The sequence below is a fragment of the Mustela nivalis genome (genome assembly GCF_964662115.1).
Source record: "Mustela nivalis genome assembly, chromosome: 14".
NCBI classification, from domain to species: domain Eukaryota; kingdom Metazoa; phylum Chordata; class Mammalia; order Carnivora; family Mustelidae; genus Mustela; species Mustela nivalis.
Window position 1 is genome coordinate 92,080,863 of NC_139033.1, and position 143,698 is coordinate 92,224,560.

The 143,698-nt window shown below is 47.8% G+C and overlaps 3 protein-coding genes across 15 annotated transcripts in view; 1 reads left to right on the forward strand and 2 right to left on the reverse strand.

Moving 5' to 3' along the window:
- The window catches only part of KIAA1671, a 184,568-nt gene extending 184,135 nt beyond the window's left edge, over positions 1-433 (reverse strand). For 2 of the 5 annotated variants that reach the window (XM_082698804.1, XM_082698802.1), the window contains exon 1: positions 370-433. The gene's annotated coding sequence lies outside the window, so the exon portion shown is untranslated. Of the gene's footprint in view, positions 1-212 lie in introns of all 5 variants that reach the window. The other 3 variants (XM_082698806.1, XM_082698803.1, XM_082698805.1) reach the window with 3 other exon arrangements.
- A 4,866-nt stretch (positions 434-5,299) lies between these two features.
- On the forward strand, positions 5,300-17,349 carry LHFPL7 (LHFPL tetraspan subfamily member 7). 2 transcript variants are annotated; one of them, XM_082698820.1, is made up of 4 exons: positions 5,300-5,497; positions 13,431-13,684; positions 14,474-14,612; positions 16,829-17,349. In XM_082698820.1, exons 2-4 carry the CDS (start codon positions 13,484-13,486, stop codon positions 17,089-17,091), a joined length of 603 nt encoding a protein of 200 aa, XP_082554946.1. In that variant the 5' UTR covers positions 5,300-5,497; positions 13,431-13,483; the 3' UTR covers positions 17,092-17,349. The 2 variants fall into 2 exon arrangements, with proteins under 2 accessions (XP_082554946.1, XP_082554947.1); XM_082698821.1 differs by having other exon boundaries at positions 5,361-5,497; positions 13,434-13,684.
- Positions 17,350-22,962: 5,613 nt separating this feature from the next.
- On the reverse strand, positions 22,963-113,059 carry SGSM1 (small G protein signaling modulator 1). Of its 8 annotated transcripts, XM_082698809.1 has the most exons (26): positions 112,800-112,934; positions 112,637-112,680; positions 82,241-82,316; positions 78,959-79,121; positions 77,235-77,387; positions 74,030-74,097; positions 73,613-73,758; positions 73,349-73,480; positions 69,515-69,639; positions 66,125-66,192; positions 64,882-65,045; positions 64,342-64,474; positions 60,107-60,271; positions 57,692-57,830; positions 55,131-55,195; positions 53,058-53,203; positions 49,456-49,584; positions 45,289-45,471; positions 43,674-43,742; positions 41,538-42,128; positions 39,478-39,602; positions 37,495-37,577; positions 31,474-31,583; positions 29,394-29,490; positions 28,124-28,291; positions 22,963-25,157 (listed from the first exon to the last, which is right to left on the reverse strand). In XM_082698809.1, the coding sequence occupies exons 1-26, from the start codon at positions 112,816-112,818 to the stop codon at positions 25,069-25,071; spliced, it is 3,450 nt and encodes a 1,149-aa protein (XP_082554935.1). In that variant the 5' UTR covers positions 112,819-112,934; the 3' UTR covers positions 22,963-25,068. The 8 variants fall into 8 exon arrangements, with proteins under 8 accessions (XP_082554935.1, XP_082554937.1, XP_082554936.1 ...); XM_082698811.1 differs by lacking the exon at positions 60,107-60,271 and having other exon boundaries at positions 112,800-113,059; XM_082698810.1 differs by lacking the exon at positions 43,674-43,742 and having other exon boundaries at positions 112,800-112,935.
- Between the last annotated feature and the right edge of the window lie 30,639 nt (positions 113,060-143,698).

A 143,698-nucleotide genomic window follows, 5' to 3' on the forward strand; every position in this document is an offset into this window, starting at 1 on the left:
ATGGAGTGGGACCTCAGGCCGCCGGTGCCCGATCCACTCCTGGGATCGACTCCCAAGTCTTCAGCCTGGTGGCGCGGGCTCCATTGGCTGCCCTGTGCGGGATCTTCCCGCGGGATCCACTCGCAAGTCTCGGAAGACAGATCCCAGTCTCCCAAATCGGGATCTCCCGTCCACGCAGACCCAGAGCCGTGGGAGATCCACCGGGTCCCCACCTCTTCCTCGGCCAACTTTGCCAACTTTTCTCCCGGGGCCTCAGCCGAGCAGAAACTTGGCGTCCATCTCCCACCGTCGCCTCCCCAGCCCCTTCGCGGGCCGGGCGCTGGGAGCAGACAGCCCGCCCCCACAGCCGGCGGCCACCGCACAACCTACCCTGCAGCCGCCGCCGCCTGCCCGCGCCGCGCCGCCACCTGCCCGCAGCCCGCGGCACCTGCCCGCGCCGCCGCGGCCCCGCGCAGCCTAGCCTGCTGGGGGCGGGGCCTCGGGCGGGGAAGCGCCCCCGTCACCATGGGAACCGCGGCCGTCAGCGCCTGCGCGGAAGGACCCGGGGCGGAGTGCGGCCGGCCCGACCGGCGAGCGCCGCAGGTTCCTAGGCCTGGGGACTCTCGGGGGCGGCCAGAGGTCGCGAGCGCGGTTGCGGGGCAGGGGTTGGGGGCAAGCACTCCTCCCGGAAGCGCTCTGGGTCTGCAAGGCCGACCCCGCAGCTCGCGACTCGGAACGTGCTCGTGGTACCACATTCCCGGGACCACCCGGAGACCTCGGTCGGGATCCCCCCGCAAAGCGCGCCGGCCTGCCGTGGGGCCTACGCTCCCGAGAGCCTAAGGCAGCCGGGGAACTCAGGAGGCTCTGGGTAAACCTTCGGCCATTGAATCGTCCCGGCTGAGGTCGCCCGCCTAGGAGCAGAGGGGAATGTGCGCGAGGCGCTGGCGCCCCCTCGCGGCCTGCCGGTGTCACTGCACCGCGGAGCCCGCGGGCGTGGCGGGAAGCTACAGTGGAGGCGAGGCGGAGTGGGGCACGGCTGCTTCCTTTGGGTTGTGGTGGGGGGCTAGGGGTATGAAGACTTTGGAACAAGTTGAGAGACTTGTAGGAAGTCGCCCCTAAACAAGAAAATGCCCGTGTTGCTATCTTTCACTCGTTTACATGCCATCCCTCTTTATTAAGCACCTACTGTAGGCTGGGCCTGAGCACCCAGTGATAGTAGGTGCAGCTAGCAATATCTGGGCTCTTGTGGAATTTACAGACATTCAAAAAATAATTGCACAAATAAATCAAATTGCGCTGGTGACACAGACTCCCGAGGAAATGCACTGGGCGTGAATAACTGGAGGTCCTAAAATCATAAGCATTTATTGTAAATAAATGCTCAGAAGAGGTAAAGAGACAGCAGACATCACATTGTGGCTTTGGGAGAATTGGTGGGAAGCTCTCTCGCCCCCTCTTTCTCTTGATTTGTTGGTGTCTGTGTGTAAGGGAGGGTACACCTGTTGCAGGAGTTCTTTCCATCTGCACAACAGTCCTTTGAAGTGAGGACCACCACCAACCCCATTTTACCATGGAGTAGCCTAAGGCTCCCTAACTGACTCGAAATGGTGAGGTAGAGGCCTCGTGCCATCTTACACTGTAGGATAGTCTACTTTATCATCTGGATGTCTTCAACACAATCATCAAGGACCCAACTCAGTGATTTTTAAATATGACTGCCACCCCTAGGGACAGGAGACAGAGAATGGTTGCATTGAAAGTTTAAACCGGTCAAAATCCATGCTTCAGCACAGCTTTTACAAGACAGCTGTATGTTCTGGAAGCAAAGGCAAATCATTGGTTCTTGTCTGCTCCCTTCTCTAAAGCTCCTGGAAGCAGAGACACTGTCCCTTTTGTTCACTCCTGATTCCCAGTGCCTAGAGCAGGTCTTGGCACATAGCAAGCATTCAATAAATACTGAGGGCGATAAATATTGGGTTAAATGCATGAATGACCAACAGCAGTGTATCATCCACCCTCTCTCTTCTCTAATCTTATAGGAATTCCCTGTCTCTCCCCGGCAAATCTCAATGAACCAGAATGTGTGGACTGAGGGTTCTGTTTAACCAAATATTGTGTGTTTCACCAGAGGAGAGAAGACAATCCTCCTTCTGCCACCACCCACAGAAACCCCAAACCCAGGCGTATCCCCAGCTCTGACCAGCCCTCCCCAAATCTTTGCCCCAAGAGGTGCCCCAGCCCCAGTCCAGCGCCAGTCCTCCTGCATCTGTCAAGCTTTGAGGGAATCTCAGAAGTGACAAACTACAATTCCCAGGGTGCTCCTGGCCTCAAGAGGGGGAGGACTTCCTGGTTCAGCCCCTCAGTCGATTTCCCCCGCATTCCTGTATCCTTCCATCCAGGTGAGAGGCTGCCAGCCAGCACACACCCAGAGATTATACCCTCACCAAAGAGGTATCAGATTGTGCATTGTTTCCAGAGCCAACACTCTCACCCCTCCCAGCTCTGGCTTTTTTCTTCCTGGGGATTGAGGACAATGCCACCCCAGGACTTTCCCAGAACCCTTTCTCTGTGATCTGCACCCTTCTCCAGGGACTCTGTCGTGATATGGCAGCTCTATCCAATAGAATGTTCTGCAATGATGGAGATGTTTTACACCTATACTGTCCAACATTAGCCACAGTTGACTACTGAGCACTTGAAATGCTGCCAGTGGGACTGAGAATCTGAATTTTAAATTGTATTTAATTTTAATTAATTTAAATCTAAACAGCCACATGTGGCTACGGCTACCATACTGCACAGAATCATTCTAGAACTCACACACTCCTTTACAAAGACCATATTCATGCATTTTCATTAGTTCATACTTACCCATTTTTGTTTCTCTTGTAATTTGCCTGCTTCTTGAGGATGACATGGGCCAGTATATTCTTTGAAATGTTTTCCCTTACCACCAGGCCTTTGCCCATGCTGTGGCCTAGGTCTGGAACACTTCACGCTTCACCTGTCCATCATCTGTAACAACTACATATCCTTCAGATCTTTAACCTCATTTCCCCTGAGAAGCCACCTCTGATTACCATCCCTGACTACCATACTGTGGCATCTGAGTCTTCCACCCATCAGCAATCACACCGTAGCACCCAGTTCCCTGCCTTGCTTTCTAGACTGTGAGCTCCTTGGGAGCAAAGGCTAGCACAAAGTTGGCACTCAGTGAATATCCATGGAATTCAGTGTTGAATAACTGGTTTCCCGTGACACGATCCAGCACCCGGCTCGGCAACAATACTAATGAAAACTGGCATATGGTGAGCCAAGTACTTGGCCTGTGCTATCTCATTAAGCACCACAACAATCCTATTAAGGATCCTCTGTCATTATCTTCCGTTTACAAACTCAGCATCTGAAGCTCAGAGAGGTTAAGTAAATCTCTCGAGGTCACACAGCTGTAGTATCTCAGTCTGGGTTCCCTAGAAAACAGAGCCTGAGGCAAAAGTCACCAGCTCCTGCTTTACTGGGGATGGAATCCCAGCCCCACCAAAGTGGAGGAAAGGGACTCTGAGGCAGGGAAAGAGTGTGAGCCGACACAACACGTGCTCCAGGAAACACAGCCGGGAGTCCCAGAACGCAGGGCATCTCCAGAGAAGCCATGTGAACAATGGCAGGGTTGGAAGGCAAGAACTTCCTCTGCTCCACAGCCCAGCTCCTGTCCCCCATTAATCACGGGTGGGTCCAGCTGCTCCTCGCTTCTGGCTTGTGTCACCTGTGTCTTCTGGCAGCCACAAGGGAAGCCAGTTCTGGAAGAAGAGGCACCAGCATCTCCTGCTGCCAAGGGTCTGGTCCCGTCAGCTGGGATGACAGCTGGGGATCTGAGGGAAGTTGGTCTAGCCCTCAGGTCATGTCACTGCAGGCTGAGCAGGCCCAGTGGCTGCAGCAAGTGACCCGGGCCATCTGCAGGGGGAGGCGAGCCAAGGCTGGAGCCAGGCCAGTGCAGCTCAATGGCTGGGAAGGACCCAGCTGAGCGCACCTGAAAAGGGGCATCTGTCAAGCCTGAGACCACTGGTAAACATCACAACTGGGACTCAGATCCAGTTTGAACCAACTCCAAGTCATTCGGCAAATACTGATGGAAAGAAACAAAATGAAGAACTGGATGACTGAGTGAGTGGAAAAGGCCCTAGCTGTGATCTACTCTAGATGCCCCCATTTTACAGGTAGAGAAACTGAGTTCCAGAGAGGTGGAGTTGCCCTGACCAAGGTCACACTAAGTGCGGGTGCCAGAGCTGGTACTTGAGCCCAGGCTTCAGGCCTCACTCATGTTTCCCGGACTTAAGTGCCTGGACCGTCATGCTTTATCCAGCACCAGCGGCCATGTGCTCATTTGTCATGGTAGCATTCAGAGCAAGCATTCAAGTGATGTCTCTAGTTCTCACCTGCCCAGCATCCATTCCCCATTCTCGGCTAACCTTGGTTTTCCTCCTAGAAACCACCCCGTCACCACCTGTAGTCCATATAGTTCCAGTGGGATGAACCTTGTGACCTGCCTACCCTATCCCCAGTCCCCAACACTGTCCTCCAATCCTAGGGCCCAGGACTTGGGTCTGGCCAAACAGAACATGCCCATAGATGGGCATGTGACCTGAGCTTCTCCCTTGAGAATTCCTCACCACATATGCAGCAACTATGTGCAAAGAGAAGCTTTCTTTTCTTGGATTGCTTTCCTATGGCCTCAGAAGGTCAGCCAGGAGCCAACACTGTGAGAGAATCTGCCTGAGAGTGAAGCTAGCCCGGCAGAAAACAGAGCTGAGAGGTGGGAGGAAAGAGGTCCTGAAGATATTGGCTGTTCACCTGGATCCCACTGTGCCTGAAGCTGATCATAAGATTTTTAGTTAGGGAAGCCAGTGAATTTCTCATTTCTACTTGAGCCAGTTGGAGTTGTACTTCCATCACTTACAGCAAAAGATAAGACGAGCACCTATCTGTGCCAAGTCTTATGTCAGATGCTAAGGATAAAGATTTTATGACCCAGTGCCCTCTTTTTGGATGTTCACAACCTGCAGAGAAGATCCTCAGGTCCCAGGGAAATATGTAAATTGGTTCCCTGGATGAGAATTAGCAAGGCAGAAAGGAGAGCACAGTGCCAAAAATTTCAACAACTGGTGTTTAACTGTAGACCAGTTAATCCCTATTCATGCCTTCTCCTACTCAGGAAACACCATACCTTACCTCATTCTGATCTGGGGCTGGCTTTTCCCTCTTTGCCCAGCCCATCTAGTAGCCCGAGGTGGAAGACTATTGATTTAAGGAACTGGGAAGAAACACACACACAATACACACACACACGCACACGCACATGCACACACACACAACTCAGACCAGCTTATCACCCACCTGGGCTTTAGTCACCAACCTGAATGTTTCCTTCCAAGGGAAAGAGACATTCTACAAGGTCACAGACTTATGTTCTCAAAGCTGGAGACTGAGCAGTAAGAGGCCTCGTTGGAAAGTTTGCAGTGTGGTAAGTCTGGAGGGAAGAATCAGAAAAGGGGAGAGAAGAAAGTGTTTTCTAGGGGCCATAGTGAGCTTCAGGGGCCCAGGTACCCCTGAAATAGCATAATAGCATGCCCGTGTATGTGTGTGTGTGTGTGTGTGTACACATAAGCCTGCATGGGGAAGGCATCTATAGTTTCAAATCATATTTTCAAAGGAATCTGTCACCTCCCAAAGGTAAGTCCCATTGGTCTAGAGTATGGCCGTCCTTTTGTAGGTGGGTTTGGTCTGCTCAGGCGATTCTAACAAGGCACCACAGACTGAGAGGCTTATCAACAACAAACATGTATTTCCCCCAGGCCTGGAGGCTGAGAATTCCATAAAGACGCAGGCAGATTTGGTGTCTGGGGAGAGCCCATTTGCTAGTTTCCCCACGGCCACCTTCTTGCTGTGTCCTCACATGGCAGAATGGGAGATGGAGCTCTCTGGGGTCTCTTTTAAGAAAGCACAAATACCTTCATGAGGACTCCATCTGCATGAACTCTTCACGTCCCGAAGACCTCACCTCTTAATACCATGACCTTGGGGGTGAGGATTTCAACATACGAATTTGGGGGCACTCACACATTCAGCCCGTTGCAATGGGAAACTGAGACTCAGGGACACTGTATTGCATCATTTTCCTAGCTCACACCACCAAACTTGTAACAGAGCCTAGACCAGAAGCAGAAATCTGGCTTAGCTGGCTGTGTAGCTGGGAGGAAGAGAAAAGGGTGCAAGTCAAGGTTCTCCCCAGTCCCAGCTGGCCCATCAGATCTCAGCCTGGATGTCACCTGCCCCCCACCCCCACCCCCTGGCTGGATCAGGGACCCCTCCTAGGTATTTGTGCCCAACATTACTCTGGGATTTCTCCTGGCCTGAAGCAATGCCTGTCCAATGTCTGTTGACTGACAGGTTTGGCAAAATGCACATCTGAAACTTGACTTAGGCTGCATCATGTTCAGATCCTTCTTCCTCCCCTAGCAAACCGGCCTCTCCCAGAGCTTCCCCAAATCAGCAGTGGCAGCTCCCCCATCCCCAGTACCAAGGGAAAGAGTCCTGGAGGCATCCTAACACTCTGCCTAATCCCTAAACACTTTCAGTTGGCTTGACCTTTGGCTTTGAACATGGATCCAGGCTCTCCCCCTTTCCTCTTCCCTCCCTCTCTGCCCACCTATCTGGTCCACCATAGGGGAGAAGCAGAGGGTGAGAGGGAGAATCTCAAACAGCCTCCAAACCCAGCATGGAGCCTGACACAGGGCCCCATCTCATGACCTAAGCTGAAATCAAGAGTTACACACTTGGGGCGCCTGGGTGGTTCAGTGGGTTAAAGCCTCTGCCTTTGGCTCAGGTCATGATCCCAGGGTCCTTGGATCAAGCCCCGCATCGGGCTCTCTGCTCAGCAGGGAGCCTGCTTCCCCCTCTCTCTCTGCCTGCCTCTCTGCCTACTTGTGATCTCTCTCTCTATCAAATAAATAACTAAAATCTTAAAAAAAAAAAAAAAAAGAGTTACACACTTAACCAACTGAGCCACCCGGGTACCCCCGAGTGATCTTTTGAAAACACAAGATTGGTTGCCACACTCCTGCTCAGGCCTGTCCGTGGATTCTGCATCTCACTAACAAATTAAAATCCAAAGATCTCCATTGCCAACAGGGCTCTCCACTCCCCCCACTTTCCCCAGCTTCTTTTCTTCCTGAAACTTGCCAAGTTCATGCTCACCACAGGGTCTTTGCTCCTACATCTCCTGCTGCCTGGACTATTTCTCCCCCACAAACCCGTCCTCCTACGGCTCCTACAGCTCTTGCCCAAAGGTTATCTTCTCATGGCTTTCCATGACCTCTCTGATCACTCAGCATCTGCCTTCCCTGCTTCATTTTTCTGTATGACATCTATTAATATCCAACATCTTATACACGGACTTGTCTATACCTTTACTGTCTTGTTTTCCTTCTAGAGTATAAGCTCTGTGAGGACAGCAGTTTTATCTGTTTTCCTCACTATTAAATCTGCAACACCTAGAACATTACCTGGAACATAACAGATACTCAATACATGTTTGTTGACTAGATGGATGGATGGATGGATAGACAGACTATATTATTCTTTCCTGTTTGTCTTGTCCACAAAACCCTAAGTTCCTAGAGGGCATTGAGTGTGTTCTGTTCACTATTGTATCCATGAAGGTCACATTGGACTGGGCACATAGAAGTTGAATGAATAAATGACCTACCCCTTTGGTTAACAGATAAGGACATGGAAGCCAGGAAAGAGAAAGGGACATGGCTGTGGGGGCACATGAAAGCAGTGTAGTCACCTCTAGCCTCCTATGTCCCATGGTTCTGCCTTCTGTGACTCACTGTGGCTCCTTTGGGACCATGCATGCCCCCTGGCCAGGTCAGGTGGGAGGGTGGACCATGCCAGAACGGTGGAGCACCCAGGAAGCTGCTGTGTTTGTATCTGACTTTTCTTTTTTTTTAAAGATTTGTTTGTTTGTTTGTTTGTTTGACAGAGAGAAATCACAAGTAGATGGAGAGGCAGGCAGAGAGAGAGAGAGGGAAGCAGGCTCCCTGCTGAGCAGAGAGCCCGATGTGGGACTCGATCCCAGGACCCTGAGATCCTGACCTGAGCTGAAGGCAGCGGCTTAACCCACTGAGCCAACCAGGCGCCCTTGTATCTGACTTTCAAACTAACTTCTAAATACCACTTGGGGATCAGGCACAGAGTCAGAAGACCAGTTGTCTGAGTGTTTGAGTGCCTGCTTATACTTACTTCCTGGTTTACCACTTACTTCCCAAGGCTTCCTTTTGTCTTCTGTACAAATGGGAACTCTGGGGCTCCTGGGTGGCTCAGTGTTGCGCATCTGCCTTTGACTCAGGTCATGATCCCAGGGTTGTGGGATGGAGTCCTGCATTGGGCTTCCTGTTCAGTCGGGGGAGTCTGCTTCTGCCTCTGCCTCTGTCCCAACCCCCTGCCCATGTAAGCTCTCCCTATCTCTCTCTTGCTCACTCTCAAATAAATAAATAAATAAAAATCTTTAAAGTGAATATGGGAACTCTGATAAGAACACTTAATAAGAGCACCGGGAGAAGCAAGGCACGTGTTTGCCAGGGGGCGGCAGGAGGAGAAAAGGCTCAGTCCCTTTCAAGCTTCCCTTAGGTGGATTCCAGCTACTTGGAGCCTGCCCGGATGTGGTTTCAGGTTATAATGCCTCTTTAGGTTTCTGGGCACCTGGACGGTCGGCGTGATTTTCCCAGGTGACATTGAGCACATTATCTGGAGAACAAAACACTTTTCAAGGTCAGAAACGCCTGGAGAGTCACAGGGGCAGTTGGAGAGAGCAAAAGCACAGGTCTCAGTCGGCTCTGGGCTCTCCGGCTTCCTGGCTGGAATTACACCCCTCGGGATCCTGCCAACCCCCTAGGAGAGGCTGATTTTGGTGTAGGAATAAAAAAAAATTCCATCTCCCTCCCTTGAGGGGCTGCATCTTACCCACTGGCTAGCAGCCACTGGGATTTTCTAATCCTGGGAATAAAATGTCTCTGCACTGTAATCCTGACCTCCCTGCCCAGGCTTCTCTCTCCCTCCCCCTGAGACACACACAAGCATTCTATCCCCCTTGAACCTTCCCAGTAACCCCCAGTCTCTTGGGGAGACTGCAAAGTGAGGCAGTCTCCCCAAGGTCACAGTGTTGGAAAAGGGAAGATGTGGTCCGTCTGCTTCTTTCTACATCCCCTGTTCAGTGGTTAAACCCCTGCTCCCTAGCCCCTGGGACGTCCAATCTGTTTTTATAGATGGAGAAACTGAGGCCCAGAGCAATGGAGTTCCTTGTTCCAGGTCACACAGCTGGGAAGTGGTAGAGGAACTGGCTGGCCTCCAAGCCTAGGACTCCTGCCACGTTTAAAAAGTTCTAGCCAGACTTGGAGTCCCAAAGTGAAGCCCAAGGTTTGAAAAGCACCAGCCCGGGGGAGTACATGTGGGTGTCCTTGGCTTGGCTGGCAGCTCAGCCGCTTTTGACCATGCATGCCCTTGGGCTGGCTCAGCCCTCCTGGGCCTCACTTCCAGTTATCAGCAGCAGTGCTGGCTATCCCCAGGCCACCTTCCCTCACGGCCTCCCCCTCCAGCCACCTCTATGATTATGCAGATACGATGGGGCTTTAAATTAACTCAGTTTTTCATTAAAAGACATTTTTAATTCTAAATGGACAACCAGCATCACAGCAAAACGTAGACCAAAACCACCACAATAAATACAAGGAAACAGCAACCATATTCCTGAATTCTTACTCAGACTTTGTTGCCTGTTCAAGGCTCCCCATCATTTTTAAAAAGGGGGAAAGTTAGGGGGCGCCTGGGTGGCTCAGTCAGTTGAGCACCTGACTCTTGCTTTCGGCTCAGGTCATGATCTTAGGGTTGTGAGATCGAGCCCCACACCGGGCTCCACGCCCATAGTGGAATCTGCTTGGGATTCTCCCTCTCTCCCTCAGAACCCTCTGCCCACTGCTCATGTGCACGCATTCTCAATAAAATGAAATCATAATTAATTAATTATTTTATTTATGTATTAAAAATGGGAGAGGTTGGCAGATGTTTGAAAGTTGTTTGAGACTGATTATCTCCAGCAGGGACTTTCTTCTTGATGAGAAGGAATGAAGAGAGTTGAAAACTCAGTAACTCTGGCACTTGACGATTTAGTGATATTTAAGTGACGCTCTGGATATTCTCCAAGGACTGTCTGAGGCACTAAGTCGTCCCACATCCTTCCTCTGGTTATTCTCTGGAGGCCCTTGCTGTGCTGGGCTGTGGCATAACTCTCTCTGTGTTTGTCAATGAGTGTGTTTGAGGGGCTGAGCTGAGGGCTGAGGTGCAGGGAAGGGCATCATGCCCAGTCCTCCCAGGAGAGGTCAAGGTAGTAAATATTTGCTGCTCAGTGGTTGAAGCAGGGTCTTGCCTTCCCTTTGGAGTGGTTTGTGCCTGCACCCCAACACTCACCCTCCCTGCTCTAATGGGTAACTCTCAGCTCTCCCTGCATCACCCGCACCTTTCCCTTCCTTCCCATCTTCCCCATCTACCTGCCTCCCTCCCTCTCTGAGAGCAAGCCAAGGGGACAGGAGCGGGAGGGATGTTGTCAGAGGAGGGGAAGGTGTTTCTGCTCATTAGTCTGGGGGCTGGAGTCTTGGCTTAGATCCCAGTTTTCCCCCTAATTTGCCCAGGGTGGGGGGATCTTGGGCAAGTCACATGAGCAATCTGGATCTCCATTTCTGGTTATTATCTCTTTGAAGTGTCTGCTAATCCCAACATGAGCAATGAGACAATAGCCATGAATAATACTAATACTACTGTAAACAGTCCCATTGCCACTGCAGGGATCACTACCATTATCACCAACACGCCCATTTATGGAGGACCTCCCAGGTGCAGGGCACTCCACCAAGTACCTTCTGTATCAGGCTTGTTTCACAGATGAAGGAACAGAGGCCCAGAGAGGGTAAGTGTCTGGCCCGAGGTCACATAGCCAATACATCTGAGGGCCAGAAATTGAACCTTTATGGCCTCCCCAGAGTGAAAGCATTTACTTGGGCTGTAAATGGCTGGAACATTGGTCTGTACCTGGCACTTTCAGAGTTGCTTGGGGGCAGTCTCAGGATAAGAGAAATGAAATTCTCTTGGGAGATGCCATCACCAGGCCAGAGGAGCTATCTTGGCCCCATGGCGGGCTGGGGAATAGCCACACCGGAGCAGAGAGAGACAGATGCACAGCCCTGCCTCAGAAGAAAGCTAAGAGCTGGGGTGAGGAAGGCAGTGGGAAGAGTAGAGGCTGGGGCTGAAGAAGGCTGAGCAATATGATGGGAAGGAGCATGGTTAAGTATTGACCTTAGTCCTGGTTCAAGGGTTAGACAGATCCAGGTTCAAGTACCGCTGTCCCACATCTTAGCTGTGAGACCCTGGGCATGTTCCCTCACTTCTCTACGAAGAGCCTGGCCTGCAGCAGGTGGGTGAGGCTTGGTAAATATTAGAACCCTTACCTTGGGGCTCTCGAGAGGGACCACTGCCAACTCATTAGGTCTGGGTATTAGCCCTTGGCCTGGCCCTTCTAACTGTATCCTTGGGATGAATCTCCCAGTCCTCTCTGAGCCTCAGTGTCCTCCCTGATCACACATGAAGTCATAGCACCCACCTGGGCCATGGGTGGGCTCTCTTCCAGTTGACAAAGACACGCTCACTGCAGCCTTCTGGGCTTGTAGCCGGGGAGTCACAAAGCATATGAGCTGTAGGATGTGTATTAGTTGCCTGGCCCATGACAGTGTGTGGACAGAACCCCCACCCAACTCACCCACCCATGCTGGCCTCCTGGGTCAGTCTGGGGGCATCTGCTGCCCTCTCTGGGCCTCTACCATCCCATCTATAAGGCGGGAGGAGACTGAGATTAATGTTTGAGCTCGCAGGTGCCTTCAGCACGGAGGGAGAGATGGTGGAATGGGCAGCCTTCCCTGGGGGAGGAATCAGGATTTCTCGCTCAGAGGAAACAGAGATGTGCCATCCAAGATAGCAAGAGTGTTCCGAGGTGTACACTCCCCCAAAATTCTGGCACAAGTCCAGGCACACGGACGTCCATGGCAGAACTGCCTGCGGTAGGGGGCTAGAGTAGGCGAAATGCAGAGGGGATAGCAGGTGGAGACAACGGTGTGGCCAATCCTGTCATGGTCAGCTCCGTACCCCTCAAGGTCATTGTCATGGGGTCTCTGCACAGCAGTAGGCTTTCATCTGCCTGCAAGGTGTTTTATCACGGCTCTCTTGTTGGTTCCTGCTAGAACCCACTTGTGCACCCCCACCGACTGTTGCCACCCAGTATTGGGCGCAGCCCTCGACCAACGGCTGGAAGGAGTTGGTTTTGTAAAGACCACACCTCCCTCTGCCCTCAGGAGGGGTAACTCAGAGGTCCTGGGTATACCTCCTCTCTCAGAGCCACCCTGGGGACAGCTGGCTTTGTAAAAAACTCTTAACGGGGCTGTGTTCTCCTCCCATCTCACTTCCTCCTCCATGGGACGACCTCCCAAGTACAACCAAACCCTTGTCTCAGGATCTGCTTCTGGAAAACTCCAAGTTAAATGGAATAGGCATACACACAGAAACACAGCTCAACCCTAAAAGGATCATGCTTGGTGCCCCAAGTAGGCAGCAAAAGGCAACATATAAAATAATGTCAATTACATAAATTAAAAATACACACTGAGGTGCCTGGGTGGCTCAGTTGGTTGGTCGTCTGCCTTCAGCTCAGGTCGTGATCCCAGGGTCTTGGAATCCAGTCCCATGTCCGGACTCCTTGCTCGGCGGGGAGCCTGCTTCTCCCTTTCCTTCTTGCTCATGCTCTCTCTCTCACTCTCTCTCTTTCTCTCTCAGATAAAATAAATAAGTCTTTTTAAACAAATACACACATATGGAACAATACCCATTTTGCAAAAATAACATCCACACAAAAAGATACAATTAAATAATTACATTGGTCAGTGATTGGGAGAAGTGAGCTAATGGGTAGGGTGGCTGCTGGAAACACAGCATCTGTGTGAAATTTAGAAAATGGTGCCCCTTCTGGGGAGAAGCAGCCCTTTTGGACAGTGCAATACTTGAGGGGCCGAGGAATGAATGAATGAGCAAATGAAGGGAGGAAGGAAATACGGGACAGGCCTTGCCTGGACCAGTAATGATGATGTTCCATGCAGAGTGGAAGTGTTCAAAGTTCTATTTAATCACATTTATTCTACAATTTGGGGTTATCATACTTCCAGAACTTATTAGAGCAAAGCCCCACCCCCTCCCCAGATATGACGACTTCCCTCTGCATCACCAGGTGGAAAGGAGGCTGGGGATCAGGTCTCTGACTGGGGGACACCTTCACCAGCTCCTGTTCCTCTCCTTCCCAGCAGCCTCCACCCCTCATCTTGCCTGTCGACCTTTAGGTCATTGAAGGTCCCTGATGGCGGGCAGCGTCTGGGCAGCCCTGGGACTCTCCTTAGCTTGCATCTCGGCCCTTAGCCTCATCTCTCCTGCCTGGTTCCAGTCCCACACCTTCTCCTTTGGCATCCTTACCTACTGCTCCTGGCCTCGGGGTGACAGCTGGAACCAGAGCTGTGGGACCTTCAGGTCCCTGGACGATATTCCTGACTTTGCCTGGAAGGTAAGACCAGGGCGGGGACCTCAGGGGTGCTATCAAATCCACCAGAGCCGGGACAGGGGTGTGGGAGGCCAAGTTCTGGTTCCCCACACTGAGCCTCTGAGTGTGTAGGTGTGCGGTGCTGTCCAGCGATCTGCATTTTAGCAAACAGCCAGATTCTGAAGGCAGTTCCAAGTCCATTTAGCACCTTAGTACAGATTAAGAAAAGGTCCCCCTTCTTCAGGACACTGTACTGCCATCTGCTGGACAAGAACTGTAATGAATATACGAATCCAGGATGATCCCAAGGCATCTGCAAGTGTTGTACAGTGTACAACCTGCATACACCTACCTGGCCACCCTCTGTGCACCGCTAAGTTTGAAAACCACAGCTACAGTGTTGAAAGTCTGTTACAATGAGCATCACTAATTTCAACAATGTGGACAAGGGGTCAGGACTCCCAGGCCAACACTGGGAGTAAATAAGGAAGATTATATAGCCTCTGAAACCCATGATTACAAAGGTGCCTCTCCTGGTGATCCCGTCATATAGCAGGTAGTCATAAAGGTGGGGTATGGTGGTTGTAAGTTTGGGTATTAATTCTGGCTTTGCCACTTAATTAGCTGTGTGTCCTGAGGCAAATGACTCCACCTCCTTGGGCCTCAGTTTGTGTACATGTAAAATGGGGGTAATGATAGCACAGACCTCTTGGGGTTTTGAGGACCCAGTAGCTGGCCAGTAAACAGAGAGACATACCCCACCCCCCCACCCCCGCCCCATTCAAAACCCACCCTCCTCTTTCTTCCTGGCAGGTCTCAGCTGCAATTCTCCTTGGAGGATGGCTCTTGTTGGCCTTTAATGCAGTTCTCCTCCTATCTTGGGCCCTGGCCCCCAAAGGGCTGTGTCCCAGAAGGGGCAGTGGCCCAATGCCAGGGGTGCAGGCAGTTGCAGGTAAATCCACTATCACATAGTAACCATTCCAAACATGTTTGTAGAATGAATGAAGGAAGGAAAGAATGAATAAACCTGTGAGCATGTTGAATCTCAGAGATAAATCCTAGGATTGAAGACTTTCTGGTCCTTTAGCAAGCCAAAAATGATGGGGAGGGAGTGGTATACTTAACATCACTCTCTCCTGCCCTTAGCTAAACCCAGTTCTAACAGTCTGTACCCCTTTGTTTCTCTCTCACTCAACCACTTTGTATCATCTTTACCGGGACCACCATACACAGCTGAGCAGGTTGTGCACTGCACAAAGGAGCTAGCTGAGGGCTGAGAGATGCTGAAATCTAGGCTATGCTCCACTTACTAAGCTGTGAAATGGCAGGGCTGCAACTCCCCAGGAGGGTTGCTTTTCTCTAAGTCCCACCTAGGCTCTGGATGGTATAGCCGAGGGCTTGACTGCAACCCTCATGCAAATAATCTCCCATCCCCTCTCACCTGGATTAGAGTGACAATCACCTCACATGTCTCTCTGCTGCCACCTTTGACTCCTAGAGTCTGTCTGCCACGCTAGCCAAACAGGTCCTGTCAAAACTGAAATTAGATCAGGCCACTCAAACTGGTTTATCTAGCCTCTAGTGACTTCCTGTTACACTCAAAGTAAAATCCACACTCCTCGTCATGGCTGAGGAGGCTCTGCCTGATGAAACCCTCACTCCCTCACCAGTATCACCTCTTACCCCTTCTGCCAGGCTCAGCCTGCTCCAGCCACATGGCTTGCTTTCCATTCCATCATGCACCACATTTGTATGCTCTGCCTGGGATTCTCTTTTCTCAGATCTTACATGCCTTGCTCCTCTATTTTGCTCAAATAGCACTGCTTCAGTGAGATCGTCCATGACCTCTAGGTAACGGAGCTCCCCTCTCCTGAGATTCTCCTACCTCTCACCTTGTTCTGCATTTTTCACAGCACTTAAGACTTATCTGCCTGCTTGATCATTGTTCATCTCTCTCCACTACATCAGTTCCTTGAGGGCAAGGACATGTCTGCCTTGACATTGCCAGCACCTGGCACAGTGCCTTTGCACATAATAGATGCTCACTACATATTTGTTAATTCAATGGATGGAGCTATATATAGTCCTTGTCCTAGGCTTGTGTGGTGTCTGGTGGGGGCAGGGTGCATCAGGTAGTTACAACTCAGTGGGTATTTGATAAGATAGGGATGAACATAAGATACAAGGACAAATCTCAGGAGGATAGAGGATGTTAGTGAAGGCTTCCTACAGGAGGTATCTGAGTCTGGAAGTACAGGTGGGAATTGGTCAAATAGAGAAGGTAACTTCAGTAATGGGAACACTGGGGGCAAAAGCTTAGAGACAAGGGAGCAAGGCAGGGTCACAGAACTATAAGCAGACCAATGTGGCTGAAGAGCAGCAAGAGGAGCTAGGGTTATGTGATTCTTCTGCACTGAGAGTGCCTTAAAGGTGAGGAGGTGTATAGTTTATTTCTTTAGTGTCAACAGAGCACACCTGTAACAGTTGTGATGAATGAATGCATGCACTGAAAGGTGGGTTGGTGAATGAATGAATGGGAGAGTGGATAGGTAAGTAGGTGAACTGATGGATGGATCTATAGATATATTAGTGGATGACTAATGGTTGGGTGAATGGATGGATGGGTAGGTGGATGGATGGGTGAATGAATGGATAGATGGATGGTTGGGTGTGTGGATGGATGGGTGGACAAATGAATGGTTGGGTGAGTGGATGGATAGGTGGGTAGACAGATGGTTGGGTGGATGGATGGGTAGGTGGACAGAGATGGTTGGGTGGGTAGATGGATGGTTGGGTGGTTGAGTGGGTAGATGGGTAGTGAGATGGTTGGGTGGGTAGATGGATGGGTGGGCAGATGGATGGATAGATGGTGGGGTACACGTGACTAAGTAGGCAGATGGGCAGATGGATAGATAAGTGAATGGATAGGTGGATGGGGGATGAAGAGATGGGAGGGTTAGAATATTGTTGAATGGATGGGTGAATAGATGGACAGCTGGGTGGAGGACTAGTTGAGTGATGGACTAAAAGGATAGGTTTTAAGTCAGTATGTAAGTGAATGGGTTGATGCACGGGTGGGTAGATAGGAGGGTGGATCAGTGAGTCCTGGGATGAGGGTAGCCCAGAGCCCCTTGATTGACACACTGTGTTCCTTCCTGCTCTCTCCAGCCACCTCTATCACTGTGGGCCTGCTGGTTTTCCCCATCAGCCTGGCCTCCCCATTCGCCAAGGAAGCTTGTGGAGCCTCCTCTGTGTACCATGGTGGGCAGTGCCAGTTGGGCTGGGGCTATGTGACTGCCATCCTCAGTGCAGTCCTAGCCAGCTTCCTGCCTATGATTGGATGGCCCCGAATGACCAAGGTCCAGGGAAAGATCATCCTCTTCTCGGGTGACACTGAGAAGATCATCCTCATGCCAGAAATGAGCAAATAAAAATACCCCAGGAGAAGCAAAAAGGGTCCACTTCACAGTGGTATGAAATCTCTATAAATCCACATTCAAACGTCACCTCTGCAGCTTCTGTGCTGTGTGACCTCGGGCAAATCACTTCACCTCTCTGGACCACCATGGAAGCCGTAAAATGGGAGGAGGAGGAGGGGTGTGTGTGTAAGATAATGCCTCCTTCATAGAGTCATTATGGGAATTAACTTGAGATGCTCTGTGTAAATAAAGCACTTAGCACCACGTTAAGGTCTATTGTATTCAAACAAGTTGAGTTTATTATTATAATCCCTACCTCCCAGGACGGCTCAGGAGAACTACATCTATTCATGAAGGATGCCCAGGGGGGTGCCTGGCTGACTTAGTCAGTGAAACAGGAGACTTGTGATCTCTGGGTTGTTGAGTTGAAGCCCCAGGTTGGATGCAGAGTTTCCGTAAAGAAATGAGAGTACCCAGGACTTCAGAGTCTGAGCTGTCCCTCCAACACTGCATCTTTCAACAGGCACGTGCCTATTCCTTTTCGTACCCCTCCATCTTTGTAACTCCTCTTTTCTTGGGGAATTCGAGGATTCCTTCTTTGCCAATCAAGTATTTAGTGAGTGCCATTACGTACAAGAAAAGCTGGTACAAAAGCATGTCCGATGTTGGGGTGGGGTTAGGGGGGGCCCTTCTCATCCCCCACCCCAGGCAAACAGTCCCACTGATGTGGAGACCTGTTACTTGGGGCACAAGAGGCCCTTCTGGATCCCCTTCCAACCTCTCTCTTCAGCCTTTTTCTTGTACCCACCCAACCCCTGTGCCTCTCCCTCTGCCATACTGAATTCTGGGCCCATGGAAGGCCTCTTCACACTTCTACCACTTGCACATGTTCCCTCTGCCAGGGATGCTGGGGTCTGTCTGCGGCTTTTGCCTATCATGACCCATTGCCCTTCTTTGGGAGCAACACCTTAGTCTTTCCTAGGGAGATGACCACCAGCAACTCTCTGACTATCCCGCGTTATGGATAAATGAGCCCTTCTAGCCAATAAAGCGAAGATATTGTGGGACAGACTGGTCCAGAGATGGGCATGGAATCAGTGTACATCAGCATGGAGGAGAGTGGAACCATGACATGGACAGAGGTGGGGCTTTAAGGACCTCTGAACACGTGGATCCAGCCATGCCTGTTCCCCTACCTACAGGAGACATGATCATAGACAGCTCCAGGCTGGCCTCCTCCTACCTTGGCCGCTGTGGAAGGAAAGCATGAATGACTCTCTTCCCAGGGAAGGAATCTAACTGGTCAGGACAGAGTCACATGCCCCTAGGGGGAGGGGAACATCAGCAGTCTCCCTATAAGACCATGGTTGTAACGTAGGAGATACAGCTGCCCAGAACATGGGAGAAGATGCTGGTACAGGAATGGGGGAAGGATGCTGGGTGGGCAAAAACACTTGATGCTCAGCTCCCTTTTGAAGGATAGCTTTATTATCTCCAGTTCACAGAAGTGAAAACTGAGGCTCAGAGAGGTACAGTCACTTGCCTACGGCTGCACAGCCAACTGGGATTTACACCCAGGTCTGTCCCCCTCAAAAATGGAAGCAAAAATAAAATCTGGATATGCTCCCTCTGCCCAACCTAGCTTATCTTGATCCAACTCTTCTAGCTTTAAATGCTCAACCAAGAACATCCATAAACAACCCCCAGGAATGACTCCATGATCTTGAAAACACATGGACTGCACAGAATACAGCTTGTGTTCACCTTCCAAAAAGAACAATAATGTTCCTTGACAGATTTCTTAGAAAAATGTAGAGGGGCACCTGGGTGGCTCAGTCAGTTAAGTGTCTGACTCTTGATTTTGGCTCAGGTCATGATCTCAGGGTCCTGGGGTTGAGTCCTACATTGGGTTCGCTGCTCACTGGGGAGTCTGCTTGAGGATTCTCTCTCTCTCCCTCTTCCTCTGCCCCTCCCCCTGCTTGCATAATTCTCTCTAAAATAAACAAGTCTTTAAAAAAAGAGAAAGTCATAGAATAATGGAATAAAGTAATAGAAAACCTCAGAAGCTATCACGTGGTGCTCAAAGGGACCCAGAGGCATGTCTCGTTATCAGTGGGACCACTTCCATGCAAGTCAGTCTCACGTGGGAAGACCTTCTGAGACCCAAGCCACATCCCAGCAGCGACTGGGTGCCACCAAGCAGAAGCCCAAACTCAGCCCCCGGCCCCTGTCACCCACATCCCCTCTGTCATAACCTCTCAATGGCCCCCAAATCCCTTATTTTCCTTTTGAACTATTTCAGCAACACCAAAGGGAGTGATTCTCCAGCCCTTAACGAGGAAAGATTTACAGGGAGATTCTGTCCTTATTTGAGGCAGAGGAATCTTTCGGTCTTATTTTCTCTTGATCACAACAAGGAGTGTCCACTGTTTCAAGGAGCCCTGTGTCTACAAAGAATCACTGTGGATTCACTGTGATTCCCATCACTGTCTACTGGGAATCACTGTGCCCACTGGTCTGAAGAAAGCATGCCAAGAAGACACTAGAGAATTTCTGCATGGCACCCGGATGTAATGGAAAATGCCCAGGGAACAGCATGGTCCCGTGGGTCATTTGAATCCTGCTAGGGTTTGATTTAGCAACAGATCCGAAAGTTGGCCCTTTAGTAAGATGAGGTTGTGCTCCTCTAGTCTGCACCTGTCCTGGGCTCAAGCTCTCCATGTGCCTGGCGGCTTGAAAGCTAGAAGCCTAGGGACCTATAAGTCTTTTCCTGACTCAGCAAATCAGATGCTAACTGCAGAGTCAGAGCGGGCTTCGCTCCTGCCAAGGACTGAAGGCCTCACCACACCTAACTGCTGTGTTCCTCAGTCATAGCCCCAGAGGGCTGGGAGCTCGCCCCTTTCCGAGCTCTCCTCCGGGAGCCATATTCTCTACTGTTCCAAGCCTTACCCGAGAAGCTGAGCTAGGTAGATGCTGGTAACTCAGGGACACTGAAGTCTCAACCCGGAAATCATCCCCAGGGATACGGAGGAGTAGAGGGTCCCAGTGAAAGAGGGGGGCCAGGGCTGCACCCACGATAAAGGGAGGCATTCTTATCTTTAGTGCACAAAAGTGAAAACCCCCATCAGTGAGGAACAGTCACTTGCCCAAGGCCACATAGCCAGGAAAGGGCAAATCTGGGATCCAAAATCATTGCTCTCCCAACATGTGGACAGAGATACATAGGACATGATTTCAGCTGGCAAAATGAGAAAGCCATTCTGGCTTCAACTGTCCTTTATATCTGCCAAGATGAAAGGCTTGTTTGGTGCTCATATGTCTTCCATAGCCTCTCAAACTCCTGGTAAATCTCTTCTTAAAAAAGAGAGCAGATTCCAGCTCAAGGTCTTTTTTTTTTTTTTTTTTTTTTTAAGGCGGCAAACAGTATTTTGGTAAAATAAACATACTTATATTTACAATTATCTTCTGTTTATGCAAAATGACACGGGCCTCCCATAGATACAAGTCTAAACAGCGAGTTGGTTTAAAGAAAACCACTAAAGGGACGCCTGGGTGGCTCAGTTGGTTAAGCGGCTGCCTTCGGCTCAGGTCATGATCCCAGCGTCCTGGGATCGAGTCCCATATCGGGCTCCTTACTCCGCAGGGAGCCTGCTTCTCCCTCTGATTCTGCCTGCCACTCTGTCTGCCTGTGCTTGCTCTTGCTCTCTCTCTCTGACAAATAAATAAATAAAATCTTAAAAAAAAAAAAAAAAAAAGAAAACCACTAAAGATCCAATTGCATAGGTGGTGCAGACATGGTCAAAATCAGAAATGCCAGTGGCAGGTGCCTTGAGTTGGAAATGCTATTACAGAATGTGCGAGAAAACTCAGTGGTGCATGGGTCTGCTGTCTCCTGGACTTAAGAGTATCTGCTGGCAAGGTAAGGAATTGGAAGGGCTTCTTCCCAGTGCCCTTGACTACAGCCCCCCTCCTCCCTGGGCTCCTGGGACCTAAGGCCCGGGAGGGAAGGAGGTGAGGGGAAGAAGGAAGGGGACACTAGATGCAGGAATGCCTGCCAGGCATCCGTGAAATGGGATGGTGAGGGCCTCCCAAACTCTGCACATGGGAGAAGTGCTTCTCATTTGCCTCATGGCCTCCCCCACAGGCCAAAAAGGAAACTCTTGGTGAAAAGGCAATGAGCATGGCTAAAGCATGATATTAAAGGGACAGCAGAACAGCCAGAAGGGCCTGGACACCGTGGGCAAGATGCTGTCCAAATGCTCTTGGCCACAATGCAATGAGACAGGAGAGAGGGGAACATGGCAAGGAGAAGGGGAAAAGAAGAGAAAGAAGCAAGGAGGGCCAGGAGGAGGAAAAGGATGGCAGGAGTCCAGCCACAACTCTGCACCCATAAACACAGAAATGGAGAGCACTTCCCCATCCTGCGACCGAGTCATTAAAATAGGCCCGGTGATGCAAGACTCATCTGTTCACATCTACGCAAAGCTCAACCGCATGCATTTAGGAAGTCTTGTCAACAACAGAAATGCTGTCTTAAGATGTCTTTTCCTGTAACATACATCATTAATGACCGGAAGTCAACGGTGCCCACAGCCAGGCATCTGTGTACACATAACCCGTGTGGGGCACTGCTTATGTCTGGGGATGCCAGGAGGCTGCTGCAATAGTGGTGTTTCAGGAGGACTGCCACATGTACCAAGTGATGGCTGGAGCTGGGGAAATGGCGGGGGGGGGGCTCTAAAGCCCATGTAGAACGCAGAACATCAGGACTGGTCTTAGCACTCAGAAACATCCCCCTGGAAGGAGCAAAGGGCAAGTCTCCACCTGCCCACTGCTGTGGGGCTTAAGACTTACCTCTGCCGGCAGTCTTCTGAGAACGTGGGGACTGGGCTCCTGCAGGCTGCCCAGCCACCTGAGAACACTCTTTTTCTGTATAAAACCTGCAGTTTCGATGGGTGTTTATCAGATTGGATCAAGTCTGCTTCTGCAGCTGAAAGCTAGTTGTTTCCCTCAGCCCATGTCTAGAGGCTGCAAGGGATGGGGCATCCATGAGATGTCCCTGTTGCTTGATGGCTAAGGTTGGGAATGGTAGTAGCCGTGAGTGGGGACTGTGGCTGTCAAGGGGATCAAGCCGCTGGTCTGTGGGAATATTAGGGGTGAGAGATGAGCTCCTGCAGCAGGTGTCAACTTAGAGATATGACCCCGTGTCAAATGGCTGACCATCTGGGGACCCCTCTTGTGCACTAGAACTTGGGGGATTCCCCCAACCTTTGAATCTGCACTCAGCCATGTGACTTACTCTGAGCGACCAAAATGTAGCACAAAGGACCTCATGCTGATTCCCAGCTGAGGTCTCAAAAGGCCTCACATACTTCTGCTGGCACTCTTGAAAACTGCCACCATGGCCATACACACAAAGCTGAGTTGGCCTGCCATGGGATGAGAGACCTATGGCCCAGTGTCCCCCACTTTCCTGGCCACCAGCCAGCCAACTGTCAGAAGCCCAGTTGCCCCGTTGGCGATCAGCTGACCACAGATTTATGAAAAAGTCCGTCTCAGACCAGAAGACCCTCTCAGCCCATGCAGTCAACCCCACAGAATTTTAAGCTAAATGAACAGCAGTGTGAGGCCACTGAGCTTTGGGGTGCTTTGTTATGTGGCATTAGTTACACTGACAGCTAACTGACACAAAGGAGTGAGAAGCATTTTGCCTGCCTTGGACCTCCTAGGGAAAGACCAGGCAGCTACCGTGAGACTCGGTCCCCTTCTGGGTTTGGGTCACTGGGGTGGGGCTGGGAGGACACAGTCTTCCACGGTGAACACTTCTCCTCTCCTTTGTATTAAAACAAATTCCCAAAGCCCAGAAACAAAAAAGAACCCATATTCACACATTTCTCTGTTTATATATATTTTCTCTCTATATAGACACAACTCTTCAGTAAAGAGTTACGAGATATGTTGGCAACACTGAAAAAAGGAGGCGGGCACCCCATAGACAGGACAACTTCCCACACACTCGATTTCCAGGACACAAGGACATGCACGATGTACGGAGACCAAAAAAAGCACAGTAAGCCGAATAAATAGGCGATGTTCCAAATCACAACCATGGACACTTCTCTGGAACACCGCGAGAGAGAAGGCGGAGAAGGGACTGTGGACAGGTCTGTCAAGAAAATAAATATGAGTTGAAAGGTCTAGGACCTGGGTCTTGCTGAAATAATGTCCTCCGTAATGAACAGCTGAGTGGCTTTGAACACTTTGAACCAAAGGGGGGTTTTGCACATATTTTCCCCGTCTTGGGAAGGCAGGGGACCAGATCAAGGAGACACGATTGTCATGGAGCACACTCTTTGGAGGCAAGCATCATTTAGATCTTTCCCATACTGCTCAAGAAGCCCCCACAGCAGGGACGAAGGGAGTTGGATACAGTGGAAGGCACTGGGACGGAGGGATTAACCTTCACAAGCACGCAGGGCAGGGGTTCCTTCCCATCCTGGTTTGCTCAGGACAGAGGACCAACATATCCTCTCTGTAAGGGCTTCGATGGGCTTTGAGTCTCCTCCCCTCTCCCAAATCCTCCCTGCCATTCTGGGGAGGAGACTTTCAACCCGAGACTGCTTCTCCAGATTCCCAAGCATTCTCAGGAAAGGTTGGCAGGAACACTCCTACAGAAGGACTGGTGGGCAGGGTGAACCAGCCAGCTCAGCGGCTGTCCGCGATTGGCAGCCCTCTCCATGATGACACGAAGGGGACTGTTCCCAGACTGAGCCGTGATTCTGGTCCCAGGACATCAGCATGTTTGCCAAGGAAAACACATGTCCCAGTCAACCTGGCTGACCTCTGCCTTCCTTATGCCCCTTTGTCCTGAGCGAGCCAGGCACCTAGGGAAAAGCCAGCCTCTCTGACTTCTCTAGAAGGGGCTTTCATCAACACACACCTTCTAAGATTCCGCAGCACCAGACCCCACGTGCTGAAGGGGAGGCGAGGTCTTCCCCAGGAGGTGAAGGAAGGGATGAGGTCTCTGCCCTGTCTGGGAGGGGGTGGGGGTTCTGCGCAGGACCCTGAGGAGCCTCAGGCTGTCCCACTCCTCAGGTGTGTCTCACACTCCATTACCCTTCCAGGGAGAGGACTTTCTTGAAAAGAAAGAAAAGAAGTCTCTCCTGGGGTCAGGTGGAAGAGAAAAAAAATGAGAGAATAGAGCAAATGGTATCCAGGCTCCCAAGATGGATGTGGACTCCTGCAGGCCTTTGCTGAATGGGAAGGGACCTCAGGCCACATGTAGTGTCAAGAAAAGGCAGGGAGGGACATACGCTGGGAAGCCCTCGGGGACATCAGTGGTTCTCTAGTGGGGACATGTGGCAATATCTGGAAACGTTTTGGTTGTCACAACTGGGTTGGGGAAGGGGCCCTACTTGCATCTAGCAGGTAGAGGCCAGAATCCTGCTCAACACCCTACAATACACAGCCCCCACAGAAAAGAATTATCCAGCTCCAATGTCAACAGTGCCAAGGTACAAAAACTGCACTAAGCTAACCTTCCAGCCATGTTCTGTTTTCCGAAGGCCCATTCCAGAGCACAGAGGTAGTCCCATGGACCTCTCCTACACCAATTCCCCCCCAAATTCCCTCCCCAAGTCTCATCTGACAGAACAACTTGGAGGCATTGGGACAGAATAAGAGAAGCGACCCTTCTGGAGGCCATCCACGAAAAGGCTCCCTCTGACCACTGACACACCCCAACTCCCGCAGGGAGGAATCCCAGACTCGGACAATCTTTGGTCAAACGGGAAAACATAAGGCTGAACTGAAGGGGCAACCCCTCGACCCCACCTGCCTGGGTGGCCAAAGTTGGGGTAGTTTCTCTTTGCACAGAAGTCCATGCTCATGAACAGACACCGGGACCTCGCTCCCAGGGCAGCCGGGAGTGAAAAGTGGGCTGGGCAGGCGGATGGCAGCTCGGCGGACAAGGCCCAGGGGAGCAGGCCCTCACTTGTTCTCGATCAGAGTCTGCACCTTGTACACGAGGTCCCGGGCCAGCTTCAGGACGTGTTTGGTGTTGTGCCGTTCGGCCATTTCTGAAAGAGCAGAAGGCAAGAGCTCATGAGCCTCCTTCTGTGTCCATCCTGGGGCCCCCCTCAAGGCTTCTGGGCGGGAGGCGGGGGGTCTCTGGGGAAGCCCCATCATCACCATCTTGCATCATTCTCAAGCAGAGACCTTGGGGTATGGCCTGCCCCTTTGGACCCTGGTTTCCTCATCTGTAAAATAGGGGTTACAACAGTTTCTGCCTCACGAGGCTATTGTGAGATCAAACCAGAGACTGTGGGTTCACAGCATGTGCTTGAAAAAAGTTAGGTCTTCCCACCCACCTTGTATAAATACCACGACTAGGGACCTTTCAAGAAAGCAAAGCTGGGGGTGCCTGGGTGGCTCAGTCACTAAGCATCTGCCTTCAGCTCAGGTCATGAGCCCAGGGTCCTGGGACCGAGTCCAACATCGGGCTCTCCGCTTGGTGGGAACCCTGCTTCTCCTTCTCCCTCTGCCCCTCCCCTGGCTTGCACTCTTTCTCTCACTCCCTCTCAGATAAATAAATAAATAAAATCTTTGGGAAAAAAAAAAAAAAGAAAGCGATGCTGAGCACAGAGTCAATGTTAAAAGGTACAAAAGGATGAAGCAACAGGAAATGGGAAGGGAGAGGAGAAAGTAAAAATAATAATTTTATTAAGAGCTACATAAAATGATTGGATCTTTAGAGCAGACTAACCCTAAACCTAGATGTTTATCATAAAGAAATCATTTACTGGAAGAAAAAGACACCAAGACCAGTCCCAGACTGGCTACCAAGATACCCCAGAGTGTCAGTGAACTCATGAAACTGTAAGGGAGACAGAATGATATTCCACATCTGCTCAATACCTCACAAACCAGTAGTACAAGGAAGGTCACAAACTGGACTACATTCCTATCAATGACTTTATATCTTTGCAACACTAGGTTTTCTGCAAGCAGTTGAAGAAAGCAAGTTTGAGAAAAAGCAAAAGAATGTGAAAATCACTGTGGAATAAGAAATAAAGGAAGTTACTGGTGTCCAATCTAGTTCTAAGGTTTGAGAAGCTACACAAGCCCAACAGGGGCACACATCCCATTAATTGTTACAGTTATTTAAGAGTGAAATAAAAATATTTTCTTTTGACTGTGAAAAAGATGGGATGGGGAAGAAAGATTTATTAATGCACCCATTAAATGCCACGTGGTTTCTTGGGTTGGATGCTGGAGCAGAAAAAAGGCATCACCTAAAAACCAAGCCAGGGGCACCTGGGTGGCTCAGTGGGTTAAGCATCTGCCTTCAGCTCAGGTCATGACCTCAGGGTCCTGGGATCGAGCTCTGTGTTGGGCTCTGTGCTCCGTGGAGAGTCTGTGTCTCCCTCTGCAGCTTCCCCTCCTCATGCTCTTTCCCTCTCTCTCAAATACTAAAAATCTTAAACAAAAATAGGCAAAATCAAATAAAATTTACAGTTTAAAAATAATGTGCCGATGTTAACTTCTTAGTTGTGACAAATGTTCTAGGATCAGGTTAATGTAGAGACATTAGGGATGCCTGGGTGGAGGGTAGCAAGAACCTTCTGTACTATTTTTTCAGCTTTCCTTTAAATCTAGTTATTCCAAAATAAAATGTTTGTTTTAAAAATAAAAATGAAATAATGTCTCCGGGATGCCTGACTGGCTCAGTCACGAGAGCATGTAAATTCTTTTTATTTATTTTTATTTTTTTATTTCATTTTTTTAAAAGATTTATTTACCTGACAGAGAGAGAGCAAGCAAGCACAAGAAAGAACACAAGAGTGGGGAGGGGCAGAGGGAGAGGCAGGCTCCCTGCTCTGCAGGGAGCCTGATGTGGGGCTCAATTCCAGAACCCTGAGATCATGACCCAAACCAAAGGTAGACACTTCACCAACTGAGCCACCCAGGTGCCCCAGAGTGTGTAATTCTTGATCTTGGGGATGTGAGTTCCATCCCCAGGTTGGGTGTAGAGATTACTTAAAAAGAAAATCTTAAGGGGCGCCTGGGTGGCTCAGTGGGTTAAAGCCTCTGCTTTCTGCTCAAGTCATGATCCCAGTGTCCTGGGATCAAGCCCCGCATCGGGCCCTCTGCTCGGCAGGGAGCCTGCTTCTCCCTCTCTCTCTGTCTGCCTCTCTGCCTACTTGTGATCTCTGTCTGTCAAATGAATAAATAAATAAATCTTTAAAAAAAAATAAAAAGAAAAGAAAAAAATAATAATGTTTCTGGGGTAAGGTCAAAGGGGTTTTTTTTTCCTTCTTCTTCTTTTGCTTTTTTTTTTTTTTTTTTCAAAATCACCTCTAGGTTTTAAAAAAATGTTTAAATAGTGATAATAGGAGCAAGAGCTTCCAGCTCTGGGCCCCTCAGATGAGCTGCGTATCAGTGTGATTGAGTTTGTCCATGTTGTCTCATTAACTGTCCCAACATCTCTGTGAGGGAGGGATAAGTACCATTCTCCACCCCCTGCCCCACAAGGAATCTGGAGTCCAGAGACAGCAAGTCACTTGCCCAAGGTCACATAGCTCCCAGGTGGCTGGGATCAGAATCCATAGTTGTTTGATTTCAAAGACTGTGCCTGTCTCACATCACTTCAAATGCCTTCCTAGAGCTGCTTTTGGGCCCATCAACCCTCCAAAGCAGACACTTTGACCCCATTTTACAGATGAGGAAGAGACGCTTAGAAAGAGGGGAAGTGACTTATATCCATGGGCACAGCTGGTTAGTGGCAGAGCCAGGGTTCGCCCTGAGCCTGATTTCAACATCCCTGCTCCTTCTGCTAGATTCCTGAGAAAATCGCATTCTCCATGTTACAAGATGTCAACTCGTCCATCTGGAAATAGACAGAAGAAGCTGATGGAAACCCTTAGCCCCACCTTATCCCCTCCACCACGTGTCAATCTCAATGCATCTCCCACCCTCTGAGGCCCCAGGAAGGGGCCCGTCAGAAGCCCATAAGCCTCAGATGACACCCTGGTCATGTGGGTACCGTTAAAGAATTTGATGATGTCCGTGAAGTCCATATTGTTCTCCAAGATGATGTCCCGGTAGACCTCCACCAGAGCCAGCGCGATGAAGAGGACATAGTGGGCGGATGAGACGTGTTTGGCTGCCCAAATGGTCTCCCAGACGGAGAAGACGTCATCATAGATGAGTTCTACCAACACACCAGCACGCACATGCGTGGGGAGAGAGTCAGCCACGGAGCTCCCGGTGCCACCCTCCCTCTGGGAAAATCCCAGGCCACCTGCGCCCTGTGCTTCTGTCCTTATGCAGCAGACAGAGCTCAGGTCAGGAGGTAGGAAACCTGCACCCTGCCCCTTGACCATGAGAAGACCCAGTTTCCCTATCTGTAGAGAAGGCTATGTGGACTGGGGGGTTGTAAGTTTCCAGCTGCTGTGAGGGAAGGAACTGAGCATGGTCGGGTTTGATTTACACTGACCTGTCCCTGCTCTACCCCTTGACTGGCATTCCGCTTTCTGCCTGCACCTTACATCTCCTCTGGCACGCACGAGGTATCCCCTTGCTTCTGCACATAGGCAGAGCTGGCTGCTGGCTCTGGCACTGGTCAAGAAACAAGAGAGAGCAATGGTGGAGAGCAAGGGTTCTGGTGTCCAGTCAACTCAGTCTGAATCCGGCCCCACCATTTACTGGCAAGGTGACCTTGGGCTAGTCACTTCCCCTCCACCAGCTTCTCCCTCTCCTCCTCTGTTGTAAGTGGGGTGAGGCTTGAGGAGAAAATACATAGAAATGGCTCAGCACACTGCCTGGCATATTGTTACATGTCGATTACATGTAACGAACATGTTATCACATGTTTATTAACACTTCCCTGCAGGGGAGCATTACCCCCACTTTGCAAAGTACCAGGGAGCTGGGCTATACCCCATTTCTAAGTCACACAGGACACATGCCACATGGGGCAAGGGGTGCCTTGCCTCCGATAAGAAGCATAACAGAATGGAAGGGAACTAACTGGGCTTAGGAGGTGGACAGAGGGGGCCTAAACTCCTGCCTCCACTGGTCCTACATTGGAATTAGATTCTTCGCCTTAGTTTCCTCATATGTAACCACATCTATAGAGTAGTGTCATTGCAAACCAGGGCACGTGAGCCAATAGTCAGAACTCGATAAACGGATGTTCCTCTCTTTGTCTGGCTGTGTTCCGACAACCCCAGACTCTCCTCCATGGTCCTTTTCTTCCCCTGAGGTTCTGCTGCAAAGAGCCTGGGAACAATGCCCCGGTTTGAAGTTAGTACCTCGCTTGAAATCCAGCAGGAACCAGCGGTAGCAGAAGTAGAAGTGGGTGTAGTCCCCATTCTGATGCATCAGCTCAAAGAGCTCTGAGTCCAGAATCTGCCCACAGGAGAGAAGGCTAGCATCAGCCTCCTGGGAAGTGGCTGGCCGACAGGGATCCCCTGAATAGAGGATGACCCCCTCACCGGACACCATACAGCCCTAACGACCAGGAGGAGTTAAACAATGGACTAAAGATTTGAAATGAAAACCTACCCAGCTCAGGTCAACTCAGAAGGTTTCTCCAAAGAAGAGATGCAAATAAACTATAAAACCCATGAGAGAGGTTCAGCAAATTCGTCAGGAAAATGCAAATCAAAACTCTAAGGAGATACCCCTTCACACCCTCTAGGACAAGAATGGAGAATCAAAAGGACAGACAACAAAGCGTTTGTAGGGGTGGGGAGAAACCGGAGGCCCTGTTGGTGGCTGTGAGGTCACTGCCATGGATGTCACCAAGAGACATGCAGATGGATGGCTATGTGAAACCTGGACATGAATGTTCATAGCGGCACAATTCCCAAGAGCCCAAGAGGAGAAACAATTCCCAACAGCCCAAGAGGAGAAACAACCCAAGGGTCCGTCAGTGAATGGTTGCATACACAAAATGTGGCAAAGCCCCCATGGGGCATCGTTTGGCAATAGAAAGGGCACGGCTTCCCAATACCTGCTACCCCATGGAGGGACCCTAAAAACTTGCCACTGAGTGAAAGCAGCCAGACACAGGAGGCCACGTGTTCTGTTACTGCATTTCTATGAAATGACCGGAATCGGCCATACGGAGACAGAGAGTCGACTAGCGGTTGCCGGGAGCTGGGGAGAGGAACAGATGTTACTGTGGTTCCTGGGGTTTCTTTTTGGGGTGCTGAAGATATTCTGAAATTCGTGATGGTTTCACCACTGTAATTATGCTAGATTTTGTATATTTAGAAAGGGTAAATGGCATGGTATGTGAATTATATCTCAATAAAGCTGTGTGTGTGTGTGAGAAATATACCCAGATGTTACTTTGAGGAAAAGGACCAATACAAGCAAACATCTATTTTTTTGGTTAAATTCAATTAATTAACATATAGTGCATTATTATTTTCAGAGGCAAAGGTCAGTGATTCATCAGTCTTATATAACACCCAGTGCTCATTACATCAAGTGCCCTCTTAATCCCCATCATCCAGTTACCCCATCCCTCCATCCCTTCCCCTACAGCAACCCTCAGTTTGTTTCCTATGATTAATGAGTCTCTTACAATTTGTTCCCCTCTTTGATTTCATCTTGTTTTATTATTTCCGGCCTTTCCCTATGATTCTGTTTTGTGTCTTAAATTCCATACGAGTGAGATGTATAAATTGTCTTTCTCTGATTGACTTATTTTGCTTAGCATAATATCCTCTCGTTCTACCCATGTCATTGCAAATGGCAAGATTTCGGTTTTTTGATGGTTGCATAATATTCCATTATATATATATATACCACATCTTTATCCATTCATCTCTTGATGGACATGTAGGTTCTTTCCATAGTTTGGCTATTGTGGACATTGCTGCTACAAACATGTGGATGTATGTGCCCCTTTGGATCACTACATTTGTATCTTTGGGGAAATACCCAGTAGTGCAATTGCTGGATAATAAGGTAGCTCTATTTTTAACTTCTTGGACCCTCCATGCTCTTTTCCAGAGTGGTTGCACCAGCTTACATTCCCAACAACAGTGTGGGAGGGTTCCCCTTTCTCCACATCCTTGCCAACACCTGTTGTTTTCTGACTGGTTAGTTTTGGCCATTCTGACCAGTGTAAGGTGGTATCTCAGTGTGGTTTTGATCTGTATTTATTTCCCTGACAAGTAAACATCTTTTTAAGGGCCAGAGCCACATCTTGTTCATTATGTAGCCATGGGGCCTGGCTCAGTGAGACAGAATGAAGTGGCGTTGATTTGAGCTAACGGAGTCAGAACGAACTGAACTGAGTTAGACTACATGTGGCTGGTCTGTTGATGTAGGGAGCTCTGGGCTGAGGGCTATATGATTGAATAGGACCGGTCATACCTGGATCAGCGACCTCATGTTGGCAAAGTGCGTATCCATGGCACCTCCGTGGGGGAAGTTCTGGTTCATTCGCTTCATCAGCTCCGTGAAGCAGCTGAAGGCAAGGGCCTCTGGGGAAAGAGCACAGGAGAAATGGTCACCTCTGCCACTGCCCAAGAAACCCGAGCTCCCAAGGTGATCCCAAGGTCAAAGGCCCCAAGCTGGTTCATGAGGTCCACAGCCAGAGGAGAAACACATAGACGAGGGAGAGCCAGTGTATCCCACTTGAGGAAATGTTCTTTAGTCTTAACCACATGCTTTCTACCCGTGAGGGGTTGAATAGTCTTTCTTTTAGCACATACAGGTCTCCTCTCTCTCAGGGATCTTTTTGGCCAGGACTGTTTCTCATGACCTTGGAAGTTGCAAGGGCAGTTGGCATGTATTCTACGGGAGGGTTCTCTATTGGAATTTGTCTGTTTTTCTCACGATGAAACTGGGATTTGGGGTTATTGGGAGAAGGGCCACATGGGTAACAGGCCATTTTATCTTATTTAATTATACTTATTTATTTTTAAAGATTTTATTTATTTATTTGACAGACAGAGATCACAAGTAGGCAGAGAGGCAGGCAGAGAGAGAGGGAGGAAGCAGGCTCCCTGCTGAGCAGAGAGCCTGATGCGGGCAGGATCCCAGGACCCCAAGATCATGACCCGAGCTAAAGACAGAGGCTTCACCCAGGCGCCCCTTTTCCTTTTTTTTTTTGTAATAGGCCATTTTAATCAGATTGTGTTGCCAAAGGCACCTGCTACCCACATGACTTAAGAATGGTAACGTTGGGGCACCTGGGTGGCTCAGTGGGTTGGGCTGCTGCCTTCGGCTCGGGTCATGATCTCAGGGTCCTGGGATCGAGCCCCGCGTCGGGCTCTCTGCGCAGCGGGGCGCCTGCTTCCTCCTCTCTCTCTCTGCTTGCCTCTCTGCCTACTTATGATCTCTCTCTGTCTAATAAATAAATAAAATCTTAAAAAAAAAAAAAGAATGGTAACGTTAATTTCAGTCACCTTGCTGTCGCAGAATTTGTCAGGTCTCTTCACCACAGCGTTTCTTTCTTGCCTGCACCTGCTTCTACACTGAACTTCTTTTTTTTTTTTTTTAAAGATTTTATTTATTTATTTGACAGAGAGAAATCACAAGTAGGTAGAGAGCAGGCAGAGAGAGAGAGGAGGAAGCAGGCTCCCTGCCGAGCAGAGAGCCCGATGCGGGACTCGATCCCAGGACCCTGAGATCATGACCTGAGCCGAAGGCAGCGGCTTAACCACTGAGCCACCCAGGCGCCCTACACTGAACTTCTGGGAAGGAAGTCACAATGCACAGCTCTTGTCTAGGGAGTGTGGCGTTATGCTTCTCATTTTTTAACAGCCTTATGGAGATACACACCACAGAAAACTCACCGTTTTATTTATTTTTAAAGATTTTATGTATTTATTTGACAGAGAGAGAGAGAGCTCACAAATAGGCAGAGAGAGAGGGGGAAGGAGACTACTTGCTGAACAGAGAGCCTGATGCAGGGCTCGATCCCAGGACCGTGAGTTCATGACCTGAGCCAAAGGCAGAGGCTTAACCCACTGTGCCAACCAGGTGCCCCAAACTCACTGTTTTAAATGTACAGCTCCAATTTTTAGTATAATTCTCAGAATTGTGGAACCATCCTCTAGAAGGTCAGAACATTTTCCTCGCCCCCAAAAGACCCCTCCACACATCAGCAGTTATGGAGCATTTCCCTCTTCCCCCAGCCCCTGTCAGCCATTAATCTGTTTCCTGTCTCTATAGCTTTGCCTCTTCTGGAAATTTCCAATAAATGGAACCATGCATTATTAGGAACTGCCATGCTGCCTTCTAAAATGGCAAACTTTTTTTTTTTTTTTTAAGATTTTATTTATTTGACAGAGAGAGACATGCGAGAGAGGGAACACAAGTGGGGGAACAGGAGAGGAAGGAGGAGGCTTCCCACCAAGCAGGGAGCCTGATACAGGGCTAGATCCCAAGACCCCGGGATCATGACCTGAGCTGAAGGCAGACGCTTAACAACTGAGCCTCCCAGGCACCCCAAAAATGTCAAACATTTTACAATCTCACTAGCTAAGTATAACAGCACTGCTGTCTCCATATTATCACTAACACGAAACAGTTTGCATTGTTTTGATTCTAGTCATCTTCGTGGGTGTGCAATGGTATCTCACTGTGGTTTTCATTTGCATGTCCCTAGTGATGAAAGATAATGAGCATCTTTTAATAGGCTTACTGGACAACTGTATGTCTATTCTGTTGAGAAATGTCTATCCAAACCTTTGTTCATTTTTCATTGGGTCATTTCCCTTTTTATTGTTGAACTGTAAAAGCTCTTAATATATCTTGGATATAAGTCCCTTATATTATACATGTGATTTGCAAGCATTTTCTTCAATTCTTTGGGCTCTCTTCATCTTCTTGAGGGTGTCCTTTGAAGCACAATAGTTTTTAATTTGGGGCAAGTCTAATTTGTTTTTAATTTTCTCACTTTATTCTTTTGGTGCCATATCTAAGAAACCACTGCTTAACACTCAAAGTCATTAAACCAAGGTCACAAAGATGTATGCCTTTGTTTTCCTCTAATAATTTTATTGTTTCAACTCTTATATTTGGGTCTATGGTCCATTTTGAATTAGTGGTTTTGCATATAGTATGAAGCATGACTCTGACTTCAAGCTTGTGCGTGCAGATGCTTGGTTGTTTCAGCATCATATGTCGGAAAGACTCTTCTTTCCTCACTGAGCTGAAATGTCTCGGCACCCTTGTCAAAATCACCTGACGTACATGTGTGAGAAACACTTATTTCCAGACTTCCAATTTTATTGTACTGATCTAAGTGTCTATCCTTGGGGAAGTACCACACTCTCTTGATTACTCTATTGTAGTAGGCTTTGAAATTGGGAACTGTGCACCCTCTAACATCTTCTTTCTCCAAACTGATTTTGCTATTCTTGGTCCCTTGCATTTTGAATTTTGGGGCCAGCTTGCCCATCTGTACAAAAAAATGCAGCTGGGGTGTTGGTAGGGACAGTAGTAAATTTTGATCAGTTTAGAGAGAATGGCCAACTTAATACTGCCAAGTCTTCTGATTCATAAACATGAGGAGTCTATTTATTTAGATCTCTAACTTTTTAAAGAAATTTATTTATTTGAGACAGAGTACACAAATGTGTAGGGGAGGGGTAGAAGGAGAGGGAGAAGCAGACTTCCCACTGAGCAGGGAGACCTGGGTTCAACCCCAGGACCCTGGGATCATCACCACCTGAGCCAAAGGCAGACACTTAACTGAATGAGCCTCCCAGGCACCCCTAGCTCTTAAATTTTGTTAACAATGTTGTACAGTTTTGGTATACAGGCATACTTTGCTTTATTATACTTTTCTGATATTGCTTTTTTTTTTTTAAGCAAATTGAAAGTCTGTGGCAACCCTGCATCAAGGAAGTCTATCTACCAGCATCATTTTTCCAACAGAATTTGCTCCCTTCATGTCTCTGCATCACATTTTGGTAATTCTAGCAATGTTTCAGTCATTTTCATTATTATTATATCTGTTATGGTGATCTGTAATCAATGATTATGAATTTACAATAGCTCAGATAATGGTTAGTAATTTTTTATCAAAAAGGTGTTTTTAGGGGTGCCTGGGTGGCTCAGTATGTTGGGCCTCTGCCTTCAGCTCAAGTCATGGTCTCAGGATTTGGGATAGAGACCCGCACTGGGCTCTCTGCTTAGCAGGGAGCCGCTTCCCTTCTCTCTCTGCCTGCCTCTCTACCTACTTGTGATCTCTCTCTCTGTCAAGTAAATAAAAAAATCTTTTCTTTAAAAGATTTTATTTAAAAAAAAAAGATTTTATTTATTTATTTATTTTTAAATATTTCATTTATTTATTTGACAGAGAGAGATCACAAGTAGGCAGAGAGGCAGGCAGAGAGAGAGAGAGGAGGAAGCAGACCCCCTGCCAAGCAGAGAGCCCGATGCGGGACTCGATCCCAGGACCCTGAGATCATGACTCAAGCCGAAGGCAGCGGCTGAACCCACTGAGCCACCCAGGAGCCCAAAAGATTTTATTTATTTATTTGACAGAGATCTCAAGTAGGCAGAGGTAGGCAGCGGGAGGTGGGAGGGCAGGAAGCAGGCTCCCTGCTGAGTAGAGAGCCCAATGCAAGGCTCAATCCCAGGACCCTGAGATCATGACCTGAGCTGAAGGCAGAGGCTTAATCCACTGAGCCATCCAAGTGCCCCAATAAATATTTTTTTTAAAAAGGTATTTTTAAATTAAGGTATATACATTATTTTTCTAGACATAATGCTATTACACACTGAACAGACTACAGTGTAGCGCAAACACAATTTGCATGTGTGTTGGGAAAAGAAAAAATTAATTTGACTCGCTTTAATGCAATATTTGCTGTATCATAGTGATCTGGAATTGAACTTGTAAATCTTCCACTTCTTCTGTTAAATTTATTCATAAATATCTTCTTTTAGATGCTCTTACAATTGGAACTGTCTTCCTCATTTTGCTTTTGGATTGTTGAATGCAAGTGTACATAAGTGCAACTGACTTTTGTATATATATCTTCTATGTTACAACCTTGTTGAACTTTTAAAATTAGCTCCAATACTTTTTTTGTCGGGGGGACAGTGCGAGAGGGAGAGAAAGGATCCAGCATAGAGCCTGACATGGAGCTCAATCTTACAACGCTGAGATCATGACCTGAATCAAAATCAAGAGTCAGATGCTAACAGATTGAGCCACCCAGGCTCCCTGCCAATATTTTTTCTTATTCCTTGGGATTACTATATGCAAAAATCACATCATCTGCAAGTAGACAACTTTACTTCCTTTCCAGTACAGCTACCTTTTATTTCTTTTGCTTCCCTAATTGTCCTGTCTAGAACCTTTTGTAGCAAAAGTGGACATCCTAGGGGCACCTGGGTGGCTCAGTGGATTAAAGCCTCTGCTTTTGGCTCAGGTCATGATCCCAGGGTGCTGGGATTGAGCCCCGCATCTGGCTCTCTGCTCCGTAGGGAGCCTGCTTCCTCCTCTCTCTCTGCCTACCTGCGATCTCCCTCTGTCAAATAAATAAATAAAAATCTAAAAAAAAAAAAAAAAAGTGGACATCCTTGTCTTTTTCCTGATTGTAGGAGAAAAGCATTCAGTCTTTCACCATTGATATGAATTAGCTGTAGGTTTTTCTTACATGCCTTTTATCACGTTTAGGAAGTTTCCTTCTATTCCTAGTTTGTTGAGTATTTTTAACATGAGATAGAGTGAGATTTGGCCAAATGCCACTTTGTCGTCAATGAAGACAACTGTGTCATTTTTGTCCTTTATTCTATTAAGATAGTGAATTGCACTGATTGATTTTCGTTCATTAAACCAGTCTGCATATGATGAGAGTTATGTGTCTCTTGGTCACGGTATATATAGTCCTGTTATATTTTGCTGGATTCAGTTTGTAAGTGTTTTGTGGAGGATTTTTATCTTTATAGTCATAAAGGACATCAGTCTGTAGTTTTCTTTTCTTGTGATGTCTTTGTCCGGTATTGGTATCAAGGTACTGATGGGTCCTCATATAAGGAATGGTCTTACAGAATGTGTTGGGAAGCATTCCCTCCTATTCTATCTTTTGGAAGAGTTTGTGAAAGATTGCTATTATTTCTTTTTTAAGTGTTCGGTAGATTCACCGTGAAGACACCTGGGCCTGGGTTTGTCTTTGTCTGCATTCACATTTGTACAATCAGTCGCTAGGAAAGGCCTGGCTGGGTGTTGGGCACCTGGCAGTAAGTGTTGGCTAATATGGAACAACAAGACTTTTTATTTCACTGGGACCTTGGTGTGTTCACCAACAGGTCCTCTGAGCACCTGCACTGACCCATTCCGTGGAGTCACAAAATGAGGTTACCCTCCCATCCCCTGCAGTAGGAAGAAAATTTGCACCCCTGGACATGGAGTGGGGAGGACATACTCACCGTCATCCAGGATGACCAGCAGTGGAGCCAGGAGATCACACATGCCCTGGACATAGCCGGTCTCAATGTGCTGCCAGATGTAGCTACAAGAGAGAGACCAGGGGCCCAAGGATGGCATTTGTGACCCGTCTCTCCAACCCACTAGTCCTCTCCCTCCTCCCTGGCATGGTCCCCCATCTCTCACCTGGACCACTCACTCATTGAGGTCCCACCTGCATCCCCTGCCTCCATCTGACACTCTTCAAACATCTTATTCTCAGCCACCACAATGGCCTTCCTAAATCTTAACTCAAAACCCCACATGCTTGCAGGTTCCCCGCTGTGACAAGACGATAAGCAAACTCCATCACTGGGGGTACAAGGCATTCAGCGTCATCCCCCAATCCATCTTTGTGTCCCCGCCATGACCTCCTGGTACTTTCTCCTCTCTGGCACACATTCACGCCCCTGTGCTTTGCCCTAGCTGTTCCGTACTTGGGGTTCCCATCTGCCCCTTAATAATAAGAACTAATATTTACTGAGCATTTACTGTATACTCAGCCACATACACATGCGTGTGATAACCATGAAGTTATCAAAATAATTGTATGAGAAAGGTATTATCATATCCCATTTTACAGATAGGAGACTGAGGCCCAGAGACATCAGTAACATGCATAGAATCATACACCTGCTAATAAATGGCAGAGGCAGGATTTGAACCCAGGAAGCCTCACCTCAAAGCCAAGTGGTTTCTTGAGTTTCTCCTAATTTTGCCAAAGGCCATCTTGAATGTCACCTCCTGTGAAGCCTTCCATGTTTTCTCCCAAGGCCATACCCCAGAAAAAGCTGGTCTATCCTTTCTTCCCCAGTACCTCTTCATTTTACTGTATTAAAGTTCCTTATATTTGTATCTCCTCAACTCAGTTTTGAGAGAGAATGATTGCTCAGGAGAGTGCAAAATTGAATAGTTAAGAGATAGTACTTATTAATAAAAATGTGTTAGAACAAGGGTTGGCAACACTTTCCTGAGAGATCCAGATAATAATTATTTGCTGCTTTGCATGCCGTATGTGCTCTGTCTGAACTACTCAATTCTGCAGAAGCAGTCACAGATACTACATGAACAAATGGGCATGGATGAATTCTAATTTATTTACAAAATGGGGGTGGGCTGGATTTGGCCTGTGGGTTATACTACTAGTTTGTGAGCTCCTGAGTTAGAGTAGCATGGAGAGATGGCCAGGATGCATTCTCACATGCATAAAGCAAGTTGTAGAAAACCCAGTATTAATCCCATATGGGTAAAATATAAAAAAGTTAAAACACATACACATGTATGTGATATTACATTATATATATGATCTATTGTGTTATTTTACACATATAATACACAGATGGCTCGTGAGGATGTTTACTCAATTGTTAGCAGAATTCTTCTAGCGGAGGGGGCGTTACGACTGGAGAGAGAAGCAGTTTCTCTTCAGACCTTATGAACTTCTGGATTTGCTGACTGATAGATGTTTTTAATAAGCCTGAGTTACTTCCACATTTTAAGAAATAAGATACTCAGTATGTAGTGAAAAGTAGTAAGAAGCTCCAAGTCTTGGCTTAAGGAAATAAAGGACAAGATTCTAGAACCTAAGAGAAAGGGGTATGAGCTCCTGTTCAGCCAACTGACCCCACTGGGCGACTCGAGCAGTATGGTAGCCATCCACTTTTGTTTCCTTCCCTGCAGATGGGGTAGCGTTGACTCTACAGCCTTGCTATGTGGGCGAGGCATAACAGCCTTAGTATGGGGCTCAGGGGAGTGCCTGGTATACAGTAAGTGCTTAATAAATGCTCAGTTGTTATCATTGCTCTGGTTGTTACCTTACTGTCAATGTGGCCTGGCATAAACAGGTGGGCAAGGAGACAGCGGCAGAGGCTGCCATCCGGCTGGGTTCCCTGGGCCCCGTGTCTGCCACCCCTGGCCGCGCCCACAGACCTCCTCCCCTCAGCCACCTGCACATGATGTTCCGCAGCTTCTCCAGATTGGCAGGTGTGAAGTACCAGTAGTTGCGATCACACCTCTGCACATCCTTCTCGATGCGGTGCAAGTTCACCGTGTACAGATCCAGGAGCTCCGGCTGCAGGCCCCGGGGGAGGGGAAGGAAAGGACTGTTACACCTCCACTCCTCCCAGAGGTCGGATGCCAGAGGTTCTCCCTCTGCCCTCCTCACCCTCTCTTGCTGCCCCTGAAAAGCATCTCCTCTCCCAGGACCAGGTGGGTGCTTCATTTTGTTTCTGTTGTTGCCTCTGAAAGCCTCTTTTTACTTCGTATGATGAGAGTTCTTTGGCTTTTCCCCCTTCAATGAAACAAGACAACTCTGGAAGGTGCACAGACTAACTACCCATTGAGTGGATGAGGGTCGTAACTAGCTGGAGGTGCCCCCTCCCCCGCCAGTACCCGACAGGAAGAATGGAGGAAGCGAGCAGGAGTCAGGTTCTGGCCTGAAAACTTGACCCTGCCTGAAAACAAGGTGCAATGATATGGCAAGAAAAATATGGGAACATTTCAAGGCCAAAATTTAACCCACAAAGGTAAGTAAATACCAAATCTGGCTCTTGTCTTGAAGGAAGCTTCCAAATGGGCAAACAGAAGCTTGGGTTGAATGGTTTTGGGGTCCTTGTACCCTAAGGCAAGGAATCGAATAAGAGACTCTCCTGCATTTAAGGTGGGACCCCCAAGGACCCGGATCCCCAGTAAGGGAATCCTGGAAGAAAAACTAACATTTGGGGTCTCAAGGACAGCGGCCTGCCTTGAATAGAGGGCTCAAGTGAAGCATAAAGTATATCCCCCTGGATAATTAAGAGTTTCAGATCAGGTTTATAATGCACACAGGTGTGTAACCCGAAAGCAAAAGTAAGCTCCCTGTGAAGATGGAGAAAAAAATCCCAGATGACAGCTGTGCATCAGAAGCCGTGGACCAGGGAAGGCCACTGGAGAGACTTCTCAAGACATAAACACGAACAGAAAACATCACGTGTCTGAATGTTCCAAGAGAGATTTAGACCACTGGCAGAGTTTGTAGGCTGGGGTTGGGGGTGGGGGGGGGTTGAACCATGATTTATATGCGGCAAATGTAGGAAAGGAAAACAGAGACAAGGAAATGAAAACGCATCTGGGGGAACAAAACTTTTTGTGGGAAAGAAAAAAATAAATACAGCTTCCTACGTGGTATATACATTATTATGTTTTCTAGTGTGAACCATAAACAGTCATTTAACTAAAATTATTATAACTGCAGTGGATGGATGGAGCTGGGAAGGTGCCCCTGGTGGGGTGGGGGTGTGGGTGTGGACTGTCTGGAATTGAAGAAAAAGGGAAAAAAAAGATCAAGAAGTAGCAGTACAAGGATGTTATTGGCAGACGTGGGGGTAAAGGCCAGATAATTTGGGCACAGTAAGTCATTGTGATTGCCTCTGGGGAGAGCTCCATGGTGGCGGGTGGGGGGCACTTCTGGTTTCCTTATTCGGCCTTGTCTGTTTGACTCTGTCAACTATGGGCATGCATATCTTAGAGATAAATAACAAAGTCTTCAAAGGGAATGGAAACACCACGCCTGGCTCAGGAAACCTCCTGTTCAGTTGACATCCTTTGGCTTGGATTTTCTGGCAAGAAAGCAAACTTGAGTATTTAAGATGCTGACTTGAGTGTATGCCAAATGGCTCATCCTTGAGGCTGCTATGGACTGAGGGCTCACTGCATGTCAGGCACGGAGGACTGGATTCACTAATTCTGAGAACAGCCCAAGAGGGAAAGTACTCAACTGATGGGGAAACTGAGGCTCAGAGAGATAAAGTGACATGTATCAGTTGGGATTGACCCTGGGACAGCTGGAACAGCACAGCCTGTGCTCTTGTCTTCGCTCCCAAAGGGGCTTCTCCAGTGCAGCCTCTGTGCTGAGGAAAATTGTAACAAACCAGAGATCGTGCTGGGAAAATGAGGATCATGGGACACGCCCACCCTCCTGTAGCTGTTAGGTAAGAAACCCAAGTGCGGGAGAATCCTGGAAACTTACAGAGTAAGTGACACCACTGGAAGACACAGGTGATGCCTCGTTGTTGGCGGACGTGGCCACGGCCAGAGAAGCCAGGGCGGGAAAGAGACTTTCCATCTCAGGCTCTTCTGAGAGGTTGTCTTCACTGTCCATCTGGCTGTGCTTCTCCACCTCACCACCCCCCCAGCGCTCCATGGTGGCCCCCTCCTTCCCGGGCAGGGCCACGTCCATGCTGCCAGTGAGGGACATGAACTCGTCCATGCTCTCGTTGGCAAGGAGGTCGCTCTCCAAACTGTCCTGCACAGCCAGCTCCTCGCGGGGGGCCTCATCTCGGGAGGTGGTGGCCTCGCTGCTCTGCCCATCATCCACGCTGCTGTCCCCGGGTCTACGCGCCAGGGGGGTGTTCCGCTGGGCGTCCATGACGCTGTCTTCTGTGCTCAGGCTGGGCTCCGAGTGCTCCGAGAGGCCCGAGGAGAAGTTGTGGGAAGAGGGATGGCCAGAGTCAGGGGAACAGGTGCCGTTCGCCAGGCTCCCATTGGGGATCTTGGGCTGTTTCTCCTCCAACCTGCCTTCTACCTCCACCTGTTCCACTTCATCTACAGACTCAAACACCTGAAGACGAGGAACACAAGAATGGAGAGACAAGGATGTCCACTGGGACACTGCTTCCATAACAACCTAGATCTCCATCAGCAGGGGATTCATTAAAATACAGAACATGCACATGGAATACTATACAGCCAGAAAAAGGGGTAGGGAGGGAACCAGGCATAATATGGGTTCCTGTTGTGAAAAATTAAAAAGTGGCCTATTGCATGGAAACACATGGAATAATCCAGAAATAAGGCAGCATTGAAATTGCCTGAGGAGGGAGCACCAGGACATTCAAGTGGCAAGGAGTGTACTTTTCATCACACAAAATTATAAGTACATAGTTTTTTACGTAAAAAATAGTTAAAAACATAAGGAACCAGACTAAAAACAGCATAGTATATTCACGTGATTGGCTATTATGGATCAGTTTCCAGAAGTAGTTAGAGATGTGTGAACCACTATGGAAAAGCCTCCAGGATCCATCTCGAGGATTTATTTGTGGTTGGTTGTGTCCTGAGGTCATATCCTATCAAGGATATAAGACCACCACATTCCAAAGGAACATGAACTATTTCTTCACTGTGTTTAGGTCACCAACATGATTTACTGTTAAAATCACATTTTTGGTTTTTAAAAATTTGATTCAATTGTTTTAAATTATGTAAAAAAAAAAAAAAAAACAGGGTGCCTGGGTGGCTCAGTGGGTTAAGCCGCTGCTTTCGGCTCAGGTCATGATCTCAGGGTCCTGGGATCGAGTCTCGCGTTGGGCTCTCTGCTCAGCAGGGAGCCTGCTTCCTCCTCTCTCTCTCTGCCTGCCTCTCTGCCTACTTGTGATTTCTCTCTGTCAAATAAATAAATAAAATCTTTAAAAAAAAAAAAAAAACGTACCTAACTCCAAAGTTGGAACTAGGAAACAAGGGATATTCATGGAAATGTAGTTTCTTTTCCTGTGCCCTCCTCTGATTCCTGTGGGTAATGATTCTGATTCATTTCTGGCTTATTCATCCATTGTTCTTGAAAATAGGTATATTGATATTAATATTTCCTCTTTTTATGCAAAAGGTGACATAGTAAGCATATTTGTGAGGCTTTGCATTTTTATTTAATATCCAGTGAGATGAGTTAACATTTCACTGAATAAAATGGAAAGCTGTGGACCAACACATACGATGGCATTTATGTAGAAATTTTCAAAAATTATCAAACATTGCAATATATGCTTTATGTACTATATACATATTTCTGTGTATGTACAGGCAAGCAGTGGGGGCTGACAGGACACACAGAAAATGATGCTATTTCTAGGGAGGGCGAGTGGGGATTAGGAATGGTCAAAGCCAAATTTAAGCTTTCTCTGAAACATTTTAATTTTTTACAGGGAGAAGAGATTCATATATTACTTGTGTTAACTAAAAACTCCATTTTTAATGCTAGTATAAAAAGCTAAAAATCTTAAGTGACCTGTACGTGATGGACACCCAATCCCTTTACTCCAGGTTGGAGGGAGTGAGTGGGTGACGGGAAGGGGAGGGTGCGGAAGGGGCTGGGCCTCCAGAATGTCACCTGTGTGCCACTGCTGGAGTCACTCTGCAGGCGGACATGCTGGCGGCCGGAACTGCAGCTCTGGGAAGACTGATAGAAAAAGAGGCCAAGAGAACAGGGGTGAGGCTGTATCCTGGCTCTGGGGTCCTGGGGGCCCTGCTCTCAGCTCAGGCAGGGATTCCTCAAGTGTGGTCTCATTTCTATTCCTGACTTGGGAAAGTCCCCTCAGGGCCCAGCCTCCTATTTGCACACTGAGAAGTGGGGGAGGTCTCCCTCTGCTCCCTGGAGCCTTTGGGGACACACAGAAAGCACAAGACCCCACCTCTCACTCCTGCAACTGGAAAACCTTACCTTTCACTGCCTTGTACTTGACACTTCTGGCTAATATTTAAGTTCAACTCCATGTGACTGGTTGGCACAAATGGCTTGATTTTTTTGTAATTCCCCTGTCGATAAGCTTTTGCCCTATGACTTCTAGTTCCTGCCTACCTGGATGCAGGGCTTGGCCCTGTGACCTACTTTGGCCAGTGGGATGTTAGCAATCTCGACAGGGCAGAGCTTTTACCAGCCCTTGTGCGTTTTCACTTTGTCTCTTTACAATCTGTGTTCACGATGAGAATGTGCCCAGCTCAGCCTGCTGGAGGATGGGACATGTGGATCACAGCCCAGTCACCCCAGACATAGGAGAAAGCCCAGCATAGATCAACAAACCTTTCAGCTGACCAGGCACTGACAATGGGTGCAAGAGTGAGCCCAGCCAGCCCTGCTCAGAAGTGCTTGCCTGGGCCACACCCATGAGTACACATTCAGTGTCTACTGCTAGAAGTCACTGGCTTTGGGTGGTTGCTTACTATGCTAGGGAGCATGACTGCTGGCAACTGATGAGTGTACATCACTGGGGAAGAGAATTAACTTTCTTCTCAGCGCCTTCTTTGGGCTGCTGAACTGGAGGTTCTATAAGAGCGGCGTGTTCTGGGGGTGCCTGAGTGGCTCAGTGGGTTAAAGCCTCTGCCTTGGGCTCAGGTCATGATCCCAGGGTCCTGGGATCAAGCCCCGCATCGGGCTCTTTGCTCAGCAGGGAGCCTGCTTCCTCCCCTCTCTCTCTGCCTGCCTCTCTGCCTACTTGTAATCTCTGTCTGTCAAATAAAATAAATAAAATCTTTAAAAAAAAAAAAAGCGGAGAGTTCTGACTTGGCTTCTGGAGTGTTTCTGACATTTCAGGACATTCCCAACTGTCTCTGGCATGTGGAAGGTACTCAGCGAGCATTTTCTGAATACATGAAAGTCTAGCATGTGCTGATTACATGCAAGTCTAGGAGCTTCGCAGGCACTATCTCAGATGAACTGCACACAAACCTCCCCTATGTAAATGGTTGTTCCCATTCTATAGATGTGGAATCTGAGGCCCAGAAGTGAAGGTGGTTGCTTGAGATCTCCCCTGCCCCCCAAGCCAGGAAATGGTGAGGCTGGAGTCAAACATGGGTCTGTCCAACTCCACGATCACCTCCCACCCAAATGCTAGGAGTGACAGTTCCAGACACCCAGCTGTCACCATTCCTACAATAGCTAAACGGAGCAGATCCCGGACTTTACTGCCCCTCTGACCCTGTGCTCCCGGATGGGTGCCGCCCATCACCTCGTTGCTGATGGTGGAGTCCCGGTGCATCATCTGGTGCAGGTGGCTGTCCAGGCTGGCCCCCGATGAGCACTTAGCCAAGGCAGCTGCGTGGGACTCCCGCTCCCTCTGCCTCACGATCGCCTCGCAGCCCAGCCATTCGGCCATGGTCTGTGCATAGCACGCGTGTATCTGCTCATCCACCTGCCAGGGCAGAGGCAAGGTCACCCCTGGGGAGAGCCAGCCCAAGCCAGAAGAGGATGCTAGCCCTGACCTGGGACCCTGAGCCCCAGAGACAGGCAGCCATCATTCATGAACAGCCAGCAGATGTTAACGGAACACCTACTATATGCAGGACCCTGGGTAGGCCCTGGGGGTACACAAATGTGTACAAGGCCACTTCTTTCTTTCAATATTTCCTTCCTCCCTCTTTTCTCCATTCATTCATTCATTCACACATTCAAATATCTGTGGAACCTCTACTCTGCCAGGCAGCATACTAAGCCAAGGGGGTACTGAAGTGAGAGGACTGTTTCTTTCCCTTTCTTATTAGCTTTTCTCCTTCCTCATTCACTCGTTTGCCTATATTTCTGGAATCACCTACAATGGGTTAGGTACCACACTAGGCATAGGAGAAACAAGATGAGCAGGGTGCCCCCTCCACCCATCCATCTACTCCCTCCACACATTTATGAGGGTCTCCCCTGTGCCCAGTGTGGGGCCAGGAGCAGAGGATACAAAGATGAACAAAATCAGCCTCTCCCTTTACTCCTGCAATGGCTTAACAGAAGGGCTACAGATTTCAAGCATTTTCATTTTCCGTGTGGTGGGAGAGCAACTTGTTTTGTTACTGATACATGGCCCAGGGAACTGAGGTCCTGAATCTGCCAGGCCTCCAACACAAGTGGGGGCAGACAGACTGATCTAAGTAAGGGTGTGGAGGGGCACGAAGAAAGGGCAGGGAGAATGTCCCATGCTGGGCTGGGAGGGGTGGGGAATCCTTTATCTATTCAGGGCTTCCAGAGAGAAGCTCAGGGTCCACCCTGCCCAAAGTCCTGTCCTCCTGCCCACTGACCTCCAGAAGATTTGTCCTAGCACATCTCCCCATTCCCACTGCCTTCCTAGACTAGGTTTCCATGACCCTGCACCAGGATGACCCCAGGAACCTCCTTCCCAGAACCTGCTTGTCCCAGCCTGATCCCCCACACCATGCACTTACCCCTCAACAGCCTCCTCTTTGTTTCCCTCCCGGCCCCACCTCTGTCATCCCCACCTTCCTGTCCTTTATGTTCCAACCACCATGCCCACCACACACTTCCCGCCCTTCCCACACAAACCCACAGAGATACACTCCCACACCACACCATGCACGAGTCTGCCCTAGGGGTTTGCTCATGCTGGCCCCTCTTCCTAGAGAGCCTTCCTCACACCCCTTGCCTGGAAAGGGAGCAGAGAGCCTTCTGCCTGACACTGCTGCCTCCCATGGACTCTTACAACCCCTGGGTTTGCCTCCATCTGACTCTGCACATTCACTAAACTGGCAAGGACCTCATCTAACGCACCACTAGGTCTCCAGTCCCAAGCACAGGGCTTGGCACCCAAGAATGCTGTTCCTGTTTGTCGGGAGCCCAGCAGGCAGGGGGTGAAGCATGGTGGGGACCTCCTGCTATTCCTGAGGCAATTTTAGACAATTCACTGGCATGGGGTCTTATCATACAGAATCACAGTGTAGTTTCTATTTCCAGCTCCCCTTTAAGTCTTTGGATTATGGGGAAGGTCAGTCTGGTGTCACAGTGTCTTGAGCACCTCCTTTAACACTTTATAATCCCCATTTCTGACAATGAGAGAGCAGGCCTTACGCAAGCTATGGCATCTATGTGGGACTGATTTATGCCCTTTCGTCATATCCTATTTATTTTTTTGGTTTCTGTCTATTATGCCAAGTCATGTCAGTTTTCCATTGATGCAGGGATATCAAGTATCTTTTTCAATAAGCTATACACACAGTGAGTCAATTTACTGACAAATACACAATAGCAAAGCAGGTATATGGGTATGAAATGTCAAATACCACCAGATTTTAAGAACTTAGTCTGAATAAAAGAAGGGAGAATCTCTCAATAATGTTAATATTGATTACATGCTGAAATGGTAATGTACTGGGTATGTTGGGTTAAATAAGAATTTAGTATTAAAATTAGTATCACCTTGATGAAATGACGTAGACCTATGCATACACATGCACACACACATGCACCTGCACACATGTGAACACACAAACTAATGCAGAAGCTGGTGAAATCCTAGTGAGGTCTGCAGTCAAGTGAGTCCTATTGTACCAATGCTAATGCCCTGGCTTTGGTAACAGGCTACTGTTCTACATGATGTTTCCATTGGGGAAAGCCGAGTGAGGGGTATGGCAGGACCTCTTTGTTACAGTGTTTATAATTCCTCGTGAACTTATCATTTTAAAAAATATTTATGGGCATCTGTTTCTTTCTACTTTTCAAAATGGGACTACTACTAACACATTCACTGGACAATTAAGATGAACACAGGTGCCCCAGGTTGTATCAGCTGAAGATGGCTCACTGCAGGGTGATATTAGATCAATGGAACAGAATGGGGAAGCCACACTAATGTGCCCAACTGATGGCTGACAGGGGTGCAAAAGCAGTTCAACGAAGGAAGGATGGCCTTTCTGTCGAATGGTGCTGGAGCCACTGGACATCACAGGCCAAAAAATGAACCTTGACCAAAACCACCCACTATATACAAAAATGAGCTCAAAATGGATCTCAGGCCTAAATGTAACACGTGCAACTACAAAACTTTGAGAAAAGAAACATAGGAGAAAATCTTCGGGATTTAGGGCAAACTAAGCAAAACGTTCTTAGACTTGACACCAAAAGCACAGTATATATGAGGAAAAATTGATAAGCTGCATCTCATCAAAAATTTAGAAATTTGTTCTGCACAAGATCCCATGAAGAGGGTGAAAAGATAAGACACAGACTGGGAGAAAATATCTGCAAACCCTTTATCCAACAAAGAAAAAATATCTAAAGCATATAAAGAACTTCCAAATGCAACAGTAGAAACCCAAACAATTCAGCTAGAAAACTAGAAAACGGACAAACGATGAGAGCAGACACTTCACCAAAGATACACAGGTGGCAAGGAAGTGTGTGCAAACATGTTCAGCATCACTGGCCATTTGAGAAATGCAAATTAAAACCACAATGAAACATCATTTACACCTGTCTAGGTGGCTAACATAAAAAAATAGCAACAAGACCAAAACTCCAGGTGGGATGCAGGTGTGGCTCACTGGGATATTGCTGGTGGGACTAGAAAATGGTTCAGCAGCTACAAAAGCTTGACAGTTTCTTCTGAAATGAAGCATGTGTACCATGTGTCCCAGCAATTGTACACTTGAGCATTTGATGATGACTAATGCTCCCACGAAAATACAAATGTTCACTGCAGCTTTCTCGGCAATAGCCCAAACTGGAAAAACAACTCACCTATCCACCAACAGGTGGGTAGTCACACTGTGATGCACCCAGGCCGTGAATACCATAGAACTCTTGGCCATAGAAAGGATAGACTGCCAGAGGATTATGCTGAGTGAAAACGTCAATCCCAAAAACTTATATACTACGTGATCCCATTTATACAATATTGTCGAAATGACAAAATTACAGGAAGAAAGAACTGAGCGGTGGTTGCCAGGTGTTAGGCTGGGAGGTGTGGCTTAAAAAAGGGGAATATGAGGACCCTGTTGGCACCAGAATTGTTCAGTATGCTGACTGTGGTGGTGATGACACACACACACACACACACACACACACACACACACACACGTCAATGCCCTGATTGTGATATTGTATTACAGTTTTGTAAGATGCCACCATTGAGGGAAATTGGATAAAGGATACACGAAATCCTTCTGCATTATTTCTTGTAACTATCTGAATCTATAATTATCTCCCAAATAAAATTTTAAACAATGGTATCTGTAGCTTGCATTGCTTTTCTAGGGAACAGCCATCCCCTGGAGCTTCCTGGCTCCCCCATGTTCCCCTGCCCCATCTTGGTCCAGTATGAAATTAGAGCACCCCCAGCCCCATGGCCCCTGGCTCCTTTAATTGCCAAAGATCCCGCTGCCCATTAAAGGTCACCAACCTCCTTCCGTTCTGCTTCTGTCATCCCAAACTGGTAGTGGCCCAGGAGGAAGGGCCACACGGCCTTGCGGATCTCTGGCTGGATGCCCCCATAGTAGATAAGGCGTAGCAGCTCCTGTTCCTCGTAACTCTGTGGTAGGTGGGAAGAAGGAAAGGGTTTGGTCAACAGAAAACCGGAAGGAGGGCTCTGTGAGCTGGCAGTCCCACTTCTCAGATCTGGCCTTTAGAGATCATGGTGTGTGAATAAGCAAAGCTGTGTGTACCAGGATATCTACCCTGGCGTCATATGAGAAAAGCCCCAACTGCCCACTGATAGGGAAACAATGTATCCCCTACGTGGGTATAGGTAGGGATGGCGATGCATCCATGAGAACTGACATAAAAAGATGTTCAAAGTATATTGTCAACTGGAAAATAAACAACCCACCAAGATGCAGAACATATCTAGCGTGAACCCATTTTTTTTTTTTTTTACAAAAAACCCCAAAAGGCCAGTATAGAATTAATTAGCATTTCTAGGGTGCCTGGGTGGCTCAGAGGGTTAAGCCTCTGCCTTCGGCTCAGGTCATGATCTCAGGGTCCTGGGATCGAGCCCCGCATCAGGCTCTCTGCTCAGCAGTGAGCCTGCTTCCCCCCTCTCTCTCTGCCTGCCTCTCTGCCTACTTGTGATCTCTGTCTGTCAAATAAATAAAATCTTTAAAAAAAAAAAAAAAAGAATTAATTAGCATTTCTACTTAATTTTTAGTCAATTTTGTGCATTGTGCTGATGTGGCAACATTATCTCAAAGTTTTTAATCTTGACTCAGCACAAAGAAAATTGTTTAAAAGTAAATCGATCCAAAATGCACATTTCCAGCTGGGTCTTCATGCACTAATAATTTCTGTGCACACTAGGATGACTTTAACAACTGTCTGCTGTATTGTCCAATAGATTTGCCCTCTTTTTAAGAACTCATTTTCAGGCAAAGGCTTTGCGGTTATAATTAGTCAGGCTGGGGGACTAGCAGGTCCTATTTGTTCATGTTTGTGTGTTTGTGTGTGTGTGTTGTGTGCATATGGAAAATACCAATGACTACTAGAAAGCTACTCTGAAGGGTAGTAGGGTTGTTTCCTCCTACGTCTTCACATCCCAAAATTCTAAGCATATTTCACGTTTTTAAAAGTAAACTCAGTGCTGAACGTGGGGCTCAAACTCACAACGCTGAGATCAAGAGTCACCTGCTCTACTGAGCCAGCCAGGTGTCCCACTGATTTCCCAACTTAATGATCATCTTAGATGTACCCAACCATAATGGCAAAACCAGCCATTCTTTTGCTTTGTTGGAAATTTTAATTTGTATTCTGCAGAAAACCTTGTCAATGCTAGTTAAAAATCAAAGAATCATTTGTGGCTGAGGCTATAAACTCTTCATCAAAAATCCACCTGTGTGGGTCCTGGAACCTATAGCTGGACTCCATTTCCCAGCCTCCCTTGCAGGCAGGGGTGGCCATGTGACTAAATGCTGGCCAATGGGATGTGACAAGATGTCATATAAGTCATTTGCAGGCCAGAGCTTTGAAGAAGCAGGTGTATTCCCTTCAGATTCTGCATTTTCCCTCTGCTGCCTGGAGGCAGATGACCATGAGGCCCTGGAGGATGGTGGCACCATGAGACTGAGAGACCCCAAAACCTCTGGAGGGAAGACAGAGGCCCACTGGCCAGGAATGCCCACCTAGGACTCTTCCGTGAGCAAGAAATACACCCCATGATGTCAAGCAACTGACAAAGTGTGGACCACTTGTTACTGCAGCTCAGTCCACCCTAATACAACAATGCAACCAAGAAGGGTAAAAATATGGCCAGTTTGTGAAAGGGTTGTGAAACTGTTAGACTAAAAAATACTCATTTTTGACTGACTTATTTTTTTCAACCAACTTGTCCTTAGACTAGTACCTCCCAAACCGGGGAGATCACTGGAAATGTTTGGGGGAATTTTAAAAAAATATAAATTCTTGGACTCCAGTCCCAGAGATGCTAAATCAGTAGTGCTGGAGTGGAGCCCAGAAGAAGTCTATAAATCTTTTGAATTCCTCAGGAAATGTGCACTTTCCCTGGCTGCCAGGGAGAGTGACTTTTTTGAGAAAGTAAGTTGGCATATCTATTTAAATTTTAAATGCACATCAATCAATTTAACTTCTAGGAATCTACCCCTGAAATAAAAGCACTGGTCAGAGTGATATGTGCTTATAAAGATGTCAACGGAAGCACTGTTTGGAATAATTTTTTAAAAAGAGAAAGAGTCCACATGTCTCTCATTAGGGGAAGATTTGAATTAATTATGGGCTACTCATCTGTGAGGCACTAAGGTGTTAGCATTCAGTACTTCACCTAGAGATTGGAAAGACATCTTTGATATAAAATGAAATTGATGCTTAAAATACAGATATAATGTCACTTCATTTTGCAGAAATAAGAATTACAGATATATCTATGTAGATTTATCTATGAATGTATAAGCACAGGAAAAATATGGCAGGGTCTCGACATAACTGATACTATTCATTAACTCGGAATATTAGAATCAGGGCACTGCGGTAGGAAGAAGGTACATGAACAATTTTTGTCCTCTACACCTGCATTCTTCATTATTTGAGTTGTCACTGTAAGTAGGCATTCAAGTCAAACAACCCTCCTGCTTACCCAGGTTTGGGAACCAGTTTGTTTTCCCCAGAGTCCCCCAGTGTTCCCAAGTTCATGCACAGAATAGCGCTTTTCCCCAGCGTGGGGAAGCCAGGCTAACCCAGGTGCTCACGGGCCTGGCCTTCCCCAGGGCCCTGGGTGAGAAGCACCCAGTGGACTGAGCCATCGTGTTCATCCTGTGGAGGTATCAGCCATCTCTTCTGAATGTCTGCTCCTGAGGGAGGTTCACTTAGCATCTGTCAAAATGGATTCTGCCTTCCACACCGGCCATGGGATGCACTTTAAAGGTCCCTAGGGCCCTAAACATTCCAGGGGCTTGTTCCTTATGCTTGCCTACCCCCCAGCCACCCCCAGTTTCTTGAGAGGAACAAGATAAGCGCATTGGCCTACCCAAGGTTTTGCAACACTGAGCATACAGTTGGTGCTTAATAAATGCTTGAGGAAGAATTCATTCTTACTCCTAGACAAGCAAGCATACTTTCCATCCTCCTTGATTCCCACCCATCTGGGCAGAAGGGGCTGTGGGTCTTGGAACTCTCAAGAAGGGAGGGACCTTCAGTCTGGGTATGCAGAACCCAAAGGTATCCTTTTTATCTTTTCTTTTTTTTTTTTTTTAAAGATTTTATTTATCTATTTGACAGACAGAGGTCACAAGTAGGCAGAGAGGTAGGCAGAGAGAGGGGAGGAAACAGGCCCCCTGCTGAGCAGAGAGCCCGATGCAGGACTCTATCCCAGGACTCCGAGATCATGACCTGAGCTGAAGGCAGAGGCTTTAACCCACCGAGCCATCCAGGCACCCCAAGAACCCAAAGGTATCCTAACAGCCTTCAGTCCCCATAACCAGGTGGGTGTCTTGCTCAGATGACCAAATGGTCCCCCCACTGGCTATGCTCCACCGTAGGCCAAGCCAGGCCAAGCCTTACCGTGCTGTCCTGAAGGTACTGCTCCCAGATCCTGGCCGTCAGCCCGCACCCAGCATCGCAGGGTGAATCCGGAGACACAATCATGTGATTGACCAGGGCTGACAGGTGGGTCCTCACAGTGGACAGGTGTCTGCAGTAGGCAAGCCCTAACGAGGGAGGGAGGGAGAGTGCCATCATCCACCATCCAACCCACCTTGCCTTACCTCATGGATCTCAAAGCACTGCCTCACCCACAAACCTTGTAAACCCTTGTGACCTAGAAAGTCCCATCATCCTTCTCTTCCAGACAAGCAAGGAGCTCTGAGGGGCAAAACCCCTTGCTGGCTTGACTGCTTAACAGTTGTATGAGCCTGGGGACATCTGATCATCTTCCTCAGCCTGGGCTAGGGTTACATTACCTCTTTACCTGGAAGCCAAGGTATTTAAGCCACAGGCAGGAGGCAGGGAAGGAGCAGCAGGAAGGAGGCAGGAAGTGATCCCACAGGCTCACAGTGCCTCTGGGTGCTTCCAATCCATCCCAGGAGAGAAAGAGAATGACAGAGGTGGACGACTCCTTTTTCAAAGTGCAGCCAGATAAAGAAGGCCCTGAGAGATGCACCTGGTTTGCTCTCAAAGATGGTTCTGCACTCTTACAAGCCACCAAATTGCGGCCCTTCATCTGCTCTGCCCTGGGCACCTGGAAGGCACAGTGCCTGGTACACAGGAGGCACTCAGCAAATGCCAGCCTGTGTTTGCTCTATGCCCCCTCCCTCTGGCTCTCCCTTATTAACTCCCAGAGAGGACCCTGGGCCATCTGGAGCCTGAGGACTGGCCCCTACCAGCAATGAGGAGGAGGAGGGAGAAGAGGAGAAGGAGGAGAAGGAGGAGAAGGAGGGAAAGGAGAGAAAGGGGGAAGAGGAGGAAATGGCTAACACTTACACAAGCACATACTACATGCCAGGGAACTGCCCAGAGCTCACATCCTTAAGTCACTAAATTCTCATGACATATGGAACAGGTACTCCTACATTCTCCATCTTAGACATGGGGAAACCGAGGCATAGACTTTTTCTGTCTCTTGGCTGGATCATAATGCTAGGAAGTGTGGAGTTGGGATTGGAACCCAAGCTGCATAGAGCCAGAACCTGGGCTCTCAACCCCCATCAGGGAAGGGCCATTGAATGCATAACACTGTTTGAGATGCATCTGGACCCCCATGCATCTGGACCTTCCTCCATGAAGCCTTTCTATCTGGGCTCCATGCCAGGACCTGAATTAGGCACCAGGGATGGATGAAAACAGAATGGGCAAAAACCTTGATTTGGGGAGCTTACACTCTCTCTGTCCCTCCAGGGGCTTGGGCACATGGCTGGCACTGCTGTTCTCCAGGCCCATGCAGGATATAGCAACACTTTTCTAGAATCCCTGACAACACAGGTTTTCTCTCCCCCATTTAGGCTGAGAGGCTGAGAAAATAAAATGTGCTAAGAATGAACACAGCAGAGTAAAAACAAAACAAAACAAAAACAAACCAGCTTTGTGGTCAGGCAGGCCTGGGTTTGAGTCCCAGCTCTGTCCTAGGCGACCTTGGACAAGTCACTTTGCCTCCTTGTGCCTTCGTTTCCTCATGTGTTAAATGGAAATAACCAGAATACCTGTGTCTAAGTTTTAATTTTTAACTTTTCTTTACTCTTCTGCTTATGCCCACAGGTGAGGGGAACTGACTCTGAGCACCTATGACAGGTAATGCCAGCTGCTAGGGGTTTATTCACGTTTCTCATTTCATTCTGAGAACAAACCCTCTAAGGCGGGCACTGGGATGCCATGGTGACTAGCCAAACCCCTCCCCTGAGGAGCCCCATGGTTGGCTGCCCTCTCTTAGAGCCCAGAGATAAAATTTATGCCCAGGCTCTGCTTGAGGAGGTTCAGGCTCTAAGACGTCTGCATAGCTTCACTAATCTAGACACATCTAGGAACTGGGGAGCTGGGGTTCAGGTGCCAGAGCCAGGCTCCTTCCCTTGATGCTGATGCCATACAACAGGCATTTGAGAAATGTGCCCATAGACCACAATGGCAAATGAGACCGATACGCACATCCATAGAAGGCTCTGGAAAGGATCTGGTACTTCATGTTGTCACAGAGGAGCTTCAGCGGGGCCCTGCGGTGGAGGAAGAAAGGACACGTAGAAAAGACCACACAGAGCCCATGTTTCCTGGAGGAGCACAGTTCATTACCTGCAAGGGGCAGATTAAAACCAGCCAGGCAGGGGCGCCTGGGTGGCTCAGTTGGTTAAGCAACTGCCTTCGGCTCAGGTCATGGTCCTGGAGTCCCAGGATCGAGTCCCGCATCAGGCTCCCAGCTCCATGGGGAGTCTGCTTCTCCCTCTGACCTTCTAGCCTCTCGTGCTCTCTCTCACGGTCTCTTTCTCAAATAAATAAATAAAATCTTAAACAAAACAAAACCAGCCAGGCAAGGGGACTCTAGGAGGACTATGGTTTCTACCCATACCGCCACTCCTCCTGTTGGCTTTGGGGTCTCTCTCTCTCCAACTCTCTGGGGCTTGGATGGAGCTGATTCGACCTAGTACAGGACTCAGGCTGGAGTCACAGGCATTGGGTAAGAGGTGGTCATGTGATCCAATCTGAATCAAGGACAATGAGCCCCAAACTCATTTTGTCAGAACTACAGAGAAACTCACACTATTCTCTGCTCGAGTCCCTAAGCCAGAAGGATGTAGGGCAGTGGCTGCGGGGATCCATTTCTGCCCTGCATAAGGAGGGCCTGCCTGAGAATGAGAGCATCATAGGAGCGTCTGGAGCCAACCATGCCTGAAGTCACTGCACTTCTAGACTCCTTAGTTCTGTCAAGATTTTCTTTTGTATGTGAACCAGTCTGAAGTGGGCTTCTGTCACTTGCCCAAAGAGCTCCGACCTCTGAAGTGACCCAGCTAAACCAAACTGAGCCAGACCAGGACTCAGAGTCTGGTTGACTGCAGAGTAGGTGATGCCTCAGAGCTTCTCCTTGCATGGGAATTTGGGGAGGTGGGGTGCAGCTGGCTGAAAGAGAAGAGAGGAGTAAGGACCCAGCACTAGTGGGGAAATCAAGGACTGCTGATGGGCGTGTTCTGCATCCTCGCAGAGAACAGAATGGAGGAATATACGCATATTTTTTCTCAGGACATCCTGGGGATACCCAGGAAAACCGAAAAAGACAGGAAGGAGGCATGGCTAAAGTGCTCCAGTTACACACATAGAACCATTAAGCATGAAAATCAGCCTCATCGTGCCCTCAGGTTGGTGGGGCTCAGGATTGGTCAGTTTACCTAAGAATAGCATCACACACACAGCTGTTCCACAACAGACTTGGCTATGTGAAAGAGGGTGAGCTCCCTATCATTCCAGGTATGTAAGCAGATGCCACAAACGGGGACACTAGGTTAGAATGGCACTAGGTGCCCCCTGGACCACAGCACAAGAATCACTTGGCATTTCTCCAACATTTGGATTCCTGGGCCCCGCACACACCTACTGGATCAGGACCCCTATGGAAGTTGTCTCAGAAGCAGTGTCACCTCCCCCTCGTGGTTCTGAAGCACACAAACGGGAGAAACTCTGGTTACAGGGGTGCTTCTCAAACTGACAATGTGCACATGAGCTTAGGATCAAGTTAAATGGAGATTCTGCTTTTGGACCATGTGCTGAAAGCCAGGCCTTAGATGACTACAAAAATGTGATGCCAGCTCCCACCCCTTGAGCTCCTATGGCTGAAGACTGGACCACCCACCGGGACAGAGGCCCAGCATGGAAAAAGGGACTCCATTCTCCCCAGGCAGGCCAGGTGGAGTCAGCTGGGAATCAAGACCAGTCTCATTATTGCACTGGGCAGCTCTGAAGACACATGAGATCTATGGGCCAGGACAGAGATGATCTGGGGGATCAAACTTTATCCAATAAAATAAGAAGCGTTACTTACTGAACATTGCCAGGCACTGGGTACCACATGCTGGCCACGTTAAACTGGTATCTGATTTGTTCTTAGGATAGCTAAACAAAGCAAGCATTTGTATCCCCATTCGGTGGAGGAGCAAACTGAGGAACGTGTGGTTGGCAGTGAGTAGTATTTCTAGTTTCTGCCTTTGAGGAGCATGACAGGACTGTGCTTCCTGGCCTGCTGTGGATGGGGTCAATGAGGCATGAGCAGAGAGAGTATGTCCTGCATCCAAGGTGGAGCCTCTCATTGTTGTCCAGGTGCCCCAGAGCCAACTTTCACTCTGTCACTGGACTGGGAATATTCTAGACGGTTTGGCTCCATCAGCCAGGCCCTTTAATGTGCCCCAAGCAGAGCCCCCAGCTGACCCACGAGAGACACATGGTATGCATGACAAACCATCCTTTGTCCTACTGAGCGATTGAGATTTCAGGACTGTTTGTTACTACAACATAACCTTGGTTATCCTGACTGATACATGGAAGGAAGCAAAGACAGCTAGGACTCCACAAGGCTATTCCATAACTTATGTTCCATAACTTATGTTCTTCGACAATTCCATAACTTATGTTCCTCCTCTGAATTCAGTGCTAGGCAAGGAATGGGCATCTACAAATCTTTGGCAAATCCCTCCATAACCTCCACCCACAGATTAAGGCCCTCATACCTCTCATGGTTGCAGCCATTGGATGAGCCGCCATCGACCAAGCCACTCTGTGAGCAGGACGAGCAGGAGGATTTCCGGGGGCTGGGTTGCCATAGGGGTGGTAGGTTGCTCACGGAGACATCCATTAGGTCCTGGGGGACTATGGTGGGCAGGAGGCATGGAGCAAGAGATCCAGTGAGGCCTATGTGGGTCACAGAAACCTCATCCCAAAGCAAGCAGCTCACCTCTAGGCCAGCCTGGGGACAGGGAAAGACCCTGAATTTGACAGTCAGAGACAACAACCCCAATCATTATCTGACCCAGACCTATGAGCCCACCTGATTCAGTGAAAGCTACAACCAAGACCCGGGACCCTCAGCAGACAGGCAGAGCTGAAGATAGCTGAAGAGAGAGGAAGTAGTGGGGTGTGGGGGGAAAGATAGAAAGGGAGACAAGACCCAAGAAAACAGACCCAGTACCAGAACAGGAAGCCAAGCCTCACCATGTTGTCATTCAAGTGTCCTCACAGGAGGCTGACAAGAAGGGAGAGGAGCCTGATGGGGGCTTCTGGGGAAGGATGATGGTCCTGAGTCCCCAGAGACAGACTCTCTGGGAGTGAGAGTCTCTAGTAGAGAGACAGAAGGGAGCCTAACTCAACAGATGAGGCAGGGTTCCCAAGGGCAAGGGACCCAGGGGAGTTCCTGCTGATGAGCCCACCTACACTGTCCATCATCCTGAGCCATATAGCTATTCCATCAATAGGTCTCAAACAGGTGAGTGACCTCCACCCAGAATCATGGGGGGGGGCTTATTAAAAAGCCATATGCCTGTATCCCACCCCTGACCTACTGAACTTAAACCTCCTGGAGATAGAGCCTTTAAGTCTGTATATCAAAAGACAATTTTAATAACAGCAGCCACGTTCAAGAACCAAGAGGGCATAGCTGATCTCCTAACATGGATATTGGTGTTCCTGATGTTGGGCTCCCAGGATACAGCACTCAGAGTTTCCCTCCCTGCCTTCTCTTCCAGCTCCATGGAAATCACCATGTCTCCACAGCTGCATGGAAAACACAATGGTGACTCACACATTATAATTTCTATCATTAACTTTCTGGCCTCTTGGCAGTTCCAGACAGGTGCAAAGACTATATTTTTTCTAGGACAGGGCTCAGTAGGCAATTTTCCATCAAGGGCCAGAGAGTAAACATTTTATGGTTTGTGAACCCTTTGGCCACAATCACAACCACTCAATTTTGCCGTCATCGTGCAAAACAGCCATTCACAAGATGAAAATACGTGAGCATAGCTAGGTTCCAATAAAACTTTATTTATGGGGGGCACCTGGGTGGCTCAGTGGGTTGGGACTCTGCCTTCAGCTCAGGTCATGATCTTGGGGTCCTGGGATTGAGCCCCACATCGGGGTCTCTGCTCAGTGGGGAGCCTGCTTCCCCCTTTCTTTGCCTGCCTCTCTTGTGATCTCTATCTGTCAAATAAATAAATAAAATATTTAAAAAAGAAAAAAACTTTATTTATGGGGGCGTCCGGGTGGCTCAGTCGTTAAGTGTCTTCCTTCGGCTTGGGTCAAGATCCCAGGGTCCTGGGATCGAGCCCTGCATCAGGCTCCCAGCTCAGTGGGAAGCCTGCTTCTCCCTCTCCCACTCCCCCTGCTTGTGTTCCCTCTCTTGCTGTGTCTCTAACGAATATATAAAACATTAAAAAAAAAAACTTTACTTATGGACACTGAAATCTGACTTTCGTATCATTTTTCACAGGTCACAAATATTACGATTCTTTTGATTTTTTTCAGTCATTAAAAAAAATGTAAAAACCATTCTTAGCTCATGGGTCTCACTGAATGAGGCTGGCTCTGGCCCGTGGGCCCTAGTTTGCCAAGCTCTGACCTAGGAGACTGAGAAGGGTGTCCATCTGTCCCACAGGCCATGCCTTCCAAGGATAATGGGTAATCTTGGTCTCTTCTCTTGGGCTGCAAGGCGGGAGTTGTGGACCCAGGGTCATCTGTTATCTGAGCTCAGGAGCAGACAGGGCCCAGCCCTACCCACGATAGTGCACAAATATCCTCCCCAAGCTGACTCACTGATGAGCTGACCACGAAAGACCAGTGAGCCCCTGCAAAATGTTCTAGAAATGCATCCCCAGGTCTCCACCAATCTCAAGGAAGCATGGATCAGTTTCAGCAAGGTGTGGCCCATATGCCTCAGTCCCAGCCCCTCACACTCTGCTGGCATCACCAGTGGACCCCTTCCCTACAGATCCCACAACACTCTTAGCAGCATTCTGCCACGTGGAGGCTGGACAGCATGAGTGCATCTGTTTGGCTCCTGCTTCCCTCACCCTGGGGACCAAGACTCAAATGACTACATGGCAGAGGTGGCCAGCACTCAGCCCCAGGTGTGGGAGGTGCCCCGACATTACTGGGGGGCTGCTGCATCAGGCCCGGCCTGGGGAAGGCGGTGCCCCATCCAGTTCGTGCCCTTGGACAGCCCCTGGCCACCACCAGCACAGATCGGCCGGCAGGAACCACCATCCAGGCGGGTCTCACGGAATTGAAGACAGTGCTGCCCAGGGGGTCAGGAGCAACTTGAAACACAAAACAAAAAATACCAGTGAAATGAAATGTCTGAGGTGGGCAGAACACAGAAATAGCCGAAGAACCCACCCTTCAGGGCTTTACCTCTCCCCTGCCTGGCTCTGCATAGCTTCCATGTACTGTGTTGGCATCAAGGAAGAAAGAATGCTGATGTTTGTCAAATGCCCTACAAAAGCCTGCTTGCTTTCTCATCCTTAGTGACCCCATCGGGGATCCATCTCTTCTCCCATTCTGCGGAAGTGGAAACTGAGGCTCAGAAGGACAACAGTGCTTAACCACCCACAGCCCTAGCAGGTGGTAACTGGCATTAAGAGCCTTTTCTCACTGAGGTCCTGCTTCTCTTTCCACTAATGACAGCTATCACCTACTGAGAGCAAGTATTACTATCCCGTTTTCCAGACTTGGGAACTGAGGCACAGATGTAAGCATCATGCCTAAGACCACCCAGGGAACAAAGAGTGGAGATGGGATTCCGACCCAGGGCATCAGACCCCAAGACCCTATTCACAGTCTTCTGACTGATATCCCCCCTCCCCGCCCCATATTATCCATGCTCTATCTAGACCAGCAGTTCTCAATGGGGGCAATTCTGTCCCCTCAAGGGCTTTTGGCAATGTCTGGAGACATTTATTATTGTTACAACCTGAGAATTTGGTAGATGCTACTGGCATCTATCCAGTGGGTAGAAGCCAGACACAAGACACCCCACCCCCACCAAACACATCACACATCATTATTCAGTCCAGTATGTCAGCCCTGCCCTCTTAGAATCTCTGTTCAATAGGAATCCACCCTGAGCCACATGCTTAATTTAGAAATTTCCCATAGCCACACAAAAAGGAGGAAAAGAAACAGATGAAATCAATTTCAGCAATATATTCTGTTTAACCCAGTATATCCCTAATGTGACCATTTTAACTGAGAGTCAGTATAAAATGACTGGTAAGATATTTTGCATTCTTTTCTGGTTTTTCTCCAAAGTCTTCAGAATGTGAATGTCTTTTGCACTTAGGGTACATCTCCATTTGAATTCGCTGCATTTCAAGTGCTTGGGAGCTGCATGAAGCTCACGCCTACCACGCCAGATGGTACAGACAGTCCCAGCAACATGGGAGTCTGGAAATGCCCTCCTCTGACTCTGAATCTGACTCCACGTTTCAAAACTGGTCTCTGCCTCCTCTGTGCCCAAGGACCAGGTGTTGGAGACGGAGGCATGAAGATACTGAGAGGGGGTTTAGAACCATTTATGGCCACATCATCCCTCCCACAGGCCCAAACTCCTCTCTTATTCCTTACCGCAGGTATCCACAAACTTTTTCTATAAAGGGCCAGATAGATAGTAAATATTTTTGGCTTTGTGGGCCATACGGTCTCTGTCACAACAATCCCACTCCATTGCTGGGGTGTGAAAGCAGCCATACACAATATGGCTAGGAGTGGGCGTGGCTGTGTTCCAATAAAACTTTATTTACAAAAACAGGCAGTGGGCCAAATTTGGACCACAGGAGGAAGTCTGCCCATTTCTGACTTGGGCACTTCTTCAGGAAGGACTTTCTTGCTCTCTAAGATGAAAACCACACATGATTATTTGTGTTAGCTCTGTTGAGGCTCAGGCCCCTGGAGAAAATCAACCAAGGATGGAGCGCCATTACCATGTGGGCTGAATCAGAACTTGGGGAGGAAATGGGTGAGACCACAATCTGTCAAAACAATCTGCAAGCTCTGGAGCCAGGCACCTAGGCTTAAATTCCAACCATGCCAAGGATTAACTATGCCTCTCTGAACCAGTTTCTCAATCTTTCTGTGCCTCCGTTTCCTCTTCTGAAAAACAGAGGTTGTTGAGGACACTGGTACCTGCCTAGGAAGACTGTGATGAGGATTATATTAGTTACAACATTGGAGGGACAAAGGCAGGCTTGGCACACGGTACCCAGTATTACTGACAGAGCATCTGTCAAGCATTTCAAGTTAGGTGTCTGACACTAACTCCTCAGAATAGGATCCTGTATGGGAACAGAATGCGGCTGTCCTCCCCATTCTATAGACAAGGAAATGAGGCCCGCAGAGGGCAAGTCACTTGGCCACACTGAAGGGGCACAGGTGAGTGCAGGGATGTATGCTTTTCTCAACAGAGGGCGATTCTGCTCCCAGTGGGAACCCAGCAGCACCTGGAGACATTTCTGGTTGTCCCCACTTAGTGGTGGGGTGTGGGCAGATGGCGGTTAGTCAGGGGCCAGGGGGATGACAGGGATGCTGCCTGATATCCTATAAGGCCCATAGTGTCCCTTCCCAACAACCACCAAGAATTATTCCATCTAAAATATCAGTGGTGCTACCGCTGAGAAGCTTTGTTCTAGTTAAACTAAGTCCACTGGGGTTTCCCCAGGGGCAGACAAGAATTCAAGTCCCAGGAGCGTATGTGGGAGATGTTTCCAAGAAACACGGGTAGGAGAGAGGTGAAGCGACACGAGAAGGTTCTGCCAAGGGTTACCACATGGGTCACCACCATGGGCAACTGGTGCTTGATCTCCCAGCGGAGGGGAGAGGGGTCTCTGGGAGAGCTGTAGAACACACAGGCCAGGGCTTTCTTTCTGGGGGATGGGGCGCGAGGGAGCCAGGGCATTGAGACACTGACTCCTGCTCATCCTTGGCTGAGGGCTGCTCCAGTGATGCTCTGACTCCCTGACACTTCCTACCCCCCCCTTCCTCCCACCATGGGCAGAAGGCACTCTAGGATGGGGGCTGGCTGCAGAGTGGCAGGCACAGAGGGGTGTGGGTAGGCACAGCCAGTGTCTCTTCTGCTGACACATGCAGAACCAAAACACACTAACATGGACAGCCCCCAAGGAAGAAAGACACCCAGCACCCAGCCTGGCTCCCAGCAGGTGCCTACACATTGTTTGTTGGATGAGCCCCTGTGCAGAGAGTTTCCTGGGAAGGCAGGCCCAAGGCATCAGGCTCCTCTGATCAATCAGCTCTCTGGTGGGGCGGTAAGACTCATGGTCCTCCCAACAGGCTGAGAGGGTTCCAGACCCTGTTCCTGGGTAGGAAGAGATGTAGTGATGAATACTTCAGGATACTCTTGGGCTCTTGGTGATACAGAAACATGAGGCCTGAAATGGTTAGCCTACCCTTGCCAGGAGGACATCTGCTTTCCAGAGAGCCTCTCATGGCCCAGCTGCGGTTAGTAATGCAAGGGGAGGCTCAGAGCCATTATCCCTCAGACGGAACAACAGGGCCACCAAAGGTTAAATAAAATGAGGTGGACAAAAGGAACCTACAGCTTAATATCGAGTTGTTGAACAGACATTCATAGGATGCTTCATAAATGCCAGGCCTCTTTCGAAGAACTTCTCAACTATTAGCTCATGTAACCCTCATGATAACCCTGTGGTGATGATGACCTTGACAGTAGGAGTCTGTGTGAACCAAGCATTGGCACCAGGCGAGCCGCCATGCAATGCACTGGATATACATTAGTGTCCCAGGTGCCAGGCTCCCCGTGCTTTGCTTCCCCTCTGCTGTTTTCATTGCCATTTCTTGAGGGCCTACTGTGTGTGGGACTTTATTCTACAGACTTTACATTGATCACCTCTTTATCTCATTGAATCCTGACAATGTATCAAAGTAAAAGAACAACCCTGTAATAGCGGCTATAATGTATGTGGTCTGTGCCAAGAGTCTTACCTCATGTAATCCCCACAAGGGCCCTATGTCCCAGGTGCTGTGAACATCCCCATTTTGCAGATGGGGAAACCAAGACACAGGGGGTGAAGAAACTTGCCCCAGTTCAACCAGGATTCCAGAGCCCATGGCCACTACCCCAGGCCACCTCCTGAGCAGGTGCATCTTTATTATTAAGCTAAGTCGCCTGTGGTTCTCATTTGGGGAGAAACCGGGATACTAACTCCCTGGTTTCAGGTCCCCCCCCCCACCCCTGACCCCTGCTGACTCCAGAGTCCAGACCAGTCCAGACTGGTCTTCTAATCCCAAACACCTGGAATCCTTCACATGGTCAGCTAACTGTGGATCTAGGGAGACCAGAGACGGGTCAGCTTACCAAATTCAGACTGCATGCCAGGGTAGATGATCCTGAACACGTAATCTGTGGCCTCGTCGTCTTCCTTGTCTGAAGACGTGGACTCGGCAGAACCCTGAGGGCTTCGCTTGCGCAGCTTGGGAAATACTTTGCCCTGAAAGAATGTGTCCCATTGCACAGTCCTTGGGATACGCCTGTTCCCACAATCTGTACAGCCTGAGGGTTTCAGTGGGATATGTGCCCACAAAGCCATGTAAGGATCCACGGGCAAAAATGACCACTGCCCCAGGCACCTGGGTGGCTCAGTCAGTTAAGCATCCGACTCTTGATTTCGGCTCAGGTCATGATCTCAGAGCTGTGAGACTGAGCCCCAATTTTCAGGCTCCACGCTGGGCATGAACCTGCTTGTTTCATGCTCACCCACCCCTGCTCACCCACCCCTTTCCCACCCTGCCTGTGCACGAGCTCATGCTCCTCTCTCCCTCTCTCTCTCAAAAAGATGATCACTCCCCACAGCTGACCCCCCACTCCAGGCTCCCTGGGGCCTCTGCGATCACTCACCTTTCCCCGCTGAGACCAGAGTGGAGGGTCCAGCTGCCCATGAGGGAGCAGCCCGTTTTCCAGGCACGAGAGGAACTGCAGGAGGTGTCCTCCCTTGGGGAAGCGGAAGGGCGGCCTCTGGATCCCGTCCTGGCTGACCAGCACCACTGTCCCGCCGCTGTCCACTGCCACCATGACCCAGCCAGAGGAGATCCAATGGGAAGTCACTATGAGGCACGGGGATGGGGCACTCCCGGCACACACATCCCCCTAGGCATGCCAACCCAGTCCCAGGGACCTGCTCCAAGGCTCTGGGAAAGGCCTGGGCAGAAGGTCGGGAGCAGTTTTTAACCTCCACTGGGCTTCTTAAATCCCACCTGCTAGGGTCACTGGCTGGGTGGTATAGGACATGGTCCAGAACAGTATGGCTGGCCTCTGTGAAGTCATCCACTGAAGGGAAATGGGGCCCCCAAACATCCGATGCTCCTCAAGCACCCTCTATGAATCAACCTGACCTATTTTTGTATGGGGCCTTTCAGATCTTTCCCTTCTCAAGGCAGTATTTCACTTGCTAGCACATATTGTGCTAGCAATGTATGTATGTAAGCACAGCACATTAAAGGCAGTGTCTTCTGAGTATTTTGACTACTCAAAATAGACCTGTGAGGCCTATCTATTATGGTCTATTTTACAAATGATGGAACCAAGGCTCAGAGAGGCTATGTACCTTGCCCAGGGCTGCACAGCAGGGCCTGGATCTGAACCTAGGTCTGTCTGACTCAATAAGCTTAATGTTTCTTATCTTGGTGGGACACAGATCCCTAGCTTCCTACAGCAGGATGGCCTGCTTTTTCTGAATGTACCTTCTCTGAACTTTAAAGGAGAACTCTAGTGATTAATCCTGGATCTTCAGAGCTCCGGCTTTGGAATGACAAAGACCTGATTTCGAGTCCAAACTCTGGAGCTTCCAGGCTGTGTGACTTTGTGCTAAGATGTGTAGAGCCCTGCTTGGCACATCACAAGAGCTCAGTAGGTGTTAGCCACTAACACCATGTGTTGGATGCTGAGCCCTTATCATTCATCATAGGATGTTCACAACAAGGCCAAGAGAAGGTGCTGCTGTGCTTCCATTTCATAGATGGGGAAACTGAGGCTCAGTGAGGAGAATTCACTTGTTTGAGGCTACACCGGTAATAAGGATGTGGGGCCAGGCAGGGGAGGCAGGAGGAACACCCCGGCCTCGTGCTCCCCCCACGGTCCCTACCTTGCTGGTGGCAGTGCAGATACACAATCTCCTCTAGGCGGATGGTCATGGCATAGTCCCAGTAGACGCTAGAAGTGGAGGGATGGTTAGGTCCACAGGGTGCCTACTCACCCCGTCGTGGCAAAGGGACGAGAAGGCCAGAAAACCACACTCATGGGCTTTTGCACCCTTCTCACTGGTAGGTCACTAGACCCACCAGTCCCCAACATCTGTTTGTCAGACTTCAAATCCCACTTCCACCAACTATACTGAATCAGTCCCTTCTCCTCTCTGGGCCTCAATTTCCCTAGCTGCAACATGAGGAAGTTGGAAGAGAAGCTCTCTAAGGGACCTTCCTGCTCTGGTCTGCACCACAGTCAACCTTCCCAGGGCCCATGGGGCGAACATTCTCAGAGGGCAGCCAAGCATACAGGGGTTTTCAGAGTAGCAGCCTCTACGGAGCCGCTTGCATGTGAGTCTTAGCCAGGAGGTCCTTCCCCAGACTCCTGCATAGTGCCCATCTCCTAGGGTTGCAATGGTTTGTTTTCTCCTGTCTCCCCGAAAGGTGCTGAACTGGGCAGTGACTGGGTTTTGCTCACTTCTGCAAGATTCTCAGAGAATAATATTCAGAGCTAATGGCTGCCCTAGGGCACCCAGTAAACAGAGCAACTCTTCAACTACCACCAAACATCAGCAAGGAGGAGCTGTGGCCACAGTCCCTTTGGAGCTGTGTAACTTGACACAAACAGGCTCCAGGTTCCAGCCTTCAAGCTAAGGGCTCTACCTGCATTTTCTCACTGACTCTTTCCTGTATGCCTATTCCAAGCTTCCATTACCGCATCCCCATTTTACAGCAGATGAACAAACTGAGGCTTGGGAAGGGGAAGCTGACTGTCCAAGATCACTCAACTGGGAACGAGCAAGAATTGAGCTTCTGTTATCATTTTACTTGTTTTAACAGCTTCTAAAGTAGAACTGCTGGGTCATGTAGTAAGGGTAGGTCCTAAGAAACTCCCAAACTGGTCTGTGAAGCGGCTGTGGGGGGAGTTCCAGCTGCTTCTCTACATGGCAGGGCTGAGATCTGAGCCAAGTGCCCACTGACTCCAGAGTTCAAATAGCCACCCAAATATCACCCAAATATCACTCTTGGGTGATATTTCCTTGTATATACTAGGAAAGCCAGCTGGGGATCTCTGACTCCCATTGTATAAGAGAGGGTACTGGGAGGGGGGACAAGAGAAGAGGTCCTGAAGCTCCTCAGATGAGGACCACTCCGCCTTCTTTCATCATCTCTTGGTCCCCAAAGAGACACCGGAACCCCTGGGTGCTCCCATTTCCTACACGCTAACCCCGATGTTTCTGCCCACTGGCTTTTTCTCCTTCACTGAGCTCCAGGTTCCAGGCAGGAGTAACAAGGATTGATGGGGGGGTTTCAGAGCCCAGGCAGGGGAAGTCTCCAGCCCCATCAGTAATGACCTTGAAAGTGCAGACTCCATTGGAACCAAATATTGATGTGTCTATGATGTGCCTGTTCACAGAGGAAAAGGTGAGGCAGAAAGATGGAAACCGGGGCGCCTGGGTGGCTCAGTGGTTTAAGCCGCTGCCTTCGGCTCAGGTCATGATCTCAGGGTCCTGGGATCGAGTCCCACATCGGGCTCTCTGCTCAGCGGGGAGCCTGCTTCCCTCTCTCTCTCTCTGCCTGCCTCTCCATCTACTTGTGATTTCTCTCTGTCAAATAAATAAAATCTTAAAAAAAAAAAAAAAAAAAAAAAGAAAAGAAAGATGGAAACCCCAGTGATCTGAGCTGGAGGGGGGTGGGGGTTGCTTGGCAATCCTTTGGTTCAGTGTTTCTTTGAAACAGCATTAAAAGTTGTCTGCCCATACTACCCTGGGCTTAAGTCCAACCAACAAGCAGGGCCCTTGGGCTGTGATGTTTGACAGAAGAGACTTCAGTGTATGGGGAGCCCTTGTAAACCCTTTGGGAACCCTCTGAGAGTTCAGGGAGATCACTTACCCAGCCCCCTCATTTGATAGAAGCGGAGAAACTGAGGTCCAGAAATAAAGACATACCTCAAGTCACCCAGGGGGATGAGGATTGAACAAACACGTGGTTTTGCAAAGTACATTTATGCATTTACCCACATAAATGTGTTCCCTCCAGTATAATGTAAATGCAAGATAAACTCTGAAAAGGTAAAGGTTTTCCTCTCCTTTTCTTCATCTGCTCTCTCTCATTTAGCCCAGGGCCTAGCATATCACAGGTACTCTGTCAATATCTGATGAATGAATCCAGGTCCCCTGACTTTCCTGCTTCATTTCACAGAGATTATGTGGGCACTGATGAGTGGCAGGTGCTGGAGAGAAGACATGAGCATGAAAGAATCCTTGCCTTCATGGAAATGAAGTCTAGAATGTAACAGCTGGTATATGGGTGGGCACAGATTTATTACATGAGCATGATTTTAAATGCTATGAAGGAGATTCAGGGCTCCATGTAATCCAAATTCAGCTGGCAAGTCAAGGAAGGCCCAGGGTTTAAGGTGAATAAGCTGAAACAAGGTCCTGGGCCAGGGGCATCTCATCGGCCCTGCACTGTTCCTTGGGGAGGGTTTCAGAACCCTGGAATCTGGCTGGAGCTGTTATGTCGCCCAGCCCAAAACAGACTGTACCTCCCACTGACTGTCTCTGAAGACAGACGACCACCTCGGCACAGGAAGTGGCCAGCTTAGAGAACAGCATCAAACACACCAAGGCCTGGGGTTCCTCACACAGAAGCCTAACACAAAACAGAACGCAATAATGGTGTTCTGTTTATGTTCTATGAAAAAAGAGCCCTTATTTTATATATGTAGCTGCCAGGACTCCTTGAGCTGAAATAATCAGGCCAGACACACTCTGCACAGTGCCTTTCTTCTGTCTGTGTTCCTTCTAGGGCCCTTCCTTATTGTGCTGGGACAGGGGATTGCAGCAGGGAATCACTGGTTTCTGAGTTTCTTCAGAGCATGACCCCAAAGCCTTCGCTGAGCCTTATAGATCCCAGGGTATCACAGGGAAATGCAGCCCCAGACCAGATACCCACTAACCACGGCCTCCCACTTTCCTTCTTGACCGAGTGATGGGAAGGGAGGCAGCAGATGGGGGAATATTTGCCATTGGCAGGTTTCCAAGATCTCTGTTAAGATTTCTCCCACTGGGTGGTGCTTTGACCAGGGTTTGCCTAACTCCCATGCCCTAACATTCTTCTTGCTGGTTTCTAGATCCTCCCAATGAGCTACCTATAAGGCCACCACTGTAGGCAGGCTGGGCCACGTGGCTGCAACCACCAGACTGAGCAGCGGGCAGGGGAAGGGCACGACGGACAGAGCACAAACTTCCCTGTGTGAAGGGTAGGAGAGGGACCCGGCACCTTACCTCTTTTCATAGTCCAGGTCCCCCATCGACCCATTCATTAGCTGGTTCGGTGTCCACTTCAAGGTCATGACATCAGCTGTCTGGTGCAGGGACAGGTACCCTGGCACAGCCTCCATATCATCCCTCTGCAGAGAGAGGGCACAGGCTTGGTCAAAGTGTCACAGTGATCGTGGGTCCTGGCCCATCTGCTTTAGGATGCATAACTAGAACCAAGAGGCTACATCATGCCCTCCAAGACCATGGCCATTTGGAAGATCCTGAACCTCCTTCCAGGTGGCCATGCCAAGAAAAGTTTGTAACCAACCCCTCAGGATGGGTTCTGTAGATCCAGCTAGGAAAACTGTCTGCCCCCCCCCCTCGACTTTCATACTCACACCTCCTCCCCTCAACCAAGGTCCAGGAGCTCTGCTGTAAGGGCAGGGCTGGTGGCTCTCTACAATTAGGAAGCAGCTCTACCCCTCTTCACCACCATCCTCTTCTTAACAGAAGACATTTATCTGGCATCATTTTGGCCAGTCTTAAGAGGAAAAAAGAGGGCAGCTGAGCTCTATGTCCCATCCGCAGACATTTTCCAGAATCCCCAAATACCCACACTGTACTTCCTGCCCCAGCAGCCTAATCCTCTGTCTTCCCAGTTAGCCTTCAGAGCTTCTCACCTGCTCCCTCTGCTTTACCCCAAGTGGGGTGTGAGGGAGGGGACCATCTCCAAGCCTCACACATAGTGAAGGTGATCCATTTAACCACACAAGCCTGCAGCCCCGTGATGGAGCACAATTTCACATAGTAATGCACCTGAAATGGGGATGCACCTGATAGAGTGGTATCTCACAATCATGGTCACGGCCTGATCTCATACAAATTCGGGCCTAGCTGTTCAGATGTTGTTACTTTAATTCAGGTTTTTTTTTTTTTTAAGATTTTATTTATTTATTTATTTATTTGACAAAGACAGAGAGGGAGAGTGAGTGAGCACAAGCAGGAGCAGCTACAGAAGGAGAGGGAGAAGCAGGCTTCCCACTGAGCAGGAAGCCTGACACGGGGCTCTATTCCAGGACCCTGGGATCATGACCTGAGCAGAAGGCAGATGCCTCACTGACGGAGCCACTTGGGCACCCCTCCATTCAATTCTGAGCGTGATTGTTACTTCATGTGTAGAGTACAGGTGCTATTTTAAATGTCTTTATAAAGATTAGACTGATTCATCTTTGAATCAAAAAGTGATTGTGCAGAAAGACGGGCAACAGAGCAAAAGGGCACTGATGTGATATTGGCCAAGCAGACACACTAGTCATGGCTGCACAGATGCCCACAGTTCCAGATTCTCTCGTAAAGCAACAACCAAGTGCACATATTTGCAAACCTCTGACACTCTCGATCAGAAGTCTGCAAACTTCCTACAAAGGCTCAGATAGGGGAAAACTGGGGGCTCTGGGAGCCATATAGGCTCTGCGGTAACCAGTCCACTCTCCCTTATAGCCTGAGAGCAGCCCTACACAATACGTCATGGGCATGGCTGGGTTACAATAAAGCTTTATTGGCAAAAACAGACAGAGCACTGCATTCAGCCCATGGCTATATAGTTTGTTGACCCCTTCTTTTGATGGAACAGAAGACAATATTTGGTGGAAAAATATAGACAGCAATGTCTCTCAGTCAAAAAGTGACATGAAGATTAAGGGGCGCCTGGGTGGCTCAGTGGGTTAAGCCTCTGCCTTTGGCTCAGTTTATGATCCTAGGATCCTGGGATCGAGCTTCGCATTGGGCTCTCTGCTCAGTGGGGAGCCTGCTCTCCCTCTGCCTGCTGCTCCATCTGCTTGTGCTCTCTCTCTGTCACTATTTCTGCCCCTCTCTCTGTCAAATAAATAAATCTTTTAAAAAAAATTATGTTTCCTTGTGTGTAGTTACAAGTATAATGTATGACTTAAAAAAAAAAAAGTCCAAATAAGTCTCAAAGAGCTCTTTCAAAAAGTGTAAAATGAAATTTCCAAGTAGTGAGAAAACATTTTATAGAACTTAATAGCACTTTCCTTCCTGATGGTTGTGTTTAAAAAATGGGATGTCTTAAGTTCACAGCTTCTTAGATCTGAGGAGATAGGATCTTGTACCCACTGGGATGTTGATACTAAGGCTCAGAGGAGAAGTGACTTGCTCAGGGTCACCTGGTGGTCACAACTGTGACCTCAGAGCTGGAGTAGCCAACAGCTCTCCCTCCTCTTCCTCCGAACTGAGTCCAAACACCACACTGATTCAAAGGGGATATCTATTGCTTGAGGGCAGGGGCTTCATGCGTCTTGCTCACCACCCATCTCTGGGACCTGGACCAGTCCTGGGCATAGAAGGTGAATGATAAATGACAGCCTGAACTCTCATAGCAGACAGCCTGAATTCAAAGCATAACTTTATCCCTTCCTCCCCACTGTGCACACCTCAGTGTTCTCACCTTCGATAAGACTCCTTGCCTCAAATGGTTGTTGTGAGCTTTAAATGAGTCAGTACAGTTAAAAGAACTTAGCATGGTGTCTGACATATGGGAAGTGCTCCATAAGTATTAACCATGAAGATATTTATCTTGATATCCTAAGCATCTAATTCATAGTTGGTTTAGGATAAATATCTTCTGAATGAATGAGTGATAACAAGAGAGAATGGATGGATAGGCAGCTGGGTGGACAGGGGGGTGGAGAGATGGACTGGAAGATAAAAGGACCAAGAGTTGGATAGATGGATGGATGAATGGGTGGATGCACATAAAGATGGGTAGGTGGATGGATGGAGAGACATGTAAAGACTGGTAAATGGATAGAGGGATGAATGGATGGATAGATGGATAGATGGATGACTGAATGGATGGATACAAGGATGGATGGACGGATGGATGGACGGATGGATGGATATAAAGATGGATGGATGAAGAGATAGATGCAAAGATGGGTTGATGGATGGATATAAAGATGGGTAAATGGCTATGTGGATGGATGGATAGACAAGGAAATGTTGTCATATGGTTGAATGGATAGAGAGTTGGGAGTACTGTTAGACGAATGAAGAGACAGTGAATGCACAGATGAATTACTGAATGGATAGATGTAAAGATGGATGGATGGATGAACAGTTGACGGATGGATATACGAATGGGTGGATATAAGGATGGATGGACAGATAGCTGTAAAGATGGGTTGACAGATGGCTGTAAAGACGGGTAGATAGGGGCACCTGGGTGGCTCAGTGGGTTATAGCCTCTGCCTGCGGCTCCAGTCATGATCCCAGGGTCCTGGGATTGAGCCCCGCATTGGGCTCTCTGCTCAGCAGGGAGCCTGCTTCCCTTCCTCTCTTTCTGCCTGTGTCTCTGCCTACTTGCGATCTTTCTCTCTGTGTGTCAAATAAATAAATAAATAATCTTTTAAAAAAAAAAAGAGGGGTAGATGGATGGATATAAAGATGGATGGATGGATGCGTGGATGGATGGATAGAAGGAAATGTCATATGGATGAATGGACAGAGAGATGGACTACTAGTAGATGAATGAAGAGACAGGTATGTGGGTAGATGGATGGATGAATGACTGAATGGATGGGTATAAAGATGGAAGAATGAACAGTTGGATGAATGGATGCATGAATGGATGGATGCATGGATGGATGGATAGAAGAAAATGTTGTCACAGGGATGAATGGATGGAGAAATGGAGTACTGGCAGATGAATGAAAACACAGGTGTGTGGGTAGGTATATGAATGAATGGATGAGCAACCTGGAGCCAGAGGGAACTTCTGCTCTGTAACTTAAATATGGACACCCCCAACCCCAGAAGACCCGGGCCCAACATCTCTCTCACCGGCTGAACCAGAACGTTGTTCTTGCCATAGAGCAGTGTGGCCCTGGAGTTCTGATGCAGGGACTCCACATAGTCACGGGCAGAAAGGGATGGTCGGTCGTCCATGCTGCCACTCGAATGCCTTTTCTGGATCTGGCAGTGTGAGAGGAGATGGAGGGTGACGCCTAGGGTGACCCTCAGAGTCCCACTCGTTCCCCATCTCCCCACCTAGTCTGGAACCCAGCCCAACTCCTTCCCAGGGCTCCACAGCCCACCCTTACTCACACAGAGGGCTGGCCGCTTGGTGGGTGAGTCCTGCCGCAGGTGCGAGCTGTGGATGCGGTGTCTCTGCACAAGCTCGTCTGCCGAGGGGTCAGTCCAGAAGTGATCTGCAGTCTTCATCTTGGTGTACTCTAGGGCACAGGGCCCCACTGCGGAGCATATGGGGGCTGGGACTCTAGAGTCCCGGACGGTCCACCTTCCCCCGCCATGGGCCACCAATTTTATCACTTCTCCCCTCCAGCCAGTGAGTACCTCCAGGGTCTTCCTAAGGAGAGGCCAGTACTAGACCCTGGGAGCCAGAGCCAGGGAACAGGTACGTTTTGGTGGAGGAGGCTGGAGGGCAATGAGAGAGGCCCTTTGAATATAACAGTGAGCAGAACCCAGAGACCCAGATGAAATTCAGAGCACTGGACCACTTACCCAACAAAGATGCAAGGATGGGGCCATCCACGGGGTCCATCAGGAGGGCCTCCTTCTCATAGTACTTACTAGCAAGAGAAAAGGACAGGCAGGTTTGGATGGCGACCAACAGAGAATGCACAATCAACTCTGACCTACTGGTTAAAAGTGGACTGTGTTGGGTCTCCCTCTGGTCACCTCTCTGAGCCTCAGATACCCCATCTGTAAAATGGGTGTAATAAAAATAGATGTCCGAGGGCTGTTGGAAAGCCTTTTGAGAGAGACAACAGATGTGAGGCACTTAGCACTGTGCTTTGCATGGAATGGCTGGAATGAGAGTAACAGGAGTAACGGTTACAAAGTGGTTCCTGCGGGGGCCTTGGGTGACTCGGTCGTTAAGCATCTGCCTTAAACTCAGGTCAGGATCACACGGTCCTGGGTCCGAGCCCCACATCACGCTCCCTATGCAGCAGGAAGCCTACTTCTCTGTCTCCTACTCCCCCTGCTTGTGTTCCCTCTCTCTCTGTCAAATAAATAAATAAAATCTTTTAAAAAAATAAAAAACAAACAAACAACAACAACAACAAAAACCAAAGTGGCTCCTGGCTGGTTCTATCGACTTCTGCCACATCTTCCATTTCAGACGGCAAATTGCTTAGGGGCTTGGATGTTGTCTGCCCTTCAAATGAGGCAGCAAGATGCCTTTTAGCTGTTGTGTGCACTGAAAAGCTGTATTAACAGGACTTCCTGCCCAGAAAGCCCACGTAGGTGATGGCCGCCTGATGTGCTCATGGCGCCTGATGTGCTCATGAGCGCCTGCTGGCTCCTGGCTCTTCCCAATAACTTGTGATATAGGCAATACAATGTTCCTGCTGTTTTGCTTTTCATTTCTTTCTTTGAGTTGTTGTGGAGTGGCTTCTAATTCTTTGCTAACTCATACCATCTAGAAATAGAATTCTAGAGTTGATAAAAACCTTGTTCTACCCTCCTGAGAGGTCTCAGGCTCAGGGAGGGAAAGTGACCTGTTGGAGGTCACACAGCAGGTGGCTGTAGGCTACACCCAGCCTACAGCAGGAGGTGAAGACCACAGGATCGGGAGGGAGGCAGGAGACACACCCAGGGGGTGCCAGGCTCGGCCATTTCCGCCCTTGCTGTGGCGGAAGTCACTTACCCACCTGGGCAGGTGACTACCTTCTCTGAGCTTCAGTGTCCTTAGCTGCAAAATGGGAAGAACAACGAAACTCACCTAGCCAGTTGTTGGGAGGATTAAATTTAGGCCTGCTTGTACAGCAACAGCACAGACCCTGTCTCCAGGAAGTTCTCATGAAATGGCGGCAACATCCTGGTTATTTTATCCCAGAGGAATCTTCTGTCCACCAGAATATTGGCTGAAGCAGAACTGACCTGCCCTGTACACGCTCAGCAGCAAGCTTATACATTTTGGCTGAAGATAAGGTGTCAAGACACTTTCCACTCTGCCGCTCAGTTTCCGTTCCAAAATTCAGCACAAGTTACCTGATCATGAACCTTGGGAATACTGCCTTGAGAAATAGCAGGTAGGACTGGGAGCAAGATGTGACCATCAAGGGTGGCCCAAGGGAGATCCTCTGCAGTGACAGGTTTCATTGGAACAGTTCTGTTCCTGACTGTGGTGTCAGCTATACAAGCCTATGCATGTATTAAAATTCCATAGAACAATACAGGGGAAAAAAATGAGTGTATGTAAAAACTAGCAAAATCCAAATAAAGTTAGTTGTTCGGTTAACAGTATTTTACCAATGGCAATCCCCTATTTTTGTCCTTATACTATGTTATGGAGGATGTTATCACCTAGGGTAGAAGAGACTCTAATGTTTCAGCTTCTATGTGAATCTGAAAAAATAAGTTTAATGAAGAAAGAGGTTGGCATTATTGCTGAAATAAATCACTAATTCCTTTTGACTGACTTATTGAGAAAGCACAAGGTCATATGCCAAAGGCAATACTTACAGAGGCCCTGGGAATTTAGCAGAATTTAGGTTCTAAACCCATGTCTCTACACAGGGCAGAGATGTGTCACAAGAAGATGAAGAGATTAATTGGACTCCAAGGCCTGGATTTCTTCCAGTTCCTCTCCTGCCTTTGCACTAGCTGTTCCCTCTGCTGGGATCACTCTTTCCGCACACCCCCTTTATCTGATTGGCTAAAGCCTACATGTCCTTCAAACAGAAGCTTAACTGCCATGTCTTCCAGGACACTTTCCCAAGCCACCCAGTGGAGATAAAACACTACCCACCTGACTTGGAATACTCATCATATCTTATCCCAATTAGCACTTACCTGTTTTCCCTGCTACAATACGAGGTTCATGAGAAGAAGCACTTCGCTCTACACTTTCCTGCACATTTTCCTAGCAAACAGGCTAAGAATAAAAGATGATCATAATACCTACTGCATGTGAAGATGTGGTTAAATAAGCACTTTCATACACCAAGAGATACAGAGATTCTCAGATACTTCCCTCATATTCTCCTTCCCTCCTTCTCTCCACCCCCTCTCTCTGGCTGGAAGGGAGTATTGGCCATGAAGAGTCTCCTCATTCATCTGGCTGCCCCATGCCCTTAGCATAACATTCAAGCTTTGAACATGACAGTTGAGATGAATGCATCCCCAGCATCTAGGTTAGTGCCTGGCACATGGTGGGCAGTCATTAAGTATTTACTGGATAAATGAATAGATGGATGGATGGGTAAATGCTTGCCAAGAGGGCCCATGCTCTAAAATCTTTACACCAGTTTGATCTGAGCTAGAAAAGAAAATGTAAAAAGGTATTATTTCTAAAATGATATGTACTTACTAACTCTCCTTCTTTCCCCTTCTCCAGAATGGCAGCAATCCCTGTCCCATTTACCAAATGAGAGCAGAGACCTAGGAGCTAGATGACTCCTCTAGGGCCATAGTTAGCAAGAAGACAGTAGCTTAATTCATGGGAGAAGAAAGATGCCTCAGATACCAAGATACTACATCCCACTCCAAATCTGAAGACTTTGCATTGGCAGTAAGCACCTGAATTTTCCCAAGGTTCTGTACTAGGCTAATCTAGAGGCAAACATCCAGAAAGCCTTTATTTAATCTCTTTCAAATCAAGTACGTATCAAGGGACAGAAAATAAAGCTTTGTGTAATAGGTTGCAATTCCCAGCAGGTGGCGGCAGAGCACACCCAGGAGTCTAGTCTTTTCAGCTCACCTGCTGTTTTCCACCAGATAATGCACAATTTTGTCCAGCACCTTCTCAAACAAGGCAGTGCGAATCCACAGGTGCTTGATGGCAAGTGGGGACAGGTTGGGCAGCTTCGGAAGCTTCCGCACATTCTCCTGGAGGCCCTGGATCTGGTTTCGCCTTCAAGGCAGTAAAGAAGGAGGATGAATATTCACAAAAGAGGAAATCCCACAGGACCAATATGCAACTGGTGAAATGTTCTACCTCTCTAGGAAATGAAGGAATGGCAACTAAAAAAACAGGAGCCCTTATTGCTCCTGGAAAGTGGGTAAAGAGCTGAAAAAAGTCACAATACCCAGTGAGCGTAAAGTTGCAGTGGAACAGACACTTTCATAAACTGTTAATGGACAAGCCAGATACTTACAGTGATGTTTCTCTTCTCTTCCCCTCTGTCCTTCTCTCTTTCTCTCTCCTTCTTTTCCCCCTCTATCTACCATGAATAAGTGACTGCATGAATGAATGAATGGCTCTTGCTTACCACCTGGCATGGGTATCTCTAATTCCTCCATTAGAAAGTCTCTCCCAATATTATGGAAGGCCCATGGAGATCCATCCCTTTAAAGTTATCAGCAAACACCTGAGGATTTAGTAAATGGATTGGAAGGCACCTGAAGACCATGTGGCTGAGGAGTCAGATTCCAAAACAGGAGTTGGCAACACCAAAGCCACATGCTGGCCATCATGCAGTTCTGTCCAGAAGCACTGGGCTGGCATGGCCTGGAAGGCAAGGCAAGGGCCATTTCCCATCCAGTGATGTGGAGTGATCACACACAGCAGAGAAGGCGAACATGTGCCTCTCTCTCCCTTCTCTTGCCCGGAACAGACATGGCTAATTGATCCATGCATTCTTTCCCATGAAACCCAATAGCAGCTCCAGAATCTTTCAAAACAAGGTCTTTCCAGTGGCCTGTAACACGAACTGGAGGTGAAACTTATTTGTCATCCCTGACCAGGCCCCAGATGGAGGCTTTGGCTGCACAGTTGGGACTTTGGGGGTGACTCTGGTGGAAGGCACTCATATATACACACTCAGGCCATGAGTCTCCCAGCAACGAACACAATCAGCCTTGAGATGCATGAGTGAAGTCACTGCTCCTCTTCAATGGTTGCCTCAGTGTCACACGCGGTCCATGCAGACAGTGACCATATTAGTTTCATTAAATTTTGTTCTCCCTGCATTCAGAATGGGGTCTGGGTTCCAAGAGGCACTTACTCATTCAACAATCATTTCTAGAGCATTTGGGGTGCTGGGCAATCTCCAGGCACTGGGGACATAATAGGGAATAACAGATTTTAGTTGCCTGTTCTCATGGAGTTCAGAGTCCAGTGGGGGAGACAGACAAGTATCAAGCAAAAAAATAAATGAATAATTAGAGGTGGTGATAACCACAGGGAAGTATATAAACAGGGGGATGATCTAAAAGATAAATGGGGTGAAGGCTGGAACTTACCCTTAACTGGGGGAAGGCCTGAATGACAAGGAACTAGCTATGGAAGATGGGGGTGTGTGAACTGGGTGATGGGTACAGCATGTGCAAAGGCCCTGGGATAGGAAAGAGTCTGGCAGGTTTGGGGAGCAGAAAGGAGACTGGAGAGAGGGCCAGGACGTAGGGGTGCTTGCAGAGCTCAGGGAGGAGCATGGACTATCCTCCGCAGGCCCACCTGGACCATACCCCATGCTCCACACTCACGTGCTCTCAATCAGCTGCTCCAGGTCCTGCACCTTGCGGCTGAGCTCCTCGGCCGGTGGGAAGTTCTTGCCCACTTTCATGAAGAGAGCTGCAATCTTGTTGCTGCGCAGAAAACCAGCTGCCCGGCGCCGCAGCCCATGCAGGACGCAGGCCTCCACAGCCGCTGTAGGGACACAATGGTCAGTCAGCAGGCTCTGCCCTGCCCACACTCCCCTGCACCCAGCTCAGAACTCCAGTCACACAGAGGCACCTTGGAGAGCTGCAGGCCCCAGAATCACAAAATTCATGAAAGGCTCTTAAGGAAAGGCAGATATGCCTCCCTACCTTCCACTCCCTCAAAAGGGAACAAGAGAGCTTAGCAGTTAACCTATGCTCACTGCCCAAGGTCAGATTGTCTGTGTTGAATGTCCTCTCCCAGATACTAACCAGTTGTGTGACCTTGGGCAACTACTTACCCTCCCTGTGCCTCAGTTTTTTCATTTGTGAAATGGGGATAGTATGAACAAGTCTCTTAAAAGGTTGCTTTTAGAATGAGGTGGAAAGGGATGCCTGGGCAGCCCAGTTGGTTAAGCATCTGCCTTCAAGTCTGGTGGTGATCTTGGGGTCCTGGGATTGAATGCCACATAGGGCTCTCTGCTCAGGAGGAGTCTGCTTCTTCTTCTTTCTCTGTTCTTTCTCTCCCTCTCTCAAATAAATAAGTAAAATCTTTTAAAAAAGAGAATGAGGTGAGAAAAAATGCATGGAAAGCATTTCATGTAAAATCTGGCACATAGAAAGTGCTTTAGAAACTTGAGTTATTACTCCTGGCAGTGAGGGAAGAGGGACTGGACCACAGGACTGTCAAGCTTTCTCTGGGTTAAAGAATCACACCAATGTCATTACTGTGATTCCAGTAAGAGCGAACAGTATGCATCTCATTCTACCTCTGTCACAGCCAAGAAAGGGGGGAAAAATCCCCATTTTTCAGATGTGAAAACTGAGGCTCTAAGCAGTAAGCTGAAGTGCCCAAACCTAGCAAATGAGTGGGGGAGCTGGGATTCAAACCCAGGCCTGAGCCCAAGGTGTGCTCACAACACTTATGCTTCCATGAAAAATTTGAAGAGAGGATGCAGTCATTGTCTTCCAGTATCTGTGTTTCCCCTGGGTGGTCACCTGTGCTCTACCACTAACTTGCTGTGTGACCTCAGGCAAATGGTTTTCCCTCTCTGGGCCTTAGTGTTTCCTCCTGGAAAACAGTCCCTGTGTTGGCCATTCAGATGGCCCCAGTCTTCTTTTTGGTACTTTCAGCAGGCTTCTAATAAGTATTCTCCTGCCCCTATCTTACACAGCAGACTGGGAGCTCACTCTGCTATGTAACAGGAGCATAGTCAGTGTTGATGGGAAAAGGGAGTCTATTATAAGAGCTACTTCTTAGTGGGTATCTGCTGGGTGTCAACCAGTGTTGAAGTTTACCTTCCCTAATCCTGTTAGAAAAACCCTGTGAAGTGAGTGTTCCAGTTGCTGTCACTCCACACAAGGAAAACACCAGCAGTCCGAGGATAAAGAGCCTGGCCAAGGTCAGGCTGTGCACCAGGAAAAATACTGAGAAGTTTTGGTTCAACTACTTCTCTTGGGGTATTTTGTTGTTGTTATTAGCAATTACTTGGCTTTTAAAAAAGTTATTATTTTTTAAGTAGGCTCCATGCCCAACATGAGGTTTGAACTCACATCCCCAAGATCAAGAGACGTGTGCCTACCAACTGAGCCAGCCAGGTGCCCTGGCAATTATTTGACTTTAAATGGATTCCACTCTATTGTCTAATTTGCCTATGGGCTTAAAATATTCTGGGTAAGCATCTTCTACACAGCTTCATTTTCGCTTATACGCACAACACTTTTCATTTGTCTCTACTGCAACAATTTAATCATCTAGGCATTGGAGTCTTGGTAGATTCTTTCTGACAATGGCCCATAAGGAACAATGGATCAGAGACATCTCAGGGAGACCCTGCAGGTCTTATTCAGTGCCATTACATTTCTTCTCTCATCCTGAAACAGTGGTTGAAGTTAGATGACCATCATGATTTTTAGCACTTTCTATTCCTCTAAGTCTTTAATAGGTAGATATGGCCACACATTCTGAAATGGGCATGACTATTATTTTCTTTGCAAAGAGAGATGTTCAAAAGAAAAAAAATAGGTGAGAATATCCCCAAATTCACATTTATGTGTATATATATATACATGTATACAAATACATATAAATGTGTATATATATACCCCTACATATACACATACAAATGCAAGTACACAAATATACCTATCTCTGTAATTTAAACAAACACATTAAAAAATAAAATTAAAATCATTAAAAAAATAAAATAAAATTTGCCTAAGTAACCCAAAAAACAAGTAGCAGAGAAGGCATTTGAACCCAGGTCTGCCTGGCTGCAAAGGGACTGAACAGACATCAGCAGGCTCCCAGGTCTCGGTGTGTGCTCCCATAGGTGGTGTGCCCAGCCGTGGGGATGAAGCTGAAGGGCCAGCTAGGTCTCCTCACTGGGGCCTCTGCAGGAGGCCAAGACTGAGAGAGGGGAATTATAGCATGTCCTTTCTCCCAAGACACTCCAGTCACACATTAAAAAGGTTTTTCAGGGAGAAACACCCCTACTTACATGAACACACAGATTAGAAGCTGAATCCTGATTTGGGGGACACACAAAACCTACGTTTATAGCTGCGGAGTAAATACAGTAAGAACCTGGCAGCATGGTTATTTCTGGAAACTTTGTGAGCCCAGCTGGTTCGAGGAGAGAAGTCTGAGTCAGGCTCCGATCCCCCGAGCCTGTCTCCTTTGCTGAGCCAGCTGGATGTGATCCCTCGGTGGGGAGGGGGGTTGATGGCTCCTAATTCCTTATATTTTTAAAGCCCATCCATCCTCTCCCTTTATTTGGCAACAGCCATAGGCAGGGTGAGGAAAGGGCATTCGTCAGATGAGAGACCAGCATCACTACGGGTGTGAGTCGCCATGCTCTAAGCCCACAGGAGGGGAAGGCAGTCAGTCCCTCTGGCATCAACAGTGATTAACTCCCCATGGGGTGCAGAGGTCATGCTTCATTTCTTCTCTAGACTTTTCCATGTTTCCAAATTCCCTAATGGAGCCCCTTGGGAACCTACAAATAACTATGGAGTCACAGAGCAAAAGAAGCAGTGTCAGACGCTCGCTCGTGGGGGCATTCCACTCCCCCTGAGGCAGCCCACAGAGAAAGGAGTCATTTTCAAGGCCACGGGCTGCGAACTCACCACAGAAGGAGATGATGTGGCTGCTGTCCTCATGGACAAACTTCCGTGTGACGGCCTCCTCCATGATCTGCTTCACCTGGAAGGCAGAGGCAGCTGAAAGGGGAGACCCAAATGTGCCTGGGGTGCGGTCACCCCAGAGGGCTGTGTTGCCTCTCTGGGCCTTCTCAGGCTGGCTGGGGCGGCTGGCTGACTACCTTCCTTCCATGCCCTCCTCACAGTCTTCTGAAAGCCTGAGGCCTGTCACAGTGTCACAATTCACAATTTATGGAATTATTTTTTTCGGGTGCTCTGCATGGCAGGGAGGGCAGTTCTTTTCAGGTGTCACAAGAAATGTCATCTCCTTCCTGGGCCCCATTAGCTGAGACCGCCCTCCTCCCCCTCCAAGACTCCATCCACACCTTGTTATAGCTCCTTCCGGGTACTTATCCTATTCCTGTCCCATGTTATTTACTTACTATCTCCCTGCTCTAGGACATGAATTCCCTGGGGGCAGCGCCTCATCTGCCTGTTATATCCACAGAGACTAGAATAGTGCCTGGTGTATAGCAGGTGCTCAATAAATATTTTTGGAAGGAAAAACAAAAGTATGTAAAAGAATCAGGCAGAGTGACAACTCAGCCCTGGAATCTGGCAAACCCAGGTTTAAATCCCTGTTCAGGCACCTACCAGCTGGGTTTGTGATATTGTTTTGGGAAACCGAGGCTCATCGAGGGGAAATGATCTGCCTAGAGAAGAAGAGCTGGCCCAGAGCAGAGACAGAATTCCAGGCTGAGTCTGAATCCCCAGATCTATGCTCTTCCTACCATCCTCACATGCTCAACAAATATTTTCTGAGCACCACTGATATACCAGGTATGGGGGACCCAGTGCTGAAAGGGCAACTACGCCTCTGCTCACAGAGGGGACACTCTGGTTACTTGAACACCCTTCTGCTTTGCTGGATCCTGGTTCCCACTCTGCCCAGAGCCACTACGGGACTTTAGCAAAACATTTCTCCTCTCTAAGGCCTCAGTTTCCCCACCTTGAGGTTGAGGAGATTGGGAGGGATAACCTCCAATGCCGGTCCCAGCTCCACATCACCGTGCTGTGATGCAGAGGTGATGGGAACAGTTCTGAATCTGACCCCTTCTGTGGGCTTCCTGGCTGGCCTGTGGCCTACTCTGCCTCGGCCTCAGCCGGGCCTGCTCAGCCATGCCCCCGTCAGAGAGCAATCTCAGGCCCTACATGTCCCTCTCTCTCCTCCTTCTGCCTGCCTCCTAGAGGGGAAGGCAGAACACAGAGCATCCCAGGTCCCACTCTGTGGGTTCCTGCCCCACGCGTCCAAGTTAGCACCCTCCCTGTGAACAGCTGCTGACCTTGGAGCTCAGCGCCCCCAAGCTGAGCTTTGCCAGCTGTATTCCTAAGTCTGAAAACTGTCCAGCCAAACCCGTGGAACTGGTCCTATTCACAGGCAAACAGGCTGACTCAAGGTTACATGGCTAGGAAGCAACAACTGGACTTTTGACTTATACTGGTTTCTTCGACCTTAGCACCAGCAGCTATTCCCTGGCCCCTTCAGCTTCTAGCTGTGCTTCCTCAGGCCAGTCACATCACCTCTCTGAACCTTAGTATTCCCATCGGGTAAAGGGCGTAGAGGAATAGCACCTGCCTCAAGGGGCTGTGGGAAGACAGAACAAGGTCATGTTCACCATGTGCTGAGCACCAAACCCGGCACAGAGGGGCCTGTGGTAAATGTTAGAGCTGTGCATGCGTCTCCCCTCTCTGAACCCTCTTTTTACAGTTATTCTGGCCCCTGCTAAAATAGTGCCTGCTGAGGAGAATAAATTCCCTGGCTTTCAAGGCCCCCACAGTGGCTGCTTTGCTAAGCCCCATCAGATTTATATGGATTTCATCCTCCCCACCCACCTGCGGACCTCATGAGGGGAGAGCACACTGCTGGATAGTTATGGCTCGGGGACATCTTAGGTGCTCAATAAAATTCAGTTTGAGGAACAAATGGCTTGAAAGATCATGACTGGCTTTTGCGTTGGGAGAATATTTTAATTGGAAAATATGCTTTCCTGTCACCATATTTGTGGGTAAATAGAGAGCAGCAGCATTAACATCCCTGTTTGTCAAGGGAGCACAGAGAGGCACAGAGGGGTGGTGTCATCTGCCCGGGGTCACAAAGCTGATGAGGAGAGTCAAGGGTTAGTTAGACCCAGGTCTGTCTGACTCTAGGGGCTGAGTTCCTTTGCAACAGTCCATTAAGCCCACACAATCTCAGAGCATTTAGCCACCCCTCCCGCCCCCCACTACCTGCCTCCTTTGTTCCTTTGCTCCCCTAAAACAGGGTACAGTGATGCTGGCCTACCACCCAGTAGGTTGTGGAACCTGCCAGGTGGGGCTTGCCAAGCACCCAGACCTGGGTGTCCCTTGGGAGTAGAATGGGGGCTCCAGGCAGCTGGGACAGGAGTGCTTTCGGAAAACACAGTGTTTCTTTAAAAGCTAAGAACTGGGGGCCAGACAGGCCTGTGTTCAAATCCCAGCCCAAACACTTACTAGCTGTAGGACCTTAGGCAAATTCCTTTACCTAGGACCAACTCCCAGAGTCAGTAAAATCTGTTGGCTCTGCCAACCCAGAGCCTGACCGTTTCTCATCCTCTCCATCAGGACCTCTCTGATCCAAGTGGCCTTGCTCCAAGTCACATCTCTCCTGGATTGACACTGCACCCTCTCGCTTGTCTCCCTGTCTCCACCTCCTGAGAGACTCATCTTAACATGACCAGAAGGATCTTGTTAAAAGGTAAGTCAACAGAACAACCAGACAGAAGATCAATAAGGAAATGGAGAACCTCAACAACTTTATAGACTAACTGGACCTAAGAGACATACATTACCCTCCACCAAACAAGAATAGAAAACACATTTTTCTCAAGTGCTCATACAGGATAGAGCATGTCACAGACTAGGGCACAAAACAAGTCTTAACAAATCTTCAAAGACTGAAATCATACCAGGTATCTTTTCTGATCACAATGGCATGAAACTAGAGACCAGCCCTGTGAGTGGAAATTAAGCCACACACTCTTAAACAACCAATGGGTCAAAGAATTCACAGGAGAAATTTGCAAATACCTTGAGACAAATGGAAATGAACATGTAACATAACCGAATCCATGAAATGTAAAGAAAGCACTAATAGGAGGTAAATTTATAGCCAGGAATGCTTATGTTAAAAGACCAGGAAAGAGCTGAAATCAAGAATCTATTGTTATACCATGAGAAACTATAAAAAAAGAACAAACTAAACCCAAGGCTAGAAGAAGCAGAGATAACAAAATAGAAAATAAATACGATGGGAAATTTTTAACAAAATCAAGAGTGGGTTCTTCAAAAATATAAGCTGTATTGACAAAACTTTAAGCCAGACTGACTAAGAAAAAAAGAAGACTCAAATAACTAACATCAGAATTAACACCAATCCTCCTCAAATTCTTCCAAAAACAACAAACACACAAACAAAAAACACTGAAGAAGAGGGGATACTTTTGTTATATGATATCAAAGCCAGGCAAGATACTACCCGTAAACTACAGACAAACATCACTCATGAATGCTGATGTCAAAATCTACATCAAAACACTAGCAAACAGAATTTGGCAATATCTGGAAAAGATAGCACACAGCGACCAAGTTAGGATTTACTGCTAAAATGCAGGGATGGTTCCAAGCTATTCCAACCAAGGTAATATACCACATTAACAAAATGAAGAGAAAAAAACAAAACAAAACAGCATCTTGGTTGATGCAGAAAAAGAATCTGACGCGATCTAACACCCTTTCTTCAGAAAATGCTCACTAAACTAAGAATAGCAAGAAACTGCCTCAACTTAATAGAGCTACCATTCACTGCAATGGTGGAAGCCAAAAGCTTTTCCTGCAAAGCCAAGAACAAGAAAGAAAAACCTGCCTGTTCCTGTCTCTTTTATTTCACATAGCAGTGGAAGTTCCAGCCAGATGAATTAGGGCAAGAAAAAGCAATCAAAGGTATGTAAATCCAAAAGAAAGAAGTAAAATGATCTCAGTTGATGGATGGCACAATCTTATGCACAGAAAACCCCGAAGATTCCACAAGGAAATGGTTGGCCATCATAAATACATTTAGCAAAGTTGTGGGATACTAAATCAACATGTGAAAATGAGCCGTAGTTCTAAACATTGACAAGGAACAATCCAAAGAAGAGTATCAACATTCCATTTACAAGAGCATCAAAAAGAATAAAATACTTTTTAAAAAAAGATTTTATTTATTTACTTGACATACAGAGATCACAAGTAGGCAGAGAGGCAGACAGAGAGAGAGGGGGAAGCAGGCTCCCTGCTGAGCAGAGAGCTTGACGTGGGGCCGGACCCCAGGACCCTGAGATCATAACCTGAGCCAAAGGCAGAGGCTTAACCCACTGAGCCAGCCGGGCACCCCAAAAAGAATAAAATACTTAAGAATAAACTTAACCAAGGAGCGGAAAGACCTGGGTGTTGAGAGCTCTAATAGATGTGCTGAGAGAACTCTGTTAGGAGGCAAAGAAATGGAAAGGCATCCCACCTGTTCAGAGATCAAAAGACTGAATATCGTTGTCAATAAAATCCAAAGCCATCTGCAGGTGTCATGTAATCCCCATCAAAATCCCGGTGGCATTTTGTTGCCCTTATTGTTGTTTCTGGCTTTCTTTTCAGAAAAAGAAAATATCTATCCTTAAAATGTGTATGGAATCTCAAGGGACCGTGAATAGGCAAAGCATCTTGAAAAGGAAGAACCAAGTTAGAGGTCTCACACTTCCTGACTTCAAACCTTTAGAAAATTATGGTAATCAAAACAGTGAGATATGGGCATAAAAATAAGTGGAAAAGAATAGAGAACCCAGAAACAAACCCTCATGTCTATCAGTATATGTGAAATGATTTTGCATGGGTGCCCAGACCATTCAATGGGGGGAAAGGACAGTACTTCCCACAAAATGCTTTTAGGAAAACTGGATCTCTACATGCAGAAGAATGAAGTGAGACCTTCACCTATTTCACACACAAGAATCAACTCAAAATGGGTTAAAGACCTAAACAGAAGAGTGAAAACCATGGGGCTCCTCAAAGGAACATAGCAGAGAAACTCATGACACTGGGTTTGGCAATGATTTCTTGGCTGTGACACCAAAAGGAAAGGCAGCAGAAGTAACGTGAAAAAAACTGAATTACATCGAAGTAAAAAACATCTGTACATCAAAGGACACTATAGAGTGAAAAAGGCAAGCCATGCAGTGGGAGAAAATATTTGCAAATCGTGTATCTGATAAGGAGCCAATGTCTAGATTGATGATGAATTCCAAACAGCCGAACAACAAAAAACAACCTGATTCCATAATGGGCAAAGGACCTTAAGAGACATGTCTTCCAGAGAAGACCTACGGATGGCCAACCAGTGCACAAGAAGGTGCCCAACTTCTCTCATCATCAGGGAGGTGCAAATCAAAACCACCATGGGATACCACCTCACACCCATGAAGAGGGCTACTATCCAAAAACAGAGAATAACCATGGGTGGTAATGTGGAGAAATGGGGACCCTTGGGCATTGCTACCAGGACGTAAAATCAGGAAAATAGTAGGGCAGTTGCTGAAAAAACTAAACAGAACATCACTGTAGGATCCAGCAATTCTACTTCTGGGTAGGCACCCCAAAGAATTGGAAGCAGAGTATGGGAGAGAGATTTGCACACCCATGTTCACGGCAGCATTAAGTACAAGGGCCAAAGGTAGAAGGAACCCGAATGGCCATCGCTGGCCAATGGATAAACAAGATGGAGCAGACACGTTCAAGGGAATGAAATTCAGCCTTACAAAGGAAGGGCATTCAGACACCTACTCCAGCATGGATGAACTTGAACACATCATGCCAAGAAACAAGCCAACCACAAAGAGACTTGGTCTCATGGGAAGCCCCTGGAGTAGTCAAGTGCATGGAGACAGGAAGAAGTACGGCACTTGCCAGGGCTGGGAGGAGGAGGGCACGGGGAATTTTGGCTTAATGCAATTACTGTTTAATGGGTACAGAGTTGTAGTTTTGTATGATGGAGAGAGATTGACTACCCAACAATGTGAATTACTTAACACCACTGAACTTAAAAAGGATGATGAAGGCAAATTTTATGTTCTGTGTATTTTACCACAATTTTTAGAAGTGTAGATATTATGTGTTAACATGGTGTAAATAAGTGAATATTTTGAACCCTTCAGGGCTCTCATCTCACTGAGAATGACAGCCTCAGTCCTCACCATGGGCCACAAGGATCTGCACAACTTCAACCCACCACCAACCTTCTGACCTCCTCCCCCAGCTGTCCCCATCACTCAGTCCACATACCGCTTCTCCCTGTGGTCTGCTCAGCAATGTGGGCGCAGGCCCATTTCGTGGCCCTCCGCACATGCTGTTTGCTTTGCTGGAATGCTCTCTCCCCAGAGATCAACACAGTTCAACTCTGTGCTTAAATGCCACCTCCCCTGATTGTGCTACTTAAAACTGCCCGCCTCCCCGCACCCAACACTCAACGTACTCGTTTTCTGCTTATTTCTCTCCAGAGCGCTTCTCGCCTCTAACCCGCTACACGTGGTGCTTATTTTGTCCTGGGCATCTCCAATCTCATGGGCTTCTACCATCTACAAGGTCAGGAATTCCACATATGTCAATCACTACCCTATTCTCGAGACCTGGAGAATGCCTGGCACATAGTAGGCATGCAGTATCTGTGGGAGGAATGTGGACCTCCCACAGTGATGTTTACATGAGGTGAGAAAGAGCACTCAGCATAGCTCCTGATAGAGGGTACGTGCTCCATAAACAGTGGCAATTTAATAACGATCATGTAGACAGCCTGCTGCTTGAACAAGTCACTTCTGGTCCTTGCACCCTACTCCTCTGCTCATCCAACACATGAATGCAGGTAAAACCAGGTTAAAAAGAATGAAAATCAATCTTGAAGAGGAAACTGCCACCAAAGGCAGCCTGCGGGGCTGCAGGCAGTGTGGAAAGAAGGGGCTTTGCCTTGAAGATGAGGAAGTGGGGGGCGTTATAAGCAAGTGGAATGCAGAGAAGAAGAGCTAGTAAGTTCCAAGAGTGTCGCAGTTTGTAAAGTGCTCTCCTGCCTGCCTTCCCTCATTGGATCATCCTGACAATTCAGGGTGAATGTCTCCCCATTTACAGAGGAAGAAACAGAGACTCTGGGGAGGAGGACGCTCCTTGCTGTAGACTAAATGATTATATTCCCCCCAGAATTCCTATGTTGAAACCCTAATCCCCAGTGTGACGGTATGGGGCGGAGGGGCTGTGGGAGGTGATGAGGTCAAGGACAGAAGCAGTACCATATGAAAGAGTCCCCAGAGAGCCCCCTTCCCTCTTCTGCCATGTGAAGACACAGAAAAGACAGCCATCTATGAACCGGGAAGCAGGTTCGCAGCAGACACTGAACTACCGGCACCTTGATCTTGGACTTCCCCATGTCCAGAACCATGAGAAATAAGTGTTCATTGTTTAAGCCACCCACTATATGGTATTTTTGTTATAGCAGGCCAAATGGACTAAGACACTTCCTCAAGTTGGCACAAGAGGGAAGTTTTGGGGGCAGACACGGCACCCAGAACTACGGACCTCAAGGCCCAAGGGCCGGGGTCTGCAAACTTCTTCTGTAGAGATTTACAGTGTAAGCATTTGTGGCCTTGCTGGTCATCTGGTCTCTGTCTCAATGATTCAACTTCATCCTTGTGCCATGAGAGCAGCCACATGTAAATGAATGAGTGTGGCTGTGTTCCAATAAAACTTTATTTACAAAAACAAGTGGAGGGCCAGTTCTGTCCTTTGGCCAAGAGTTTGCTGACAGTGAAATAATAAAAAACGTGTTTTCTATTGGTCTTGGTCTCCTGTTTCTGGCACAGGCCTTATAAAGCCCTGGTAATTTCCTAAGTGATAATAGCACTAGGAGCATCTTCTGGTCTGACATTTGACCTTTGACCCCAGTTCCTGACACTGAAGTCCTAAATCCCTTGGAATTTCCTCCATGATAGGAATGTCTTTTATTCTAATGAGGTGATGCCTAGTGGGCTCCTGGATCATGTCATGAAGGGGACTGGTCACCAAAAGGACCAAGCCATGGTGAGAAGCTTGGAACCTTCAGCCCCATCCCTCATTCTCCAGGAATGGGGGGAGGGGAAGGGATGGAGACTGAATTAACTATTGATCATGTCTATGTCATGAAGCCTCCATAAAAATTCCAAAAGTGTGGGGTTTGGAGACAATCTAGGACTTGTATCTGAAGTGGGGGGCAGGCTTGGAGGACTGGGCCCCAAACCTGTGGGATCTGACTCCAGGTCGCTAGAATCGGAATTCAGTTCAGTGGCCGGCCACACAGCTGGGGCCAGAGACCTGCCCAACATGTAGGAAACCCACAGCCCTCTAGGGTGCGCAGGGTCATGCAGGAAGAGTGTGAGATAAAGGAGGAATGTATGGGAGTGTGTCTTCCCAAATCACAGATCCCACATGAGAATGCCTGGGGGCACCAGGCTGGCCCAGGCTGACTGCCTTGGGGACCTAAGTGGGGACACAGTGGGGACAGCTCTGGGGTGAGCACTAACACGGCTAACATACCATGCACGGGGCTAGCCTCAGCTCTTTCCAGGGTCCAGCCCTCTCTTAGGCAGCTTGCAGTCCTCCTACCAAGGTCCCCCTGCTTCTCGGTGGTGGCCACCTGCCTGTCGCCTGCTGGAACCACTCTGACACAGGCACCCTGCACCTATCTGTGTCCTCCCCTCGTGGCAAACACAGAGACTGCCAGGCACCATCTGCTCCATCCACACAAGGAAGCCAGGATGGAAAATACCTCAGCTTTAGGTTCTGGCAGGGATACCAACTAGGAGGCGTCCTCAGGCTGGCACTGTCCCTCGGGGCCTCACTTTACCCTCTGGGCTCAAAGACCTGCACCACTTCTGTGTCACACCTCTTCTACCCACGTTTCAGATCCTGCAGGCTATCACCTCCTCCACTGCTATGGGCTGAACTGTGTCCCTGCCCTCTGCTCATATGCTGAAATCATAAACCCTAGTACCTTAGCATGTGATTGACCTATTTGAGGACAAGATCTTTATAGAGGTAATTATGTTAAAATGAGGTCATTAAGGTGGGTCATCATCAGTACCACTGGTGTCCTTGTAAGAGGAAATGTGAACATAGCCCACTCCAGAGGGAAGACCACATGAAGACTCCCCTAGGGCCCTCCCTTGAGGACCTTGGAAGGAGCCAAACCCGCTTGATACTATGATCTTAGACTTCCAGCCTCCAGAATTGTGAGAAATCAAATTTCTGTTGTCTAAGCCCCCCCCCCCACCCCCAGGATGTGGTACCTTGTGACGGCAGCCAGGAGAGAATGCCAAAGCTGCCAGCAGCATCCTCGCCATCACATTCCTCACCCTCATCCCTCTGAGCACTTCTCTGCCAGAGAATGAAGGATTGAATGAGGGAATGAATTCTAGGCTTATTGTATTATCAACTCACTGTACCCTCTGCAAAGCCCTTGGTTCTATTTTTATGAGAATGAAGATCAGAGAGGCTAAGCAACTGGCCCACGGTCACACAGTGAACACAGTGAATTCAGGCAGAAGCAGAATCTAAACCCGGGCTCTTGATGCTGCTCTAGAAGCTTCAGCCAATGGCTCGTCTCTGAAAATAGTAATTAATACTATTCTCACTTACTATGTGCACAGCATTATGCTAAGCAGACATCCTGTTATGGGCCAGATGCTTGTGTCCACACAAGTCACATGAGGGAGCCCTACCCCTCAGTCCTATGTAATGGTATTTGGAGGAGGTGCCTCTGGGGTGCAATTAGGGTGACATGAGGTCATGAAAGTGATGCTTCAGCATGGGACTAGTGTCCTTAAAAGAAGAGGAAGAGGGATGCCTGGGTGGCTCAGTTGGTTAAGCCGTAGTCTTCGGCTCAGGTCATGATCCCAGTGTCCTGGGATCAAGTCTCACATCAGGCTCCTTGCTTGGCAGGGAGCCTGCTTCTCCTTCTGCCTGCTACTCTGTCTGCCTGTGCTCGGGCATGGTGCGCTCTCTCTCTCTCCCTCTGACAAATAAATAAATAAAATCTTAAAAAAGGGGGGGGGGCACCTGGGTGGCTCAGTGGGTTAAAGCCTCTGCTTTCGGCCCAGGTCATGATCCCAGGGTCCTGGGATTGAGCCCGGCATCGGGCTCTCTGCTCAGCGGGAAGCCTGCTTCTCCCTCTCTCTCTGCCTGCCTCTGTGCTTACTTGTGATCTCTGCCTGTCAAACAAGTCAATAAAATATTAAAAAAAAAAAAAAAAAGAAGAAGAGGAAGAAATCAGAGCAGTCAAGAGTGAAAAGGTAGTGGTCTACAAGCCAGGAAGAGAGCCCTCACCTGGAATCAAATCAGCGAGCACCCTGACCTTGTCAGGACTTCTCAGCCTCTAAATTGCAAGAAATAAATGTCTGCTTAGACCACTCCATCTGTGGTCTTCTGCTGCAGCAGCCTGACCTGAGATGCATGACAAGCCCCATGTAATCCGCACAACATAGTTCCTACCCACTTAACAGACAAGGAAATGCTGAAATTAGAGGTATTGGTGACTACCTAGCCAAGGTCATCAGAAAACTCCAAGGTCACCCTGCTGAGGTTCATATGCTGGTCACTCTGACTCCAAGGGAGCCTCTACCCACCACACTCTGCCCCAGAAATAGGGGTCAGATGCTCTCACTGGAGTTGCTGGCCTCAGTTACAGGAGAGAAGACACAATCCCTTCCTATCCCTCTCCCTGTCTCCAGAAGGCCCAGGGAACTCCTAACCACTGCATATGGCGGGTAACAACACTGATGGATTTATTCCGCATCTCAGCACAAGCCAGGGTGGAGTCTGGGGGGCTTCTGCCTCTCTGTGTCCCAGGATGGCCTGGTCGAGCAAAATGAAGATTCAGAAGGCAGCTGTTGGCAAACCCACTGGCAGGGGCTTCTGTGTGCTTGAGGGATAGCGAGAACGTTTTCGGTTTGGGACACAGGGGCCAGAGGACTCAGGGATAGGGAAGGGAGGCCTCTGGTCCCTCCCTGGCTCCTCGGACAAGTCCAGATGGTGTGGCACATGTCACAGTGTGCCCCACAGTCCCCTCCGGGACTGGAGGCTGCTGGAGATCTGCAGGAGAACCCTCAGCTACTAGTCCCTTAGGGGACAGGGAATCCCTTCGGCCAAAGGCAGAGAGCTCCCCCAAGGCCTCACTACTTCCGGGGGTGGCCCCCACCCCGTGGCTGGAACATGTGGGCTCTAAGATCTGGCCTCCTTGCCCCAGCTTGGGACAGCTTTGAAGGGCCATCCCATCCCCCTGGGAACGCCCTGCAGGGTTTCCATGGAAGCCTCATGGCCCATCTTCTCCCTTGGGTCCCTCCTGCTTGCCTCACTTTGCTTCCCTGGGTGTTCATCCTAAAGACACTCCCAAACAAGCCTGCATGCTGACCTCCATCTCGACAATGGCCCCTTCGCTCAAGGGCCACCAGACCTCAAGACAACTGCCAACAGGGACAAGCTGTACACACTTCCCCATGCTGGGGAGCTCAGTTCGGCCAGAGGCAAGAAGCCCCCCCTACCCGGAGCACACAGAGCGGCAGGGATGGAACCAGGCAGTCCCGCCCTGGAAAACCGCTCACTCCAGTGAGGTAAAGGTGGAACCAGTTAAGACAGGCATGGGCAGATGCAACGTGGCCAAGCAGAGCTGCTGACAGTGGGCCCAGCAGCCTTGGCCCTGACTGGGAGCAGGCTGCAGATACAGATGCTCGGCCTCGTACCCATGCAGTCAGCAGCTCAGGGCGGTTCATCAAGGGCTCCAAGGGATTCTCGTGCATGCTGGATTACAGCAGGGGATTTGAGGGGAGGATAGAAAACAAGGAGCTGTCCCAAAATCCTTAGGAAGATACTGAGCAGTCATGGCTCCTGCCCCTTCTGGGACCTTCCCCACACAGCTAGTCCCCCCTGACACCTCTCCCTGCCCCCAGGTCACACTAGGGAAGCTAACAGTTCCAGGTTTCCCACTATTACAACCACAGGGTGCTGCATCCTTTCCCCAACCCTGCCCCCACCCTGCCTTGGTCAAGAGTACTTGTATTAAATGCACCTTACTGTACTCAGTTTGGGGGAATCATCTGTTTCCTATTGTTACCCAGATTGTATATGCACATTGTCTAGAGTCCAAACTGCTGAGGGGAGGAGGTTGTCTGCTTATCACTGTGGACTCTGAAACTCAGCAAGGGTCATGCCCAAGGAAGGCTGGCTCCAGGCCTCTCGTTCTGGGGATGGATCTGGGGGTGGGGTGGGTGGTGCAGGGGGGTAGCCAGCACCTGTGGGTAGTACTCAGCCTAGGGAGGGGCTCAGAGAAGTGAGGTGCCTCCCCACCCTCACGGGCTCCCAGCTGTGGGCTAGAACGGGCCCCCAGAAGTTAATAACAGGCTGACAGCCTGAGGCCAGAAGAGGAAATTAAAAAGGCGGTGGGGTGGGGCCTCCACCGGAAGATTGGTGAGAGACTTACAGGGGAGGAAGAGGCTGTGTCCAGGCCTGTGAGGTGGGGGGCCATCATGGGAGCCTGATCTGATCTGCGAGCACAGGGTGGATGGCCACAGAAGGCCTCCGAAATTTAGCTCCACCTCCTTCCGTCTCTTGGGCTCCCAGGCATGCGCTTGGCCTTGGTCCACTGTGGAGGCCGACAGATGTGAGGGACCTCGGGGTGGTCTAGGGATGGCGGCAGTGGCAGCATGGCCCCCTGGCTCCCTGAAGCAGCCTCTGTGATTTCTCTAAGCTCTGGCCCTGGAATCATGCCTGATTCACGCAGCACAGTGGCTGAAGCTAGTGGGACTCTGGGGTCACACAGACCAGCGTCTGGGTTCCAGCTCAGTCCCTTGTGTCCAGGGGTGAGGATTAAATGGGCTGTTATTTACAAAAGGGCAGACCTGGCTAGCACACAGTAGGAGTTTTATGATGCTGAAGCTTGCTGCTCATTTTTTTTTTTCCTTTGAGCACTCACTGTGTTCCTGGGACTGTTTCCAGCATGACCACCTGAATGAAGTACGTTACCGAATTATTCCCATTTCACAGAAGGGGAAACTGAGGCAGGGAGCTATTAGTTAACCCACCCAAAGTCATGCAGAGGAGCCAGGATCAGACCCAGGGCCTTTATTCTAACAAATACTTTGTCTCATCACAGAAGCTGGAGGTCATTTTGAACAAAATACTTCTGTTATTGTCCAGCTTAGAGTGAGACCGTATGTTTACTGGGCATCTACCACGTGTGGAGTACTTTGTATAGAATACTTTATTTATTCTTCACAGGAACATCATTAGCCCCGCTTTAAAGACAGATAAATTGAGGCTCAGAGTTTATGCAATTTGCCCTAAGGTTACAAAACCAGGAAAGGGAGCAGTCAGGACTTGAACTCAGGTCAGCAATGCCTCCAGCCCTACCCAAAAATGGGTCAGGCCCTCTGAAACCCCAAGGTGCTGACAAACCTATGAAAAGTGGCTCCTCAGTCTCACCCAATGTGGGGACTAAAAAAGCACTGGGTGTCAGGACACTGCCAACCACGTCCTGTGGAGGCCTTTCCAGGGCAAGAGGACCTCAAAGGTCAAAGTGGTCAGGAAGCTTTCATCCCTGACCAGCATCCATTCAAGGAGACCTCCAACATTTGCTCACATTTCTCCAATGATGGGGAGCTCACTTTTTTTGGAACCAGTTTATTAGCTCTAATGATAGGATGTTAGGAGGCAGTTGAGAGGCTAAGAGCCAGAATGTGGAGACACCGACCTGGCATTGAATCCTTGACCACTCGTGATGCTGGACCCCCAGCTCATTGGGTAATGGGAGCCTTGAATGAGCCTGTGGAGACAGCACGGGGCACACAGCAGGGATTCTACGAAGAGGAGCCAGTCTTATATAACAGGGACAGCCCGGGTCATGGTCCAGGCGCCCAGTGGGTATTTGTGAGTGTGAGTTGGGAGAATGTACAGTTGCTAAGGGGCCCTTCAGCTCTATGCACCTACCCCAGCTTCCCATCCCTGTGTCTCTTCAGGACTTAGCTGGCCTCTGGGGCAGTGGCCTGGCCCCACCCCTCCACGTGGGACCTCTGAGCATCAGCCACTGCCCACCTTCGGGACCACCCTGCAACCACTCAGAAACCAGTCACGCCCTCCCACCTTCCACCTGCAAATATTTAAATAGCACAGAGGAGGAGTACTCTCTAGAGGGAGTCAGGCAGGGAAATGGGGCCAACCTCCAAAGCTGGAAGAGGGGCTCCTAGGGCTCCCAGGCCTGCTTTGTCTCCCCCCCCCAACCCCCTGCCACCTTCCTGCCACCTGTCCACCCCTATCCAGGTACCCTCACGCTGCCCACCTGGAACCCTGTCAGGTTCCAGATAAACTCACTACTGCCCCTGCCTCTCCAGGTAGTGCTATGCTCACCCCTTCTATGCCTGGAGAGGAAGAGTCCAGCCCAGTGAGCAGGGCTGTCCTAAGGATTATGAGACATGTTAGCAGAGGGCCCCAAACAGGACTGGGCACCCAGCTGGCACCACAGAAAGGGAGGCACCCGAGTGAAGTCAGTAAAAGTCAGCTCACGTGTCAACAGGCCCAGGTCAAATTCCAATTCTGCCATTGGCTGGGTGATCCCAGGCCTCAGTTTCTTCATCTGTAAAATGGAGATGATGCTCACACCACCTGTCAGGGCTGCTAGGTGTAGATTTCATGAAGGAACCATGCACAGCGCTCAGAATGGGGGCAGGGGCTCAGGACCACCACCCTATGGAAAAGAGAGCTTCACATATGGCACTTGTTACCTCTTCTGCCGCTGTATACGTTTGTTTAGAATTTATCATGGCCTGACTTTCACTATATATCTATGTGCTTATCTATTTAGTAGTGTACACCTCTAGGACAGTGCCGGGCAAACAGCAGGTACTTCATATATGCTGATGACCACTCTGATGATTCTAACAATGCTAACTCCAGCAGCTAATGCTTATCAAGTTTGATTCCAGGCAGTGTCTTTAAGTCCCTCTGACACGTGATCGCATTTGCTGTGTGTTCAAGGCCAGGGCAGGCAAACCTATTCTGTAAAGGGGCAGAGAGCAAACACATCAGGTTTACAGTAGGACTGCCAGAAAAATACAGGCTGCCCAGTGACATCTAAGCTTCCAATATGTAAGGAATTTCTTCTAGTGTTAAGGATGTACCAAATATTGCATGGACCCTATCCATACTAAAAGATTATTTGTTGTTTTTCTGAAATTCACATCTAAGCAGGCCATCTGGATTTTTATTTGCTAAATCCGTCAAACCAATTTGCAGGCCACATACAGCCTATGCCCCATCACCTCCTGTTTTCACAACCCTTTTTAGGATGTCAAAACTGTTCTTAGCTTAAGGGCGGATGCACACCCAGGCTGGATTTGGCCCACGGAGACCCCTGGTATAAAGCACCCAGCACTGTGCCTGTAGTGCACCTGCGGCCAAAATACAAACCAGCCGAGCTGCCACCTCAGTCCTGACTCAGAGCACACCATACCCTGGCTGGGGTCTCAGAGGGTTGGCAGCTGGCAGTGTAGGTGGGTGAGTAATGCTGAACCCCCAGCAGCTAATGAGATGGAGGCCCCCTGAGTCTCACGTCTGTGAGAAACTCACAGCAGAAAGGCCAGTTAATTTAGGATGTCTGGAGGGCCTTTAGGGTGGCATTAAAAATAGCTCTCAGTCCTTGGGCCAGGTGAGGAGGAAAGGGCAGTGAACAGAGGGCTGACTCTGCCTCCCATGCAGGCACTCTGGATGCTGAGGACAAGATGCCGGTGCCCTAGTAGGCCAGCGTCTCCAGCCCTGCCCTGGACCGCTGACCCTAAGATGCAGCTCCCCCAAGGCAGTGCCGTGGGATCTTCTGTGCCTTTGCTCACAGATGCCTTCTGCCAGGTGTCTTTCCCTCCATGCTCCAACTCACTAAGTGCAACTCAGGCTTCAGCCCAGATATCACCTCCTCCTCTTGAGAGCCTTCCTGGACTCTCCATACCCAAGCAGGGATAAATGTACCTCTCCCACGTTCTGCCAACACCTGCCTTCCCAGCACCTATCACATGAGACAAAGCTGTCCCTGATTCACTCATCATTTATGGAGCACCTCCTATGAGTTTGGTACAAGGTGACAAGCAGATAGAAGCCCTGTCCTCTTGGAGGTGACAATCCATCGAGATAGACATTAACCAAATCCAACAAATGGGGACATTACAACAAAAAGTGGGGCCAGTTCTCTGCAGCGAAAGAATGTGGTTCCATGAGAACAAATAACAAGGAAACCGGACCTGGTGAGATAGGTCAAGAAGTCAGGGAAGGCTTCCTGGAGGAGGTATAAAGTATAAACTCAAGATCTAAAGTATAAACAGAACTGAACTCTGCAGTCTGTGGTTTTTCCAAACTCTAAAGCAAAGGGGAAAAAAAGCGGTCCCCTGCAACTGCCCCCACAGAGCCACCATGGAGCTCAAAGGAAGGAACGGATGTAAGGACAGTGTGGCAGGGAAAAGTACTACATGGAAATAGCTGGCGGCTTTTTACTTTCTAATTTGTTATAGGTGGGGCACCCAGGAGGTGAGCTGGGAGAGGCTGGAACAGGGCTGCAAGCTGTGACTCTTTCCATTGTGTAGCCCTACCTTCCTTTTCTACCAAATCCTGTCCCTTCCCCTTCCTGCACCCAGCTCCACCAGTCACAGGTGCCATTCCTTCTTTGTGACTCACCATTCCCGTGCCCCGCCTTTGCTTTGTGCAGGCCCCTCCACCTGATATCCCCACCCACTCCTACTCCATCTCCAGCTCTGGAGAAGCCACCCCATCCTCCAGAACACACTCACTGAGGTGCCCCTTCTCCTCAGTGAGTTCTGGAGGATGGGGACCCCCCTGAGATCCCTGAGGGGGGTCCTGAGATACCCCCAAAGTTGATGTGATTCCTCCCTCTTCTAAGCTCTTATGGTCAGCCAGGAGCACTGGGCTCTCCAGGCAAACTTCCAGAATTCACACCCCAGCTCTTGCACACATGATCTTGGGCGAATTGTGTCCCTTCTCTGAACCTCAGCATTCCCACCAGTAAAATGGGTCTCAGCTATTTGCCTCACAGGCATAAGATAATACATCGAAAGCATTTAACAGGGTGGCAGCCCCAGAGTAAGTGCTTCAGATACTGATCAGATATTCACTGAACCTGGCACCATGCTTGGGGACATTATTTCATTTATCCCTCAGGGCAATTAGGTGAGATGGGTATGAGAACTCCATTTCACAGATAAGGAAACTGAGTCTTGGTGAAGTTAAATACTTGTCCAAGAGCACATGGCTTTTTTTTTTTTTTTTAAAGATTTTATTTATTTATTTGGCAGAGATCACAAGTAGGCAGAGAGGCAGACAGAGAGAGAGAGGAGGAAGCAGGCTCCCTTCCGAGCAGAGAGCCCGATGCGGGACTCGATCCCAGGACCCCGAGATCATGACCCAAGTCGAAGGCAGCGGCTTAACCCACTGAGCCACCCAGGCGCCCCAGCACATGGCTTTTGAATGGCAGAGTGGGGACTCGAACCCAAGACTAACTGTCCTTGCACTGAGCCTGGCACACAGCAGGTTCATTTATTCATTCAACACCGATGGGTGCATCCCACAAGCCAGGTGGGTGTTTCACATCCATGAACCCAAAGATTCACAACAAGCATGCAATGTGGGTATCACTATTGTTATTCTATTTTCCCAATGAGGCAGGTGACCTAGGAGGGACAGAGACCATCTGGCCCAAGAAGAGGTTGGGATTAGAATCAAGGTCTCCTGCTCCAAAGTTCCAGGTGGCCAGTGCACCTGCTTCCTCAGCCCCATACAGCCAAGTGTCATAGTCATGGCCAACTGCTACCCACGTCCAAGTCCTAGGGCACCAGCCGGCTCCACCTCTGTCCTGCCATGACCTTTCATCCCTGATCTCCCCCAGGTATGCCCAGCGCCTCATGGCTCCCTCTCCCTGCTGCACATCGGCTTCCAAAGGAGAATCATGATCACAAAGGGAAAGCGTCCAACCTGAAATGCTTATTACTGAATGAAAGAAGCCAATCTGAAAAAGGCTACATGCTGTACAATTCTAGCTGCAGGACATTCTGGAAAGAGTAACACTATGGAGACGGTGAAAAGATCAGTGGTTGCCAGGGGTTAGAGGGAGGGACGGATGAATAGGCAGAGCACAGAGGATTTTTAGGGCAGAAAAAGAGATGTATAGGAAATCTCAGTACTCTCTGTTCAATTTCCACTGTGAAGCTAAATCTGCTGTTAAAAAATAAAGTCTATAAAAAAAACAAGAAAAAGAAGAAAGGAAAAAGGAAATATCCTTCCTGTGTTCTGGGGCTAGTACAGGATGTCAGCATGTGTGCCATGCTGTGGCACACGGGTGAATTGCCTCCTCCCAGATGGGGTTCTCCATGCCCTCAGACCATCATGGCCTGCACTGGGCTGGGGTCTTCTCAGACAAGGGGTCTGCAGGGGTCTGGCACTCAGCAGGAGTGCAGCAGCTGCTGGTGGATGGATGGATCAGAGCTTCCTCTCCTGGACTTCCAGAACAGACCTGCCCCACCCTCCCACCCACATCCTTCCACCCCTGCCCTCCACATCCACACAGATGGAAGACGAAAGCCAAGACACAGGACAGTCCTTCTGCAGCCCCATCTGTGCGGTGGGAGAGAGCAGGGGGCCAGGGAGGGGGTTCCTGTAAGTGATGTCGCCACGGCTCGTGGATTTCGGAGGGCTAGAAAAGTCCTCCCTCCCGTACCTCCTTGTTGACCTGCCCTAAACGTGACTGTGGGCCTTGCAAGCAAAAAGCAAAAGCCTTTCTCTTTCACTGGGCAGCTGCTAGGCTGGTCCCAGTTAATGGTTTACTAGGATGCTATAAATAGGCACCACGCATCGTTCCATGCGCCAACCTGCTCTGACCTGGAAGCTTGACGTTCTGGACACTGAGGATGGGTTTCCGACACACAGGCCTCCCCTCACAGCCCTGCACGGGTGTTCAGACCCCCCCCTGACAAAGAGGTCCCCCCGCCCCTGCTGCCATGCCTGGTTCTGGGGCATCTATCTGAAGGCATCTTGTCAAAAAGTTCCTTCCAGCCCCACTCCCACACATGACCACTCAGGGAGATGATAGAGCTGTGCAGAGTCAATCCCCCGCCGCCCCTCCACTCCCAGAGGAAACGGCCTGCGTGTCTCACATTCCCAGCTCACCCCCTGGAGACCAGCCAGCATTCTCCTGGGGGCTCTGCCTGCTGCGGGAGGCGGCTCCCCTGACAACGCGCCTCGCTTCCACAGACCCATGGGCCTCGTAGATGAGGAAGGCACACACAGAGTCTGGAGCAGCCTCGATTCTCTTTGCGGGTCTGAGCAGCTGCAGGAAAGAAGAGCCAGAATTCCCAGAAGGTTGCTTCAAACATGCACAGGGTGTACCAGGAAACACACAAACTGCCTCTAGCCTAGCTTAGGAGGGAAAGCAGTCCAGGGTCGCATCCAAGGGCTGGGTTAGGACATTGGCTCTGCCCCCTTCACCAGCTGTGTGACCTTGGGTAGATCATTTCACTTCCTCCATCCGTCCATGTACCCACCTGTAAAGGGAGATAATAAACTGGACCTACCCTCCTGAGATGTTTTAAGGATTAACTGTGTTAATGAATGTAAAGCACTTAGCATAATGTCTAGGGCACAACGGAACTTTCTGGAAATGCTCTAAGCCTGTGTTGTCCAAAGTGGGATCTCTAGCCACGTGGGGCTGTTGTGCACTTGAAACTCGGCTAATGCAACTGAGCGACAGGATTTTTTATTTAATTGAGTTTTACTTAAATGTAAGGAGGCACATGGGACTAGTGGCTCTCATTGGACAGTACAGGTCTGGAACACAGCAGGTGCCCAATAAATGCTAATTATGATTATTATTAGGGGTGGTTGTGATTGGAGGGCTCACTGAGTTAGAGATTAGGGAGGATTTCATTTCTGAGTGAGCCGAGGTCGGGTCAACTGTATTCCTCTTCACATCCCAGCATCTTGCCAGGCAGTTCTAAACCACTTTGGATTTGGGGGGGCTGTGGACTCCTTAGAGGTACTGAGAATACTGTCTTCCTACAGCAAGTACAACTTCAGGGCTCTGCATGATGCTGGAGTAGAATCTCTGATTCCACAGACACCCAGCACCTAGTAGGCCCTCAAGTAGCACTTTCAAGAGGACTGGGGCAACCTCCGCACTTCAGGGCTGGGCTCCAGATGCTGCACCTTCATCCTATCCAGGTGGACATCTGTGGCTTTTCTGCCTGGTTCCCATGTCCCTGTCTGGTCACTTTACCCTGACACTCCCTGGGGTCCCCTCTCTCACTCTCACTGGGCTTAAGCCCCACCACACTGTCCCTCTAGGCCCAGCCTAGCAGAGCAATGCACCCAACAGCCATTGATGCAAAAGGTACATGTGACCCAGCTGGTCCGATGAGACCTAATCCTAAAAGTTCCCGGAGAACCATGGGGAAGAGGAAGCTCTCTGTTTGCTGATGCCAAGCTGGCAGGTTGTACCCTGAGAGCTGCTGGGGCAATGCTTTCCCTCCCCACACAGACAGGCAAGGCAGAAAGCCAGCATAGAGACATGAAAACAGACAGGGTCCTGATGACATCATCGGAACCCCTAGATAGAGCCGTACCTGAAGCTGGATGGACTCCAAATTCCAAAACGTCTGAACCAATGAATTGATTTTTTTTTTTTAAGCCTCTCTTTCCCTTTTGGTTTTATGTTTATATATGTATTTATTGTTCTAGCTGGTTTTGTTAGCAAGTTATTACTCAAATTGAAATGGGTATAGCTAGCTAAAAATTCCCTGCTATGCTGCTTCTCAGTTGTGTGACCTTGGTCCAGTTTTATTTTTTTTAGACTATTTACTTATTTATTTATTTGAGAGAAAAAGAGGGAGAGCAACAAATAAAGGGTAAGAGCAGAAAGGAGATGAGAGAAACAGACTTTCTGTGGAGCAAGAAGCCCGACACGGGGCTCAATCCTAGAATCCTGAGATCATGACCTGAGCCGTAGGTAGACACATAACTGACTGAGCCACCCAGGCAGCTCAGGTTAACCTCTCTCAGCTTCAATTTCCTTCATCAGTAGAGCTGCTATTTGTACCTAGTCTAAAGGAAGCTTGCTTGATGCATTAAATGAGATCAAACAAAGCAATTTAGAACAGCATTTAATAAATGGTGGTTGTAAAGATATCTTTATGTCTAAAAAAGGGGGGGGGCAAAAATGCATGATAGTTGCTATAATTCTAGCTTGCTAATTAAATGTTATTTACTAAGTAATAAAAATTAAAGGAGAATCATTCAACGTCCCAGGTATCACCAAGTCTCTTCACTCTTGGGACTTCTGTTATTTGATTTTTAAATGGGAACTGTTAAAGTAACTGTTACTGCCCTTTATAAACCTGAGTTCCTTCAAGGTACGCCAAAGACAAAGCACAAGAATCTATTCATGTCTTGTCTTTCTGTATGACTGAAAGAAAAATACGCTGCCTCCCATTGGAGTTCAGCACTCTTAGCTGCTCAGAGCTAAGAGTGGGCTCAGAGCAGCCAAGTGGTGGGGCCAGCAGGCTGATGAGGGGGTTGGACCTTCCTTGGCTGAGGGATTACCTCCATGAGGCCAAGGAGCCACCAGACCCAGAGGGAAGATCCCACTGCCCACCTCAGGATGGCAAGGCAGCCAGGCAAGACTCAGCTTTCCTGGCCCCCCTTCAAGGGCTCATTCCTCCGGACTCCCATGAAATAACCTCTCCCCAGCCTGTGGCTGCTGCACCCCCAGCCCAGGGCTTACCCACAGAGAGCCAGATCCCACGCCAAGAACATCTGCAAGTTCAGATGTGCCTGACCAGAAAGGGCAGCACAATGTCCTTCTGCAACTGAGTTCTGTCTTACTCTTAAATGGGTGAGCCAAGCAGTATGCCAGGGCCCTTCATGAATACTGGTGAATTCCCAGGAATGATGGCATAATAGCAGTGCTGCGTGGTACAGGGTACGCTTGTCATCTGATGCCCAAGGATGCCGGAGTCAGAGAGGTTCATGCGTCCGCTAAAGGACAGGGCCAGAACTTTAACTCAAGGTGGTCCGGTTCCAAAGCTTGGACCTTTCCCCAGTTCCACATACTCAGGGTATCTCCTAACCGTAAGTAGGTCATCAGTTTCAGCTCTGGAGTAATGCAGAGCAGGGTTCTAGGGCCAGAACCTCATGCTGTACTACTGACAATGTCCATGACCTTTGGCAACTTACTTGCCATCTCTGCATGTCAATATCCTTATCTTTAAGGGACAGCCTTTTTACCACTTCAAGCAGTGGCATCAGGACAACAGAACAAAGTCATCTATATAAAATGTCCAGTAAATGCTGCTTAAGAAACAAATAAAAAAAAATGTTATCCCATTAGAATGCCTTTCATTGACCCTTGTTTTCCCTGAGTGGAATGAAGGCTCCTGAAGAGTTTCATCAGCTACTGAGTTTTTAATAGGTCTTAAGTATAGGCTTGGCAACTTCGGAGTTGACAAAATGCAGAGAGACTTGGCTCTCAGAAAGAGATGCTGGCCAAATTTGATGGCTCAAGGTTCTTAGAATCCTGGGGCCATCCAACCTTGTCTACTTAGAAAGCAGAATGACATAGGGAAAAGGGACCCGTTCGGAGGCCACAGATGCTTAGGGGCAGAGTTGGGACAGGGCTCCAGTGTTCTCCCTTCCCATCCTGGGGTCTGCAGACCCATCAGGGTGACAAAAATGCCCTTTCCTACCTGCCAACCAGCAACAGAGGTGACCAGCCTCTCCCGGAGCCCCTCATGAAGTCACTGTAGGGGAGACCCAGCCAGACCATGCAGGAGACATAACCACGCCGTAAGTCCTCTGTCACCCTCGTCACATCTGACCATGTGCTGAAACCCAGGCTCTGCACCAGCAGGAGCTCCCGGAAGCCACACTGCCAGAGCCCTGAGAAAAGCATCAAACGCACAGCACGGCTGTGGCTGCATGATTCATGAGGAGAAACTGCCATCTTAAGCCTGGAAACACGACACATGCAAACTGATCTGAGTCAACCCTATAAGCATCAGAGAGCCCAGAAATATCTGTACCGTTTTCCTGCATCCATGTGACTGGCAAGCATTTCTGGAACCCCTTCTTGGCTGGTGGGGTAGCTGGGCAAAGTTGGGGGGCTCTGGTTTCTAGCCTGCATATTGAAAGCTCAGAAAAGAACAAGATGTTTCCTCTCTTGCTTAATGACCTTGTGCCCCCATTCGTCCCCCGCATTTATCACTAGCCTATAACCTGAGCAGTCTACAACATGGGTAAATTCCTATTCCCCCCACCCCTCGTTCAAAATCCTCCCATGGCTGCTATCTCATGTCTGAGGGCCATACAACCCTGAAGGAGCAGCCTCCTGTTCTCTCTTTGACCTCATCTCCTCCTCTACTCTGTTCACTCCACTCCAGGCTCCTTGGCCTCCTTGCCCTTCATTGCTCCTGACTCTGCGCCTTTGCATATGCTGTTCCCTCTGTCAAGAACACTCTTCCTGCAGATGTCAGTAGGGTTCTCTCCTTCCCTTGAGGTCCTTGCTCAAATGCCATTATATCAGAGAGGCCATCCCTGACCACCTCCTCTGGAGAACCCTCCTCTCCACTCCCTTTCCAGCTTTATTATCCTCACAGTACTTGTGGCTTCTAATACAGGCATACTTTGCTTTATTGTGCTTTGCAGACACTACTTTTTTTTTTTTTCTTTTCTTTTCTTTTCTTTTTTTTTTCTAACAAATTGAAGGTTTGTAGCAATCCTGCATTGAAAAAGTCTAACAACATTTGCTCACTTCCTGTCTCTGTGTCACACTCTGGTAATTCTAACAATATTTCCAAACTTCTCTTTATTATTATATTTATCACAGTGATCTGTTATCAGTGATGATGACTCCCTGAAAACTCAGATCATGGTTAGCAATTTTTTAGCAGTAAAATTTTTTTTGTGGGGGGAAGCCTGTATCTCCTACTTAAAATGTATACAATATGGGATGCCTGGGTGGCTCAGTCAGGCAAACATCTGCCTTCTGCTCAGGTTGTGCTCCTGGAGTCCCAGGATCAAGTCCCACATGGGGCTCCCTGCTCCACAGGGAGTCTGCTTCTCTCTCTGCCCTCACCCCACTCGCCTCCCCTCTCTCTCTCAAATAAATAGATAAAATCTTTTTAAAAATGTATACAATATATTTAAAGTATATACAATGTATATAATAAGATAAAAATATAATTTATATAATAACATAACAGTATTTCTTTTTTTTTTTAAAGATTTTATTTATTTATTTGACAGAGAGAAATCACAAGTAGATGGAGAGGCAGGCAGAGAGAGAGAGGGAAGCAGGCTCCCTGCTGAGCAGAGAGCCCAATGCGGGACTCGATCCCAGGACCCCGAGATCATGACCTGAGCCGAAGGCAGCGGCTTAACCCACTGAGCCACCCAGGTGCCCCCATAACAGTATTTCTAAGTTAAGATATATACATTGGTTTTTTTGAGACACAATTCTTTTGTACCCTTAACTGACTACAGCATAGTATAAACATAACTTTTATATGCACTGAAATACCAAAAAACTCCTTTGACTCAATTGATCACAATATTTGCTTTCTCCTGGTGGCCTGGAATAGAATCCAAAACATCTCCAAGGTGTGCCTGCATATATTTATTGTTTATCTATCTGTCCCCCAACTGAACTATTTGCTTCATGATAGCATGTGAGCAAGGATGCTGCTTTGCTCCTTCTCTACAGTTCCTAGAGCAGTACCTGGTATATAGTTGATGCTCAATAAATATTTGTGGAAGAAAGGAAGAAGTAAAGAAGGAAGGGATGGAAGGAGGGGCGGGGGGGGGGTAAGAGGTGGGCAGAGAAGGAGAGAGGAAGGAGAAAGTTTTCTTCCAAGAAGTGGCAAAAGTCTCCCTCCTGGCCCCTGTTATCAGCTGACACTTTCTGAAGTCCAAGTCCAACCAAGACCCTCCCTGCTCCTAAGTCTTCTCCAGCTCCACACTATCTGATGGAGCAAATGTTGCAGCCTGGCAATTCACAGCCCCGAACAGGCTGTGGCAAATGGACCTGTCCTGCCTCATCTCTTCCCCTACACTCATCTGACCCTAAGCCATGTTTCCCGGGACTTGATGAACCTCTGTGAGGCCACCCTTCAGAGCCAGACGAAGAAGGATTTGAATCCTGGCTTCTCCATGGGCTGGCTGTGCAACCTTAAAGGGGGCTGCTTAACCTCTCTGTGCCTCCAGCTCTTCCTTTATCAAGCAGATAATCATTTTCCCTCTCAGGGCTGTCGTGGAGCATGTCGGAAGGAACGTCTGGGGGTGCACTCAGCACATGGTCTGCACAGAAGTTTCTCAATCACAACCACGGTGCAATTCTGGGCTAGACACATCTTTGTGGTGGGGAGGCTATCCTGGGCACTGTGGGAAGCTGAGCAGCATTCCTGGACTCTCCCCACTAGATGCCAGCAGGACCCCCAGTTTTGACAACCAGAAATGGCTCCAGACATAGCAAATGTCCCCTGGGGTAGGACTGCTGGATTCAGCAATACATACCGAGACTAAATAAATAAATAAATAAATAAAAGTATTTACTGTGGGGGCGCCTGGGTGGCTCAGTGGGTTAAGCCGCTGCCTTTGGCTCAGGTCATGATCCCAGGACAGGATCGAGCCCTGCATCGGGATCAAGCCCTGCATCGGGCTCTCTGCTCAGCAGGGAGCCTGCTTCCTTCTCTCTCTCTATGCCTGCCTCTCTGCCTGCTTGTGATCTCTCTCTGTCAAATAAATAAATAAAATCTTTAAAAAAAAAAGTATTTACTGTGTATGGGGAATTCAAATTTAACTGTATGACCCATGTTATCAGGCAACCCTACCCGGGGGAGGGGGGCAAGTTGTCACCCCTCTTTCATTGAGCACCCCTGGATTAAAGTGGAAGCACCACGGGGGTCTTAGTAGAAACATGGGTTGGTTCTCTCACTTTCCTCCAATCTTCTTAGGGTGTGATGCCCTCCTCCCCCGTCCCATTACCCCCACAGAGGAGGGCTGGGAGGCATAGCTCCCCAAACTCAGCCACTGTGATAAGGGCTCCCCATGGCAGCTCTTACACCAGACCCAGTTGGCAGAGGTACACGGAGTGTCCTCTCCATGACCCGACTCGTCCCCCTGTCTCCTTCCCAGGGTCTCTCCTCCTGCCCTCCAGCAGCAGCCTTCTCCCTTCCAATTAAGAGGCCTCCCAAGCCCAGCACCAGGCAAGAAAACAAGGCAGTTAGTCACTTTGCTTCCCTTATCAACTCCTCGGTCCCGTGGCTGGCTCCTTTAATGGCAGTTGTCATGGCAACAAGAAGCTAGTCCCCACAGCTCTGGGAACCAAAACAAAATTAAGGGGTGGAGACGGGAGAGGAAAAGAGGGGAGGGTGAAACAAGCAAGGAAGGAGCCTGGATGGAGCTGGTTGGGTTTAAGTGGAGGAAATTGTACCCGAGCGGAGGCCACCATGTCTCCAACTTTCCCTTGGCAACATTGGGGAGACAGAAAAAATAAGATGTCTGCCCAGAAGCAGCACAGCCTAACATAGTGGGCGTTTCCACGTGGCTTATCCTGACAGGTGAGTAATCTTCATCCTCATAATAAATAAACTGAAACTCAGGAACCTTGTGAAGGTAAAGACAGATGCTTGTCTAAGACTGTACAACCTACAAGCCGTCAAGTTAGTTCCACCCTCTACCTCCATATAGCTCATGTCCTCCCCACTCCTCTGCTTCTGCTTTTAGGGTAAGACCACATGCTCTGCCCCTCTGCATTTCGCACCCAGCCACTTCCCCAGTCTGTTCATCTCTCAGGTTCATGGTGCTCCCTCCAGCCACAGTCTTCGTATATGCTGTTCCCTCTGCCAGGAAGGGTTTTCCTCTCTATCTTCCCAACTCCCACCTCCACCTAGAAGGTTTACTCATCGCTCATGTATTTTCTTAAACATCCCTTCCTCCAGAAAGCCTTCCTGGGCCACCTGCATGAGGTTAATCACACTGTTGTGTGTTCTTGTGGTGCCAAGCGTCTCTACTTCACGCTTTGGTGCAAAGCCTGTCATGATCCCTTGAATTACAGTCAGAATGTCTATTGGGGGTCTGTCTACCATACCGGATGTCAGCCCCAAGAGGGCAACACTTGTCTTGTTTGCTGCTGTAGCCACAGAGCCCAGCCCGGTGTCTGGCACACAGACGCTGCCCTAAACATACCGGAATTTAAACCCAGCTCTGGGTGAGCCCAAAGCCCCTTTCTGACCTGCTTCATGGTTACTGGGTCATACTGGCTCCCAGAGTCAGCAATGGACAGAGCTCCCAGCCTCACGGACTCTGCTGGCCTTTGCGGTTTCTGTGGCTCAGCCCAAACTTGCACACCTTATCTAAGGAAACTGATTGTTAAGCCACCTTCCAGAAAGAATGATGGGAGTTGCCTCTGGCAGGCATGTGGCTCCTCTGAACCCAGAAAGATGGGGGGAAAAAGGAAGAGCAGACTTGACTTCCAGATTTCCAGGCAAAGAGCTTCCCTCCACCATTCCACTGGAGACAGGCTCTCTGATACTGGGAAGAGAAGCTCCCCAAAGAGGTTGTTAGAGTAAGGAAAGGAGATAAGAGGTCTGCTTTGGTGGGGCATGGACTTGTCGCCATGCCCTTGGGGGCACCCATGCTGAACAAAGACTTCATAGAAGACCTGAACTTGTCTTCTCTTTACTGGTTCTGTACCTTTGAGACATCACTTACTCCGTCTGGGCCATTTCAGCTCTGTACGATGGAAATCATGCCACCCATGCTGAGACTCTGGTGCCATGTAGACATGGAAGGGCACATTTGGGATATGGGAGGTAAGAGCCTGGCTCTGATGTCAGACAGACCTGGTGGTTTAAGTCCTGGCTTTGGACCTTCCTGGCTGCGTTCCCTTGAGCAGCTCATACCTCCTCTCCAGGCTTGGTTTCCTTGGTCCATAAAATATGAACAATCTCAGTCACCTCATAAAGTTACTATGTACATCGGGTATGGCACAGAGTAGCCCCCACTATATGGAAACCCTGATTATTGAAATAACCCAAGAAAAGTAGAATTTAGAATCAGTCACCAACTTGTGACCATAACCCTTGCCTTCTGGCTGCAGGTTATATACTGCTTGAGGCCCTTTACCCAAACTTGCAAGGTTCTGTCCCTGACCCCTTCAGGCACCAAGCAGGGTGCCAAGGGATCCCTCTGATCAGGTGACGGCTTTGGCCTTATGCCAGGTAGAGAGTTCATTCCAAGCCCCAAACTTGGCGGCTCCCAGGAGAGAGGATGCAAGCCCACAACTCTGGTCACCAGGGGCAAAGTATCCCCCACAGCCTGCCACTATCCCAAACTAGACTAACATGGGTGGGATCTCTAAGAACAGTGGAACAATACCTCTTTCTCCAGATGTGGAAACTGAGTCCTTGAGAGGGCACAGGGACTTGGCCAGGGCACTGAGGGAGCTGCTGGCTGAGCTGGGACCAGGGCCCCAGCTGAACACTGCCCAGAGGCACTGTCCTCCCCATCGCCATTCCAGGTGAAAATATCTGGGAAGCACAAATTGACCTAAACTAACTAGATTTAGTTAAACAATGAACAAACAGGTTCTACAGACACCCTCCCCTGACACAGACATCAGACTATTGTAGGTCTGTGGGTTTTGTTGGAAGGATGGTCTATCCAGACAGAGCTTTCTTCAGGTCCCCACAGTGCTTCTAAGAGGGCTAAACTGAAAAGTTCTGGGCCTTTCTGAGGAATTCACATATCCTTTTATGCATCCTTATTCAGAAATCCTGGAGTGTACAACCAGCCCAGGAGCTGATTCTTTAAACAACGTGGGACATGCCACACACAGAGATCTATACACAGACATACGCCCATGCTTTCCAAGGAGGTTAGGGACAGCAACAGGTCCCAGCATCAAGGCTGTCTTTGATGGCTATCTGCCACCATGTGGTGAGGGCCTTCTTGGTGCTTGGTGCTGACACCAAAGGCTGATACCCTCAACACACACACACACACACACACACACACACACACACAGAGGCAAAGGAATCAGGCCAGCCCCGGAGGTCTGCAGCCATTCCTGGTCTCAGGCTAAAGACCCAAGATAGGTGATCAGCTCAGCAGTGATGGGGTCCCAGGGTGAGGTATGTGAAGTGACATAAGAAAGGCAAGATACACACACACACACACACACACACACAGTTACACATACATGGTCACAGCCTCACACACATACACAGAGACTCATGCATCACAAAGATACACATCATAGTCACAAAAATGGATAAACAGACACATGTACACACAATATGGAGATGCACTTGGGTATCTCCAGACAGATGCATAGACATTCTCAGACACACACACTCACAGCCACATATCCTCACCCACACAGGCGTGAGTGTGCTCTACACACACACACACACACACACACAGTCCGAGCACCTAAATGCTTCCCAGGAGCCCATGCTTATAGATTCACCCCTTGCGGGAAGTCAAGTGCTATTAACTAAAGGCTAGACCTGGCTCCCATCTGGCCCCAAGGAGAGAGAAGGGACAGAAGGGCAGCTGAGCTGGGACTGATTCTGCGTGTGGGGGGTGGGGGGGGTGGGAGGGAACCCACCTGCCATGAGGCCTTGGCACATGCCCACAAATGAAGTAAGCCACTGACTAGGGACTTCCAGGGAGGGAGTCCCCTGGCTCCTGGGGATGGCTCAGAGGACTGAGAATTGGGGGAAGGGGGAATGGAGGATTGTTATTTTCCCAAAGTGAACCTTTCCCCTCTTCCGAAGTCTGGTCCTCCTTCTGCAGCCCCATCCAGGCCCCGCATTTTCCAATACGTCCAGTCAGCCCCCCCAGGTGCTTGCCTCCCCTTAGTGAGACCCACCCATTTGCTCCTTCACAAGAGGGGTTCCTACCCAGGCACATCCAGGTGTACCCCACACCTGGGGGGCCCTCCTGCTGCATCCAGAGCCCCCCCAATACCGGAGGCTCCCACCCCCAAACTCACTGGCCTCCAGTTCCGCAGGAGGTAAATACCTACCCCATGTGAGCCCCACACCGGAGGTGCCGCCCCCGCTGCCAGGAGCCACCACTCCTTTAGAGACCTTCCCCGGCGTAGGGGTGCGGGGTTGCAGCAGCCCCCTCCCTCAAGGTCGCGACCCCCGCGCCGGCCCGGGTACCTACCTCCTTCTTGACAGTGCGCAGCAGCCTCTGTCGCGTGTCCGCTTCTGTGGGACGAGATGGGGGACGGCCGGTCAGCCCAGCGCTGAAGGCGGAGGCCCGGGGCTGTCCTCCCGCCGCCTCCCCCCGCACCCCCCCGTCACCCCTGCGCCCCACGGCCCCTTACCCGGGGGGCCCGAGGCCATGGCGGTGAGCGCTGCGTTCCCGGTCAGGCCGCCAGCTGAGGCTGCTCGCTAGCTCTGCTGCTGCAGCCGCGGCGGGGCGGGGCCCAGCGCCGGGTGACGTAAGGACCCGCCGCGCCGCTGCCCCGCCCCTCCAGAGAGCAGCCGCTGCGCGTCCGGGTTCCTGGCGGGAGGTTCCTCTGGTGCCAGACGCAGGCTCAGGTCCCAAGGCCAGCGCCCCGCCCTCTGCAGAAGCTCCGCCCCCTTCCGCCTTGGCACCCGGCGCCCCAAGTCCCTCACAACCTCTATTGGGCAGGGCAGGGAGGGATCCTTTATTGGAGATCGGCTCTGTGCCAGGCTCCAGGAAGCGGAAGGAGATGGAGGGACTGCTACTGATGCTCTGAGCCTCAGGGGTTTCGCCTTTGAAATGGATATAATTTGATAACATAGGAATGATATGAGACTCAAATAAGAGTGAAGATAAAGCACTTAATGGAGACCGAGGAAAAAAGACCAGCAACCGTAGAAGATAGCTGCTGTTGTTATTGTTATTGTTATTATTATTAGGAGTCTTGCAAGATATGGCCAGGCCTTAAGTGGCTCCCTCCCCACATGCAGATTATTGGGAAAGATCTTCGCAGGACCCTAATAGGGCACCTGTGAGCCAGGACCTCCAGGGCCAGGCAGGCAATGACCTCTTTGGGACCAGCACTTGTTCCACCAAGTTCCTGACCACGGCCACCGAGACTGCGACTCGGGTCTACAAACATTTATTGAGCACCTACCATGCGTCAGGTTATTGTGCTGAGGATACCAAAGTGAGCAACTCAGACAAAAGCCTGCCCTCACAGGGCTTAGAAGGCAGAAAACAAAATAAATAAACAGATCATGCGGCATGTTGGAAGTTTCTGGAGAAAAATTACATAGGCAAAGTAGACAGGGAGGGCCCACACAGGTGCGGTTTGTATTTTGAAGTAGGGTGTTTGAAGGGGGCCTCACTGAGGAGGTGGCATCTGTGTAAAGAAGAGAAGGAATAGACTGTGGGGATTTCTGGAGGAAAAGCATTCCAGGCAAAGGGAGCAGAAAGTGCAGAGGCTTTGAGGTGGGAGTGTGCCACTGGGTATGACAAATATCTCAGAGGCCAGTGGGGCTGGAGTGGCATGAACAAGGAGGATGGTGGAAGACCAAGGTCCTGTTATGGCCTTGAAGTCCACTTTAAAGACTTGCGTCCTGCTCTCAAGAGCCCCCTTACCCCGCCCCAGTTTCAGAATCCCCTCTTTTCCATTTGTCAGTGTCGGAAGTCTTTGGCTATAAGCCAGAGAAGGTGATTTTGGCTAACTTAGTGAAAAGGGAAAAACTGGAAGGATAATGGGAATGCCATTATTAGCAGATGGGTGGGTCTCACTAAGGGGAGGCAAGCACCTGGGGAACTGGGTTGAAAGCAAGGCAGTTCCAGAAAGAGAAACCTTTGGGAATAGTCACCTGGTGATGAGGACAGTGTGGTCAGGGTGCCACCACTCAGGTGAAAGGAGCTATAGCTATTGGAGGTTCCTGTTCCGAAGAGGGAGCATCCCACTGAGACACACACCTGCTCCTTGCTAAGGAAGGGGACTCTGAGTCACAATCCCACCCACCCACTATCTCCAATGAGAATATGCAAGTCCACTGTGGGCCCAGAGAATGTGAAATGGTTGCTTGGAAGCCAAATACCTTCATATATTAGAACCATATACTGAGGACCTACTATGTGCCAGCTACTGCATCAAGGGCTTTAGGTGTGTCTGCTTGTTCTTGTCTCCCTACCCCTCAACACTCATTTTTTTTTTTTTTTTTGTATTATAAAAGAAAGCCAAGCCTAGAGAGACCTTTGTCCAACTTCATACAGCAAGGGAGCCACAGCCAGAATTACAACCTCAGGATCCAAGAGACTGATTCAGTGGTTCTTCCCCTTGACTGCACCCCTACGTTAACTAGGGTACTTTAGAAAAGTAGGGTAGCTAGGTATCACTGTAGGGAGCCCTTTTCCAGAGCCCACGTTTCTCCCTTCCCAGCCAAACACTAAGCCTGGGAAGTTGACCGGCGCTGCACTGGTCCTTCCTTGAAAACCTGAAGGTTTGCTTCCAAGATACAAGAACTGGTAGTTTTTGGTTTGACAGCAGCGGGAAGTTGGGCATGGGTGGGATCAGGCCCGGCTCCCTGGGGTTTCTCAACAGGGCCCGCTGCAGTTAGACCACTCACCACTAGGGGCGCCATCACTTAGCATCATCTTGGGAAGTGATGAGACTCTCCCTCTGGCCAGAGCAGAAAAACTTTGCTGGGTGCCAGTTTTCCTCATGCTTCCCAGGCTATGCCTCATCCCGTGTCACTGCCCAGTGGTGCTGCAGCCAGAACCAGGTGGAAAGCCTTTTTCTCCTGCCTTGTCCCTTCTGTGCCCTCTATTGAGAAAGCTCAGCAGGGTGCTCAGTACAAATTAGAAATGCTCAGGCAGTCTTGCCTATTACAGAGGAACAATCATCGGAGGAACAATTTGGAGCTGAGAGACAATACACTGATAACTGGCAGAAGGCATGACCTCACAATTCATGATATAATAACAATGATAATAACTGTAATTTAGAGCACTTAAATGTGTCTGGCACTAGGCTGTGAACTTCTCACGTATTAGCTCGTTTAATGCACCAAAAAACCCCATGATGTAGGTTTTTCTCATCATCTGTATTTTATCCTGAAGCTCCCAGAGAAGTTAAACAGCTTAGCCAAAGGCATGTAGCTAGAATATAGAGAGACTGGATTCAAGCCAAGGTGTTCTTAACCTACTTACTGTGGAAAGTAATTCTAGTTCGCATTGTCTTGTGTGCCCCATGTAGCATTTACTCTTCATTGCTGTGATGGTTAATTGTATGTGTCCACTTGATAACGTCATGGGATGGCCAGATATTTGGTTCAATTTTACTCTGGGTGTGTCTTTGAGGGTGTTGCTAGATGAGATCACATTTGAGTAAAGCAGATGGTCCTCCCTAGTGTGGAGAGGCCTCAGCTAACCAACCAATGACCTGAATAGAACAAAGAAGTCTGAGTTAGAGGGAATGCTTCCAGCCTGACTGCATGAGCTGAAGCATCTGTCTTTTGGGAGCTTCACATTCAAAGAGAAATCTCAGCTCTTGTTGGGTTCTGAGCCTTCAGACTTGCTGTGAAATACACCATTGGCTCTCATGGGTCACCTGTTTGCCAGTCTTGGGATATTTCAGCCTCCATAACTGAATAAGCCAATTCCTTGTAAAAACGGATAAGTAAATCCAGTTGGTTCTCTTTCTCTAGATGGTTCTCCATCATGGGATGCTATGACTCTATGGTCTTTTGTCTAGATTAAGAGATAAACTGCAAAGAAGAACATAAGGAAAACTGTAGGACAAAAGTCAGTTAGTAGAAGCAGATGAGTAAAGTTCAGTCTTGGGGTCTAGCTGGTGACAATAGGATGTTATTTTTCTCATGGAACTCACAGTTGAGCTGGGGGGAGAGAGGCAATAAGGAAGTAATCAAATCCATAAAATAACAGATTGTGATCAATGCTGTGGAACGTGTGAACTGGATGGCATGACACTGGGGATTTTGGGGTTGGGGAGATAAGGAGGAATCAGTCCAAATTGTGGAAGGGTGTTTAAGGAGTGACCACACAACTGAGACACGAGTCTCAGAGATGGCAGTAGCCAGGCCACAAGTTCGAGGAAAATCATTCCAGGTGTGTGGAAAAGCAGGTGCAAAAGGCCTGGGATGGGATTGACTGTGCCTAGACAAAGAAGAGAAAGGATGCAGTGGAGCCTGAAACACAGTGAGGACTCAGGGCTCCTCCAATCCATAACTCCCCAGAGGAACCAGGAGGCTCTTGATTTCCTTCTGGCACTTTAATCCCACCTTCTGTCCATCAGCAAGCTTTATTCTTCTTTTTTTTTAATGGTGATTACAGTCACCATTTTAACCATTTTATTTATTTTTTAAAAGATTTACTTATTTATGAGAGAAAGAGGGCAGGGGGAGGGCATAGGGAGAGAGAATCTCAAGCAGGCTCCCTGCTGAGCACAGAGTCCCACCATGGGGTTTGGTCCCAGGACCCCAAGATCATGACCTGACCCGAAACCAAGGGCCAGATGCTCAACTGACTGAGCCACCCAGTCACCCCACCCTACCATTTTATTTCATTTTATTTTAACCATTTTATTTTATTTTATTGTTTTTTTTAAGATTTGTTTTATTTTTTAAAAGGTTTATTTATTTGAGAGAGAGAGAGAGAACAAGCAGGGGGAGGAGAATTGGGAGAGAGAGAGGAAGCAGACTCCCCCTGAGCATGGAGCCAAAAAGGACACCGGGCTTGGTCCTGGACAGGGCGCGGGGCTTGATCCTAGAAACCTGAGATCATAATCTGAGCCAAAACCAAGCCTTGGGTGCTTAACCGACTGAGCTACCTAGGCACCCGCACCATTTTAACCATTTAAAGTGGACGATTCAGTGGCATTTAGTACCTTTACAATGTTGTGAAACAATCACCTTTATCTAGTTCCAGAACATTTCTTCTACTTCAAAAGGAAACCCTGTTGGGGCTCCTGGGTGGCTCAGTCATTAAACATCTGCCTTTGCCTCAGGTCATGATCTCAGGGTCCTGGGATAGAGCCCTGCATCGGGCTCCCTGCTTGGCGGGAAGCCTTCTTCTCCCTCTCCCACTCCCCCTGCTTGTGTTTTTTCTCTCACTGGGTCTCTCTCTGTCGAATAAATAAATAAAATCTTAAAAAAAAAAAAAAAAGGAAATCCTGTGTTCCTTAAGCAGTCACTCCCCATTCTCCTGTCCCTGCAGCCCTTGGCAACCACTAATCTGATTTCTGTCTCTATGGCTTTGCCTATTCTGTACATTTCATGTAAATGGAAAATACCACATGTGGCCTTTGTGTCTATGTTCTTTCAGATATCGCTATATTTTTTAGACTAATTCATGTCATAACAAAGGTCTGTACTTCATTCCTTTTTATGGGTTTTTACAATATACCATTGTGTGGACAGAACACATTTGGTTTCTCTGTTCATCATCAGTTGATGGATATTAAATTGTTTACACCTTTTGGATATTGTGAAAAGGGCTGCTCTAAACATTTGTGTGTAAATTTTTGTGTGGGCATTATAACTTTATTTAACTTGGATATATACCTAGGAGTGTAATTGCTGAATGATAAAGACTGGACATTTATATCCCCTCAGATTCATATATTGATACCTAAACCCCAGTATACTTAGAGATGTATTGGAGGTGTTGTCTTATTGTCTTATTGTAGGTTATTAAGTCAGGAGGGTGGTGCCCTAGTGAATGGGATTGGTTCCCTTATGAAAGAGACCCCAGGGAGATCTCTTGCCCCTTCTACCATGCAAGGATGCAATGAGAAGATAGCTGTCTATAAATCAGGACGTAGGCTCTCACCAGACCCCAAATATGCCAATACCTTGATCTTGGATTTTCCAGCCTCCAGAATGGTGAGAAATAAATTTCTGCTATTTATAAGCCACCCAGCTGATAGTACTTTGTGATAGCTGCCTGAATGGATTAAGTCACAGCTCATAGGGTAATTCTACATTTAACATTTTGGGGAGACTTTGAATTATTTTCCATAGTGACTGCACCATGTTGCATTCCTACCAGCAATGCATAAGGACTTCAATTTCTTCACATCCTTGCCTAAACTTACTTTACTTTTTTTTTGTTTAATTAGAGTCACCCTAGTGGGTGTGAAGTGGTATCTCACTGTGGTTTTGATTTGCATTTCCTTAATGACTAATGAGGTTGAACATCTTTTCATATGCTTGTGAGCCATTTGTAGAACTTCTCTGGAGAAATTCTGTTCAAGTGCTTTGCTCATTTTTTAAGTTTGGTTGTCTTTTTTTTTTTTTTTTTTTTTTTTGTGAGTTGTACAAATTCTGAATGTATTCTGGATACTAGACTCTCAATCCATATATGATTTGCAAATATTTTCTCTTACTCCATGGGTTGCCTTTTCTCTTTCTTGATAGTGACCTATTCAGATGGTGCACAAAAGTTTTAGAATTTTATAATGCCCTATTTATCTTTTTTCTCTTGTTGCTTGTAGTTTTGGTGTCATATCCAAGGAACCATGTCCAAATGCAAGATCATGACTGTTTGCTCCTATGTATTGTTCTAAGATTTTTATAGTTACAGATTTTATATTTAAATCTCTAATCATTTTACATTGATTTTTGTATATGGTATGAGGTAGGGATCCAACTTAATTTCATGTGGATATCCAGTTGTGCCAGCACATTTGTTGAAGAGGCTACGTTTTCCTGATTGGTCTCGGCAGCCTCTTGAAAACCAGTTGATCTGGGCATATGGGTGGCTCAGTTATTAAGCATCTGTCGTGATCCTGGGGTCCTGGGATGAAGCTTTGCATTAGGCTCCCTGCTCTGTGGGGAGTCTACTTCTCCCTCTGCCCCTCCCTCTGACTCATGCTTTTTTCTTCTCTTCTCGCCCTCGCTCTTGCTCTCAAATAAATAAATAAATAAATAAATAAATAAACAAAACCAATTGATCATAGATGTATGGTTTTATTTCTGGATTCCTGTTTTACTCAGTTGATCTAATAGCTGTTCTTAGTGCAGTACCACGATTTTGATTACTGTAAGGAAGCATGAACCTTTTTTTTTTTTTTTAATTTTAATTCCGGCATAGTTAACATGCAGTGTGATATTAATTTCAGGTGTATAATATTATAGTGATTCATCATTCCCATACATCATCCAGTGCTCATCATAACAAGTGTCCTCTTTCATCCCCAGCACCTATTTCTCCCATTCCCACCCACCTCCCCTCTGGTGACCCTCAGGGTGTTCTCTGTAGTTAAGAGTGTGTTTCTTGGTTTTCCTTCCTCTCTCTGCTTTTATCCCTAAGTTCATCTTTCTTTCTTAAATTCCACATTGGAGTGAAATCATATGGTATTTGTCTTTCCTGACTGACTTACTTTGCTTAGCATAACACCCTCTAGCTCCATCCATGTCAATTTGGTGACATGGATGGAGCTAGAGGGTGTTATGCAAAGCATGAACCTTCTAATTTCATTCTTCTTTTTCAAGATGGTTTTGGCCATTTGGGGAATCTCGATCTTCCCTATGAATTTTAGGATCAGTTTTTCCATTTCTACAAAAATAGCTTTTGAGATTTTTATAGGGATTACATGGAATTTATAGGTAGTTTGGGATAGTATTGTCATCCTAATAATGTTACATCTCCCAATCCATGAACACAGGATATCTTTCCATTTATTTGTATCTTTTTAAATTTCTTTTGATGACATTTTGTAGTTTTCAGTGGATAAGTCTTACACCTGCTTGGTTAAGTTTATTCCAAGTTACTTTATTCTTGTTGATGCTATTGTAAATGGAATAGTTTTCTTAATTTCCTTTTCAAATTGCTTGTTGTTAGTGTATGGAAATATGACTAGACTAATTTTTTGTCAACTCTTTTTTTTTCTTTTTAACAATCTCTACACCCAATGTGGGACTCGAACTCATAACCCAGAGATCAAGAATCACACGCTCTACCAACTAAGACAGCCGGGCACCCCACAAATACTACTGATTTTGTGTATTGATCTTATATACTGAAGCTTTGCTAAATAAATTTATTAGTTAGCTGTAATAGCTTGTGTATGTATATTCTTTGGAATTTTCTCTATGTAAAATCGTGTCTTCACAAATAGAGACAAATATTGCCTAATGGGTGTGGCTAAAACTTCCAGTGCAGTGCTAAATAGAATTAGTGAAAGTGGGCATCCTTGTCTTGTTCTTGATCTTAAGGGAAACCTTTCAATCCTACACCCCTGAGTATGATTCTGCAAGTCTTGGGGGTCTTGAATCTGTCCACTTCTTGACCCCCTGTTCCTACTCCTTGAACTCTTCTGCCTGTAATATCACCACTTGCTTGGACCAGTCCAACCACCTCTAAAGTGACTTTCCCCTTTTCTCCCCACCCTGAAACTTATTCCATCAATTCTTGCACGTGTCGATTTTTTTCCTCTCTCTGGAGTTCAAAGGATCAGCCCCATGCTGGCCTCTGCTTCCCCTTGCTTCTTTCATAGCCCTTATCCCAATTTTGCTATTTTTATTTGCACTTTTACAAAGCTTAATTCTGCAGCTAGACTATAGATCAATTCTGCGTCTGCCATTTCAACACAGCAGCTCTTTCAAGTTCCCTTCCTGTCTGAGCTCCCAGGCATCCACTGTTGTGACTGCATTCACTGAGGTGGCACAGGGCTTGAAGAGTTTATAAACTGCTTTCACAGTCATCACTTGAGCCTCACAAGGACCTTGTGAGGTAAGTGTTATAATCACTGTGTTTCCCATTCCGCACACAAGGAAACTGAGGTCCCCGACATGGAGAGATACGCCCAAGGAGTAACCGCTCTGAAGTGGCAGATCCAGGGAGGACATGAAACAAGAGAAAGAACAATGAGGCGCTCAGAGGTGAGAACTAGCATGAAGCATTTGGTGAACTGCCTATTGAATATATATATATTTTTAAAGATTTTATTTATTTATTTGACAGAGAGAGATCACAAGTAGGCAGAGAGGCAGGCAGAGAGAGAGAGAGAGAGAGAGAGAGGGAGAGAGGAGGAAACAGGCTCCCTGCTGCGCAGGACTCGATCCCAGGACCCTGAGATCATGACCTGAGCTGAAGGCAGCGGCTTAACCCACTGAGCCACCCAGGCGCCCTGCCTATTGAATATTGAGGTGCCTTAAGGAGAGGTGGGGTCCACTAAGAAAGGCAGCACCACATAATAAAAGTTAAGACCACGATCTCTCGTCAGACATATGCACAAGTGAACTTCAACCCTGTTACTTACTAGCTATGTAACCTTCATCACAACCCTTGACCTTCCTGAACTTCAGTTTACTCATCTAAAAAATGGGGCAATAATTATCAATCTAAGCTTGTTAAATTATGAGGTGGACAGCAAGTGCTCTGCGCTATTCCTGACACTTGGAAAGTGCTCGGAAAATCAGAGCCTCTGGCTTGCAAACTTCAACATATGATTAACATATCTTAAAAATATTACTATTTATATCCATGGACATCCTTAAAAGGGACTGGAAGAGGTAACTGTCACACAGGAATTTCCATGAATACGTGGAAGCTCTTCCTGGAGAAAGAGGGGGGCTGGCTCTTTGCTTCATCACTGATGATGTTCCTGAAGATGCTGTACTTGCTCCTACTTCTGAAATGTTCCATGTGTGCCTGTACACGTGCTTCCTGCTTTCTATAACTTCTCCCAATCACTTTTCACAACCTGGGGAGGTAGTCTGCTAGGTCCCTGCTCTTGGTGGCAGACAAGGCCAGGGGAGAAGGCTGGTTTGCTCTGGATTCTTTAGGCAGGAAGAAGAGGTGGGAGGGCTGTGGGCAGGGGGGTGAGGGGAGGCAGGAGTATGGGGCAAGGGGAAGGGAGAGTGTGGCCCTGTACAGGCCAGCAGAGCCAGAAACCCAAGGACCTGGTATCAGAGGGACAAAGACCCTGCTGCTGACAAGTGGCCCAGAGCCATGGAGATGGCCTGGCTGTGTCCTATGCAGAGTCCTCTTCCACCCTGACATCCTGGGTGCTGGAGACTTGGGGGCAGTGGAGGTGACACAGTGTTATGCAGATGGGAACCTGACAATCATGAAGGGAGGGAGGGAGCGAAAAAGGGAGGGAGTCGGGAGAGAGGGGGAGGTCCTCTCCTCCATCGCTCCCTTGGCTCAGGCAGGCAGAGTCCCTGGTCCTAATCAGGAGACCTTGTCTGACTCTCCTTGCTGAAGACACCAGCACAGGCCAGTCACTTTCCTGGCTTCTCTGTCAAGCTTTGTCCCTGCCTTTAAAACTCTCTCTTCCCGATATCCTATGAAAAGTGATATCCTGTCACTTTTCCTTCCCTTCCACTAGATGCTGCTCTATGGCCATCAAAAACAGCCCACTTTTCTGATTCTGAGGTCCCTGTGTGGATGAGGCAGAGAGGCCATCTGCTGAGTCCTCCCCATTCTCCAGAAGATGCATGGAGGTCCAAGGCTTTACCTGGGCTCTTTGATATTATGGTGACAGTATTGACTCCAATAGCTGTGGCTTGACGAGCACTCAGTGTGTGTCAGTCTCTTTTCACCCATTAGCTTCTTCTTCTTCTTCTTCTTTTCTAAGATTATTTATTTATTCACGAGAGAGAGAGAGAGAGAGAGAGAGAGAGAGAGAGAGCGCACATGCAAGCTGGGGAGGTGGGTAGGAGCAGCGGGGAGGGAGAGGAAGGGGGAAAGAATTTCTAGCAGAGTCCTCACTGAGCATGGAACTGATACGGGACTCAATGTCACGATCCTGAGATCATGACCTGAGCTGAAACCAAGAATCTGACACTCAACCAACTGGGCCACCCAGGCGCCCCTTCACCAGTTAGCTTCTTCACCACCCCCAGACCCCTTGAAGTTGACTTCTCATCCTATATATCATGAAATCGAGTCTCAGAGAGATGATGTGACCTGCCCAGAGTCACACAGCACCTGAGTGGACAAGCAGTGATTCCAATTGATGCTCCCAGATTCCAAATGCCAAAGACTGAACCATGATCCTGTCCCATTGCTTAAGGCAGTTGCTAATTGTTGAATGTCTACCATGTGCTGGACAGCAGCCAATGCTTGGAGAATACAGAGATGAATAAGATAGACTCACTCTATGGATAGTTGGCCCTGTGTCCACCTTCCTGGGAATCTCGTCCCCATGTGTCCCCAGCATCTAGCCCAGAGCTTGGCACAGAGTACAACCTCAGTTAGTGTGGAGCAAATGAACTGCTGTTGGTTATAGAAGCACTTATGTCAGAAGACTTTCTGTGGTCCATCCCAGGGAATGTGGAGGACAGAGGATGTCCTGTGACCTCAGGTTTGTCCCATCGAGGCATCCATCTGGGTCGTCATCTTTGGGTCTGTTGGCTCAACCACACTGTGCCATCCCAAAGGTCCCTTCCAGTCCTGGAGTGCTGCTGTCTGTAAGATGGTGGTTTAGGGAGAACTTTCCAGGGGCCCATGCTTCTTCATTTTCTCCATACTCCTTGGTTTCTTTGGAGACTTAAGCACTGTAGAGGATATGGGGAGTTCCTAGATACTTTCCCTGAAAAGCACACTTAAACCTTCTATTTTCAGGAGCTTCCTAGACACTAAGTTAAGAGTCTCTGTTGCAGAGGATTCTTAAAAACCACAGACATCCCAAACCAAAAGAATCACATCTCAAATGGCACAACTGTTTAATCAGCAAATTCTTACAAATTCCCATCATATGTTACACATCATGCTGGGTCCTGGGGACCATAGGGGACAGCTGCAGCATTCAGGTGGATCAGGAAGCAGCTCGTGGGAAGCTGGAGTCCAGTCAGCAGCCGCTGAGCTCTCGACACACCTGCAGAGTGGGCTCCAGTGGCTTCTGTAAATTCTGACCTCTCTGGGGTGCCTGGAATTTTCTCCCTCTTGGCCCCTCTCATTAGGGTGCTCTAGAACAGGCTTATCCAAGGTAAGCATGGATGATTCTGAATCTTCTCTGATGGGTGGCTGTGTTTTTTAGTGCTTCTGCTCCAGAATATAATGCCACCAGTGTGCAAACTCAGCTTCTCTTTGTGTTACAAGTTCAAAGCCCATCTTGCCCAAACATCCTCAACAAAATGTCAGAAACCTCTTCCTCTACTTTTTGTTGCTAATAATAATGACGACAGCCAGTCATAACAAAATATTAACCATTCCTCAGGCACATATATACTGAGCACTTTGGGGACACCTGGGAATGTGGGGTGAGAAAGGTGGCATCCTTGGCCAAGGCATGGGGACGGGTCAGGATGAGCTGATGACTGCCAGTGCCAATCCGCGTTTCACAGGGTCTGAGACTTCCCCAATTTTGTGGATCACTTTAAGGAAAAAATAAAAACTGCAAAAACAAATTTTGGTTTAAAAGTGACAACCTTCAGAGTTAAGAAAGCTTCAAAATATTCATGCCATCACAAACGCCAGAAAACAATGTTTCGTATATTGCCTGCCATCTGTATTCTACCCGCTCCTTGTTTGTTTATTTATTTATTTTGCTTGCATGGTCTGGGATCGCTTCTCCTGAGGACTATCCTTTTTCTTTTTCTTTATTTTTTAAAAAATATTTTATTTATTTATTTGAGAGAGAGAGAGCATGTGAGGGGAGGAGAAAGGGGGGGAAGAAACTCCTGCTGAATGGGGAGCTCAGTGGGGGTTGGGGGGGCTGTATCTCATGACCCTGAGATCATGACCAGAGCCAAAATTAAGAGTTGGACACTTAACCTACGCCACCTCCCAGGTGCCACTGGAGAGTGCTTTTTCTAGTATGTTTTGTAGAACAAGTAAAATAAATTTCAGTCTTTTCTCTGGCGTGGAAGATAGAAATATGTTCCTCCTTAGTGATAGCTTAGAAAATGATGTGTCCTCAGTTGTGACACCATCTAAATATTTGAGATTGTTGTCAGATGTGGGAAAGACTTTACTGAGCTTCTATCAGCGTGTGATAATGTCCATAGTCTCTGCTTTTTGAGGATTTTTTTTTTTTTTTTTTTTGTGAACTGATTGAATTTTAATACTCTTTGAAGTAGGGTAACTCAATAGCTAATTTGTCCCAATGTAAATTCATAAAGAGTTTTCTATTGGTTTCTCGTCAAACCAGTCAGAAAATGTTTCTATTCTTCAAGATGTTCAGATTTACTCATCTTTCTTAACTATCAAATAATCTAAGAACCTGATCTTTTTTTTTTTAATTTATTTTTTATTTATTTTCAACATAACAGTATTCATTGTTTTTGCACCACACCCAGTGCTCCATGCCTTCCCTAATACCCACCGTTGGTTCTCCCAACCTCCCACCCCCCGCCCCTTCAAAACACTCAGGTTGTTTTTCAGAGTCCATAGTCTCTCATGGTTCACCTCCCCTTCCAATTTCCCTCACTCCCTTCATCTCTCCAACTCCCCATGTCCTCCATGTTATTTGTTATGCTCCACAAATAAGTGAAACCATATGATAATTGACTCTCTCCTTGACTTATTTCACTCAGCATCATCTCTTCCAGTCCCGTCCATGTTGCTACAAAAGTTTGGTATTCATCCTTTCTGATGGAGGCATAATACTCCATAGTGTATATGGATCACATCTTCCTTATCCATTCATCCGTTGAAGGGCATCTTGGTTCTTTCCACAGTTTGGCGACCGTGGCCATTGCTGCTATAAATATTGGGGTACAGATGGCCCTTCTTTTCACGACATCTGTATCTTTGGGGTAAACTATTTTCGCTTTTGTTTCCTTTCCCAGGAGTGCAATGGCAGGGTCATAGGGAAGTTCTAGTTTTAATTTCTTGAGGAATCTCCACTCTGTTCTCCAAAGAGGCTGCACCAACTTGCATTCCCACCAACAGTGGAAGAGGGTTCCCCTTTCTCCACATCCCCTCCAACACATGTTGTTTCCTATCTTGCTAATTTTGTCCATTCTAACTGGTGTAAGGTGGTATCTCAATGTGGTTTTAATCTGAATCTCCTTGAGGGCTAGTGATGATGAACATTTTTTCATGTGTCTGATAGCCATTTGTATGTCTTCACTGGAGAAGTGTCTGTTCATATCTTCTGCCCATTTTTTTTTAAAAGATTTTATTTATTTATTTGACAGAGAGAAATCACAAGTAGATGGAGAGGCAGGCAGAGAGAGAGAGAGGGAAGCAGGATGCGGGACTCGATCCCAGAACTCTGAGATCATGACCTGAGCTGAAGGCAGCGGCTTAACCCACTGAGCCACCCAGGCGCCCTTCTGCCCATTTTTTGATATGATTGTCTGTTTTGTGTGTGTTGAGTTTGAGGAGTTCTTTATAGATCCTGGATATCAACCTCTTGTCTTTACTGTCATTTGCCAATATCTTCTCCCATTCCGTGGGTTGCCTCTTTATTTTCTTGACTGTTTCCTTGGCTGGGCAGGCTGAGATGCGGCTGCCCCGGGTTGTGAGGGTAGGCATGTTATATACCCTGCAGTTGGGGGAAGGTGAGGGGAAGGGAGGTTTCAGTGGAGTTTTCATATGCTAAAGAGGGCCTACAAGGTGCCAGGATGTTCCAGGCCTGCCCGGCTGCCTTGCCCTTGTGGCTGGATCAATGTTGTCTTTAGACCAGCCATTAACATTAAGATAGTTGGGAGACTTTTTGGTGGGGTGTCACAATCCTGCTATCAATCGTCTTTGTTAGTGAGATTTAGGACATTTGTAAGCCAAGGGAGACTCCTGTCTAGCAGGATTGTGAGCTCTGCAAGTTAACTATTTGCTTATTGTTCATGGCAGTCAGGGTTGCCTGAGGGATGCTACACTTATGGAGGGGAAAGGGTGAAGAGGGGGTGCAAGGCGCCAGCTTTTGCTTTGTCCTCAGCCAGCCTCCTGCTCCCTCATCAATAAGACCCAGAAACTTGATGGCCCCACTCTATTCCTGTTTTTATAAAAGTTGTCTCTCTTGGGCACGGGAGAGCCACCTAAGTCATCAGGACGGCTGCCAATCTTAAGACTCCCATGTGAGGTTTCCTCCTGATTGATCTAATGTGATCCCCTCCACATCCCTGGTCTAGTCACTTCTGGCCACGGGACCTCCACTGGGAGCCGGCTGAAACCAGTACCCGATTGAATTAAAAACAACCGGGGACCATTTCCTAGGGAAGTTGGCTGTAAGGACCACATGTGTTGGAATGTCGCATAGACCATGATGGATTTCAGTCTTTACTGTTTCTCGTCAGTGTCTTCTGCAAACCGCCTAAAGCTATGAAATTGAGTAATTTCCCCTTGCCAAAACTTCTCTAGCGTTTTTGTGGGTTAATATGGCAAAACAGTATGCATTCTTCAGGATAGACAGTGGCTTGGCATGGCACAATTTCCTAGTCCATTCACCAGGCACCCATCTGTAGCCTAGGATGCGATGGGGAAGTGGAGGGACGCCGGCACCCCTCCAGGGCCTCTTACAGCAGGTATGCCTTCTCAGGGAAGGCAGGATGGTGATTAATAGCATATCTTGAGGGACGCCTCAGGTCGCTTTTGACACCTAAAACCTCTGACATACCCTGTGTGGGACACCACCCAGGAGTCGGGGGATTTGGTAATGGACCTTCATTACTTTTCTGGAAGCATGGCCTCAGTAGGCTTCTTCAGTTCCCAAGGACTCTACCTTGGGGTGCCTTTTAACCCACTGGAAATAATTTGGATTGCAAAACTTAGGAAAGGACTGAGCTCCTGTAACACTGCATGGCCTCAGTGGGATCTATCAGTTAGATCTCTGCAGGAAACAGGGCAGATGGACCTAGGATACCTTCACTGCTCATACTGAAAGACCCCTCCCCCAGAACCCCCTCCCCTAGAAGATAGATAGGATAACTAACCGCTTGTTTGCTTTTCTGTGAACCGCTGGCTTTTAGGTGTAAATTAGGTTATTAATTGTTCTTTTGCCCTTCTGTAACTGCTTGGCTTATAGAAATAATAGAAAACGCCATGATGGCATTCCTACCTTCCCCCTTGTTCCCCCTCCCTGCCTCTCTCCTCCCGCACGCGGGCCCTCAGAACCAATCAGCTTGTTCCCCCTTCCCGCCTCTCTCTTCGTGCGCGTGGGTCCCCAAAGCCAATCAGCAAACTCCACGTATGCCTTTTTCAAAAGTTCTAACTGTCAACCAATCAGTTGCGCCCCACCCAAAACTTGTTTGTACCTGTCTATAAAAACCCGGCACCACCCCAGCTGGGTGTGCTTAGCTAGCAGGAGCTGCTGACCACCCGCAGGCGCACGCTGACCACCCGCAGGCGCCTGCGTAACAATAAAGAACCTCTTGCTGATTGCATCCAGTGGCAGTGTTGGATTCTTGGGTAAGGGGATCCGCGGGTCTTTCAATACCTAGGCCTTCATTGCTCTACACCAGGACCCCAGACTAAGGGGCTTTTGCGAAATGTGTTTGCCCAAATGAGTCAGCTAGTTAACTTTCTCCTGACATATTCGATGATAATTACGTAATAAGCCTTCTTCTAGTAAACCCAGGTTGCTGAGCCATCCCTAGCAAAGGGGACTCTGGCTTTACTTCTCTCTGTTTCTCCTAACAGATGTGGGGGCTTCTCTCTCACTCACTTCCCGTGTTAATGGCTATAACTGGAGCCAACTGGGGTTGGTCTAACTCGAGACAAGAGACCATAAGGAATATTCCCAAGCAGCTGCCGAAACTTTGTCCTCTGGTGAGGCTCCCAGCCCCTCACAGGAGCCGAACCCTACGTGTTCTCCAGCATGCTGGCGGCTTAGGGACCAAGACCTGGTTTCTCCGCCACACTCTCTCTGGCTCAGCACCATGGGAGGCTGTGCTGGGACCAGGGACTTAAGACCCTGTCCCTAGCCACCCTGATTCCCACAATTACCCTACCCCCCGTGATCCTTTGCTCTTTTTGAGTGCTTTCAACCAGACTCCAAGTTAATGCTGGTCCCCAGACACAGGGTACTCTCGGATTGGGGTATTACTTTCCAACCAGTCGCCTCTGGTGGCTCCCTCCCCCTTTTGTTTATCTTCCGATATCAGTCCGCTGATCCCACTCCGCTTTACCTGCCCACTGGCGTCTTCTGCCCCTGCAGAGATCCAGACATGTATAATTCTGATCTCAGGCCAATTTCATGGGTGATCGGAGTTCTTTGGTAGGTAATCAGCTCACTTTAGGGTACAGGTTGAAAAGGTGCCTCCTCCTACTTCCCCGCCATCTTGTCCCCCCCCAGAACCTGATCTTTGATTCTTTTTTTTTTTTTAAAGATTTTTTTTTTAATTTGACAGAGATCACGAGTAGGCAGAGGCTGGCAGAGAGAGGAGGAAGCAGACTCCCCATGGAGCAGAGAGCCTGATGTGGGGCTTGATCCCAGCACCCTGGGATCATGACCTGAGCTGAAGGCAGAGGCTTTAACCCACTGAGCCAACCACGTGCCCCCTGATCTTTGATTCTATTTGTAATGTATCTCTTCCTCTTCATGAATGATTGCTTTTGATATGATACAGAAACCTTTTGTTATAATTCTCATCACTTGGTTCATTTGTAACTATACATGTTGCCTCACTGAGCGTATTCCAGTAGGAATGGATTTTACCAGCAAAATTCACTTGGCTCCACATGAACCTGAAAGTCCTAACTGAGCACTATAGCTTGTTCATTACAGGAAATGGTCCTCAGTTTTTCATGTTTGGCACTGAAAATTGGGGGGGGGGGAAAGGTATCGGGCAGGAAATGTTTCCTTCTGGTGATTAAGGACACTTGCACCCACATACAAAAGCACTACACATCCACTTATTCCCATCACTTCCGAAAAGGAAGATCGTCTTAACTCCTAAAGAGTAGGAAGAATGTGACTTCAGAAAAAAAATAATCATAGCCCTTCCCAAGCAGGGACAGTTGATAACTTCTGCCACTGGTTTATGGATTTGAGTCTTGTTTCCATTAGCTCCAAGCTGTGTGACCTTGGGAAAGCAACCTGGCCTCCCTGTACCTCTCTGCCTCCTTCCAGGGGTGGTTGGGAAGATTGAGTGATCTAACCCCACAGAAAGCCCTCACTCAGCCGGCTCCAGGAGATCCAGCCCCTGGGAGAGCGATCCTGGTCCTTATTCGCAAGACAACCACGCCACCCAGTGGCTCTTCATCCCCGCTGCAGACAAGCCACCTCCGCGCAGCAATAATGGGGCTCAGAGGGCTGGCTGTGGGCGGGCACTTTGTGCCTGGAGCGGCTGAGGCTGAGGCAGAAGCAGGGAGAAAAGCCATAAATATTCAAGGCATCATGCACGAACTTGGGCCCTCACCTGACACTGTATGCAAAAGTTAATTCAAAATTGGTCAAATATCAAAACATAAAGCAAACCCCGTAAAACTCTTAGAAGAAAACAGGGCAATAGTTTTATGACACTGGATTTGGCAATGATTTCTTGGTTATGACAACAAAAGCACAGGCAACAGAATAAAAACTGATAAACGGACTCCATCAACATTTAAAATTTATGTTCATCATAGGATACAATCAACAGAGTGAAAAAGGCAGCCTATGCAACGGGAGAAAATATTTGAAAATCATTGATAAGTGTTTAATATCCAAGATATATAAATAACTTACAACTCAAGAACAAAACATAAATGGCAAAATTAAAAAATGGGCAAGAGACTTGAATAGACATCTAAGAAAGATATACAGATGGCCAACAGACACATGAAAAGATGCTCAGCATTATTTTATTATTTTTTAAAAGTCATACATTTTTTAAAAGACTTTATTTATTTGAGAGAGTGCAGGAGAGAGCAACATTGGTTGGGTAGGGGGAGAGAGAGAAGCAGGTTCCCCACAGAGCACAGAGCCCCATGCAGTGCTCCATCCCAGAATCCTGGGATCATGACCTGAGCTTGAAAGACCCGCGGATCCCCTTACCCAAGAATTCAACACTGCCACAGGATGCAAACAGCAAGAGGTTCTTTATTGTAGCACAGGCGCCTGCGGGTGGTCAGCAGCTCCTGCTAGCTGAGCACACCTGGCTGGGGTGGTGCAGGATTTTTATAGACAGGTACAAACAAGTCCCGGATGGGACGGGGCCGATTGGCTGACAATTTGAGCATTTGAAAAAAGGCATACTTGGTGTTAGGGGATTGGCTTTGGAAGACCCCCTCGCGCGAAGAGAAAGGCGGGAAGGGGAAACAAAGAGGGGAAGTTTGACCTTATTACTCAGCAGAAAGACATCCTGTCTATGTGACTATGCAGCCCCCTGTCTATGTGACCTACGTGACCATGCAGCCCCCTTGCCTATGTGACCATGCCTCGGCTATTAGGAGAAGGTATCTTGTTCAAACAGGAGACAAGTGTCATGCCCTAAAAGCCAAGCAGTTACAGAAAGGCAAAGGAGCAGTTACATTTAATTCAACCCTGGGGGAAGGGTCTTTTCACTGCAAGGGGAGGAGGGGTACTCTTACACAACAAAAGAGCAGTTAATTAGTTAACGACGGGGGGGGGGGGGGGTCTTTCAAGCTGAAGGCAGACCCTTAACCCCTTAACCAACTGAGCCACCCAGGGACCCCAAAGATGCTCAAAATTATTAATCATTAGAGAAATGTGAATCAAAACCACAGTGGATGCCACTTCACACGCGTTTGGATGGTTACCATCAAAGAAACAAATTACAAATGTTGGTGAGAATGTAGAGGAAGCAGGACCACTGTTGCTGGGAGTGTGAAGTCCTGCAGCCTCTATGGATAATGGCAGTGTGGTTCCTAGAATGAAAAATAGAATTACTGTATAATCCGGGAACTCTGCTTCAGGCTATATACCCAAAAGAATCGAAAGGAGGGTCTTGAAGAGACATGTGTATGCCAATATTCATAGCACTATTATTCATTGTAAACCAATATATGAAAGCCGTTTAAATGTCCATCAAGAGAAGAATAGTAGATAAAGAAAATGTGGACTATGCAAAACAACGGAATAATATTCGGCCTTAAAATGAAAAGACATCCCGTCACAGGTTACAACCTGGATAAACCTTGTGGACATTATGTAAGTGAAAATAAGCCTGTCATAAAAGGACAAATATTGTAAGAATCCACTTATATGAGGTCCCTAGTGTAGCCAAATTTACAGGGAGAGAAAATAGGATGATGGTTGCCAGAAAAAGTTTGCAAGATGAAGGGAGTTTTGGAGATTGGACACACAACAATGTAACTATCCCATTAAAAAGAATTAAGACAGAAAATGTTATGTGTACTTTGGCAAAATTTAAAAAAATTAAAGCGTCAGTACTACAACAGACAACACAAAGCTAAAAGTCAAGACCCAGACTTTAAGAAAAAACATTTGCAATTCATAGGCAAATAAGCATACAGATTATATAAAGCATATTTTTCTATAAATAGAAATGAGAGAATTGACTTCATTCTTTAAGCATCTGACTCTTGATTTTTGGCTTAGGTCATGATCTCAAAGTCATGAGATCCAGTCCTGTGTTGGGCCCCACGTTAAGCTCTGTGATCAGTGGGGAGTCAGCTTGGGATTCTCTCTCCCTCTTCCTCTGCCCCTCCCACCTCTCTAATAAACAATAAATAGAAAATGGTAGAAGATCAAGGAAGGGACGGAAGAATAAAACAAATGGCAAATAGATCTATGTGAATATACATAATTTCACTAATCACTTGAGAAAAAGGAGTTAAAAAGAAAAATTATTTCTCAATCACCTATTTGACTAATTATGATGAATAATATTCTCTGTAATTAGGATGTGGATAAATAGGAACTCTTGTATGCTGATAGTGAGAATATAAATCAGTGACTTCTTTTTTGGCACATGAATCTTTCATTTTTACCAAATATTAAATATCCATACTATTTCCTTAGTATTCTATTTCTAAGACCAATCATTAAAGAAAAAAAAAATTAGCTCCTGTAACAACTGATGAATATACAGGTGTGCCCGTTCAATATTATTGATAAGAGCAAATAATCTATAACAATGTGACCATTCATCTGTCGATAAAGTATGGTAAACCATCCCATAGATTAGTGGTACAACTATTTATAAAAATGATCCATATGTTTTGTGTAAAGTCTGGCCATGAGACAACACATAAAACCAGGTTGCATTATGTAAATATATATTCATTTATAACTGGGATTTCTAGTGTGCACATCCTCACCTAATAGAAATATTTTTATTTTCCAAAGATTTGAAATAAAAGAAGATCACTGTTTTATAGATGAGGTGGTTGCTAGGTGAGATATTGCTGAGAGAAGCAATTCTTTCCAAATGGAAATCTCTGGAAACTGCAGAAAACAAATGCAAAGAAGGGTAACCTTCACGGAGAACTGGGAATCAAACAAAGAATTTAGACCAAAGTTCTTTGCACACTGACTTGACTCCATTCCACTGACTTTCTAAGTTGTACCCTCTTTCTTTACAGACAAAGAGAAACAAAGGCAAAAATTCTAGTCTATGGTTACCTCATTAGACAAAATGCCAGGTGCTCATCTCCCTGTTGCAATAGTAAAACTAAACCAAACCAAACCAAAACAACAACAATAAAAACAAACAACAACAACAAAGCCCCCAAACCCAAAACAACAAAAGAAGCTATGAAAGCAAAAATCTATAAAATTATGTTTCATTTAATAAATATTCTCAGAATCTCAGATAAGAGTTTAGGCTGAACAGACGTGGTTGAAGGCAGGCACTGACAGGAGGAAGATGGCCTTGATGTTCACTGTGGTCCCACACAAGTACTTCTCAAATGAGTCCATCAGCTCCCTCTTGGGCTGCTTCCCCACTACCCTTTTGCTTAGCACAGGACCTTTCTTTTGCAAACTGGAGAATAAGTCATAAGCCTCTCAAGACAATCCAAGTTCCTTAGGCTTATCCAAAACAAAGGAAAATACATAAATTATCCTAGAACATGGGAAATAGAATTCTTATTTTAACTGATAGCTGGCTGATCCTTGCTGATGTAAGAAATATCACTATGAAGAGTGACTATAACCACTTGTAAGTGTTGGAAGAACCCCTGAGAACATAGAGATGCATTTGATTATATAAAAATGGAAAAATTTTGTATGGCATAACATTCAATAAACAAAGTAAAAAAGATAAATCACAAAGTGGGAAAAATCTGTTTCTTAAATCTTAGAATCTAAGAAATCTGTTTCTTAAATCTTAGAACCAAAGTTCTAAGTTATAAATATTTCCTAAATATAAGGAAGAAAAGACTGTCAACAGTTCCAGCAGAACATGATAGAAACATGAATAAACAGCTCAGAGGAAAAGAAGACACATGACTCTTAACCTTGTTCAAAAAAGATAAATTCAAATGCAAATTACATTGAGATACTACGTCTCTTCCATCAAAAATTGAAAAATTTCATAATATACCATGTTAGTGTGGCTGTGCTGAAATAGGGTCTCCCACACATTATTCTTCAGAAAGCATCATTCAGCCCCAGATGGAGGGGAATTTGACAATACCTAGTAAAACTGCACAGGCATTAACCCTTTGATTCAAGAATCTTCTCAAAATGTATCCCAAAGACATACTGGCAAAAATATGAAAAGATTTGCTTACACGATCATCTGTTGCAGTATTGGGAAATTTAAAACACACTTCTAAACTCAAATGTCTACAAAAATAATATTAAAGTTAGACAAATTTTGGTAATAAATATTAAGGAAAATTCTAGAGATTAAATGCTGTGAGATGCACCAAAAGCATTACTTTGAGGCCAATTTATAGCATTAATTGTTTATATTAGAAAATCCAACTTAAGTTAGAAACTACCAAGAGCACACTATGAATGTGCATGCACGAGTTGTGGCTTTCCACAGTTTATTTATTCAATTTATTCAATTATAAATTTTATAAGTTATAATTATAAATTATAAATTCAATTCAATTTATTCAATTATAAAACAAGGTTAATGTCATTGCAAAGCAGGTTCAGGATCCCAAACTCAATGATGTTTCACTCTGCATTTTACTTGGCTTCATACAGGTCACACAAAGCAAAGCAGAACACAAAGTCACAACAAACAAGATAGAACAAGGAGTTAAGAAGTTGATGAGCCAAACAGGAAGTCAGTCTATGAGCATGTACTTGTGATGAGGATTGAGTCTGGTCTGGGTTGCCTCAAGCCATTTCTTGCTCATTCTTTTCAAGCCTTGGAGAGTCTCTGTTATTTCAGAAATCAGTCAGACACAGCCTTTCGTGGCATTTGCCTTTCAAATGTAGTCAGACATGGAAGAGTCAGCATCTGGAGGGCCTGACAGTTTGCTTCAAAAGTCTTCCCATTTTTAAGGGAGTTTAATCAGGCCTGGGGCCCTACTGGCCACTTCTAGTTCTAGTAGTGATTATTAGCTCTAGGTCCTTCCAGGCTCTCTTTGCTTTGCTGGTTACCTGTCCTGATGATGCTGGTCTGGGCTTGTTTTGGCGATGTCTGGTCTACCACAGGGCCCTTAGCTGTTTGTGTCATGGCTTGACATGAGTGACTCCATCTTGCTCTCTACAGAAACAATGACAGAATAAACTCATATAGTGACAGTGCAAGGTACACAAATGAGAACAGAATGTAATGAAATAGAAAATAGGGATGATAGTAGAAATAAAGCTGAAAATTGGCTTTTTGAGGAAAGTAAAAATGGAGTAATTCTTTAATGAGATTTATTGAAGAAAAAAGAAATCACAAAAAATTATATTAAGAATTAAAAAGAAGACATAGCTATAGATACAGCAGGGATATAAAAGATATCAAATGGATCTATGGACAAATTTATGCCAACGCATTTGAAAAATATATACAAAATGTACAGAGTCCTAGAAAAACATATCTTTCCAAAACTGATCTGTGAAGAAATGTAAACTCTAAATAGTGTTATAGCCATTGACTAAATTTAACCGTAGTTTAAAAGCTTCTGTCTCTGTCCATTTGTCCATCTATCTGTCTGTCTGTCTGTCTCTCTCTCTCACACACACACACACACCAGGCCCTATTGGTATTATTGACTAAATACCAAAATTTCAATGGATATATCATTCCAATCTGATTGAAATATTTTCATGAAATAGTGGAAGGGGCTACTTGCCAATCTATTCCATAAGAACTCTGTGACCTTAATGCCAAAATCAAATGGAGACTAAGTAGAAGAAAGAAGAACTATACACCAGTTTTACTGTGAATCTCTGATATAAAAAAACAAAAGGAGGAGAAGGCATTGACCTTGTCTTTGAGTCAAATAACCTAACCCAACCCAAGCCAAACCAAATAAAATCAGTTACGGTGCAGTTCAAGACAATATGTCCCAAAGTACCAAATATAGTGACTAGCATTTAAAATAGTAGATAAACAAAGACGAAGGTTGGGGGTGACTATTGGAGAAATTGTCATGAAGAAACTGAATTAGGAAATAAATGTTTTAGAAGTAAGTCTTTAAAAAAACGCTTTTATTTATTTAAGAGAGAGATAGTGAGAGAGTGAGCACAGAGAGAGATCGAGAAGAAGAAGCAGACTCCCTGCTGAGTGGAGGGCCCAATGGGGGCTCAATCCCAGGATCCTGAGATCATGACCTGAGCCGAAGGCAGATGCTTAACCGACTGAGCCACCCAGGTGCCCCAGAAATAAGTCTTTAAAAGTGATCTTTTTCTGTCCACAAGGTGGTAGAAATATGGTACTGCATATGTAGGCAGTTTGGTGTTTGTGGGTGTAAGTGAAGAAATCTGCCTGCCTGGAACAGAAGATTTATTAGGGGAAAATAGAAATAAGATAGGGGAAGAAGGTAGGATTGCTTAATCCCAATCAATCAAGATGGATTTGTTTAATACAGTCATGGCTGGGGAAGAAGCATCTGGAACGTTCACCTCAGATCCATGGATGGGTGATGGATGAACAGACAGACTAATAGACACACAGATAAAGGGATGTATTTCACAAGTAACAACTTGTCCAGGCTGTTGGGAAGGTAAAAGTTTGAAGTTTCAGTTAGCCATAAATCTAACACATTTGTCATAAGCTAGATTGAGTGACATTGAAAGACACAAACCCATGCCAGGCACACAGAATCCCTACAAGAAAACCAAATGGGAACCAATGGTCTTATTTCCTTTAAGACCATAATCAGCTTCTTCCTGTCTTTTCCTTTCCACATCTAAATTGATTTGTTTCTCTGAACTGTCCTAAAGAGCCCACCCAGCACTGCCAATACAGCTACCCAGAGACTACAGTCAAGTCCATGGTAAGGGGCATATTTTCACATTTCTACCCTGTAAGTCAATCTGAAATTTCCCAATGAGTGCTAGTGAGGTGCATGGTAAAAAACCCTGCCACTCCCTCCCCCCACCTAAACAAGTTTTCCTGGCTGCAACAGTCTTTTCTTCTTACCCCACCCTCTTCCTTATAAAAACCTTCCATTTTGTACAATTCCTTGGAGCATCTCTCTACTTGCTTGGTAAAGTACTGCCTGATCTGTGGACCACTTAATATGGCCATTTAGATCTTCAAATTTACTTGATTGAATTTTTTCTTAAAATTGAAGTAAAGGCAACATACACTGTTGTATTAGTTTCAGGTATCCAAATAGTAATTCAATACTTCCATACCTTACACAATGTTCACTGTGAATTTTGTCTTTGGACATCACCAACCAAGTTGCCTAAAGAGCCAGGGTCTGTGGTCACATGACCTCAGGGGAAGGAGGCTCTCAGGTTGATTTATGCAGAGGGTAGCTGATTGGAGATGAAGGACACCCCTAGGAGACATGTTTTCTCCCGGTATGAGACAGAATTGGACTCTGAGGCTGTGGGAAGTCAATGCTATGAAGAGGGGTGACCTAGACAAATACGTTGCAGTTTGGTTCTGTTCCATGAGCCATGGTGTAACTTCTGTAGCCACATTGTGAAAGCCAGAATTCAAATGAGAAGAATAGAATGCTGACAAAGGGTCACAGAACTGGAAGAAGAGAAGGTAATTATGACTTATAATTCTGTCTTTCATTCAGTCAACCGATGTTACTGGGTATCTAGAATATTGTTGGTACAGGGAATATCGCCCTCGCCCCGCAAGGACGACAAGAACCCTGGTTCGGATGCATCTTCTCTCTCTTTATTTCCGCAAGTCTACACACTTATATACACTTACATGACCACTCAGCAAGCAGGGTATAGGAGCGAGCGAATCAGGCTGTGCACCTAAACGAACAACTTCGCTAGCAACCAATGCTGTTTACTTCCTCTTTGGGCATTCCGCTTAGTCTCACGAGGCAATCCTAACCTGGCAACTAGCCAGGCAGAGGCTTTTAATGGCAGAGGCTGCCCTGGCCAGGGGCCTGCCTCCGACATCTACCCCTTTTTTCTTTTATGGCAGGGATCGTGCCTGTCTTAGGTTGTCAGTGGCGGGGAATATCCTTACCCGTCATCAGACGGCAGATATCAATGATCTGCGTCCTTTCTTAGGTTGGTATATTTCCCCCACCAATCTTACCCGTCATTGACTACCGATCCAGCATACTTAGCCACACTTGGGGGGATGTTCCAGCCTTGATGGCTAACAAGGCCTGCACCATGGCTTGCTGTTGCCTATGTTGCTGTCGCCTCCAAATTTGCAGTTTCCTTACTAGCCCACTACAGGATTGTCATCAGACCAATTACGCTAGCCCATTGTTTCGTAAAGGTTAACACATCTTGCAATGTTTTGATTATCTCTGGGAGGGTTGCAAGCTCACCTCTGGTGTTATTTATCCTTGTTATGCCTAGTAGCAGGTGCTGAGTATAGTTTTGGAATTCTGCGGACTAATTCCCCTGCAAGTATTGGGAGAGCTGTCGGGAGACATTCTGTAAGTCACTCATATTAGTATAGGCTATGGGAGTTACACAAATTGCCGGGAAGGGTGCTATACATCCCAGTCCCAATAGGGCCCCCCATATGTCCACTTGTTCTTGAACCAAATCCACTCTCTGGTTGACTATCAGGATTTCTGCTTGCAGATGTGCATTGATCTGAGTCTATGTTTGAAGGGCAGCCGCCGTTCCTTCTGCAAGGGTGTTCACAGCTTCTGCAGTGGGTATAGTTACAGCAAGCGAGACTGCTGCTGCCGTGGCAGCTGCTGTAGATATAGACAATGCTATCACAACTGCGGCTATGATACCAAAATTTCTCTTCTTTCTGGATAGCACCACAGGTAATTTGTCCTCTGGAATGGAAACTGGGATAGGAACATGGGTAGGGATACGCATAATCACAGCCAGCTTGAAGGCCGTAACATTCCAGCACTGGGAAAGATAGCAATTCTTAGTGCAATTCAATGTATCATTCAGCTCGCTAGCATTTGTTATGAGGAAAAGGAATGGTGGAGAGACCCATATGGGAGTGGGCTGATAAGTAATATTATTGGGACAAGACACATTAACTGTTGTCTCAAAGGTACTAGAGTCATTTTGTTTATAAGAACAGTTGAGGGATTTGCCACCATTTAACATGGACACTGCTGAGATATCAGTACATGTTCCTAGCAAGTTACAGACCTGCCATGCATCAAAGGGAGAGGAGGGAATATGAGAGAAGAGTTAGTCACTGGTAAAGGATATAGCCATGCTTTAACCACTGCTCACAGCTCTCTGGCTTAAGTCTGCCACAGGAGGTATAGCATCCCCAGAGTTATCATCAGCATCTTCAGCATCATGACTGGTGTTCGGAGGCAAGGCTGCACGCACCAGCCGCTCTGGGATCCAAATTGGAGCCTCCTTTTCCTGTGGAAAAACACATACAGACCCCCTACTCCATACAACACTGGATCTGGTCCATTCCACTTTCCTGTGAGGATGTCCTTCTAAAGTACTAAAGGCTTAGGGGAAGCAGCAGCATCACTTGTATGTCTGTCTGCAGCTGATTTACCCATTTTGTCCAACGTTAAAAAATTCAAAATAAAGAGAATGGTGTTGAGCTTATCTTTAGGGGACCTGAAGGTGTCCCCTATTCCCCCTTTTTGTTTATAAAGCACATTTTTTATTGTAAGATGTGCACACTCCACAACACCCTGTCCTTGTGAGTTATAGGGTATTCCATGTATCAAGTGAATGTCAAGTTGTTGTAGGAAGGCTTTAAAGGGTTGTGATGTGTAGCCTGGATCATTATCTGTCTTTAATTGGCGTGGCTTTCCCCATGCTGCGAAAGCCTGTAGGCAATGGGCGATAACATCTCTGGATTTTTCCCCCCGTATGCACTGAGGCGAAAATTATTCCAGAGCAGGTATCTACAGAGACATGAACATATCTTAACTTTCCAAATTCTGAAACATGTGTGACATCCATATGCCATATATGATTAGGTAACAAACCCTTAGGATTAACCCCCAAGGACGGTACAGGTAGTAAGATCACGCAATTTCTGCAGGAGACTACTATGTCCCGTGCCTGTGCTTTTGTTATGTTAAATTTGAGGCTGAAGAGTTAAAGCATTCACATGGAACAGCTTGTGATAATGTCTCGCCTGTTGCACCAGGTCCTCAATGGCAAAGACAAATTCTCCTCTGGTTAAGGAGTCTGCTAACCGATTACCTTTTGTCAGGGGGCCTGGTAAGGTTATATGAGCTCGTATGTGGCCAATATAAAATGGAGTCTTCCTGTCCCAAACTAATGTTTGGATTTCTTGTAATGCCTCAGAGATAGTAGACCTGGCATTAATAGGACCCATACTTTCAATGATAGAGACAGCTTGCACTACATGTCTACTATCTGATAAAAGGTTGAAGGGTTCTTAATGAAACATTTGAAATGCTTTTATCACTGTGAGCAGCTTGGTTTCTTGGGGAGAGGAGCTTTGAAATAGGAAGGTCCAACTTTCTTCTTTGGTAACTATAGCTCCTACAGGTGTCCTGGCTTCTTGCAGTAATAGCGAACTCCAGGAGTACCCCTATGTTTATATTGTTGAGCTCCCTGTAATCCTTGTAAACCTTGAGTGATAGCTGCAGCCATAACCTGCCCTTGAATAACACTGTCATTGATATCCCTGCAAACTTTAATATATGTACTCAAGTCTTTGCTTTTCCAAGGTCTGATGGCTTCTTTACACCATATTAGCCTGATCATAAGCCAGCTGTTTTATCAATGGCATGGCTGTCTCTACCTCCCAAATATTCGACCAGCTGTTTGCATCAGCCTCGCTACAAAATCAGCATATGCTTCATTTGGTCCTTGTATTACCTTAGACAGCTGACCCTGTAAATCCCCACTGCCCTGAATTGTCTTCCATGCTTTAGTGGCCGCCGCGGCTATTTGCAGATACACCGCAGGGTTGTATTGTATTTGGGCCTGCTTTCCCATGTATGGTCCCATTCCCATTAACATTTCTAGGTCCCACTGAGGATTTCCAGCCACTGCATTACGGCGGGCAGTGTCCTCCAAAGAACTAAGGGCTTGGGGGAAGAATCCATACGGGCTGAATGTCTTTCAGCTGCTGCTTGACCGTTTTTATCCTAGCAGTTTTTGTTTTTAATGGCGTGCCATTGGCCTTTAGAAGGTCCTTTAGGGAACCCTCTAACCTCGACTTTGACAGTCCAGATCCCATAATTAGAATCCCAACCTAATGGCTGTTCCATGTATACTTGCCGCTAAATCCCGGTTCTAAGGCTCCCCGCTTCTTATTGTGGACTTGTACAAGTTAATCCCGGCTCTAAGGCCACCCCGCTTCTTATTGCAGACTCGCTAAATCCAGGCTCTAAGCCCCCCCCCCCCCCCCGCTTCTTATTGCGGACTTGTACAAGATTCCCACCACTTTGATCATGGTCCCTTCCCCACTTACCTGCGGTTTTGATAAGAAAATCCCGGCTCTATGGCCGCCCCGCTTCTTGTTGTGGTCTTGTACAAATTTCCCACCACCTTTGTCGTCGTTTTACCCCGCTTACCTGCAGACTTCTCCCTTGCAAGGTTTTTCTATTTTTACTCCCCGCTTTACCGCGGAATTTCCACTTTTGAACGTGGCCTTTACTCCCCGCTTTACCGCGGAATTCCCACTTTTGAATGTGGCTAATGTCCTCGCTTACCTGCGGACCTTTACTCCCCGCTTTCCTGCGGATTACCTTGCAAGATTCCTTTATTTAGTTCCCGAGTGCCAGCGCCATTTATCGCCCTCGCCCCGCAAGGACAACAAGAACCCTGGTTCGGATGCATCTTCTCTCTCTTTATTTCCACAAGTCTACACACTTATATACGCTTACATGACCAATCAGCGAGCAGGGTACAGGAGCGAGCGAATCAGGCTGTGCACCTAAACGAACAACTTCACTAGCAACCAATGCTGTTTACTTCCTCTTTGGGCATTCCGCTTAGTCTCACGAGGCAATCCTAACCTGGCAACTAGCCAGGCGCCATCTTTTAATGGCGGAGGCCGCCCTGGCCAGGGGCCTGCCTCCGACAAGGGAATGCCCAAATGAGTGAGTCCCAAACATGGGAAATGCATAATATCATTTATCTTTCAGGATCAAAATTACCTGATTCCCACCAGTCTGAGACTAGTGCCTGGGGCCTTCCCTTTTGGGTAAGCGCTTCCATCCCCAGGCTTTTACTTCACAGAGCAAAATCCAGGGATCAGGGACCCTGAGTCGTGAGAATCACCATAAGATGCTTTTAGGTTGGCTCACTGGTTGTCAAAACCTCTGACCCTGCCCCATCCACAGCCCAGTTTGAGGAGCCAAAGAAGATATACAAACAGCCAATAGAATATGAAAAGATGTCCAACATCTCCAATAATCAGAGGAAACTGCAAATCAAATCCACATTGAAATATTAACTCACGACCATTAGGATGGGCATGTTGTATGTCTATACTCCATTGTTTTATCCATTCATCTGTTGATAGACATGGACTTTGCTTCCACCTTTTGGCTATTGGAATAATAATGTTGCAATTAACATGGGTGTGCAGATACCTCTTCTTTGAAATCCTGGTTTCAATTCTTTAGGATGTATACTCAGAAGTAGGCTTGCTGGATCCTATGGTAATTCTGCTTTCAAATTCTTGAGCAATCTCCCTGCTGTTTTCCATAGCTGCTGCACCATTTCACATCCCCATCAACAGTGCACAAGGGTTCTGATTTCTTCCCATCCTGAGCCAATAATTATGGTTCCAAGGGTATACCCCTTCCTCCTTAGAGGTCTTATGACTTGGACCCCATTATGCCCTTTCATCCCACTTACCCACGTGGCCACCTCCAGGGGCTGAGCAAAGGCACACACTTCGGCATCCCAGCTTTAGGTAAGTAGATTACTCTTGCATTTACGTGGGCAATTACATGGCCCCACATTCATTGTGTTTCAGAAGC

Coding starts and splice junctions, on each gene's coding strand:
- LHFPL7 (XM_082698820.1), top strand. CDS start 13,484: ATGGCGGGCAGCGTCTGGGCAGCCCTGGGACTCTCCTTAGCTTGCATC. Junction 13,685..14,473: donor TTCCTGACTTTGCCTGGAAG/GTAAGACCAGGG, acceptor TCTTCCTGGCAG/GTCTCAGCTGCAATTCTCCT. Junction 14,613..16,828: donor AGGGGTGCAGGCAGTTGCAG/GTAAATCCACTA, acceptor TGCTCTCTCCAG/CCACCTCTATCACTGTGGGC.
- SGSM1 (XM_082698809.1), bottom strand. Junction 66,193..69,514: donor GACCTGGACTATGAAAAGAG/GTAAGGTGCCGG, acceptor CTCCACTTCTAG/CGTCTACTGGGACTATGCCA. Junction 64,475..64,881: donor TCTGGTCTCAGCGGGGAAAG/GTGAGTGATCGC, acceptor ACATTCTTTCAG/GGCAAAGTATTTCCCAAGCT.